This window comes from Podarcis raffonei, chromosome 2 (genome assembly GCF_027172205.1).
Source record: "Podarcis raffonei isolate rPodRaf1 chromosome 2, rPodRaf1.pri, whole genome shotgun sequence".
Classification (NCBI taxonomy): domain Eukaryota; kingdom Metazoa; phylum Chordata; class Lepidosauria; order Squamata; family Lacertidae; genus Podarcis; species Podarcis raffonei.
In genome coordinates, this window is record NC_070603.1 from 5,795,386 (window position 1) to 5,915,493 (window position 120,108).

A 120,108-nucleotide genomic window follows, 5' to 3' on the forward strand; every position below is an offset into this window, starting at 1 on the left:
GAGTGCTCACTGGAAGGACAGATCGTGAAGCTGACGCTCCAATACTTTGGCCACCTCATGAGAAGAGAAGACTCCCTGGAAAAGACCCTGATTTTGGGAAAGATGGAGGGCACAAGGAGAAGGGGACGACAGAGGACGAGATGGTTGGATAGTGTTCTCGAAGCCACAAACATGAGTCTGACCAAACTGCGGGAGGCAGTGGAAGACAGGAGTGCCTGGCGTGCTCTGGTCCAGGGGGTCACGAAGAGGCGGACACGACTAAACGACTCAACAACAACAACAACAAAGTAGCTGCTAAGATGACCTGCATTTATACTACATGACTGCAATTCTATATATAGTTAAGTGACAGTAACTTTCCTTAAGCTCAATAGGTCATACATTTAAACTCCTTGCACAAAGCAGAAACCTGTAAGAAAAGCCTGTTGGATCTTGGCAGTGGCTCTTCTAGAAAAGCATCCTGTTCTTACAGTGCCAAACTAGACCTCCATCAAAGGAAAGTGTATCTCTAGTCTCTCCTTGACTGTTCTCCTCTGACTTTGTCTATGCTAAGCTAGTCAAACAATAGTAAAACCTGAAAGCCTCATCATCACCTTAGTCCCTTGCTAGAGCACAGAAAGGTGGGTTGGTTTGGTGGTTGTGTGCAAGCATCTGTAAAGCCTGCTTTTAAGTTTCCTAGAGGGAAGTGGATTGGGAAGCAGGGAATTTACAAAAAACAGAGTTGTTCCATTTCTCTGTTAAGGTGGTGGTTTGAGAAATGCGGGGGGGGGGGGGTAAGAGCGCAGCACTAGTCTGCCTGCAGGCCCTGCCTTTATCAATTTGGGTCCTTCTAGCATTGATTTTCCTCCCCTTTCTTGAAGCACTGCTACAGTGACAGGTCAACGTTATTGTAATGGAAAATGCAAGGGGTCCGCATGTGGGGAAATGGGGTGGAGATAATCTATTTTGAAGTTCAATAAACATTTTATTCTGCTTTAGAACATCAGGCATGGGAAATTCAGCCCTCCAGATGTTCTGGGACTACAATTCCCATCATCCCTGACCACTGGTCCTGTTAGCTAGGGGTGATGGGAGTTGCAGTCCCAAAACATCTGGAGGGCTGAGTTTGCCCATGCCTGTATGGCATATGTCATCCATTTGTCCCTGGATGAAACATGTATTGGTCAAATGTAGACATAACACATGCTCAGGTGCACACATTTGCCAGCATCTACTTAAATCACAGCGAGCTTTGATATTGAAATGTCAGGAACAATCCTCATTCCTGTACTAATTCTTAAAAGAAGAAGCAGGGAGTGCATAGATATAGTACAAGATAAACGGCCATAGACCAGCCTTCACCAGCTGTGGACTCCCCAGATGTTCTGGACTGCAACTCACATCATCCTTGACCATTGAGCGTGTTAGCTGGGTTGATGGGATTTGGCGTCCCAACAACATTTAGAAGCCACAGGCTTCTCACTTGTAGTTTATATCCACCCACTTTCTTTTCCCCTTCTTTTGCGGGCAAAAAAACCCCCAAACACAGATGATTGTACTGATTTCCTATTTATTTGTAGAACAAATGCGCTAGATCTAAAACATGGGAGCCGGTTATTGCCAATGAGCTCTCACTGACACAGTGGTGCTGCCACGCATCTCAGGTTCCTATTATGGTTCCAAATGGTTCTCAAAACATGCTGAAGAGGCGGTCGCTTGCTATCATGCTGTCAACAAATCTACAATAAACAAAGAAAACAAATTTCATTGCTGTTCCATTGTCTCGTGGGGTACTGTTTCAGCTGCCAGGACCTTATTTATCTATTGTTAAATTTATATCCCTACCATTCCTCCCAAAGGAGCCCAGGGTGGCAAACAATTGACAAAGCTATAAAAACAAACATCTTTAAAGCCAATTCGAAATAGGTGCAGACAGGGAAAGGCCTCAACTTTAAAAGGCTTGTTGAAAGAGGAAGGTCTTCAAAGCACACACAGAGGAATCCTAGGAACTGTATTTTGTTAAGGGTACTGGAAACTAGCTCTGTGGGGAGCAAACAGCAGTTCCTTGGGGAGAAAGGTTCAGTGTTTGAGAAGCACATCTTAGCACAGGGGTGTGGGACCTTTTTCCAGCCAAGGACCACATTGCCTTATGAGGGGGGCAGTGGGCCAAATGAGTGGGTAAGAGGCAAAGCTGGCACAGCAACACATATGACTCTTAACCTTTGTACAGTAGCCTATATTCCAGCCACACAAAGGTCAAAGGTTTCCACACACCCGCAGCCATTCCTCTATCTGCCCTCCAGGCAAGCAAGAGCGTGGATCTCTTAGACAATACAAAGGGTGCTTGGATCCAGTTAAAGCAGCCACCCAGAATCTCCTCTCTACATCTGCACAATGATACCTAATGGGAGGAGGTGCAAGCTGTTGTGTAATGGCATTCAGAATTACACCTCCCTAAACACACACACACACACAAACCCTCCACAAGCAGCAGTCAATGAAATGGTGCTGGGAAAACTCCCAACTGCAATGGCATTGTCTTTTGTGAGTAAAAGGAGATGTTGGGCGGCTGCTTTTGGAAGGTGGCAGGAATCATGCAACCCCCTCGGTGCACATCCAGACCATGCATTTAAAGCACATCTTTCTCCAAAGAACCCTGGGAACTGTAGTTTGTTAAGGTGCTGAGAATTATAGTTCTGTGGATTCTTTGGGTGAGGCTATGTGATAAAATGTAAGTTGTATGGGATGGATTTGGCCATGTAAGTTGTATGGGATGGATTTCTACACACAACAATTAAAGGATGAGAGTGAGATCCTCCATCCCTGGCTGGGTGAAGTGGTGGGCGGGCTGATTCCCTGCTTCCCATTGTATGCTCACTTGGTCATAGAGCTCCGTAGCTGGGGATGCCTTTGCACCCTTATCCAAGGGATGGCATCTTCTGGCTTGACTGACTGATTCTTAGGCAGCCACCAGCCAATCTCTTGTCCGCAGGTCATTGGTTCCCTGTACTCTTCATTTGGGTCTAGAAAAAGAGACAGAGAGCTTGGGCTGTTAGATAGGAGAAACCAAAAGTTGTCTGGAGGTGTGGGAGAGAAGGATCTTGGCTTTGGGCTGGCTGTCAACACTTGCTAAAAATCCACTGACTTGAGCAGGAGCTTGAGCAACAATGGAGGCTTGAGAAGATAGCTAATAATCTGTGGGTTTAAATTACCGCTGTACATATTGAGTTCAGAAGCTCAACGGCATCAGCCCTAAACAAAGATGGGATCTGCCATTTTTGACCTATGGCCCCTTCCCTTCTAGAATTATCATATTTCGTCCTTGTCCTTTCCTCCCCTTCCCCAGAGAACCAATAACTACTGTGTCCTTAATGCTCGTGAACCTGCTTGGTGCCCTGGTTTCAGCACTGCAGGTCTAGATGTTGTTGGACTTCGAATTACATCCTTGACTATTGGTCTTGCTGGCTAGGGATGATTGGAATTATAAGTCCAATAACATCTGGAGGGCCACAGCTTCCCCATCGCTAGGTCAGCACAAAATGTGCTCACAGAGAAGCAGGCAAGAGGAGCTGGAAAGCCAAGCTCCAATGATAGCTGACACAGGCACTTAGGAGACAAGTGGCTTCCCAAGATGTCGCAAGCCTTTTAGGAGGCAGTGGGAGGTGACTGGTTCCTCATTATCAGTTGCCTAGAGGTACGAGCCTGCTGTCCAGGAGGAGGAGGAGGAGGAGGATGAATGAAATCAGAGAAAGAGATCAAAACCCCAGGTACACAAGAAAAATTGCTTTTGATTATTAAACCCAACACATTTCAAATTACAGTGGTACCTCGGGTTACATACGCTTCAGGTTACATACGCTTCAGGTTACAGACTCCGCTAACCCAGAAATATTGCTTCAGATTGAGAACTTTGCTTCAGGATGAGAACAGAAATTGTGCTCCGGCGGCGCGGCAGCAGCAGGAGGCCCCATTAGCTAAAGTGGTGCTTCAGGTTAAGAACAGTTTCAGGTTAAGTACAGACCTCCGGAACGAATTAAGTACTTAACCTGAGGTACCACTGTACTGTTCTTCCTCAGGAGCACTCTTGAACATCACATTTCCACCTGGTTGTATACACAGTATTGCAACTTGGTTTGCATGTTCACTAAAAATTCGTGACAACAAACTTCCTTTTTACATGGCCAAAGGTTTCCTCCCTGTCTTTCCCTGCTGTCTGGAAGGGCCAGCTGTCATGCTGATGCAGCGAGTAGGGAGGTGGAGCACCTGCCTCGAGCCCAACACCGTTGGAATAAGCAGAGCTCTGCTGGATCAGGCCAAAGGACCAGCTAGTCCAGCATCCTGTCCTCAGACTGGCCAACCAGATATGTACAGGAAATCCTGCAAGGACATCCTCTTCAAAGAACCCAGGGGCCTTCAATCCTCCTCCTTTCTCCAAACCTGCCTCCAGAACTCTCTTAGATTTGCATGCATGCACACACACAGCTCCTGCCAACCCAGAGGTCATTGCTCCTAGTCCTGGTCCCAGTGCTCTGACTCATGAGTATGGATGTCCCTCTACAGAATCCTAAAGGCTCCTTGTGCTTTTGCTGAAACCACCATTTAAACCCTGCCTCTGGTAATTATTTACCTACATTTTTTGAGCTTCATCTTTCTGATAGCCTCTCGATACTTCCTGCAGCTTCCCCTGTGTACTGTGCCATCATATCCACTTGGTCCTATGGGTGGCAGCTTTGGGTAGAAAAGTTCCAGTTTAGGGGTTGGTGTTCCCACTGAAGATGGACAGAAGAAGAAAGAAAACTATTGCAATTCTGGAATATAGCAAAATGGAAAGCAAATGGAACAAGAGGATTAGGGGAATAGAGTTTCCAAAATTATTTGGGCAAAGCCATGACTGTTTAAAGTGGTGTGATGCTGCTTGAAATGTGTTGAGCAGATGGGGCCTCAGCCAAGTAAAGAAGTAATGAAATTAGGGACAAAAATGGTCATGTTAGGACATGCCCAAGGATTAAGACATTCTGGGAGATGATTTATAACGAAATGAAAAAGGTATTCAAATATACCTTCCTGAAGAAACTAGAGGCCTTCCTCCTGGGCATGGTCGGCCAGTTGGTGCCAAAGAAGGATAGAATCTTTTTTATGTATGCAACAACAGCAACAAGAACACTTATCGCGAAGTATTGGAAGACACAAGATTTACCCACCCGGGAAGAATGGCAGATGAAGTTGATGGACTATATGGAACTGGCAGAAATGACTGGCAGAATTCGAGACCAGGGAGAAGAGTCGGTGGAAGAAGACTGGAAAAAGTTTAAAGACTATTTACAGAAATACTGTAAAATTAATGAATGTTAGAAAAATGTGGGAATGAAGTTATATGGCTTTAGTAGAAATGTTATAAGGAATTATGTATAAATAGATTATTAGAGCATTAAAGAAAAAAATAAGGTTAGAATATGTTAAGATAATTATAGGATAGACAACAGAGGAAGATGGAAAGGAATTGCTGAAACAATTAACAGAAGTGGAATACAAAAAGCGAGGTGTGAGGAGGTCATGGAAATAAGCGAATGAAAGATAAGATATTGAAATTGTTTGATGTGTTTTAAACTGTTTTTATTCTGTTAGTCTAATGTGTTCGTTATGTTAGTTTAATGTGTTAGTGTTATGTAGTTTTTTTTGTATTGTATTGTATTGTTCATTTTGTTTTGTAGTGTTTAAATTGTTGGAAAACTAATAAATAGTATTTTTTTAAAAATGGTCATGTTGGAGACAGGATAATTTCCTCGTGTCCAGGGAATTAAGTCCAATCTAGATCCCAGATGTACCACTTCAGATTGCAGCTGGAAGACAGCATGGATGAAAAATATCTCAGTAATATACAAAAATCTCTAGGCATAAAACTAGCACACTGAGGGAGAAAGGCTTAAACCATTCTCTCTGATGCGGACCAGTGCATGATTCTCTCCTTTGAAAGACTGTGGGATGGCCATCAACGCTTCAATTTCAGAAGGGGATTGAATAGACAAAACCAGGAACCTCCTGTACAGTAGGGGTGATGTGTGTGAACAGCACACAAAGAGCTTATCTATGCAACTGCTCTGTATCAGTTTTCTACCATCTTCAATCATGGTTTCCCTGCAAGAATCCTGGCAATAGTAGTTTAGTGACAGTGGTGGGAATTCCATTAAAGATCCACAGCCTTCCTCAGAGCACTGCCATTCCCAGGGTTCTGAGATGAAGGAATGACAGTTAAGACTTTTGTGCGCAGGTACACATACAGAGCAATCACCACTGGTTAATCCCAGGAAGGGCTTTGTTTTTTCAGCAAAGTGTTCTTGGATAGTTTCCTTACCTGGTACTTCATACTTTGGTAATTCTAGTTTTCTGTCCCGAAAGGGGTCTTGATAGCCCATAAAAGTTAATCCAAAGAAAGACATTTCCTGCACCTAATTTGCTGTAGGTTCAACTGACTCCACAACTTCCCAACTGCAGCCTTCTGCCTTCAGCCTTCTAAAGCATGTTTGCTATGTTACCATGGAGATGCGCAGCTCGGCCCTGTCTCTTGGGAGTTTCTTAAGCAATGAAAACTTGAGTGTGTGAAAGGGCAACTGTGATACCTTGAGAAAAATGTACTGAGGTTTGGTTTGAGGAGGTATCTAGAAAGGAAAAGGGGAGAAGTGACCCTTAACCTTGTGTTTTTTCCAGCTTTATGACTTCATTAACTTGTATTTATTTGCATGCGATTCCCAGTGATGAAATAAGTATTTAACCAGATGGTTGTATTTTCTCCTCTAGGGAGATCCGGCACTCACAGCAGCTTTTAGTGTTGTCTCTAGTAGATATGAGCCAAACAGCCTTCTTGAAACGCCAGCCATGAAGAGTGGTTCACTCAGTTGAGTGTTCTGAGTAAAGATACAGAAGTGTGTGCCGTGTCAGCCTTATTTCCAAAACTCGGGCATGATCATCCCACTGAGGTGTTTCTTACCTCATCTTTATACACTTTTAGGAGGAAGGTGAAGAAACTGCCTCTTTTGCTAAGCTTTTGTACTGAAGAGGTGTAGTCTGTCTGAAGTTAGTTTTATAATCTACTCTCAGCTATTTTATTTTAGTTTGTATTTATTTAGTATTTCCAATCTAACCAGCATTTTATTGGTGTAATACATTGTCACGACAATGCTCTCCTGCACTGCAATTCTAACAAGTAGAACATTCAGACAGCAGAACAATTAAAAATAAGTTTATATACAGATATTTTTATTCATTCAGTTTATGAATCCGCATAAAACACACTGAAGCAATTTAACAATAAAAAACATCAACAAATGCATATTTAAAAGCAATTTCCAATCCAGTACAGACTGGAATAAAAAAATTACCCACTTAAAGGTAAAGGTAAATGACCCATGGACGGTTACCGGTAAGTCCAGTCAAAGGCAACTACAGGGTTGCAGTGCTCATCTCGCTTTCAGGCCGAGGCAGCTGGCGTTTGTCCACAGACAGCTTTCCGGGTCATGTGGCCAGCATGACTAAACCTCTTCTGGCTCAATGGAGCACCGTGATGGAAACCAGAGTGCACGGAAACACCGTTTACCTTCCTGCCCACAGCGGTACCTATTTATCTACTTGCACTGGCGTACTTTTGAACTGCTAGGTTGGCAGGAGCAGGGACCGAGCAACGGGAGGTCACCCCGTCGCGGGGATTCAAACCACTGACATTCTGATCAGCAAACCCAAGAGGTTCAGTGGTTTAGACCACAACACCACCCTATTCACTTAAAATACTTGTTAGAAAGGAAAAGCCTATTAAAGGTGCAGAATACAGACAGCACCTGTTATTTAACACAAGTTCCAAATGGCAGATGTCTCCACACTAAAGGTCCAATTCTGACATTGTGTAGACCAAACCTCCTGACTGGGCGACGATGTGCTGGATGCTGTTGTAAACAAAAATTGCCCTTTTCCCTTATGGGGCATCCAAGAGCCCGTGTAGAGTCCTTACATAGGTTCCCTATTGGTAGGAGAAGATAACAAAGGCCAACCAGAGAATATTGAGAAGCAAAGCAGCCAGTAAGCTTGATCTTTATTGAACTGTTGCAACAGGGTGCTCCCCTCACCCACAGGAGAGGAGGAGGAACCCAGAAAAATAGAGTGCAAGGCCTTATAAAGACTTGAAATTGCCACCCTATAGATCAAGACCACCCCCAGAAACATCATACATACATCACAGAAAAGGCGGTCTTAAAACAGAAATTTGAATGTTGTTTTTCTCCTGTCGTTTATCTCCTGTCTGGCAGGTTACTTGATTGGATTACCTGGGTAGCCTGGCCAATCTTTTGTAATGATAAATACTTAGTTCCTGGACCACGTCACAGGCTCACACCCTATTCATATCTTAAATGTGCCCTTAAGACAGGATTTGGGGGGGAAAGAGACAATGGAAGGTTTCCCACTTTGACCTTGCAGAGAAAACATTTGCTCAGTTTAGGAATCAAAATGGTTCTAGGTCGGTCTTCCTGTGCTGATCTATGTACATGCTTGGTTGGTACACTTATGAACATTACCATATATCTAAGACCATAAAATTCCTATCACAATGCCCTCTCCTGTAGCATGCAGTGACCAGTTTGGTGTTGTGATAGGAATTTTGAGGTCTTAGATATATGTTAAATGTTCATAAGTGTACCAACCCAGCACATACATAAATCACCACAGGAAGACCGACCTGAAACCATTTTTGATTCCCAAACTGACCTCAATTATTTCTCTGCAAGGTCAAACGAAAATGGAAAAGCCTCCCCACTGTCTTTTCCTTCACAAATCCTGTCTTAAGGGACATTTAAGATATGAATAGGGTGTGAGCCTGACCTGGCTCAGGAACTAAGTATTTATCATTACAAAAGACTGGCCAGGCTCCCCAGGCAATCCAATCAAGTGACCATTAAACAGGTATTTTATGCTTTCTAGTAGATCAGGCAATTGTGTAGTCCAATAATTAGATTAGACCATGTTCCACCTGGCACACTCTGCAGTGTGCCAACCTTCTCTAACCATTTTTAAATTATTCTAATTCATTTCATGGAAAAAAAGGCAAGCTTCAGGATCCATGAAAACACCAGATACATGAAAGTATATATGCCTTGATTTAGCAGGAATGATCCCTTATAGAGTTAAATTGACTAATTTGGACAAGTGCCCTTTTTAGAATGTTTTTTTTACAGATTGGTTTGAAAAGTTGAGAACCATGGTGCTATCTAAATTCTAATTGGACTCAGTTTGAATTTGACAAGTGTATCCAGACTGCAACTAGCTTTTTCGTCCTTTAAGAGCAAGTGAGCAACTTCCCCACAGTGCAAGACCAGGGCCTATAATACTAAAATCCCATAGAAAGGGCAAGGCAAGGACATCTCTCTCATGACATGTCCAAACCCGTCCTATGGCAAGGTGACATGGTTTATATGAAAGCCCTAAAGGGATTCACCAGGGATTGTTGCTGCTGTGGTATGATGGAGGAGAGCTACGTAAGTTTGACACCTGAAAACACACAAAAAGGCAGAAACAAACCAAACTGCATTTTCCATTCATTATTGGACTTTCCTGCTAAGTGAAAAGCATAGACCACTCTTGAGTAAATATTTCTCCCAAAGTGTTAGAATGCTGCAAGTAATTTAGTAACAAAATGCAACATGTGTTATTTTTATGTGATATCCTATATTTATACAAAGGCATCCATTTACAACATACCATGTTATTATTTGTGGGGCAAAATTTTTTAAGAAAAGCACAGGAAGACCGACCTGAAACCATTTTTGATTCCCAAACTGACCTCAATTATTTCTCTGCAAGGTCAAAGGAAAATGGAAAAGCCTCCCCATTGTCTTTTCCTTTACAAATCCTGTCTTAAGGGCACATTTAAGATATGAATAGGGTGTGAGCCTGACCTGGGTCAGGAACTAAGTATTTATCATTACAAAAGACTGGCCAGGTTCCCCAGGCAATCCAATCAAGTGACCATTAAACAGGTAACCTGGCAGACAGGAGGTAAACAAAGCACTCAGATTTCTGACCGCCCTTTCTGAGATGTAGGTATGATATATGGGGGGGGGGGGTCTTGAGCTACACCCCTTCTGTGATGTATGTATGATGTTTCTGGGGGTGGTCTTGATCTACAGGGTAGCAATTTCAAAAGTATATATAAGGGCTTGCGTGCCATTGTTCTGGGTTCCTCCTCCCTCCTGCGTGTGGTGAATGAGGACCCTGTTGCAACAGATCAATAAAGATCAGGCTTACTAGCTGCTTTGCTTCTCAATATTCTCTGGTTGGCCTCTGTTATTTTCTCCTACCAATAGGGAACCTACGTAAGGACTCTATATTGGCTCTTGAATACCCCATAAGGGAAAAGGGCAGATTTTGGTTTACAACTGTGTGTATAAGAGAGGAGATAAAGTTTAGCTGTCCTGGTCCCAAACTGTACAGAGCTTTATTCACCAGCAGCAGCACCTTGGATTTAACCCAGGAAGTAACTGGCAGTCGGTGTAATTCCTTCAGCAGCAACATTAATATTGTTGCGCACTACCCCAATTGGTGCCAGATTCCAGGGCTTCCAGGCACTTACCTAGGGTTTGATGTCCTTGGGATGAGGGGCAGCAGAGACTGTGAGGTCTTTAGGATATAGGTCTTATTTACAACCGGAGCCTACGTTGGAGGGGCTCACAGCATTAACACCCAAGAGGATCTTCTCCCATAGCCACAGCCTTGGATTCAAGCAGAAATCAAGCATGGTTCTTGTTAAATTGTGGGTGAACATATCAGACGACACAGCTATTCTTCCAACAGCTCTTGTTTATTCACAGGCCAGAACAGAACTGGGCTGAAGTGGTCAGCCAACCTGCTTATATAGAGCTCGACTCCAAAGCAACAGTAACAACGAGCCAGTGTGGTGTAGTGGTTAAGAGTGATAGACTCGTAATCTGGTGAACCGGGTTTGCGTCTCTGCTCCTCCACCTGCAGCTGCTGGGTGACCTTGGGCCAGTCACACTTCTTTGAAGTCTCTCAGCCCCACTCACCTCACAGAGTGTTTGTTGTGGGGGAGTAAGGGAAAGGAGATTGTTAGCCACTTTGAGACTCCTTCGGGTAGTGATAAAGCGGGATATCAAATCCAAACTCTTCAAATCCAAACTTTGTACATATCCAATCACTGAACGTCACTTTCAATTCCTTATTTGCATATGCGGACCTGACTGAAAACTATCTACAGTATCCCCCTGCTAGCCCAGGGTGAGAACTTCAGTACATATCAGTTCTCATTCTCTGGCTTCTGCCTGCTCCTAGCCCAGCTCTCCCACATTTCTCCTCCTCCCCACTCACTACCAGCCAGGGAGGGAGGGTCCATTTGTCCCCTGGCACGCAGCTGCCAAGCTGTATATATACACCGCTTGGTTGTAGCGGGGGAAGAGGGGACCTCGAAGCGGAAGCGTGAAACCATCGCTTAAAAATTTACAAGCGTAATTTAAGACGTGCAGAAGGTTAAAACCACACTGGCATAGATTAAAACGAACCCAAAAAAAGGCTCATGTAAGTCCCTCTTCTTTGTGTGTCACTCTACCATTTTTGCCTCTATGGCGCTTCTTCGTACGACGATCGCCATAGAGATGGGAGGCATCGACCGACGCACTGAAACGTAACGCCCCGCCCCCGCCCCCACCCCTACGCAAGCCAATACCGGAAGTTCGGCACGCACATCCTCTTCCTTTCTTTCTCCCAGCAGGAGAGGAAACGGAAGGACGCAGGCACGCACGCACGCCCAGGCTCTCTTGGGCGAGGTCACGCAAGCGTAGGCCGGTGCGCGGTGCGTGCGTCTCCACACGCATGCGTGGTTGTCGACGGCGACGGCGGCCATCATGGCGGTGTGTGGCGCGGCGGCTGCAGCAGGAGGCGGCGGAGGGCGCTGGTATTTCAGCCGAGAGCAGCTGGCGCGCAGCCCTTCCCGGCGCGCGGGGCTCGACCCAGACAAGGAGCTGTCGTACCGGCAGCAGGCAGCCAACCTGCTTCAGGATATGGGCCAGCGCCTGACTGTGTATCCATTGGGGGACTAGGCCGCGGCAGCTCGAGCTGGGCTGGGTTGAGCAGGGTGCGGGAAGCGCGCTTGGGCCGCTGGGCGAACTAGGCCTCGCCGGGGCTGAAGCCTCTGGGGCGAGAGACCAAGCCTGAGGCCTCGCGGTGGTTCGCGGCCGGCTTAGAACGGGGCACGTTATTAGGGCACGTTACAAAGATGGCCCGGTAGCGGGTGGGAGTTCGGACGCGTTTACCGTTGGCCGCGGAGGGTCGACTCGGCGACGCGGAGAAGGCTGGGGTGGAACTAGGTGGGGTCGGGGAGAGGAGACTAGGCCCTGAAGCCTTGATCGAGCTGCAAGGCCCGAGAGAGGAAGCAGTTATTGAGCAACAACTTGGAAGGCGCACTCATTTGTTAGCAGGCCGGCTTGGCTTGGGATTGCGAATCTAAGATTTGAGCTAAATTTTAAGAGCGCTATTTGCTGGTGGGAAAAGAGGCCAGTCTTGGTTCCTGTACGGACATTTCTCTTTTGCGCAGGTTAATGCTAGTTGCACTTATTGCGGTGTATTTTTTTCAAAATGCAGCCAAAGTTCCGTCAGTGTTTCCTGTATTGGGTTTCTTGATTATGGAAGAGTAAATGTTGGTGAGCCCTTAGCAATGCTTTAAAGCTTGGTTCTGATTTCAAAGATGTGATTTGGCCTGGAAAATTTAACGTTTGTTTAGGTGTGTTTAGATGTGCGTTCAGAGAGAGGGTCTCTTTACTGTCAGTACAATCCTAGCCAGGTCTACTAGGAAATGAATCCTTTTGTGTGTAGTGGGGCTTATTCCTAGATAAGTGCTATTATGACTGTAGCCTTAGTATAGTGAGTTTACTTAAAGGTCATATGGCACTTAGTGTGATTCCATGCATGTTTATTTGGAAGTCCCATTGGTGCTTACTCTTGGTAAGAATGCAGAGCATTGCAGCCCAATATTGTTTTAGCATTTATTGGTGTTGAACTTCCTGTGTAAGCCTGCATCTGAAGGATAAGTGTTCTAATCATTTTGTAGACATCTGGGATTTGCTAATGTGTGATGTACGTTACCTCAAAAACACTGATTCACATCAGTGTGTGTTGTGAAGATTGGAATACATGGGGCAGTGCAGTCCTTTAAAACCTACAGTTTGCAGATAACCCTTTTAAAATATGCTTGGAAAGCCTTTGTCTGCTTTTTCCTTAACCACAAGATACTAGTTCCCAACTGACTATCAATACGGCTATTGTCTACATGCATCGGTTCTACATGGTTCAATCTTTTACTCAATTTCATCGAAATGTAAGTATTATTTATTTATTTATTTATTTCCCTATCCATCTGACAGGGTTTCTCCAGCCACTCTGGGTGCCTTCCAGCAAAGATTGAAAATACATTTGTATCACTTGTATTAGTACTTTTTCTTAGTTAGAATTGTACATAGATATGTTTCATATTCTCCCTTATCCCACGCAGATTAAGAGAAAGGGTGTGTGCTGAGTATTGTGGTGGAAATCTTTAAAGGTTTTATTCTGTGTCACATTTTTCAGAAATTAATTTCAAATAATTTATTATGAAGAGTGTATGAGAGCGAGGATAATCTCTATTAAACATTTGATCTAATTTTTCTGATCTAAAAATACATTTAAGGTCGCTAGCAATTATACATAAAGAAGAACAAAACATGAACAGTTTCATTTTATGTTCACTAGTTCACGCTAATAGTTAAACAATAAGATAATAGAAGAGTGAAATGTAGTGGCAACAGCAATAGCAAATCCATGAATGAACTTAGAGGCATCACCTAGGTCAAATGCTGATGTCCATAAAGACAAGAAGAGAGGAAGGTAAACTTCCTGAGGCAACACATTTTAAAACTTGGATGCTGTAACTAACAGGGCACACATTCCATATAAAACTGGGTGGTTCCAACCTAGGTTTCTGTTTCAATAGATCTGTATCAAGTTTTGGACTCTATGGTGATCAAGGTAGCTCCAAAATTGATCATCAACTTAGCGGTGGTCTTCACTTAAGAATCAGCAGTAGAATGCCCCAGGAAAACTTGAAAACTTGCACCCACAATTCCTTGTAGAAGTTGTTCATTTTTGTAACTTAGTTTTCCTGTGATGATAAGACCCTGGAGTCATAATGTTTTTAAGGAAAAAAATAAGCCTATAATTCCCAGAAACCATCCTCTGCATTAAATTATAGCTTCTACTGTGCATAATTTGTGCAGTGTGAAAACCCAGGTAGTTATATCCCAAATTAGCACTGGTTGTCTACTGTTGAATAGCTTTCATATTATAGCATGGGTTTTATACAATCCAGTATGTTCTGCAGGTTATGATGCCTTGCCAAATGAATCTTTTAATGTTTGTGTATACAATTCAGCTTGTGGACATTTAGTCAAATAGTAGAACTACCAATTCTAAGTTGTTGTTAAGATACTTTCTCTGGACTTTTTGAGACCAAGGAGGTTTGCTGCCATTTGAAAGAGGATGTTGCATTTAAATTTATTTTCTCTGTAAAGACTGTAGCACCAGCTGCCCTTTTCCTGGCAGCCAAGGTGGAGGAGCAACCGCGAAAACTGGAGCACGTCATCAAGGTCGCTCATGCCTGTCTCCATCCTCAAGAGGCGCTTCCAGATACGAGGAGTGAGGTAAGTAACTGAATACCTGTGAAACATATACAGTGCTCAACAAGTGAGGGAGGGGAAAGGACGAATCCTGGCAGTGCAAGTCCCCTGTGCTTCATTGGATCTAGAGTGCTACAGCTTTGTTGGAATATTATCTGAACAATAGTAATTAGTTCTTGAATATTGCTGGTGCATAGTACAGAAAGCTCTGGGGTTTTGTAAGCCAAATAGCTTGTCTGTCCTGTGTGTTCCTGCTAGACTGTTGTGAATTAAAGCCAGATGTGTAGCACTGTTTGTATTAATGGGTGGATATTGCCTGCCAGGATCACCCTCTTATGGTGACACAGAAAACGTTGTTTGAAATTCATTCCTGTCACTGCCATTCAAACAGGAGGATTGTTAAGCATATTGTTTTACATCTCACCACAGCCCTTCCTGACAGGACCAGCACATCTAACCTTGCCAACAAGGGGGAAGCTTTATTCTGAAGCCAAATTGAAGGAAAGGTCAAATTTTTAACACACACTGATAACTTCATGGCAGTTGAAGCCATTATGGAATCAAGAGCAGCCTCTTGAGCAAGCATTGTGTCCATTGGGCACTTAACATTTTTTTCCTGGGATTGGGATGCTTGTGCCAATTCTCTCCAGCATTGACTATGATAAAGATTCCCCCTTGATATTTTTTTGCCTCCCCAAGAGAGTGTTAGAAATATGCAGGCTTGATACAGAGTGCCTCATCACAAGTAACCTGCCTGTCCTCTCAACCCCAGGCTTACCTGCAACAAGCCCAAGACCTGGTCATTCTAGAGAGCATAATACTGCAGACCCTGGGTAAGTTTTTCCAAGCGGACGGGCTGCTTCATGAATCTCAGACCCAGAAAAGTTCCGCAGAGTGGAGAGTCTAATCCCAGTCTTCTTCACAGCTGAAGGGCAGAGGCACAGCTGGCCAGTGTGGGAGAGCATCAGTCCAGGCGACAAACCTCACAATTTATGACTTGTTTGATATGTTTTGTTTAGGGTGAATTTATTGACATTCTTGTAAACCAATATGAATGCAAAAATTGGTTTGGGTTCTTTTTCAACAGGATTGATATTGTTCAGGTTCCATGCAGTGTACTCTGGATTGAAGGCTTAGCAACATGACAGCCTATTGTTCCAATTGTATGATTAGCTTGGTCATGCAGGGTGGGAACTGGATACCCAGACAAACTGACATGAATTGTTGATGTTGAGCTTTTGCTACTTTGTAACTAATTCAAACAGGTTTTTTTGATAGCTGAAACAATATTATTTCTATGCCTTTGGTAACCTCTTGGCTTACAGATACTATCTCTCACTGTAATTAGATGAATGATATGATGCCCAATCTTGCTTGTTATATGCAGATATTTCAAACACTTTTTTGAAAACACCTCAGAGGTTTTCTTACAATCAAGTGGTATATAAATTTTAGTCCCCAATGTACAAAGAAGTTATCCCTGGCTGCAGGGGACACAACAAAATTATTCCAGTAACACTTTCATCAAAGAACATCGCAGAGGAAGAACTTGCTTAATTGCTGCTGGTAGTAGTTACTGTCTGGCAGAAGGCAAGGCTTCAAATAAATATTTTATTGTCTTTCCTGAGCCATTGCCCATTGGGACTTCTCAGACCAGTCCATAGCTGGGCCAAACATTTCCCCTTAAAAGAAACCATTTGAAAACTAGGTTTTGTTACTTAAGAGGAAAACATTGTTTGTTGGTGTTTGGAGTGACAGGAAAAGCCCTCTTCCAGTAGATTGTAGAATTTTCTTTTCCTGTTGTTTTAATACATGTTAGTTTTCTGATTTAGAATGTTCAGTTGTATTTTAGTATATTTGCAGCAGAGAATATGGTTGCCTTAGAAGCTAGACGTTTCTGTCATTTTCTTGTGCTGGATAACAGATTCATTTGAACCTAGGAAGATATTGTGCTTTCTTCTTGCTTGCAACTGAACACACAGCATGAGCTTTAATGGGGAAGAATGAGCAATCTACTTGCCTCCCAGGATCCAGAGGCATTTGTGGTATGTAGAAGCACAAATATGTTATATCCATGACCTAACTGTCACCTGTTTTTCTTCCAGGGTTTGAGATCACCATAGATCATCCTCACACTCATGTGGTGAAATGCACACAGCTAGTGCGAGGTAAGCAGTGATTCAACACTGCTGTGATTCTGGCACAGCACTTATGACACTTTCACACAGAAGTGGTTGCGTTTCTTAGCCGACAAATTGTTTCTTGGTCAAAGGAACAAGTAAAATAAACAGAGAGGGTGTTGCTATACTAAATATTCACCCCTTACCCTGGCTTAATATGGTGGTAATGAGTTGGATACAAACTTTCAGAGTATGGCAGTATTAAAGTGGGCATTTACAGCTGATGAGTATACATATATAATCAAAGTAAATATGCTGAGCTATTTCCCAATAGAAACATATTGTTGTATATTAAAGAGGTGCTTTGCAGCACTAACACATGGTTTTCCTTTTTTCTTTCAGCCAGCAAGGATCTGGCACAGACGTCCTACTTCATGGCTACCAACAGGTACATGTTGAAGGCTTACTCTTATTAGCTTTTTTATTTGGGAATGTAGTTCTTGACAATTGTAGAAGAACATCCTTCTAAACTTACAGAAGAAATGCTTTATTGCGCATTTGAATATCAGGGCAGTACATGTCTTACTCTAGAATAAATTAAGGTTTTGTTCTGAAGAAATCTCCTAGAAAATAAGTTGACAATGCTACTAGCTCATGTACTAGCCTATGTTTGTGGCCTAAACTGAAAAATAAACAGCTTTTATTAGGATTTTCCTGCTTGGTTACCCTGAAACAATTCTTGCTTACCATAGGTGGCTGGCTATTTATAATTCCAGGCTAAAATTGCTTTGCTACTAAGTGTGGATCAGATTGGATCTTTCCATCTAGAAGTCAGTGAACACCTAGCAGCATTCATCTGAGATGAAAAGAATTAGATTTTCTTTTGGAAGAAGCTAAATTGTTGGCTTGAGATGGCTTTTTTCAACCTAGAGTTCTCCAGAAGAGAGATGCCTCTTCAGTATTTGAACCCTGCAACATGGTTGAAATCACTTTTTGGAACTATATTGTGTGCAAAGGCTGCCGTTCTATAGATTTTATAGTTCATGTTTAGATTTTGTTCTGATAAACATTGCTCAGTTTAGTGCTCTTCTTGACAATGTTTCAGACACTCACACAAACTAGTTTTCTCTGAATTCAGATGTGGCTTGGTATATGCAGCTGTTTAAATGTTTCAGCTTTGTACTTCATGGAGGATTGAAGTAGGGAATTTTGTGTCTTAACACAGCAGTCAGCATCCTTAGGATTTTACTATTCTTTTTTTAAAGTAGGGCATATAGAAACTTGGTGACATATGTTGTGCCTTGTGAAATTTCAGAAGCCAGAGAGTAGATACGTAGGCCTTCCTGTGACCAATTAATGGGGTTTGAGTTCTCTTTCTAATTTCTTGTAGGATTTTAAAAATGCAAAATAACATACATGTAGATTTGCTTATTTGGGTTACCTTGTTGCAGAGTATATAGTCAGCTGATGTATAATATGCAAAGAGTACTAATTCTGCTGGAGATTATTTTATTTAGAAGGAGGGGGATGGAATGGGCTTGAGGCCTCATCCTTCTCAAAACGCTGCTTGCAAGTCCCATCACCACAGCAGTTGCTTCTTCCTCCACACCTTGTTTCATCCCTGGCAACTGGTGTAGGGGAGGGAAAGAGCAGCTGGCACATCTCCCAAGGACCACTTTTGTCCCAGCAGACACCATTTACAAACCAGTGCCTTGCCCTGTAGTGTCTCCGGAAGAGTTTGTTGGGATAGAAATGTACCATGAGTAAAGTAGTATCTTGCCAGCATCTCTTTGTTATCAGCCTTCTGGGGCTCATTCCTATTAGGTTGTTGTCATGCAAGATGATTTGATGCTCTGTGGAATTGGCCAAAGCTTAAAGGGAACTACAGTTTGTCTAAGGCACAACTGCTTGACTGTTGGCTTTTGGATCTGATGCCAAAATCTACTGCCATCACTGATCAGATTGTCGTATCTGGAGGTTTCTGTCACTTTTTGGCCTGGTGAATAAAATTCCTTTGAAAAAGAGCAAAGTAGCCCAAATCTCTCGAGATTGTTCTCTGGTGCTATTGGATAATCCAGCCCTGTGGAACCCCAAAATAGTAACTTCAAATGCAGCATTTTCCCTTTGCCCGCCCTGTTGGCCGTATGGGGGTCCTGGAGCTCCAGGCTGACGGGAGCTCCTGGAAAACCTCGTGGAAGAAGGCTGAAACAGTTTTGTTTTAAGCAGGGCCTGCTTGACGATGCAGGATAATTAAGGCTTTTAAAGCTGAGGGATGCTCACTTCTTGCAGTGTCTGTCCAGCGGGCGGTTGTGTGTGCTGCTGCCGTTCAGGCTTGGGAGCTTACAGCTTTCTGTTTCTCTCTCCCTGCTGGTGATGTCAGCCTTCACCTAACCACCTTCAGCCTGCAGTACACCCCTCCCGTTGTGGCCTGCGTCTGCATCCACTTGGCCTGTAAGTGGTCCAACTGGGAGATCCCAGTCTCCATGGACGGGAAGCACTGGTGGGAGTACGTTGATGGCACTGTAACTCTGGAACTCTTGGATGGTAAGTTTGGAGCAAGGTCAAATACATTACCATGCACAATGAGGTATTTTATTACCTTGATATCTTACTTCTAAGGGACATTCTCACCAAGATTTCCAGCATGGCAATAAAAAATTAAGTGGGATTAATTTGATAACTTGAGCCAGTATCATTAGTCCCAGGAATGCTCCATCTATTGCTGGCAAGGGCAGAAGTTAAAGCACCCTTTGGGTTCTGGCTTGTAAATTTCACGCCTCTTACTACTTGGTGTTCTTGTGTTTATCTTGCAGAACTTACTCATGAATTCCTGCAGATCCTTGAGAAAACTCCTAACCGGCTGAAACGAATCAGGAATTGGCGGGTAAGGTCCTCTGCACACTCTGAGCATGGCTTGGCAAAGTTGTGTGTGCTCTTCAGTTTGATAAGTAATGCAGAAATATATGTATAATAAACATCTTCTGGCTGTGAGGAGATGAATATTCAAGAGGTGTATGCTTCTCTACATAAACCCTTCTTTATTTTTTTGAATTATCCAAAGGTTTCATCAGACAGGAAGCTGGGGTGTATAGACCCCCTTACTGCAGCCTTCTCCCATAATAGAATTTTCTAAAGTGGCAGGATCAAATGTTGTATGCTGTTGAAATGCGATGTATTCTAGTTTCTTGCAAGACAATTTGTGAATGGAAAAAATTGTTTATGGAAATGGCATAACAGGACAGCTCTTCCCTTCCCTTCCCCCTTCCCCCTTTCTCCTTTCTCCTTTCCTTTCTCCTTTCCTTTCTCCTTTCCTTTCCTTTGTCTGTCCAGGAGAGAGATCTGGCATTCTAAAGTTGGTACTGCTTTTGTTTTTCCCCCTAGGCCTGCCAGGCAGCTAGGAAATCAAAGACTGATGATCAAGGTGATGATGATTGCCTCTCAGAACAGACCATTCTCAGCATGATCTCCAGAAGCTCCTCTGACACAACCATTGCAGGTCTGATGAGCATGTCTACTTCCTCGACAGCTGGAGGACTTGCTTCGCTTTCAGGTGCAGCAGGCGACTCTCCAGGGGACCTTGGCACAGATGTGATGTCAGCAGACAGCTGGATGGCTCAACACCCGTCACATAAATTGGAGGTCAGCCACAGGGCCAGTGAAATGTCTTCCAGCACAGACCATCCACATCTCGATAACAGTAGTGGCCCCTTCTCTAAGCAGAGCATTAAAAGTGCACCATTGGCAAAAGTATCATTAAAGGAGTATCGTGCCAAACATGCTGAAGAACTAGCTGCACAGAAACGTGAGCTGGAAAACATGGAGGCAAATGTACGTTCTCAATATGCCTATGCTGCTCAGAACCTGCTTGTGCAACAGCAGCGTGAACGGGATGTGCAGCAGCAAGAGAATAACCCATCTCCCATCATTCTGAAAATCCCATTGGGTGGCAGCTCTGATGGTTCTGAACGGCTCCCCACTGAAAAGCCTGATAAGACCTCATCTGCCCTCAAAGTTCGGCTGACTGCACCAGGGGACAAGCCTGCTGTTTCTTCCTCCAAACCGGAGGAAATAAAAATGCGCATCAAAGTGCCGACTCTTTCAGAACGGCCAGGCTCTTCTGATGAAAGTAGTGGCAAGAGCCGAGGAGAGCACAAGGAAAAACATAAGGTCCATTCTTCCAACCACCACCACAACCACCATTCTCACAAACATTCACATGCACAACCTGTTGCCAGCACCAAGCGGCCAGTGGACTCCAAGCATGGTAACCAAAGTGGCATTGCATCCCATAAAGGTTTTGTCCCAATTTGTTCCTTCCGCAAGAGACCACTTTCTGAGGAGGCCTCAGCTGCAGCACATGAACATCAGCCGAAAATCAGCAAGAATTCAAAAGGGGCCTCCATGCCGTTTCCCTTTCCCCAGCACCCTGGGCACAGCTTGGATGCAGCTGGTCTCCCTTTTGTCCAGGGCAGCAAAACCAGAGGGGCTCCTGGGAAACTGGACAAGAGCACTGCCGGGGCCAACGGGCATAACATGAACCAGGCCATTGATTACCAGGATACAGTGAACATGCTGCACTCCTTGCTCAGCGCACAGGGCATGCAACCCACCCAGCCTCCCACCTTTGACTTTGTACATTCATATGGCGAGTACTTGAACCCCAGGGCTGCTGCGAGTGTGGATAAACCACGGCCGCCCCCTCTACCTTCAGAACCTCCCCCTCCCCTGCCGCCTCTCCCCAAGTGATTCCCGTTTTTAACTACTGAGGTTGGGCTGCCGTCTGCTGAGGGCATGTTGCTCGTAGTGATCTCCACTGCCTTGTGTGAATGCCCGAACCCCTTTTTAAAACATTTTTATTATTGGTATGAGAACGTGGAGCCCTTGAAGCTGTGAAAAGATGCGCCCATCTTTCTCCATGTGCTTCCCCTCCCCTCCAGTCCTACTGGAAAGAAATGGGGATATGTTTCCTGTCAGACTGATTTGAAGGTCGTGAACCAACAGGAGATGGCATAGGGCTATTTAAAATTGTTGCAGTCTTTCTCCTAAAAGACATTTAAAATAATTTAAAAATAAGTTATATATGTTCTTAGTGTTGATTTTATTTTTCTAAGGTGGACAAAGGAAGGGGATTACAGCAGAAACTGAAATGAAGGCAGGGCTCATGGGCTCTGCGCGCTCCTTAAGTGTTACTTGTCCTGGTGGAAGTTGCTTCCCTCTGAATGGAAGGCAGTGAAGGTTTGATAGGATGAAAAGGCATGAAAACTCTCTTGAGGAAGGCATGAACATTAACTAGAAGCCTAATGGTTGGGTAGGGGGTGGAGTTCCCTCCCTCAATTTCTCCCTACTATTGCTTTTGGTTGCTTACCAGTGAGCGTGGAGACAGATGGCAGACCCGTATTTCCAAGAAACTTTGGAAACAGCAAATTGTGTGTTTTAGTTTCTGGCTTTGTCCAGCCCTTCCTGCTGAGCGGGAAGGATGTGGGAACGTGTCTTCCTTAACCTTTCACTTCCTGCCTTGACCACATTGCTTCCATTTGGGTGCCCTGCTACTGTGTGTCCCACCTAGCATAAGGCATTGAAAATAATTTTGATGGGACTGCGTTATAAAGGTGGTCAGGACTGTGTCTTCCTGCAGGAACTCTGAGGGTGCCTTCAAAAAAGAGGGTCTTTGCAGCAACTTATCTGGAAGTGGGGGTTAGTTTGGGAAGAGGAGTGGGAAGGGAGGCAGAAAGTCAATGTGAATGTTAGAACAGTAATCGTGATTCTGGGATGCTTTAAATTGTACTTAAACTGCATTATGGGATACGAGATTTTCATATTTGCTAGAAGCAGAAAAGGCTTTTCAAAGTATTTGTAAAGACAGCAGTGAGTGGAATCAGGCATATTTGGATTGGAGAACAGAGGAGTGAAAAGAGCTGGTAAAACCTAGATGAATAAATGGGAACTTGCTTGTCTCCTCATTTAATGATGTCTGCCGACAATATAAACCTATGGCCAGGTTTACTGTGTCCTGACTTTGAGATCTACGGGAAAATGTGGGAATTGACCCTGTGTAAGTTGATTCAGAGACTTATTCCAGCCTAAGGTTGTATAGCAAAAGGCATAACATTCTGACCTGATTCTCCAGTACTGTGTTAAAGTTAAATGAGGTTATTCTTTTTAAAAGTGGCCATATATTTAGTGTTTCTGTAGATGACATCTGAGTGCTTGTTCATTTGACAGGATTCAGCCTTGGTTTGTCGCATCATAATTGGACTGAACAACTTGGTTGGTACTCATAAATCCCAGATTTGCTGTCCTTTGAGTATACATTTCCTAGTTCAGCAAAGTATTTCAGGGCATTCCCACTGCTCTGAAGAAACTTCCAAATTAAAATCTGGAGGATTGTGTGGTGTAAAGCATTGTGGTTTTCTTAGCTGGAATGGAATGCTTTGACTAATACATATCGATAGGAATCTATTCCAGTGTGTTAATAGCAACTAAAAGTTGTGAACAAACAATGCTAGTAATGGCCTAGGTCTGCAGTCTCATGTGAGAAGTTTAATTGCTGCTGGTTAGATAGAGTGTATCATGTTTAAAACAACAAAAGACACTCATCTGTGGGTATCTGGTTTTTATTGAAGTGTTTTCTCTTAATTTGGAACAATAACTATTTTCCCACCACCTCTTAATTTTTAAAGCAATGGTGTCTCAGCTGTTGATGGTCACAAACTTTGGTCTGGTTTCACATAATCTTTCAGAAACTTTCTAATTCCCAGCTCATATTATTACTATTCTAAGTTTCAATAAATGTACTGTCTCCACAATTTGTCTGTTCTTCTATATTTCAACAGTTGCAAACTGCCTTGGTCACATCTCAATATTTATATACAGCAGAGAAAGTCTGTACAGAAGCATTGGGGAAAGAACCTTGTATCATATAATAGTTCTGGATCCAGGACTCGTTGTTATCCTTCCTCCTCTGCCTTGTGGCTCTAACTTTTTTCACTGGGATTTTACCTATCTTTAAACTGCTTTTCACTTCACCAGTTTTCTGCTTGCAGCAGTCTGGGGAGTGGGGCAGACAGAGGGAAGTGGCAATGCTGGGCAAATTATTTCCCCCCCTAAGCAGTAGCAGAATATCACTTTTCACAAAGTACCGTATTTTTCACCCTATTGGACGCTCCGGCCCATAGGACGCACCAAGATTGGGGGGGGGAATAAAGGGGGAAAGATTATTCCCCCCCCCCACAGGCGCGGGGCTGGGGGCGGGGAAAGCCTGAGCTTCCCCCGACCCCAGCCCCCAGAACGGGTCCCAGAGCGATGCCGAAGCTGTGCGCCCGGGAGGTTTGTGCGGAGCTGCACCGAGCCCAGGAGTGCAGACAGCTCTGCGCAACCCTCGGGAGCCTGGCGTGGCTTCACGCCGGGCTCCCGAGGGTTGCACAGAGCTTCCTGAAGCCTGGAGTGCAAGAGGGGTCGGTGCGCACCGACCCCTCTCGCTCTCCAGGCTTCAGAGAAAGCCTGTATTCGCCCCATAGGATGCACACACATTTCCCCTTTATTTTTGGAGGGGGGAAAAGTGCGCCCTATAGGGCGAAAAATATGGTAGTAAGCCACCTTGTAAGATCATTGGAACTCCTCTTCAAGCTGCATATTAAATAAAAAGGATGTTGCTGGGCATGGGGAAAAGCCAGAGTCTGCGATTTGCAATAGTTTTTTAATATCTCAAAAGAAATACAGTTGTACCTTGGTTCTTGAATGCTTTGGTACTTGTACGTTTTGGCTCCCAAACACTGCAAACCTGGAAGTAAGTGTTCCGGTTTTCAAGCGTTTTTTGGAAGCCGAACATCCGATGCGGCTTCCGATTGAATGCAGGAATGCAGCCAATCAGAAGCTGTGCCTTGGTTTTTAAATGTTTTCAGATGTTGAATGGACTTCCAGAATGGATTACGTTCGAGAACCAAGGTACGACTAGATTTTTCTCAGGTGATCAATTGTCAACTGCTATTGATTAACTCTTGCTTCTGTACAATCTGTGTTATGTTTGTGGAGCTTGCTGAAGGTTCCTGTGTGAGCCTCATTTAAATGAGTGACAGTTGCACTGCAGTGATGCCTACTTGATAATGCTCACTACATCTTTGAATTGGGTATTCTAACAGAATATTCTCGCCTCAGGCAGCTTGGTGGCACAGGTATGCACTAGTATTTCCTTAGCACTTGGGGAGTTTGAAACTAAATGTTCAATAGCCCATCATTTGTCTATTATACATCCCTTATACTCAATGCATCCACTGCTTTATTGATTCACAAATATGTAATGAACATTTCAGAAATAAGCTATGCAAATCGAAATAAAAGTACTAAGTAGTTTTTTCTTGGTCACCTCAGTTATATATTAGGAGGAAGTAACTTAAAGTAAATAGTTGGTACTTGTTTCCAACTGAGTTATTGCCAGGACTTGCATATATTTAGATCAGTAAAGAGGAACTTGTGGCTCTCCAGATGTTGCTAGATTCCAAATCCAATCTGCTCTAGCCATCATGGTCAGTGGTTAGGGATGATGGGAGTCATAGTTCAACAGCATATTGGGGGGGGGGAGGCAAAATTCCTACTCCTGAATTAAACCTAAAAGAAGATAAACTCCATTCCTAGGCAATCTAAATTCTACACAAAGGAAATTTTTTTAGCAACCTTCTGTTATTTCTCACTGCAAAATTCTGGTTCTGCTGGGCTGGGCAATGAACTCTGCAGGGCACTGACGCTTCACCCCACAACCATTGGCTTACGGTATATGTTTTCAGCAGGTATGGCCCATGCATTTTCAAGCACAACATACTTCTGCAGCCATAAGGGCTAGAACCTATATTTTATTAATGAAAGCTTAGATTTCCAAGAACCTTAATTGTGCTTAGTTTTCTCCCTCTGACCCCTGTAGAATTGCAACATGTAGCACTAGTTCCTCATCCTGGTTTTGTGTGTGCGCGTTGCTCTAAAAAATGTAAGGAAGTTTGCTTTAGAACATGCTTAAATGTAAATAATGATATAGGTACAGAGTACCTCAGGTTACAGACGCTAAAGGTTACAGACTCCGCTAATCCAGAAATATTACCTCAGATTAAGAGCTTTGCTTCAGGATGAGAACAGAAATCGTGCTCCGGCAGCAGTGGGAGACCCCATTAGCTAAAGTGGTTCTTCAGGTTAAGAACGGACCTCCGGAACAAATTAAGTACTTAACCCGAGATACCACTGTATACTGAAAGTTGCATGAAATGCCATGATAGTATGGACTGCCAATTCAATAACAATTCTGCTAGGATGCAATCCTATAGTGGTGGAAGCCTGCCTATACTGCCAGAGACTGAACTATTATTATGCATATTTGTTGCTTTAAGCCAGGTGCGTCCAACAGGTAGATCGCAGTCTCCTGGTAGATCACTGGGCGTCTGTGATAGATCACTGGCTCCCCCCGAAGAAGCTCAACAAGTTTTTGCCCTGCACCCCCTAAAAAAAGCCCAACAAGTTTTACCTGTACTCCTAAAAAACGGGCTTACCTTCCTAAAAAATGCTCAACAACTTTGATCTGATCACTGCCAGTCTTTAACTCCGTGAGTAGAACGCAGTCTCTTGGGAGTTGGCCCCCCCTGCTTTAGGCAAACATCTCTAAGTGATTTAAACAAATAATAGTAAAATGCACAAAATAACATGAAAAATAATAAGTCAATACTGTTAGTTACTGTACTTAAACCATTAAAAACAACACTTTCACCACACCCCTAAAGGAAAAGAGACAATTACAAATAAAATTCCTGGGGGGAAAGAGATTAGTTTGTCTAGTGCACCAAAAGATGTCAATGTCATTGCCAAGTAAGGGAGCTGGGCATGTTTAGCCTGGAGAAGAGGAGGCTAAGGGGTGATATGATAGCCATGTTCAAATATATAAAAGGATGTCACATAGAGGAGGGAGAAAGGTTGTTTTCTGCTGCTCCAGAGAAGCGGACACGGAGCAATGGATCCAAACTACAAGAAAGAAGATTCCACCTAAACATTAGGAAGAACTTCCTGACAGTAAGAGCTGTTCGACAGTGGAATTTGCTGCCAAGGAGTGTGGTGGAGTCTCCTTTGGAGGTCTTTAAGCAGAGGCTTGACAACCATATGTCAGGAGTGCTCTGATGGTGTTTCCTGCTTGGCAGGGGGTTGGACTCGATGGCCCTTGTGGTCTCTTCCAACTCTATGATTCTAAGTCTCTCTTGGGAAAGCATTCCTTAGATAAGGCAGCAGTTCGGAAGAAGCCCATTTTCTTGTTGCCATCTCTGGCCTGATAGCACTGATATGATATGTGCTCTGGCAGAAGTCTCCCAATATGCCAGTGGAGCTGTTCTGCCAGTGAAGGGGGTTATGGGTGGTATAGGGGGAAAGCACATTTAAACCATGTCCTATACATTTTCATTTTACGGCTATGCCCATGATGATAATGGAACTTTGCACCAATACGCAGGAATGTAGCAGCCCCTGCTAGCACCCAGGACAGACCAAAGTTGTTGAGGTTTTTGTTTTGTGATAAATTCAAAGTTTCGCCCACACGCCTGCCACTTGAGGGTCATATTCCACATACCACATATCTGGTGAAAATGGGCTTTAGTCCCATAATACAGAGGTAGCTAATGCGGGTGTCCTCTTAACTCCCAGCATGTGGAGAACTATGTAAGACCTGTGGGAGATTAGCACCCAAACCTAACAAATGCATATTCTAGCTAGTTAGCTTGAGGAGGGGCTAATTCCACAGAGCTGGATTGCTGATAGGCCAATGCTCAGACCATTGAAATACAATTGGTAGAGAGGAGACTCTGTGATGTCATTTCCCCTCTTCACCTGGAGAAGAAAGAGCAATAGCCTTTCCTGTTCCTCACTTCCTTTGACCCGGCTGGATGCAGGTATCCCTCTGCTTGCTCCAGCTTTAGTATAACATGCCTGAAGCTGGTTGTAATGCAAATATATTTATTTTTTTCCAAAAAAATATTTTTGGCTTTCTCTTATAGCACACAGAAAATAAAGACATTACATTTAACACAACATAAAAACTTAATAAAAACACAAAAAATAAAAGATTTCCCCCCTTCTTATTCCCTGGTATATTTACATTGCTAAAAGACTTCCTCGACACCTTCCAATCTGAATTTCATCATAACATATTTAGCAGTTCCCAATTTCATATTTATAGCATCAATATCCTCTTTCATATAATATAAGTATTTTGTCTGGATAGATTTTACTGGTACTGTGAATTAATGATTATAAAGTAGGTAAATCTTTTTGAACTTCTCAAATAGTTGCCTGATTCTTTATTAACCGGGATAAGAAACAGAAGTCAGCTTATTTCATCACTAGGCTTTGACTTTTGCCACCAACGATGGAGTTTTGAAAAACACTTCAACTCACGCAGCGTGGGCACCTGGAGGGATAAATTGCAATCAGTATATCCTCTCCTAGGGACACGGGTGGCGCTGTGGGTTAAACCACAGAGCCTAGGGGGGTTGCCGATCAGAAGGTCGGGCGTTCGAATCCCCGCGACGGGGTGAGCTCCCGTTGTTCGGTCCCTGCTCCTGCCAACTTAGCAGTTCAAAAGCACGTCAAAGTGCAAGTAGATAAATAGGTACCGCTCCGGCGGGAAGGTAATCGGCGTTTCCGTGCGCTGCTCTGGTTTGCCAGAAGCGGCTTAGTCATGCTGGCCACATGACCCGGAAACACTGTCTGCGGACAAACGTCGGCTCCCTCGGCCAATAAAGCGAGATGGACAACCCCAGAGTCGTCCACACCTGGACCTAACGGTCAGGGGTCTCTTTACCTTTATATCCTCTCCTGCCCATTAAAACTCATCCCACATGCCCATTCCTTAGAAGAAACGTGGGATAAATATGCAACAAATAAACTATAAGCATCCCTTGGCCATGCTGGCTGCGACTGACGGAGGTTGTGTCTGTGGGCGCCATGTTGGGTCCGCTCCTCCTCAGCCTGAACGCAGCGCGACGTCAGGCATTCAGCCTTTAACGTCAAGCCCCGCCTTCTTACGTGGTGGAATGCTCACGACCGTGAACGGCAGCAGCTACAGCCAGTAAATTTGTGGGGTCCCTCCCGCTGGCTGCGCGCCGTTGGGCGTAGAGGGGAGAAGGAGAGGGAGAGAGGCGGGCTTTTTCGCTCGAGCGACGCACCTTTCGACCAATCCTGTCCCGGCTCTCCGCCTCCCGTTCGGGTTGGCTTGCGATGGCGAGCGGGAGGAGTTGCTGAAGCGCGAGGCGAAGTTAAGATGGCGGCGGCGGCGGGAATGACCAAGGTGGGGCGTTGTTTTTAATGTCTCGTTTTTATTCCCTTTCCCCCCGCTTCTTGTGGGCAAACTGCTCCACATAGGAAGGGCGTTTCGTTGGCCAGGCGTGTGCCGTGGGGCTCGAGTGGTTTGGAGACGAGAGCTGAAGGGCAAGGATTCCCTGCTGTTGAGGGCGGCTGCGACGGCGGGTGGGAGGTCGGGCGAAGCCCCTGGCGGGAGGTGGGCAACTCTCCCCATAGGAGAGCTAAGCAAGTGTGGGTGCGCGCGCCTTACCAGAATAAATAATAACTTTTATTTCCCCATTTCTATTTTCTACAACGGCTCTCTCCCCCCCCCCCCGCCATCACACTCCACTACATGCTATATATATTTTAATTTAACCACAAGGCAAGAAACGGGTAATCAAGAAGTCTGGCCTAATAACTGAAAAGAAGGAAAAGGGCCATAATGGGAAGGGTGGGAGGCGAGACCCCATTACGTTGCTTTCCTCTCCCCAAACTTGGAGCAGCATGGCATGGATGGGGTTTGGATTTTTTTTTCTTCGTAATTCGATAAAGCTGAGGAAGGCCAAGGTTGAAATATTGTGCCTGGAAACTGATAGATTTAACAGCCCCCCCCCCCCGCGTTCTTATGGTTATGTATTCACATCCTCTGTGTCAGTGGTGCTGCAGAGATTAATAACTTGCTCCTTGCAGACGCTGGCATGAACAGAATTCGCATCCACGTGTTGCCTTCAAGTCGGGGACGACTCACCCCTGTGCCAAGGCCCCAAGAGGCCTTGTCATGTGCCTTTGCTCACCGGCCGTGCTCCCAGCCTCGTTTGGAAGGACACGAGTTCTGCATAAAGCACATTCTTGAAGACAGGAATGCACCTTTCAAGCAGTGCAGCTACATTTCCACTAAGAATGGGAAGAGATGTCCAAGCGCAGCTCCCAAACCTGAGAAAAAGGATGGGTATGTGTTACGTATGTTCAGATTATCTGTGGAGAGCTGGCCAGGCTTCATCCATGTACAGTTGAAATCACATAACTTAAACCTGCGCAAGTTGTGAGATGTACCAAGTGTTCCTCCTCAAATGAGGGTGCCTGTTGTGTTATTGCATGAGTCCTTGCTTTGGGCATGCCTTTGTTAGGTGGCATATCCAGATCAATTTCTGAAGTGGCTGCTTACCTTGTATGCATAGCAAAAACAAACTGCCATCGTTTATTTTATTAGAAAAAATTATAAACTGCTTAATAAAAATCTCTAAGTGCTTTATGTAAAACCTTAAAAAGTACACTTATCAATAATACTAGATCAACAAATATTAAAAACACAAATATAGGTAACTAAACGTGTCTGGGTAAAAAAAAGGTAAAGGACCCCTGCCAGTTAAGTCCAGTCACGAGCGACTCTGGGGTTTTTGGTGCTCATCTCACTTTACTGGCCGAGGGAGCCGACGTTTGTCCGCAGACAGTTTTTCTGGGTCATGTGGCCAGCATGACTAAGCCGCTTCTGGCGATACCAGAGCAGTGCACGGAAATGCCATTTACCTTCCCACTGGAGTGGTACCTATTTCTCTACTTGCACTTTGACGTGCTTTTGAACTGCTAGGTTGGCAGAAGTTGGGACCGTACAACGGGAGCTCACCCCGTCACGGGGATTCGAACAGCCGACCTTCGGATCAGCAAGCCCTAGGCTCAGTGGGTAGGCTTGCTGAAATCAAAAAGTTTTAAACTGGCATCGAATAGCATAGCAAGACTGCTTTCCTAATGTTAATACACAGGGAAATCCAAAGCTACTGCACTGTTACACTGACTCCTAGTAGACTCAGAACGAACATTCCATGGCACTTGTAGAAGTACAAGTTCCACAGATCAAAATTGTCAAGTAGGTCAAGTAGGCGCATATGGGCATTGGAAATCCTTCAAGTAAAGTAGTCCTAATCAGTTAAGGGCTTTATATACTAATAGTAAAGTCTTGAACTTGGCCCAGTAAAAAAATCTGTAGCTGGTGCAGATTTTAATAAAATTGTGGTAGGCTCACACTCCTGTTAGTAGTCCTGCTGCAGCATTCTGCATAATTTACAGTTTTTGAGAGTCAACTGGAAAGAGAGCCCCACATACACTGCATAGAAGTAATGCAGTTACAAGCTATTCTGGTCCAGCAATGGTTTCAGCTGTTGTACATGATTTGCTCAGTTTCAGAATCTAGGCTGCCATCAACAGGTTTTGTGTTCATTTCTACACTATAAACAAAATGAAAACATACTTACTGCTTATTGTTTTATTATCAGTACTACTTTAGAAAATTTGGGAGCCACGAAAGGTTGGTTTCTCTTTTGTCTCCCCATCTAGGGTATCGTTTTGTGCTGAACATGCTCGTAGAAATGCCCTGGCACTGCAGGCTCAGATGAAGAAGTCCAACCCTAGTCCTGTGCGGGAGTCCCTTCTCTGTCAGCTGAGCTCCTATGCCAAGACAGAGCTGGGCTCCCAGACTTCAGAGAGTAGCCGCAGCGAGGCCAGCAGAATACTGGGTAAGTGGAATAGGTGGTGATGGCATTGATCTGGTCATTAAAATAGGGTGTGAAGGCTAGGGTCTGTTACATCCTAATTTAAAAATATTTTTAATTATCATTAAAAAGTAAAAGCCACCCAAGAGAGAAGATGGAAGCAGTGGGTGTTAGATTTTTCACTCAGTCTTGTTTTATATATGCTGTTTTTTGTTACATGCCCTTCCCAATGCTGCTTTTTATAACCTGCTGGCCAAAATGTCAGGATGGGCAACTTCCTGAACTGTGGAAGGGAAAAGATTTGCAGAATCATAAAGTTGACAAACTTCCAATTTTCCTTGTCTTCTGATTTCTGATTTATCATTATGCTCCACCTTATATATGTGGTCATGAATGCTAATTTTTGATTTAACAAAAACCCAAATCTCTTGGTTCTTTGACGTAGGATGAGCAGCCCAGTGTACTGGGAAAGGGGAAGAATGTTTATATGGCTGGCTTGCAGCATAGTGCCCAATCTGGTTATAGCAGTGTGCAGTTTGTTTCTGTGATCAAGGCTAGGTCTCTGAAGATTATGTAGAACTGCTGGACAATGGAAACCAGAATTAGTTGGTAGGACCATCCCTTTTCTCCCTCCACCTTTTGGCCTTCCTTCTCTCTTCCCCGCCCTTCTAAATGCAAGATGCATCCACAGCATATGTTCCAGGGTTCCCCACATGAATTAGATCCTTAAAAAAACTTTTTTCCAAATAACAAATGGGTTATTCTTCCTTCAGACGAGGACAGCTGGAGTGATGGAGAGCAGGAGCCTCTTACAGTAGATCAGACATGGAGAGGAGATCCTGACAGTGAAGCGGATAGCATTGACAGTGACCAGGAGGATCCCCTTAAGTGAGTCGTATGAATGGTGAATTGCTGTTGTATGACACATCAGAATTAAGAATTCCTGTCAAAAGATGCTGAGAACTTCATTCCAGTATAAGTCACCTTCAGGAAAAATGTGGTGGCCTTTGGGTGACGTACCATATAAGAGAATGATTAGAGGACGGGTGGAGCAGATACAGTATAGCCATTCTATCAAAATGCAATCTTAAGTGTCAGTTCTGTTTTTTGAGAAGTCCAAAAATAGACTTTGGGAATTCCTTTGTCCCCAGAGACTTTCATTAAAAAATACATTTAGGCTGCATTTAAAAGTTAAAACTTTCTCAAGGTTGAGAAAATTGTAACTAAAATATAAAACCAGCATCACCACATACATTCATTCATATATGTGTGAAAGCACCCTTTTCCATGTGCTAGCCCCCAGAATGTACAGCAGTTGTTTGTTGTATCCTAAAGGCGTTGGTCAGGTTACAGTTATGAAAGAAAGGCTATCCCCTAACCTCTCTAATTGTGATCACAAACAGTAGCTCAAATGAAGCCTTAAAATGGCTCAAAAAGTGGTTTTAACTTTGGAACCAAGCCATTGTAGCCATTCCAGGTATTTGTGTTGAGTTTGTCAAGTTAGCATCCTCTCTTAAAAGGTTAACAAAAATCCTGCTCTAAGTATTCCTGTTGAAGGTCACAGGTCTACCTGATTCAGTGCTTTGCTGTTAAATGGCTTCCTTTTGCTACTTGACACTACTTTAGCTGGCTCTTCCTTTTTTAATGACTTGAGAAAATGCGACTTGGATTGCTTCCTTATTAAACTGGATCCTGTTTCTGCAGACATGCTGGTGTGTACACTGCTGAGGAAGTGGCACTGATCATGCGAGAAAAACTCATCCGGCTGCAGTCTCTATATATTGATCAGTTCAAACGACTTCAACATCTCCTGAAAGAGAAAAAACGACGGTACTTACACAGCCGCAAGGTGGAACATGAGGCCATAGGTAAACAGCCATTGTCCTGTACATAAGCATTACTGGCTTGCAGCTCAGAAGCTTTGCTAAAGCTGTTCCAAAATTCATTAGGACAATCTGAAAGCAGTTTACCAAGAGCTAGAATACTTAATGCTTGACAAGTATTTCTGTAGATCTTTCATTACTTTCTTGTTATATCTGCTGAAATTGTTTTCAAAAGTCATCTTCCAATGAGCTAGGAAGTTTCCAAATCCTAGTTAGGAGTATTGAGCATCATTTGTCCCTAATGGTAGGAGAATGCATAGGAAGGAATTCAATGTAGTGCTTAGCAGGTTGCTGTGTCAGCACAAACATTTCTGCTTGCCTGATGAAACGACCTGCTTCCCATGCTCTTCCAGGGGTTCTCCCAACCCCCAGCGGCAATTAGGAGAAAGGGGCAAAGGCCCCATTGCACTAGTGAAAGTTCTTGCACAGGCTTCTGGCAGGGCCACAAGTGTGGGACTTGTTCCACACATGACTTTGGAAACCTGATGTAAGCATCAAGGGAGATGCGGACCCCTGCAGTTACTAACAAATAGTATACAATTCCTTGAAGTTTAAATGGTGAAGAGTATTTTTTCTGGTTAAATATACCTATAGTTGACTACCCAATAACACCAGTTGGGTAACTTTCCCTACACAGTTTCAAAACTTGATTTCCTCACACCTACCACTAATCAATTCTACAGGTTCTTTTACAAGATAGCTGTCTTGAAACAGTTGCTCTTTAAAGGTGGCCTAAAGCATCTGCAAGCAGAGAAATATAGAAAGGGTCCTGTAGAGTATAATCTTGTGGCTTGCTGCTATTCCTAGACAATTTTTTCAAAATTGTGTGAAATGTTATTGGTTTTCATAGTAAGACATTGATTATCCATTTTTACAGCATAGTGGGTTTAGTACAGATTTGTTTTTGTGTGCATTTTGTATTGAATGTAATATAATGTGGGTTTATAAACAAGAAGGAAGTGTTGAGCTCAAGTAAAAAATAATCTTCTCAAAAGAGGTTCACTAAACTAGCAGGTGCTTAGTCTGTTGGGATTAACAAGAATCAGGGTAGTGCTTTGAGTCTGCCTTGAGGATGCTTCCTTGGTGTCTTCCAGGTAGCAGCCTCCTGACAGGCCCAGAGGGACTTCTGGCTAAAGAACGTGAAAACCTGAAACGGCTGAAATACTTGAGGCGATATCGGCAGCGTTATGGTGTGGAAGCCCTTCTACACCGGCAGTTGAAGGAACGCAGAATGCTGGTCACTGAGGGTGCTGCCCAGCAGGTACTTGAGTCAAGCTGTGCTTCTGTACCTACTAGGCACAGTGGAGCTAGAAATTGTGGGTTTTGTGATTTTCCTCTGAAAGTAAGGCAGGGGTATAAACTGGCTCTGAAATGTTGGAAGATTTTCAGATATGACACTTTGTTTTGAACAGGGCACAGAATTATTGTATCGGCTCAGCCTCTTACATTATTACGAATACATGTGGAAAGAGATGTTGAGGTGATTCTCTATTGTGTGTTTTTTGATTTCTGAATGGAAGAGTGTATTCCTGTAAGAGCAGCTTTTCCACCAACAGCCTGCAAAATTATCTTGTGCTCTGCAGGCACACACCACCCGTTCTAGCCAGAGGTGTTTGGCCTTTGTGGATGATGTTCGATGTTCCAACCAGTCTCTTCCAATGACAAGACACTGCCTTACTCGTATCCTTTTAAGCTGTCAGTTGTCTGTATTAGTACTTCTGGAAGTAGAAGAAGAATTGAATTGCTTTTGTTTTTGATTGTTTTTTGTTTTGGCCCTGAATCAAGGCTGCTGGCTTGCTGTAGCCACTGGTTTCAAACAGGCGCCCAAAGAAATGTCTTCCTATGGTCTGTTGGCTGTTCAATTGCTTTAGACTAGAACAGCCAATTCAGTTGGAAGCAACAAGCAAACCTCAAACTACAATAAGGCCACTGTCTGACATAAGACTGATCCCTTCAGAATCACATGTGTGGATACTTGAGTAGTTCCAATTCCACGATGATCCTTAAATCTTATATTCTGAATTTAGACATAATTTGCTGCTGACTTTGTGTTATATTATCCTAGTGGTCTACTCCTGCATTAATTATTCAGCTGCTTTTGGTTTGCTAACAGCTGACTACTAGTTGTGATATGCAGAAGAAAAGTTATCTACTAAAAATTCAAGCCTCATGAGTTTAAAAGCTGGTTTTTACTTTGAGGCTAAAGTCCAGCAGTTCCCCCTTAATATGATGGTGTATTCCTACAGTAAATTTAAGGTGCTTTAGATTATTTATGTACAGACTGTGATACTGCACGTGGAGTTCAGATGTGCACCTTGATATTTTCTCCTAAATAGAAGTATTTCCAAGGAAAATGGAAATAAATAGGGAGCTGTCACCTGCTATTCTATATATCTTATGTACTCTTTGGCAAATTATTCATTATTTTTAATGAAACATACAAAATGGCAGGCCTGCTGACTTACTAAAAGTCTGCTTTTAACACTTCCTTTTATTTCTCATGTCCTGGAACGGCTGACCTTGCCTTTTCGCAAATCTTGCTTGTCTCCTTTGACTGCGTCTTTAGATATTTGCCAGGATACCAATCAGCTTCTATTTAAGCTGTGCCAAGGGTCAGAAGAAGCACCCTGCAGCAAGCCAGTGCCTGTAAGCCTCTCCGAAGACCCCTGCTGCCCACTCCATCTCCAGCTACCACCTCAGATGTATGTTCCTGAACAGGTACTGTCTGTTCCCGAGGAGCTGGAAGCTGCTTCCATGGATCTGTACTTGAGCGCAGCTGAACTCCGGCCCACAGAGAGCTTGCCGCTGGAGTTCAGTGATGTAAGTGAATTGTAATGCAGCACCTGCCCATGGCACTTCAGAAGGCACAGTTACCTCTAACCTGGGTATGAGTACTTCAGTAATGACATGGGTTGAAGCTACATGTAAATGAGTAAGGGGAAAGAGTTCTGATACATCAAAAACATGGATTATGTGGGAGAAGCAGGCACCATGGGCGTAGTGAACAGGGCTGACATTTGGGTGCAGGAAAAAGTGTGTCACTTGAAAAAGTAGGTTGTTAATGTCATGCCTGTCGATATTTCTAGAGGACTTAAATAAATTTGGTACATTAAAATAAAGCAGACCCTATTCTCAGGTTTGCAGTCTAAATAATAGACTAAACTAACAACTGAAGGGGAACAGAGTGAAAACCCAAGAGATGCAAGATCAAGCTGATTGAGCAAGTGAGGAGGTGAGTGTTTATCAAACATTTAGAGGGCTACCGAGAGACTTCCTGGCATAGGAAGCAAGAAAAGAGGCTGTTGGGGCATGAATAATGTCATTTTGGATTAATAGAAGACTTTATGGAGGAATAAAGGGGGGGTAAAGATATTAGTGGGTGTGAGAAAATGAAGATACTTGAAAGTTCTTTTTATAAAAAGCGGAGAGCTATAGTAGAGAATGGAGGGGTAATATGATCAAATGCTTCTTCCTCCATGTTAAATAGAGGCACTTACACCTGTGGAAAACCTAGTTTTCTTTGATACATTGACTTTGTATATGCATGTGGTTTTTTGTGGGGGGGGGACACTTGGAATGTGTGGTCTCCCAGCTGCTTGCAGAGGTGGTACATTCCTTGGAGGTGTGCTGTTTTGGAATATGTATTTTCAGCTTTGTCTAGAAAAGCAGCACATAAATATTTTAAAATAAATAGATTAAGAACAAAATTATGGGTTCCTCAGTGTGTATTTGGAGCAAACACTTGTATTTGTGTAGGGCAGTGAATTGATGGCCTGTTGTCATGTTCCTTGCCCTGACTGAATTTTAAGTGAAGGAATTTTGTCGATTCATATAAAGGCATCTTGTTGGGAAAGACTAGAATACAAAAGGGTTAGATTGGACCTTTTGTAACCCTTTGAAAACATCAGACCTTTAAAATCCGTATTTAAAAGCTTTTTTTTTTTAAAGCAGCTTTTTCTCTATCCCATAAGGGTTTGTGTGGGTTATAATCCTTGGATTACTAGGATGGCCTGTGTGTTTGCTAAATCTATGTACTTTGTAAAAAACAAAACATTGTAGACACAGCATGCTGACTGAAATGTCTGTCTTCTAAAAATAATAGTGTAAAATCAGCTAGCAGTTTTCATTCTAGGGCCAGCTCTGAAAGTGGTTCTGAAAATAGTGAGGGTGTCAAGCTTGTGCTGAACATAAGGACATTTGTGGAGACGTGTGTAATGGGGGATATTGAGTCCTATCAGGCCATACTCTTCTGTATGGATCCTCTTCCCATTCATGCAGCATACATCCCACTGTAGGGAGAGAGTTGGAGGTCTGCCACATGGTTCAACAGGGTCTATTGGGTACAGTGAGCACTGATCAGATTAGTTTCTCATATATATCTTGTTCTGAAGTGCAAGCACTGGGATGGTGGCTTTATCATGTGGTTGCAAATGGGGGCATTTTCTGTGGGGAGTAGAGTGTATTAATGAGCTTCTGTGTGGGCCTTTAATGTCCTTTCCAAGAGGAACGTTAGGGCTTAATCCCGGCTGCTTTCTGGGTTACACTGGATTCCAGCTGCAAAGCCCTAGGCAGCTTTGTATCATCCCTGATGGCATTTATGCCATTGCTGTTTCAATTAAAATAAAAATCTCCCTAGATAGAAGTGTCCATATATTTGTTCTGAAACTATTCTGTTTTGAGGTAGAACCTTATCAAGAGGCAGCTAGGATCTGTCTCATTTTATCAAAGTGGCTGTTCTGGAATTGTAAGTATCTCCTTTCTCTGCCCACAAAAGTGACTGTTAAGCTAAAAAGCAGACTCTGTATGCCTTTTAATAAAATAAGGATGCCAGTCTGATTTTCATGTTTACTTTCAGCACATGCTGACTTTGTTTGATTCCTGCTTCCCTTAAGAAGAAGCTGAAATACTATTAGGAATGGGTTAAGGGAGGGGGACTGGAAGCACCCTGTTTAGCCACATCTCAAAACGGTTTGTTTGGTTTTCTCTGTGACAGGACTTGGATGTTGTTGGGGATGGCATGCAATGCCCCCCTTCTCCTCTGCTCTCTGATCCTTCTACTTCTCTTGAGAACCAGTTAAACAAAAGTGTTGCTGAAACCCCCACAAATGTGCCACCAAGTGAAGAGCTTGCTCAACAAGGACTTCTGAACCAGGCAGCACAGCCAGGCAGAGGGTTTTTCCCCAGACAAACTGCATTTCCTGCTTCAGAGTTGCTACAAGAGCTACCCTCACAGGTACTGATCTGGGCTTGGAATAACCTGCATGGGGTTCTGGATAGGAGTCAGTAGATCCTTTTAAGGAGTGCATTAAGGTTTGCTGGCGAAGGTCTTGCCTCCACTAAAGTCCAATGAGATTGCCTGTTCTGTAAAGATTTTCTTGAAGTCAGCCTGAATACGTGCGTAGGCTAGCTACTAAGGAAAAGGCAACCCGTGCTTGTTTGTCAAGGGGATTAGCCATCTGCTCATTGTATGTGTTGGAGGAGGGAAGAGGACCGTCCCCCAGCCGTGTAACGTTGCACAGCTGGCCTGGCGCATTAATGCAGGGATGGGAAGTGGGAGCTGGCAGGTGGCTGATGCTGTTTGTTTGAGTTTCCAGAACTATGATTGCGTTATTACTATTTCTTTAATGTTTTCTCATCTTGCTTTTTTTGGTTGCATTCTGCTTAAAAATATATTCACATGAGTTCAGCTTATACCTGTTTGTTGTGCGCATATTTGTTCTCTCACTTCTGCTTTCTCAAGACGAGACTGTTTTCCTCCCATGCCCTCTGAAATGGAGACTTAATTGTCTTACCAACCAGGAATCAAAACCGATCCATTCTGCAGGCCTTGAATTGAAGGCTAATGGTTTGCAGTAGCCATTGGTTTCAAGCAGGTGCCCAGAGGAAATTTTCCCCATGGTCTGTTGGCTGTTTTGAATGTTTGAATGGAATAGTCAATTCACTGGGGAGTAACATCAAACAAAGGGGGAAAAAGCACCTTCTCTGGTCTGGGTATGACCTGATTCTAGAGTTGCTGTATTGCATCCTTTGCACAGGAATACACTAGGTCCAGTTTCTGTAAAAAAAGCATAGGATACGATTGTCAATTTTATCCTCTCTGTTTCTACTAGAATATACAGCCTCTTGTGACAACTGGGCCAGGACTGGAGGAGGGTAAAAAGGAAGAACCTGCAACCAATGGGAATTCAGAACCAGCTTCCATCAGCTGATAAAACTCAAAACAGATGGCAATCCCCCCCCCCCAAAGATGAAGCATCTGCTACTCTTGGACTCCTGGTTCTGTGTGTTCCTCCATCTCCATGTTAAATATTTCTAGATTAGTGAAAACTCTTTCTGGAAGGCCACATGGCTGGCAGATTTTGGGTGCTTTTCTAGTGGCCTTCAGATCTTGTTCAGTTGATAGCCTTTTAGGGTTGGTTGGTTTTTAATAATTCTGGTACTGCTATAAATTCCAATAAGGCATGAGAGACTCTCAATGTTTAATGAATACAAACACTGAGGAGCCACACCTAGTTTATATTCGTAGTCCTAAGTTCATAATAAAAGGGGATGGCTTGGAAAACTGGATTATTGGGAATATGTTTTAAGTCGTGGGCTTGTCCATGCTAAAGAGGTTTTTGAACTGTGCACTTGCCTGGTGATGTTTGATGGTGTCAATGCTGCACAGCTATTCCTTCTTTTTCTTTCTTTCTGGCATTTAAGTCTGTAATCAAATATCCACCTGTAGCTTTAACTTGTGTACATATCCCATGTAGTATAATAAAGACACTGGATAATGTTTATAACTTGCTTTTACAACTATGACTTTGATTGGTACATAAGAAGAGCTGTACTGGATCAGACCAAAGGCCCACCTAGTCCAACATACTGTTTTCACAGTGGCTTACCAAGTGCCTATGAGTAGCCTAGAATCAGGACGGGTATAATAGCCCTCTCTTATGCATGATCCCCAGCAACGGGTATCCAGAGGCATACAGTCTCTGATATGGGAGGTAAGTATGTAGCTATAATGATTAGCAGCCATTGATAGCTTTATTCTCTGTGCATTTATCTAATCCCTTTCCAAAGCTGTCCCCCTTGGTGGCCATCTTGTAGTAAATTCTGTAATTTTAACTGATTCCTTATGTTTGTCTGGCTCTTCCAAAAATCATCCCAAAAGAAAAGGGGGGGGGTGTTAAATGAGAGGCACTTACTTGCATCTTTTATGGAGTTGTGTCAAAGCAGAAGTCAGCGTCCCAGCTGAAACGGGGGCTGTCCTAAAAAAAAAGAAGTAAACTTGGACTCCCTTCTTTGTTATCCATGTTTGCAGGGAACAATGAAAAAATGTGTAAACAGTTGGTCCTCTTCATTATAATGTTGGTGCTAATGCTTGTCATTATGCAACGTTAGAAAGATGCCTCTAGACTTTGAACAGACAACTTGCATGTTAAGTGGGTCACCTTGGCGGTGGTGGAAAGATTAGCACAACCTCAACGGAAGCTGCCTAATCAAATGTAAATTGCAGGTGGACATTTTTCAGGACATAGCAGAACTTAACTTTACATATGAACAGTTCAGACACAGACTGCTGGATACACGTCTAGAAAGCTTGATCATGTGTTTTAGCACTTGTACAACAAATCTCGTATCCTTCAACAATGGAGTTCTTTATCACTGGTGACAGAAGTAATTTGACTATAATAATATTCTTACAGGAAATTGTATAATTAGATGAGCAGTGAGACTAGGAAAAGAAAATGAAATATATTGGAGCCAATAAGAAAATTGTTTGGCCACCTTGGTAGTTAGGCAATGGGTAGGATGGTGGGAGAGCAAGCTGAACTTGGCTTGGGCTGGAACTGCTTTGCAGTAGTACAGGCAGGCAAGTATAGTTTCCTTATTCATACTTGGTGCAGTGTTGCCAATCCTGAAAGATTTGATGGACACCTGAAATCCTGTCCCCTGGTGCCTTTTTACATACGTCAGACTAAATAATTGCCTGAAGATGGAGTGCAACTTCTGTTCTCAGAACTGTTTTTTTATATACGTATATGTTGTACAAGAGAGGGATAACTTGAGGTGATTTGCTATGTAATCGTATAATTATAAAGTCTTGGGCAAATACAAACTTGTATGTTCTGAAGTGACTTGAGCACAGATTGTTCAGAGCATTGGATTTGGGGTGTGTATTTAACTGCTGTGATAAATGACTTCTCTCAGGGTTGTGGAATGCGGATCATGTGTTCCTGAGCTGTCCAAGCCCTGCAACATCAAGCAGAAACACACACTTTCATGTTTCACCCTTTATTACACCAAATCTTGAAAAACAGGCACTAAGTTTGGAGAGAATGGTACTGAAAGAAGATCAGCAAGGTCCTGTGGGAGATTCTAGCTTTTTACTTCCTATATCTGGTAACTCTATTAACTTTGTTTGCTTATGTATATTTCTCTGCCTTCAAAGAGGAACCTGTTTTACAAATGTTCCTGAGCACCATTTCTTTGCCTTTTCACAAATGCATGTGTACTTGAGAATCAAACTTTCCCCTAATCACAGAGCAAGGCTTTGTGATGCTTTGCTTCCTTACAGCTGCAATCCTATAGAATTACTGTATCAACAAAATTAGGACCATGGTACTCCTGTACACCCCATGCTTTCAAACAAAACACACCTCTCCTGTATTGGTCTTTATAGCCACAGCAGGAGCTATAACTCTCCCAACAGTTTGACTTCACTCCTGAAGGTGCACTCTTCACTGTATTTCAAGACAGATGGATGCCAACCAACTTGTATCTTTCTTTTCTCCATCTTGCTTTTACTATGTCACTTCAAGAAATGCCTCTTCCTACAGAGAGGAAAGGGATGGTCATGCATTGCACATTGGGAAAATGCAGTAGGATACAACCCATACAGTTGCAATAATATGGCAGGGCAGTGCCATGTTCCTCTTGAGAAATGTGTTACTGTGGTAGTTTTCAGGGGTAGAAGAAAACAGGTCCAATAATTGAGCACATGACAATTTTGCTTATTTTCCTTCCATAGGAATGTATGTCTCCAGGTTTTAAACTACTGTATGAGAATTGGCAAGTGTTTAGGGACTCAAAAGTGTTGCTTTCTCTGTTAAGGAAATAACCCGAGCTAAAGTCAAAAGTATTGACAAGGCTCATATCCTTATATTGGTTCTCTCTTTCAATTTCCCTGCTTGGGATTGTGTGACAATTATGCATTTTGCCTTTCCCTTGATAGGGTATACTCATGAACATCACATGATTAAATATTTGTGAATGTTGTGGGGAGGGAGCAAATCAGTTATTCTAACTCAGTACATTTTAAACTATTGCTGAATTGTGTAAGCCATAAATCTATTATTTGACTTTAGTCCATCTTGTGGACCAATGTATAAAAGAAAAAATGGTTAAACTATAATAAGTGAGGATTGTTTCAATCCAGAGTCTGCTCCAGATGACTCCACTCTCCTCATCCCTTGCTACCAGACTGACTTTAACAACTTATTAGTTACAAGAAATAGTAGACTGGGCAGGTTCTTGTAGCCTTCCTATTAGAACAATCTTAATATACTTTAATGCCAAGGCTCAGCTTGGTGATTTGGTCAGGGATTTAAAATATTAAAAGACTTATTTAGGGGAAAAATTCAGAACAAGCAGAAACAAGCATTCTAAATTTAAACCGTTTAAAATGGGAAATTGTCTTCAGGTTACAGAATCATAATCTGCAAAAGCAGACCTGGCATTCATTTTCAGAAGCAAAGTTTATGATGCTGGTCACTTGAGGCGGCTTCTACCTGAACAGATAAGCCTTCATAATTATATCAGTCTATCGTTAGAGATGACCTCCTTTCCATCATGGAAGTCTGTACTAACAAGGCTTTGCAATAAGCCTTCAACCCTGTCGAGGAAAGCAGAAAATTAAGAACCTTGCCAATTGCATATGGCAATTATCACCAAATCTCATATGTCCATAGTGAATTATAAAGAAATAAAAATCTGAGCATAGTTCAGGAAAAAGGAAAGCAAAGAAAACCCAAAAATTGTTGAGCCTTTTTACAAAAATGCCAAAACACAAGATCCAAGACAAAAGACGAACTTTCAGAAATTTCCTCCGAACGTCAGTTCCACCACTGAAATCCGGCAGTATGGCACTAGTTATTTATGATTTTTTCTACAATTGATATAAGAGAATGAGTTGTTCTGGGACACTGGATATGTAACAAATGATTCAGTGCTGTATTGAGCTCCTGTTTGTGCTAGGCTTCTGTTGACCTCCTTGATGGAGGGGACTGAAAGGCAGGAGGAGTTGAGCAGAGGCCTTCATTGCTCTGTGGGCATTTCAGTGGCCTCCATCAAGTTACCAATAAAGTTGCAGGCACATCTAGAAAACAAACCCATAGCTTTACAAAAGGGCTAGGGCTCCATATTCTGGATATATCTCTGATGATTCCCAACCACCCCTATCTCCCCAAAGGATCCCTCTTGCCCCACAGCACAAATGTGCCACTTCTTGGTGTTAAGGCAGTGAGCCTACCAAGTTGGCAAGCCCTCAAGGGTGTGAGGGCTCCATCTCCAGCACACACAGTTGTCTTTAGGGTGTAGATCTCCCAGAGGTGGGAGATGCCATGAGGGTGCTACCACTAAGAAGTCCTGTCCTTTGTGGCATCAAACAATTCCTCACTTCTGTGAAGTTTCCCTTTTCCATAAGCTACACAAGTATACAAATAGTACACTAAAGTCTGAGAACACATGAGCCTAAGGCGTATTACAAAATACAGAAATATTTTACCTAGGGCCTGAATATTTTTCTTTATATGCAACCAACCTGTACTATTTTAGTCCTGTGTCATGGGTTGTTGGGCTTTTGGGGGGGTGGTTGCTGTTGGTTTTTGTGGGAATGTTCAGGGATGCAGGAGAGGAGATATTGTTTGATTATATCCTTTCCAACTTGTGTTAACAAGTTCCACAATTTAGCAGAGTAACATCCCCCTTTTTAAAGTTACACAGTGGATGCGTTTGCTCAGGCTCGCTAAAGCCTCAATGATACGTTTTTAAAGGTAATTCCCCTTTAGTCCCTCATAAAAGATAAGACACGACACAGTCTTCTATAAAAGTATAAAAGAGTTTACTCACTCACATTCTGTTCACAATTGGTTCCCAGAAGGCAGACTTAGCTTAGAAAAGTAATGTACACCTGGAAACTATCTCATAAGGCGACAGTCCCTTTGTCCTCTCTTGGCTGCAAACCAAGAGGGAATCTTGGACTAAGCAGATGTTGCTTCTTCGACGAATGTAGTCAAGAGAGAGATGGCGGCCGGTCCTATGCTTTTGTTACCTGCACAGGTGAGGCCACACCCAACTATAGTCACATGCAGAAGAAGTCTGTCCCAGACAGGAGAAACAGGAAGTTCCGACTGGCTGGTCCAGGCACCACCTTTTTATGTCCACTCTAGGAATGCTGTACTTGACTGCTCTTGTTTTTCACATCCCACAGTTTTCTGTATCTTCTTGTTTTCTGTATCTTTATTTTTGTCCTTGTGAATTACAGTGGTACCTCGGGTTACATACGCTTCAGGTTACAGACTCCGCTAACCCAGAAATAATACCTCGGGTTAAGAACTTTGCTTCAGGATGAGAACAGAAATTGCGAGGTGGCAGCAGCAACAGCAGCAGTGGGAGGCCCCATTAGCTAAAGTGGTGCTTCAGGTTAAGAACAGTTTCAGGTTAAGAACGGACCTCTGGAACGAATTAAGTACATAACCAGAGGTACCACCGTATGTGGAAATTGTTCAGTTAGGTTGTGTATTTTTGTGTTTATGATGACTTTTGTTATGTGGTAGTTATGTATTTTTTCATGCTGTAGGCCACTTGGAGCATGGTTTGAACCTTAGAAAGGCAGCATACAAATAAAATTATATATGTATGTATCTATGTATGTCTCATTAAGGTTCTGCACTCAAAACACCTACCCCAGTAATAGTGTCACCAGCGTGGGTTCAAAAGTGACTTCACACAGGAGTAAATAGTTTATGGGGTGCAAAGGGGGAGATGGGGTTTTATGGGAAACCACCTCCCTGGCATGCCCCATTTAAGGTCAGCGGAGCAAGGACCGCATTCTGATCTCCAGCGATCTGAGCGATTTTTGGCGGGTGCGGAAGGATCTCAGGAACCCGCTCAAGCCCAGGCTCCATCTGGAAAGCAAAACAACCTCTTTCCTTGCCTGCTCCTCAAGCGTGCCCAAGCCTTCCCCCCTTTGGCAACCGTTGCAAGCCCTGCTGTTGCTGCTTCCCCGGGGCTACTCGACTCGCCAGGCATGGAGAGATCTGAGCTCAGCCTTGGAGGCCCGAGCCCCGCTCCGAAATGAGAAACATCTGGCGCCCAGCGAGCTTGGACCAAGCGCCCATTGGCTGCCGCGGGTCAGGATGCAGGGAGGAGTCCCCACCGTTTTAAAGCCATGATGACATCACTTTCTTCTGGAGTGGCCTTGGGAGGCGAGGAAGGCAGAGTCTCGCTGCAAGTCCCGGCAAAGGGACCCTTTTGTGGCATGACAGCATCGTCCGCGATTGACGCCGGGGTGAGTCCAGAGCAGTCCTTTCTTCCCCGCAGCACCGATCTGGATTTCCTTTTCCACCTCCCCCTGGAAGACTTTTAACTCTTGCAGGCCGTTTGTGGGTGCATTAAGGGAAACGTTGCACGCCCCACAATGCAGCCTTGGGTAGCGTTAGCCGGAGCTGGCTGCACGGCGGCGAATGTGTCGGGGGAATAACTTGCAAGGCGCAATATCCCCTCTGACTGCCGTGTAGAGCGCCTCCCCGGGCCCCTTTCCAAGAACCAGGGTCTGTCTCTTTAAAAACGTTGGTTTGGTTGCAGAGCCCTGACTTTAACCCTTTCCGTACTGGAGAGGCGTCTGGCGAATGGGGTCTGGAGGAAAGACAGCGGCCCATAATAAGACCCCATCTTGCGAGGCAGGGGCAGATATATCGGGGGAGATGGATATTTATCTGTCGCTACTTTCGTGGCGTGCCAGGGCGGTTTGCAATCCTGTGTAGCAGACAATCTGTTTTCAATCGCACATAACCCCGCGTAGTATTTCAGCCTAAAGTAGGTTTGGGTTGCGTACAGTAAATGAGAACGCCTGGATTTCAGAAGAGCCTGCTACTAAGACATAACGATTTCGTGGCAACGGTGCCTTGGAGAGACGTCCGCAGCGTCCCAACCCCTGCAAGTAAAACGGCTTTACGTCGGGCATTTCCCCCTATTTTGCAACTTCCTCGGCAAAAGGCGTTCTTTGGGGAATCCTTCGTTGTTGCAGCTCTTTCTGGGCCAAAGCGCGTCTCCTCCCCGCCCCATGTGAGGTTCTGCTTCGTGGGGAAAGGGAGATGGGAGTGGATGAGTCCCATCTCATTTCCGCAGCCCTGGAGGCTCATTTTGCCAGCTGACTCCTGCTGCTGCTGCTCTGGCCAAGGGCGCGCTCGGTTGCTGCAGCTCCAAAGCGCGACAACCGGGCGCGCCTGCCAGGCTTGGAGCGGGTCCCGCGGACCTCGGGGGCGCTGCCTTCCGATCAAACGCGCCCAGGGCCCCCCCTGCAATGCACACGCGCGCACCGATTTGGGAGGAAACCCCAACCAACTCGGAGGAACTTCTGAGCGAGCTGGCGCAGCCCTGAATGGCCGCCAGTTCTGCTCCCCACCCGCAGAATACAGTACCGCCTTCCGGGATTACCGACCCGTTATCTGCCCCTCCTCCCCCGCTTCTCATCCTAAAGCTCCCTAGTTACGCATGCGTGAACCGACTCGTTTCTCTCCCGCCCCCCCCCCCCCAATGCCCCGGCCAGCGCTTCCTTTCCGCATGTTTGGAAGGGACCCGCTCAATCCTTGCATGAAGGACTTCTGGTCGGAGGAAGCCTGGCCGCAGGAACAGCAGAGGTATATTGGGAAGGAGGGGAGCAACTGCTTTAGCCAACCGCTGTTGTGATGCGGCAGGCACATCTGTATGAAGCGCTGCTCTCTAATCAGAAGCTGCATTGCAACTGCTCTGTAGGCCTGCTTGAAATAATCATCTCCGTAGCCTCCAACAGCATCATTGCTGCTTTCTCTACCAGCTTATTGAAAGCCTTCCCTGCCCACCTGCTTTGGTTTTCCTTATCTGTAAAATGGGTTTAATGTGAGGAGGGCCATATAGTCCCGTATCCTTGCTCTATGGGGACATAGATTGAATTACCTTCTCTTGCCTTCTGTTGCTGTCTTTCAACAGGTGATGTCCTCTCTTCCCATGAAGATAGGGAGTGATTTATTTGTTGAATTTTGCTGTATTGTATGGCTGTTAAAAGCACAGGAGCCCCCCCCCCCGAAAGAGAAAAGAAACCTACATGTGGCAATCAGAGACTTGCCACAGATTCCGACAAACTTGAGGCAAGTTACTTTGCCATTTCTTCGCCAAATATGCACCAGCCTACAAGATCTGCATATTTGAGTGACTTATGTGATGGATGCAGAATGTGGCAGTTGAAAACCCTTGTATGCCAGTTTCATCGTCTTGGGATAAAAGCTGGATAAATATGACTTTTCTCAATTTTACCAGGTCCAGGGTTAACTAGATCTGCACTGTCCTTTGCCTTCCATTGCAGCATGATATATCGAAACAGTAAAATCATCTAGCACAGCTTTTCCCAACCTCCAGATATTTTGGACTTCATTCTCTGACAGAGCACTAGATTGGGAAAGGCTGGGAAAGCAGGCATTTTTAAAGACTGGCAAATTTATTGTGATCCATACTTTTGTGGCATGGAGCCCCCTTCATCAGATGCATTGATGTGCAGTCTCAGTGGGCAAACATGTACACAACTCACCAACTGAAGATAACACATCATGCATCTGACCAACTAGAACGCACTTGAACAGATTGTGGCATAAGCTTTCATAAAGTGCCACAAGAATCTCTTGTTTTTGCTGCTACAGACCTGCGTGCTTAGCCTTCTGGGAGCTGGCATGGGTTCAATAGGAATTTTGTGCTGGAGCACTGCTTTGCAATGCAGCCTGTGAGTTGTAAGAGCAAATAAGTTGTGGGTGCTGAGATACTTCAGGGATGGAACCTGGTTTAGTAAATGGGATGCAAGGCACTATTGTTGTCAAGATGATATCTACAAGCTGCTAAGGTTTTGTTGCTAACTTATAAGGCCTTGAATAACCCAGCTACCTAAGAAAGTGCCTCCTTCCATACAGATAGTCAGTCCATTTGCCTAGGCCAGAGCTTTCCAAACTTTTCATGTTGGTGACACACTATTTAGACACAGTAATTCAGTTTTACTAGCAAACCAGAGGTTAAACCAACCCCTTTCCAGGCCCAGGAGCATTTGCGTGACACACCATGTAGCTATGCCACATCTAGTGGAGATGCATCTTACGGCAACTCAAAGTAGGGTCTTTTCCATGGTGGCCCCTACTTAACTATTTATGCAGACATTTCCAGCCACTGATTCTTGGTACTGACTTTGCTGAGCTGTGGATAGTTTGTCTTAAGTTTTTTTCTTATTTTACTGTACTAGTTTTATTTCATTTTTTTTTGCTTTATTGTGTTTCATGATAAAATAATAAATAGATACTATTGAATGCTTTCCCCCCTCACATGCCCTTCTCTCTTAAGAAGCAATTACTCTGACTTTTTATTGAGTGTAAGTTTGTACATGTAGTTGATGTAGTTGTGCATGAATGGACTTGGAGAATTCCTGATAAAGGGTGTATTGTGTTGACCACCCATACAGACATGCTGTCTGTGCTCCTTTGCAAACTGAGCATTGGGTATAAGCATGGACAAGAGCCATCACAACCCACACTGAGCGTAAAAGTGAAGTCACTGGAACATTGACGTGCTGCCGTTTCCCTATGAAACTGTGTTTGGAAAAAGAGAAAAAAGATGCCTGTCCAAAATATTCTAGCATTACGTGGATTCTATCCTGCACTGTTCATTGCCTAGTGCTGCTGGTATTTCAGACAGTCCCAAGTGTAAGGCTGTCACTTGTATGTACCCAGGGAATCCTGACAAGGAAATCTGTCTAAAGCAGTGGTTCTCAACTGGTGGTCTATGGATCCCAGCGGGTTCGCATAACCCACCGGGGTGTGTGTGTCTGTGGCACCATTCACATAATGAGAAAAACCTCAGAGGTATAAAAAATTTCAAAAGTAGGGGGTACATGGCTCCGCTTTTGAAAAACGGGATCTGCTGATTGGGAAGCACTAGTCTGAAGTAAAGCTTGGGTACCTGTGGCTCTCCAGATATTGTTGGACTCCAATTCCCATCAGCCCTAGCCAGCATGACAAGTGGTCAAGGATGATGGGAGTTGTAGTCCAAATATCATTGGCAGGGCCCCAGGTTCTTCCTGGCCATGATGTAGAGCGTCATCTTAAGCTGATGATGGGCGTCACAGTTCAGCAACAGCTGAAGGGCCAAAGGTTTCCAACACCTGGCCTGGGGAAAGCAGAACAGTGGGGTGGGGTGTCTGGTAAGAGCATAATTTAGGAATGGTGAAGGGGACCAAGGTGGTAAATGTTCTTGTTGGTAGTGAGAAATCTTAACAGGATAGCCATTTCAGGACTCAAAAAGGCATTGGCTATCTTTTACAGCTACATGCCCATGGAAAGGACAGGAGGTGCCTCTGGAGAGAATCTGTGGCAGTTTAAACTTCTCCTTTCTTGCATTTACTGCGGAAATATTGGAGAAATAAGCTTCTAGCATGGTGCCTGATCTTTTCACATAATGTGGGACAGACGACCCAAATTCTGAGGGCGTTTTCAGAGGAGTCTACCTCTTCTGCTTGTACCAACCTGCCTATTTAGGGTGTGGGCTCAGCACCCTAAATACACTCTAGAGAGTCTTGCTTTGGGTGGCGGTCAGTGTCAAGACCTCTAGATTGTTTCTGCAGCACTGGGAGAGAGTGCTTTTATTTCATCTTCCAAGAGGATCTTGGCTTTTCTCAGGTATCCGTTGAGCCAGATAAAGCGGCGGCATCCCAGCCGCTGAATCTGATGCCTTAAGCCATGACCTCCTTTTGTCTCTGACATCTGTCGGAGGCTGAAGTAGCCCCCATCAGTTCCTGGAGGTTCGAAAGCCACTGCTATGTAGCAGGAGTGGGCACACACTGACTCTGCAGGCAGTTCCCTTCAGGGATGATAGCAACCTGCCTGTAATCTTGCAGTAGCACTCAGGTCGTGGAGGTTGCACTCCCAAACATTCACTGCATCACCAGTGCCAGAGGTGACACAGTTTGTGCCTGCCACTCCTCGCTGGAAATGTTTGAAGAGGAGATGCTTCCCAGGAACAGCGCCTGAAAGAGGCATCTGATTACACCACTTCCTTGTCGTTGCAACTGAAACAGGCTCCAGGGGCATAGATGGGCTTGTCTGAAATCCCACATTCTCAGTTCTGAGAGAAGAGACCAGGAATCCTGGCTCCCAATAATGCCGTTGTTTTATCCCCTCAATTCCAACACCATCCATGTTACTGCTGCAGGTGTCTGTACAGGTAGGTTTCTTACAAATTAAACCACTATATCACTTTTCATGTAAAAACAAAAACAAAAAAGTTACAGAACCTTCTTGTCTTTACAATTAGGCTGCTGAATTCAGCTGGCCATCCATCCATGTGGCAGAAAGAGGCGTGTAGAGACCTGACAATGGGAGAATTGATGAAATCTTGCAAGTGCTGGTACTAGTTTTTTAAATGCTCCTTCTAGGTAAAAAAATAAAGCTCTTAGCTAGGAAGCCAGGCTTGTAGGGAGAGAGTGTGTAGCATATCCCTCTCCTTGGTTTGCAAGATTTCTACCACCTAGGAGGCTGTAGTATTTGGTTTGGTGCGCACGGTGTTGTTTTTACAGAGAGTTGTATTCTGAAGAATGAAAAATACGCAGAGAAAGTTGCAAGTGGTACAGTCTGTCCTATCCTCGTGGGTTTTTTCTTCCTGATTTCTCTGTGCCTGAGCAGCAAATTTAAGTCCAGGTGTTAAGACCCTCCAAGCTGAGCATTTCTTCTAGGAGCCTCTCACTGTTCACTCTTAGCCATTTAATGACGCTGAATGCTGTTGCCTGATGCTCTGCTGTGCTGGAATATGGGAGATGGATGTAACGTCTATATGAGAAAGAGATGTAATATCTGTGGTGGAAATGGAAACTGGTGGATTGCTGGACATGCTATTACATTTGTTAATAGCTGTTCATGTGGCAGGGCAGAATGCTTGAGAAGTGTGTAAGGGCAAAAATACCCCCCCCCCTTGGAGAAATGCATTCCTTGTGTTTTTCTAATCTGGGCATGGCTTCTGATAGGAAGGAGCTTGAGTCCAGAGCAGTGACTTGTGTGGAGAGACAAGGCAGACCCCTCCAGGGTGTGTGTTGCGTTTCTTTACTGAGATGCATCAGGATGTGCAAATCCAAGCAGAAGCTGAGTGGAAGGAGACAAGGTCTAGAGCACAGACATGCAATAGGCAACTTCCTCTGTGGGGCTTTCATGTATTTAATGAACTCATCGGTTTGGGACTTGCTGGTCTCCAGATCTCATGGTGACTGGGTAACTAGTGCCTTCCTGCAGCTAGAATTTAAGCTGGGTTCTTGCCTGGCCAGATGGACTTTTGAGCCCTGCCTGCGTAGCCTTGGGCTGCATGCAGAATGCTAAAATCCAAAGCGCTCTGCAAAGTCATCTCCAGCCACTTTGCAGCTGAGTGTTCATATTTACTGTCTCATGAAATGACAGAAGCCAGGATGAGGGAGGGAGCAATTCTGCACCCCCCTTTGGGTTAGGTCCCTGGGACTTGGGTACCCCACTTCCTTTCTAGCTCCGTAATCCTGATTCCCTCTGAAGCTGTTGGGGGACAGGATGGAAAGGGGGCACTCTCTCCTTTCATGCCATTGTTTTGTGCACAATTACTGACTTTCCTTTTCCTCACAGACAGCATCTCACTTCCCCAGGTCTGCTGTTGATGTGGTGCCATTTCCTGCCATTGCTGCAGGGTGGGGGAATGTTGGAACAACAAGAGAGTAAAACTCTGGGGCCAAGTTAACGTAAGCTGGAGGAGGGGCAGGCTGGAATGAATGGCCAGGACTGCAGCAGCAAGACTCTCTGCTCCACCCAGCGCAGGCAAAAAGGAAAAGCTGCAATGCTCCGTGGTGAATTTTGAACACAAGCAGTGCCACAATTCAAGCCTGCACCTCTCTACAATGCAACACCACATGGTTGTATGGTGGGCTTAGCAAACTACTTTCCCAACAAGTTAACTTTTTAAGTATCATTGTGGCTCCTGAGGTGTAGCCTGCAGGAATAGTATCTCTTTGGTGTGTGGGAGGGGAGAACTTCCCCACACACCAAACTTACAGAAGTTGGCAATCTGTGCTCTGGGACATGGGTGGTAAGTGCAAGAAGGTATATGATGTTTGTGGAGGGTTTAGCTGCACCCCAATTAGTCCTTTTTACAGAGTCTTGCTACATGGATTTTTGCTTTGTCCTTGAGATCCGAGGGGAAGAGGGATGGAGACTGCCTTTTCTCTGCAACATGGTGTGCCTTTGGCCTTTGTGCTTCAAAAGGGAACTGAAACAGTCATTCAAAGCAACTCCCTGTGCCAGTGCTTTGTGGTAAATGGTTACCGGATCTGCCGTTGGCCACTAGAGAGCAGTTCCAAAATATTAAAACATAACTTTAATTAAAGCAGCCTTTGTGATATTTCACTTACAGGTGTCAATACAGTGTTATAGTATGCTGATGAAACAGAAAGTTATATGAGGTAGTTGTCATAAGCAGTTATGGATCAAAAGCAATCATTATTTTGAGTTTACTTAGAAGGCCTGTGACCTCCTTGCACAGGCGTCTTAAGCCACAAGTTAAGAAATGCTGATTTGGAGGGCACCGTCTTAGCTACCCCATGTCAGTGAGCATGCATGCACAAAGGATCCTGCCCTGGGCTGGGAGTTAATGACCTCCAGTTCCTTGGCAGCCTTGACACCAAGGAGCCTTGCAAATGCTCTCGGCAGTTTTCCTTTACTTACGTAACGGGCAGCCTGGGGAGAAAGCTCTGGGATGTGTGCTGTCTTAACAGGAGGGGTATTTATGTCGGCTGTTAAAAACCTTGACAGAATCTGAGCAGTTGGGTGGGGTGAGGAGGGTGAACGAAGGAGAAGCTGGGAGAAATCTGCAGGGCAGGACACAAAGTGCAGCTGGCCTGGGCATGTAGACACTGGCAAGGAGGATGTTGCAAACATCAAGGCCAGGATTGCAGTAGTGTGACAGTTACTCTGCATCTGTGCTGAAGTTGTGCTGGGTATCAGGCAGAAGTAACAATGGCTGGAATAATACTAAATAATAATAATAATAATAATGCCCTGCTCATCTGACTGGGGCACACACCCCTTCTGTATCTGCAGTGCCCATTTGTCTCAGCTCCAGTTCCCATCAGTTGGTCCCGCTAGTGCAGGGACGGGGTACCTGTTTGCTTCCAGATGTTCCTGGATTACAACTTCCACCATCCCTGGATATCCTGGTTGGAGTTGATGAGAACTGTAGTTTAACAGCATCTAGAAGGCCACACATTTTTCTTCTGTGCTCTAATGTGACCAAGAAACAAATTAGGATGTAGCTATTTGAATAAGAGCTGGGTGTTTTGTTTTTTAAATTAAATGATGGATGTTGCAATTGGTAAAGCATAGGGATGGATCATAGCCTTTTGCTTTGCAAGAGAAAGGTCCCAGATTCAATCTTCCGTCTGAAACCTAGAGAGCTACTGCCATTTGGTGTGTAGACAGACTGTTGGTCCATTGAGCTTAGTTACAGAGCAGCTTCCGAATCACCACCTGCCAACCCCAGAACACACTCTTCCTGTTACGATGTTGGACGATTTTCTAGGTGCAATTCCTTTTATAGCATGTTTCAGTGTACACTGTGCTTTTCTCTTGGACCTTGGCCCATAGGTCACTGCTGTGCCTGTTTCCCCCTGTGCAGAACGATATGAAATAAACTCCACCCAAGGGTAAAAAATGTGGTCTAAACCACCATTTAAATCCATCTCAGCCCAAAGAAGAGAACTCACTCTGAAACTTATTTATAGATGGTACCTAACGCCATGCAAGGAACCTCATCTAAATGCTGGAGAGGCTGCATTTCCACAGACACATACCTCCACATGCATGCTCCAAAATTAAATCCTTTTGGATATTAGGGCTGTAGGAAATCTGCAAAATAGCAAAACTAGTAATAGAAGCAACTGGCCTGCTCAGTGGTTGTGAGACTAAAAGGGAGGGGGTGGAAGTGTGCATCACACTAAGCTCCTTGGATGAAGGGTGGGGAACGCATTCAAGTTGGAAAACAAGACAGCAAGAGTGGGAATAAGAAACTGAAATAATGTTAGCATAGATTACTTCTCCCTTAGCAAGCATCTGCCACAAATTCAGTAAGGTAGCGAAATGGGGTTTGAGAGTCAGGCTCCATTGACACAGCGGTTTGTTCCATTTACCCAACGTTTCCCTAACAGTTAATTTCTGAATTCTTTTTGAGCTTGTTGGAAAACCAGTGGAATATTGTTAGCACCCATTTTCATGTTGATTCCAGAAACAATGTGTTTGCAGCTCCCTTGCCCAGAAAAACTGTGGGAGTAAAGTGATGAAATTTGGGGCAGTGCGCCAGCGTACAGTGCTTAACTGCTGTTTTCATGCAGCAGTCATGGAGAAACAGAAGCACACATGTGCAGAAAGGGTGGGAGAGAGCAACATTGGCCAGTGGTTCCATAAGACAACAGGGTGAAAGCCACATTAGAAAATGCAACACAAGTGCTAGCAATATAATCTGAAGAGCTAATGCAATATTCCCCACATCTGAATTCACCCTGAGTGTTGGGATGAGATGCTAATTCAGAATTCACCTTTGCATTTAACTTTCTGTTGGGCTTGGGCAAGCCACTGTTCTCTCATTCTCCAGCCCTGTTCCCTCTACAGTACAGGGATAACATTGGCCTGCTCTACAGGGGTGTCGTAAGGATTGCTGAAATAAGATGGTGTATGTTGAGGCCACTCAAAATAGCTAACACCAGGCTCACCTCTTTTTCTTGGCATGCTTAGCCTTGACTATCAAAAGTCGGTGGTGGACTTTTTTGGGAGAATAAAAGGGAGTAGCTTTGTGTGTACAGTGGTACCTCGGGTTAAGAACTTAATTCGTTCTGGAAGTCCGTTCTTAACCTGAAACTGTTCTTAACTTGAGGTACCACTTTAGCTAATGGGGCCTGCCGCTGCCCTGCCACCACCACACAATTTCTGTTCTCATCCTGAAGCAAAGTTCTTAACCCAAAGTACTATTTCTGGGTTAACAGAGTCTGTAACCTGAAGTGTCTCTAACCAGAAGCATCTGTAACCCGAGGTACCACTGTACTGAAATAATAATAAAGTGTGTACCCCACCCCACCCCCACACACTGACCCTTCCAGCTTCCAGCTTCCCCCTTCTTGCTTCACACGCAGACTTGCTGTGGTGACCAGTTGTAGCTATAAATAAACGGCCATATCCTTGCCTGCGGCTCTGCTGCTATTTTTGCTGCTGCTGCTGCTCTTGTTGTGTCTGGGCATTCAGAAGTTGGTGACAGATGCTTTTTGTTTTATTCCGCATCCTGACACAACCTCTCCAGTTTGAGCAGGGTGCAGGATGGGTGGGTGGGGGGAGTGGAGACCAAGTCTCTCTCTTAGCTTTGTGTACTTGGGACCCCGGCTTGAGGAGTACAGCTGTATTGTTTTTAAATCAACTTCCTGCTGCAGACTGTTCCAAAAGATGTAATGCTGACATCCTGGTTGAGTTTCTTAAAGCTTTCTTTCTTTCCTTCTGAACGAGCTGAATGATTCTCTTGTATCTTGGCCAAATTCTTGTTTTGGGCCCCATAAATGGCCACCTTAGGCTTTCAGTTCAGGTATGTGATCTCTTCCTTCTTAAAATGTTCTCCTGAATAGGTGCTTTATTGCTTTCTCTGAAGAGGTCTGGCTTTTGCTGCAGGATGACACGTTGAACGAAATCTCAATCTATGGAGTGCAACAGAAAACCTGGTCTTCACGTAAATCTGTGGAATGCCTTGCTGCAGGATGTTGTGATAGCCGGGTAACCAAAATGATGGCTAAATGGATTGGATGAATGTATTGCAGTTATAAGCAGAGAGTATGGTTACACATAAAGAGCGCTTGAGCACTTGCCTTGTGAGATCTGAGTGGCTGCTGTCTGTCTGCAGGAAGGGGGAGAACTGCTGAGCTAGGTGGATTGCTGGTCTGACTCAGCACGGCAATTCTTATCTTGTTGGAACTATATTGAGTAATGGATTTTTCACTGCAAGAGACAAGGCAGCCTTAAGCAGAAGGCTGATGTATGCATGGCAGAAGTGGAGCTTAGTGTGTGTGTACAGAAAACATATTCGTGATTCACACCAAGACATGTCAGGATGTGAAATGACATGAGAGAATTATTTGTGCCCTCGGGGACCTCACTGGGTACTGTCTGACGTTGGTGGTGCATCCACCCTTTCAACAGAACAACTGAGGTTCCTGGTTTTGGAGGCGGGGGTGGAAGAGGGAAGCCAGCAGTTCTTCAATGTACTCATAGCGATCTGGTTCACATATCATGCAAAGCCAAACCATGGCCTAGCATGACTTTGTTCCTCCTTGGCTGTTCTGCCACTGCTCAGAGCTAAGCCATGGTTTGGGTCAGTGTGCATCTGAATCCAGGCTCGTGGTTTAACTCTTTCCAGACTAACAATAACCTGCAGCCAAGATTTGTCATCTGGCTTATGGCTCAATGGTACAGAGAGAACTAAACCACAAGAAGCTAAGCTAAGGGGTGACTTAGCTCAGTGCAGTAGCAGCAGAACAACCAGAGAGGAACAAATTCCTCTCCCAGAGCTGCCTTGTTTGCTCTAAGAGCCATGGTGTAGCTCATCATGACGTGCAACCAGGCTACGGTGTGGGGGACACCCACATCCACATTATTGTAGTGTTGCTATAAACCACATCTGAGAATTCTGTCCAGACGCCATTTTCGAAGGACAAATCCGTGCTTTGTCCATATGGCAGCCCTAGATTATTGCGATCAAAGTGTAGAGTTGCCTTGGTGAAATGTGTAGAAACCAATTTTATATTGCTTTTACAATAGCAGATTTATAGAACATGCAGTAGAGGAAAGGTTGATAATGAATGGCAGTGTCTGCTAAACCCTCAAAAGTGGTCCAATGCAAGGGTTTCCTAGCTCCCCCAGCCGCGTTCCCCCCCATGTGTGAGAAGCGGCCTTGCTTTCTTGCTTGCCTATTGCATTCATATCCCAATATTCCTCCAAGAAACTGCATGGTTCTCCTTCTCTCCAATTTATCGTCACAACAACTGTGCAGTAGGTTAGACTGAGAGAGAGTGGCAGGCCCGAAGTCTCCCAGGGAGCTTATGGCTGAGTGAGGTCCAGAACCCTGGTCTCCCAGGTCTTAGTCCAATACTCTAACCACTATGCAACACTGCCTAAATATATTTACACATACATGTATACTGCTCCTCCATGTCAGGGGGCATCCTGAGCCAATCGGAACCTCTGCTTGTGTGAAGCAACAAATTGGTATGCACATAGCTCTGCTTCTCACATGCACCCAGCGGGGTAGGGCTGCCAGGCGTGGCCTCTGGGTTTGTTGAGGGCAGGGCCAGCCTGCACACCCCCTGTGATGCCCTCAATGCTTTTTGAAGGTGAAAGGTGTTTCTCAACTTGAGTCCACAAGAATTTGTGCCATTACAAGTTTTCTTGGCCACAAACTTCTTCGTTTTAGTTGCAGCAGACCGACATGGCAACAGGGAATCCTATCAATCGCGTGCGCATGCACACACACACACACACACACCCTACCCTGATACATTTTTCACGGCTTTCCTTCTGTCATCCTATTCTCCCATTATTCTAATTCTGGTTTATTCCAGTTGAAATAATCTGGGTTAGTTATATATATAATATTGATAATTCCTCACTTGCATAACATGTTTTTCAGGGGCCAGTGTGATGGAGTCAAAATCTTTGAGCTCAGCCTAGAGAGCATCACTGCACAGGTTTAGCTTTGTTTGTTTGTTTGTTTCAAAACTTACTTTTAGTGTCTTGTATTTGAGGCACTTGGTTTTTTAAAAGTTTGTCTTGTCTTGTCTTTTTTTAGCTGCATTTCTGTCCTCCATTTTCTCTCTCTCTCTCCCCCTCTCTTCCCCCCCACATAGGATCACAGATGTCCTCCTTTTCTCACCACGAGTTTCAGCTTTTGGCCTGGAAAGTGTTTGAGGGTTATAAACTCTGAATCATGCTCAAAGCAGCAAACTCATCTGGTTCTAATTATCCCGCCGCTGCTCCTCTCCACTCTTGCCGTTCTGCATGTTTCCCCCAAACCATCTGATTCGGTGGGACACACCCGAAAGCAGGAGTGCCAGAGGCACCTTGTGAATCGGGACTTTGTGAGGAGGGAAAATAAATAAACAAACCAAGATGCAGGCCAGCAGGATGGCAGCTTCCTGCAACTGGCTTCCCAGGAGGTGCATCACAGAATGCCTCTATGTGAAGGCAGGGGAAGGGGCAGAACTGGGCAGCGACTCTTTCACATGTTTGGGAGACTGACTTGGGTGGAGAGGTCCATGGGGATTTTCTCTGCATGTCAGGAATAGGAAACATGTGGGACTCGGACTCTTACCACCACTGTTCCACACTGGCTGGGCTTTATTTCACCTGGGTCAAAGACCCAGTTTGGCAGACCCCCATGTGCACACAGACACACACACACACAGGTTGGGAGCCTCAGTGGTACCTCTCTGAAGGTCTCACCCAGGGCAAAAAACCCGCCTACCCGTTCCGTAGCTGCGGCACTGCCGGGGCTTGATGGGAGATGGGAGCCCAGCAATGCCTGGAGGAGCATAGGGCACCCCACCCCTCTTCAAAGAGCTGCGCAAAACTTAGCACAAACTATTCCAGCTGCTCTGTCGCGGTACCTAAGCCTCATCTAGCGTGACCCTCCCTTATCTTTATTTCTTGGCTCTCTGGCTTATGCTACACAGTTTGAAGGGGACTGACACACCTTCCAGACACAGCTGCTGCTGCTGCTGCTTCTTTAGCGATCACTCATAGCTGAGTAACATTGTCTTCCATAAACACGGTTTTAACAATGAGTCCGTAAGTGACTGTGGAGGCCAATACTGTATCCACACGGCCTTCCACAGTGGAGACACTGGTTTCCGGGCGGGAGTTGATCACAGTGTGGATTTGCCAAGCGTCCCTTCCTCTTAGCACGTTTCTCCCTTGCGTCCTGAGTTTGAGCGTCTTCAAAGCCCATGGCACCTTTGGTAAAGGCTGTTCTCCAGTTGGAGTGCTCACAGGCAAGTGTTTCCCAGTTGTTGGTGTTTATACTACATTTTTAAAGATTTGCCTTGAGACAGTCTTTAAACCTCTTTTGTTGACCACCAGCATTATGCTTTCCATTTTTAAGTTCGGAATAGAGTCCAACCGCCGCATCAGTGACTGGTCCAAGGGTTGCCAGTGAAACTGTAGGCAGAGCAGGAGTTTCCTGCTCCTTACAGGTTGTCTGTGATCCTGAGGGTGATGGAGGTTCTGTGTCCAACTGCAGGACACTTTCCCTCTCTCTTTGGTGTGGCTGGTGCACTAATACGCCTCCGCAGCCCTTGGCTTATAAAAACAGACAAGCCAGCCCACAGTTTTGAATTAACATGACATTGGGGGAATAAATGCAATTGTAACAGTGGAAAATCGATGTAAAATCTCTCAAGGGGTCCCTGTGGCAAAATAATATTGCTTGTGTCTTCGTTCTTCACGCACTTTTTCCAGACACAATTTCTGTGTGTGTTCTGAGTTTCCCCTGCATGCCCGAGGAGCCGTCCTCCTTCCTGGTGCAAGGAGAAGGAGCAGCTGTGGCTTTCTTCTAGTCCAGTGGCTTTCCTAGAGCTGTGTGTTCAGGAAGCCCTGGGGCTTGTAAGAAGCTTTCCTGAGGAGATGAGGAAAGCTTGCCCCAGTGAGTGACATTTTGCACCTAGCTTTGACCACCTAGCGACCAACCAAGCAAAGATGCCTGGGGGCCAGGATGGTGCCCGACATCTCCACCACCTGGAGGTGCATGCCTGGGGATCATAGGATCCGGAGTGTTTAGTCACATACTAATATTCCATCCTGTAGAATTCTGTCAGTTATATTCTATCTGCACATTCGGAATGAATTTCTGGAACCAAAATGCTTTTTCTGTGCAGCCTGAGCAGGAGCAGTTACCACTAAGACAAAGAGCTGGAATTGGCCAATATAGATGTGGACCTGGTTCTCAAAGTTCTTAACCTAGCTCAAGGTTGTCATCTGAACTAGCCAGATGTTTATCTGATAATCAGTCACAGCCAATCCATCCTTTGAAAAACAAGATGAGCCATCTTGCCCCAAAATGGCAACTAGACATTCCATTTTGGCAACTGCAACCTTGGTTCAAGGAGCCATTTGGTGCCTAGCTTATATATCTGTGAGTTTCTAACACTGTACCACCTTTTAGCAGCAAACTTTCCTTGAGCGCTTGGTAGGTCAGTGGCAGGCAAACCAGTGTGAAAAGGATGCCTTGAAAGTAAAGAGGGTTTTTTAAAACCAGTGTACAGTATTCGTCTTTTTGCCAAGATGTGAGGGGTGGGAAGGTCAGCTGCTCATCTGCCCTGGCAAACTGAAACTTCAGGGGGCAGCCTTGGCTTTCATACCAGACACAGACTTGTAACCATCTGTGAGTTTTAAAACAAATATTAGAGCATTGATATTCAGAGTACAATAAAGAAGCAATAGCAGGTTAGGTAAGCATTGTTTGATTGCTGTAACCTTGTAGCTTGAGCTTCCAGCTTTGCATTGATCTTGACGAGAACTGATGTACAGTACTTCTCTGAAGACAAACCCTCATTTGATAGTTAAGTTCTTGAGGGGGGGAGATTGACACCAGAGCTTTAATGCAGGTGTGGGGATCCTTTGGCCCACCAGCTGTTGCTGAAATTCAACTCCCAACAGCCCCAGCAAGCATGAGTAACGGAAGAGGGGATTTTCCCTCTGGGTGATGGGGAATCTAGTTCATTTTAAAATGCATTGTTGGACAATTCCTTCATTAGAACCAGCCAAAATGTCACAAGCGAGCTTTCAAGTTATCCAGAACTCTTCATCAGGTTGGATGTTAAAGAGACATAGGGAGAGAAGAGTTGCCTTGATGTTGGCAGCCATGAAGTCTGCAGTTGGCCACAGTGTTAAAGATGGAGGAGATCGCAGCCTCAATTGGATTAAGCTTAACTAGGTGGTGTTATGCAGGTTGCATCTAAGACAAAGAAATACACAGTGGCCCCCACTTATGAAATACCAAATGCAATGGTTACTCAGATCTGTCTCCTACCTTAAACAAAACGCATAGGTTCCTTCTTGGGTAGAGAACAGAAATAAAGAGAAACAGGCAGTTTTTATATTTTCAAAGCAGGAGATTAATTTTAGGCGGTGTAAAAATGTTGCAGAAAAGCCAAATTTGGGCTCAGAGGGAATTAAAATGTCTGATGTCAGATATTCTGGTACCCCAGGCAACATCAAGGGAAATCAAAGAAAGCAGTAGCAGCAATGCAGACCAGTCCACCTATGACCACATAGCAGTAGACCTTAGAACCCTGATCAGAACCAGAGGATTTCTGTCAGCTGGGAATGTAGAAGACCTGGGACGTAACTCCCATCCTCACAGTTACCTTTCCCCTCTTCTTTCAGCTCTGTGTTTGGTCGAGCAACCAAAATCCTCCTCAAGCAGCTGGATTGGGTCCCTGCTGATCCCTACCTTAAAAGAATGTAACCTTGTGTGTGCACTGTTAAAGATATGGCAGGGTGGGAGCAGACCACATCTGCAGTGCAATGCTAAGCAGTTTTCCTCAGAAATTGCACTGAATTTGGTGGGGCTTTCTCACTAGTAAGTGCTTAGGGTTTCCACCTTAGAAATCTATCCCCCTTTCAAGGAAAGTTTTTAATAATTGATAGTGGGGGGGGGGGAATGGCAAATATATGAGCAGATTATGTCTTGAAGATAGGGGATTCTTATTTGAGCAGGGTGCTTTCACTCCAGATTATTTTTTAGCGGTTGCTGCTATTTGATGGTGAGGCTGAATCTGCTTCACAGTACATTTTTCTGTTTGAAGGTCCAGATGCAGCTTGGGATATGGACCCAAAATATAACCTTAAGGTTATGTTTCACTGGTACCCCTAGTGAATGTAGCAATCTCCTGCCATTAACCAGGGGGAGGGGGCTTTTGGGATACTCCCCATCATGATGTAGGGGCCAATTTGTTATCTATGGCAATGTTGAATGTTGCCATTAGGCCAAGTGGGCAGCCTCCCAAGGCGCAGACCTCAGAGGGGCTCAGTGCTGACTGACCTTCGAGGGGCACAGTTTTGCACTTAATAGAACCACAGAACTAGAGTGGGAAGGGAGCCCGAGGGTCATCTAGTCCAACCCCCTGCAGTGCAGGAATCTTAAGCAAAACTACATCCTACATGACAGATCTTATAAAATTTCGATAACAACAGTTTACATTCCGTTTATATTTTGAAGAACTCTTATCGCTTTGGAAGTAATTCGCCCATTGTGCGTGCGTGCAAGTAGCTCTCCTTGCCTAGGGCGCAAAATAGCCCGGCGCTGGCCCTAGTAGGATGGGGAATATCGCCCCAAAGGGCGAGACATGGCGCTCCTTTAGTTTGAAATCCTTCCGGCCGAAGGAGGGCCTGTCAGGCGAGGGGGAAGGCGCGTCGGGGCTGGGGGTCTGGGCTGCGCGCAGGCGGGGGGCGGCGGAGGGCGGAGCTCGGCGCGGCCCGTTCCCTCCTGCCTCCGCCTCCGCCGCCCAACAATAGCAGGCCCCGAGTCGGGCCGCGTCGGGCGGGAGGATGGCCAGGCGCCGCCGGGGCCTCCATCGCAGAGACGGGAGCGCGCTCGACCCCCGGGCCTCCCGCCCCGCCGGGCTGGCCAGGCGGCCGAGACGGTAAGGAGGAGACCGGGGTCCGGGGCAGGCGCTTCGGGGGGCGGCGGGGGGTGAGCCAAGGGGCTCCGTGGAGGACTGCGGGACCTCGAGGAGAATGGCTGGCGGGAGAGCCCTGGGGGGGTGTTATGGAAGAAGGGGGGTTATTTGGAGCAATCTGGGAGCAGAAACCTGGGGGGAAGGGGGTCGATCTATGGGAGGCATCTGCACAACTATTCTTGAAGCAGCGCACTTGCAAGCTTCTATCGGGTTGGGGCTCAAGGGGGTCTCTGGAGCTTGGAGATCGCTGCGTGCAAGGGTGTATACGTGTGAATGTGTGTGCCATTATGGATAAGATGAGCAGTGTGAGTTAGGAGGCTAGCGGAGTCCGGGGAAAGATTTGGAGCATCCTTCTACAATTCCTGTTTGGAGAAGATGCGGGAGGATCTTTCACCTTGGCACCTGGTTTGGGGCCAGATAACGCAAGCGCTGCTTTGCATGGGATCCCGCTTCCCCTCCTGTTCTCTCTGACCCCCACCGGGACTTCGGGGGTTTACCGAGGAGAGTGGCGTGATCTGAGGCCCTTTAAGAACCCTTTTGTATTTAGGGCAGTGTGTCATTTTCTGCAGCTGCTTTTTCTGATTTAACGGGGTTCAGACCCAACAGCTGTCTCGGATGTCTCTCCGTTCCCTACGGTTAATCCCTTTGTGCTGAGCATGGAGACGTTGGCACTACCCAGCGGCTTCCCTTTGCCCACCCCCCTCCCCAAAAGTCCAGGAATGCAGCCAAGAAAACGGCAGTCTTCCCAGTATGCCGGGCTGGAGTCGGCTGAGTGCCCTTGGCTGAGAACTAGTGCGGAGTACTGGGCTAGATGCACGCAGGAATGTTGGCTGGCTGGCAGGCTGGCGCGCATCATGGTCAAGGATGCTCAAGAGGGCTTCCTCCAAGGGGATGTGCATGGCAGACGTGGGCAGCTCATCTGCAAGGGAGCCTGGGAGCCGGGGGGGGAGGGGGGATTGGGGAGCACCCTTGCCTTGGAAGAGCAGAGGTGGCCTTTCCACTGGAGACTCCTCAGTGCGCTGCTTATTGGAGCATCTCAAAGCAGCCATTGACCCAAACATCCCAACTGCCAGGTTTAATTAGACCTACTGTGTGTGTGTGTGTGTGTGTGTGTGTGTGTGATGCTGAGGAAATTGGAGTCGCAGAGGGAGTGGGTGTTGCGTGGCCTCTGATGGAAAGCCCTGGGAAATAGTCTCCTTGACCAGTTTCAGCCTCCCTTCTCTAGCCTTTGCCAGAACTGAGGAATGGAACCCAGAGCTTTTGGCTGCTCAAGGGTTAATTGTGAGCTAGAACTGGGATTTTTTTAGCAGGACTTAGTCCTGAAATGCATGAAATAGTAATCTTAGCATTTCTCTTTGGCTGGTGAGTGCACCATCAACACTGTATAAATACACACACATATACATAGAGAAAGAGAGAGGTATGTTAAGAATTGGGTCCACAAATGGATGTATAGCCCAGAAAGGTTGAAGATCTCCAAAACCAAGGTTGAAGATCTCTGAGGACATGCAGTCTTTCCTTCAAGACTGGGTAAACCTTTGGTAGTTCCCATCTGATTGGAGGCAGGGAGGGCTTTTGTGTAATGCAGTCTGGGCAAACTGGAAGAGTATATGGGCAGAGCTAAGTACACACACTGTATTGTGTATTTTTATAAAGTGCTAGGTTGGCTTTTGGTTTTCTTGCCAGCTGTATCCACCAGACTTCCACTTGCTTGCTGGAGCTGCAATTAAAGCTAGAAATTGGAAGAGGAATGGTTTGAGAGATCATGGTCCCTTTTTATTATTTATTTGTTTTATTTATTTTATAAGATGTATATACCACTTGATTGTTAAAAAACAACAACCCTCAAAGCAGTTAACAAAAATATAAAACAATAAAATTGAGGGGAGGGGAATTACAACCATACTTTAAAACATACAAAGTTAAAATACTAAAGCAGGTTAAAATTACCTCAACTTTCTAATCAGCTGGGTAGGTTTGTTTAAACAATAATGTTTTTATGAATTATCAGAAGCAGTAGCACAATCAGGATTTCTGAAGCTTCTTTCTGCTAGGATGCGTAACATAAGAAATTTGAAACGTTGAATGTCAGAATATTAAGAAATACTAAAGAGAGATTAAAATTAATTCATAAACTAGTATAGTACAATGTAATATAATACATTAGATGTTTATTATAATAGCAATGATACTGTGTTAGTCTAAATGGCCATGATTGATAGAACAAGATAATTTTTGAAGATTATATATACACACACTTATTCATATATATTTATATTTAATCTGTGAGCATTGTATGCATTATATTCTGTAAAAAAGAAAACTAGAATTTCTGCTTTCCTACCCTTCTCTGATTACAATGTTGACACATGTCTCCCCTCAAGATTAAAATATAATTCATTCATTCTTTCTTTCTTTCTTTCTTTCTTTCTTTCTTTCTCTCTCTCTCTCTCTCTCTCTCTCTCTCTCTCTCTCTCTCTCTCTGTGTGTGTGTGTGTGTGTGTGTGTGAACCCCTCATGACAACAAGGAGTGGATCACTCACAAGAGTGTGTGTAGCAGCTGGAGTGTTGGGTTTAGAATGTTAAATGGGTTTAGAGTCCTGGGTTCAGATCTCTGTTCAACCATACAGCTCACTGGATGAATTTGGGCCAATTAACAACTGGGGGTGAGGTCTGCTACTCTGAGCTTCATGAAAGAATAGAAGGATTTGATTTTTTAAATTAAAACCACCACAACCACAACATGTACTAGAACCAGTCCAGACACCCAACTGATGGGGTTAAGAAAGTTATACACTGGTGGTGGCAATAGAACTTAGTTCTTAGGCTAGCTGCTTCTTAAGGGAGATCAAATAGCCGGGCTGTGAAAGACCACCTTCCCCAAGATCCCACAGAGCTGTTGCCAATTGGAACAGGCCATAGTGGAGTAGGTTGAAGATGGTGAGATTTGCTGCACTGTTTCTTCCTGCACTGCTCTTGACTGTTAGGGAGCCTTGCGGACACACACACCACGTCCTGTGTCTGTAGAGAGGGATGAAGGATCTGACCTTCCACTTACTGTTGGGTTACAGCTTCCACCATCTCTGCCCCTTGGCCGTTCTGGTTGGGGCTGATGGAAGTTGGAGTTCAAGCACTTTCAGAGGACCACAGCTTTCTCATCCCTGCTGTGGAGGACATTCTTGGGGACATCCTCTGAATCAGACCACAGCTCTACCTTGTCCAGGATTCTGCCTCGTTAACATATTCCTTTGGGAAGCTTGCCAACTGGACCTGATGATGGGGGATGAAACTGATAGACAAGTCCTTCATGAATTTATCCTTTGGGTGGTGCTGTGGAAGCAATCTTGTTTTATCTAACCCAATTAGAGGTTTGTTTGTTGATTAAATGAGATGTAAGTCTTGTCAAGTAAATAAAATCTGGACATCAGCTACCAGGGCATGTTCAAGGTCTTGTTATAACATATACAGACCTGCAAGGGGTTTGACTAGGATGACCCACAGGGTTCCTTCTAACTCTTCAGTTATATGGTTCTATGAACGACTACCGTATTTTTCGCTCTATAGCACCAGACCATAACACGCACGTAGTTTTTAGAGGAGGAAAACAAGAAAAAAATATTCTAAACGAAATAGTGGATATATTATTTTTGTGGTTCATGCTGTGGCCACAGACATGTGATCTGACAGTGAGTTTGGAGTAGCCCAGTGCAAAAATCCTGAGGATCCATGTGTATCCATGCTTTGTAACCGCAGAGGAGGGAAGGAAGGGGAACCATGGATCCTCTGCTCACAACTGCAGCAGATCCCCCCTGCCGCCCGCAGGCATTCGCTCCATAACACGCACAGACATTTCCCCTTACTTTCTAGGAGGAAAAAAGTGAGTGTTATGGTGCAAAAAATACGGTACCTGAAAAAGCACCTGCCCCTGTAGGATCGCTTGGATCACCTGGAGAAATTCTCAGAATACAGAATACCCCAGGGCAGTGACCCCATAAACACACATTTTTCTGCTGTTGCCCCTGCTCCCTTCTCCTCTGGTGTATGTGAAGCAGCAACCATCAGATACTTCAGATACCTTACAAAGGCTTGCCTTTTAAAAACTCAAGCATTTCCTGACCCACAAGAATCAGGCCCCATTTTGTGTGTTTGAATCCTTTGAGTGCGAGTGTCTATTTTATTTGCTTTTATGTGTTTTTATACTGCTGTTTTGCTGGTTTTAGGTTATCTTCTTTCAGCCTATATTGCTTGCTTTTTTAAGACTTTACACTGCTTCAAGATTTTTGAAATGTTAAGTGGCACATAAATATTTCTAAATAAATAAATACATATACTGTATAAAACTCAAAGGGGTGGACGGACCTTTTTTGCACTTTGTAAATGTGAACTTACCACTGGAGTGGAGAATGGCCAAGAGGAAGTTATTGGGGGGGGGGGGAGCATGTGGAGAGGTCCCTGAGTTAAAAATACCTCTCTGTAGCTGTCTGGCCCTTCCACTTCCTCTCTTGAGTGTCTGATATGCCTCTATTCCCTTTTTTGTGTTTTGATTTATTTAACAGAATTTATATACTGCTCTTGCCAAAACCTGAAAGTGGGTTGCATAAAATGTACAATGTGCCGATAAATCAGATACTAAAAACAAGCTAGCCTGAAATTTTGAAAAATAAAATCAAATTATTTAAAATCAAATCAATTTAAATGCAAATTATAAAATAAAATAACTTACTAAAATGCCTGTCAAGAACTTTTTTGTTTATCCAGACGTGTAAATTTTATCTGGCTCTCAAAACAGTACAGCGAAGGTGCCTGCCTAATTTCAATGGGCAGGGAGTTCCGAAGTGCAGGGGCTGCCATACTGAACGGCTGATTCCTTGGAAGTGTGGAAAGAACATTATGTGGCACTTGTAAAATGCCAGATCTGCAGATCAAAATTGTTGAGTGGGCTTATAAGGCTATAGGCCCTAGTTGGCTATTGTGGCTCAAAGCCTCTCTTGAATCTGTCTAGAGCAGGGAAAGGGAATGGATGACTCTCTGGGAATGGTCTGACCACCACAACTCCATCGTTCTTGAGTCCACCAGCGACTGGAGGGCCACAGGCTCCCTAGTCCTGGTTTAAAACGCACCACAAAATTTCTAGGGGGGAGGGTGGCATATATCGTTTTTTGTAAATCTGTTAGTTAATCCCTTCATTGATTTTTGAATCTCTTCCTTTCAGACATCTCAAAGTGATTTACAATATAATGACATAAATGAAACATATATGTTAAAAACAAATGTGTATAAAAACAATTTTTAAAAACCAACCCCAAAAATATAAAAGCAGTTTAAAACTACAACACATCCATGAAATAAGTTCATATCCACGGCAGGTATCAACTGGGATAAAGAATTCCGAAGGCTTGTTGAAAGAGGAACATCTTTGGCAGGTGCCAAAAAAACAATAGAAAAGGCAACTGTCTGATATGCAGTGGGAGTGAGTTCCGCAGGGTAAGTCCTCCTGCAGAACGCAGCAATCAGTTGGGTATGTAGGGGGTGAGGCGATCTTTTGGGTGTCCTGGTCCCAGGCTGTGTAGGGCTTTGTACAGCAGTACTACAACCTTGAACCTAGCCTGGTGGCTAATCGGCAGCCAGGCAATTCCTTCAGCAGTGGCGTGATGTGATGGCGATTTTTCTCCCCAGTGAGCAGTCAAACTGCTGCCTTTTGCACTAGCTGCAGCTTCCGGGTCTGCCTCAGGCAGTAACCCAATCTACTTGGCTTCTCTTCTCTTTCTTTTTTTTTTAATAAAGATATTTATTAAATTTCCAATTTTATACAAACAAAAAGAAAAAAGCAAAAAAGTTTAAAAACACATACAGTTCACAATACTTAATTTTCAATGACATATTTCCCTGACCTCCTCATACCTCCCCTTCTTGTATTCCAATTCAAATTATTTACTCAGCAAATCCTTATCTCAAAACATTGCAGCTGGAAACCCCTTAATTTCTATCCAACATCATTCAACATTCTTTAATTTTACAATATTTCTGTAAATAGTCCTTAAATTTCTTCCAGTCTTCTTCCGCCGACTCTTCTCCCTGGTCACGGATTCTGCCAGTCATTTCTGCCAATCCCATACAGTCGATCATCTTCATCTGCCATTCTTCCAGAGTGGGTAAATCTTGCGTCTTCCAATACTTTGCAATAAGTATTCTTGCTGCTGTTGTAGCATACATAAAGAAAGTTCTATCCTTTTTTAACACCAACTGGCCGACCATGCCCAAGAGAAAGGCCTCTGGTTTCTTCAAGAAGGTATATTTAAATACCTTTTTCAATTCATTATATATCATTTCCCAGAAAGCCTTAATCTTAGGGGGCTTCTCTTCTCTTTCAGGTAGGAGCGACTAAGGAAGGCCTGGAGATCCAGTCATCCACAGCGTCTACCTCTGGGTCCTTTGAGAAAGGTAAAAGACCGACGGATACGTGGTCAGCCAAAGATACTTTGGTGTCTGAGGTGCAAAATCCAGACTGAAGCACTCCCACTTCCCCGGAGAATGAATGATCGTGAGACCCGATCCATTAGGGAGCGTTTGCTTGTGGTCAGATCTGCCTTCCGCTGAAGTCTGCCACCCAAGGTGATGGGTTTGCATTTGGGCGGATCTTAAATGGCTTGCACAGGTTGATATTTCAGGCCCTGAGGCACAGCGTTAGAGCTTACATGCCTTGTATGCAGACTCCTATGTTGGAAGCGGTGGCCCTCCAAAGTTAAAGGTAAAGGGACCCCTGACCATTAGGTCCAGTCGTGGACGACTCTGGGTTTGTGCGCTCATCTCGCTCTATAGGCCAAGGGAGCCGGTGTTTGCCTGCAGACAGCTTCCGGGTCATGTGGCCAGCATGACTAAGTCGCTTCTGGCGAACCGTAGCAGCGCACGGAAACGCCGTTTACCTTCCCACCGGAGTGGTACCTATTTATCTACTTGCACTTTGACGTGCTTTCGAACTGCTAGGTGGGCAGGAGCTGGGACTGAGCAACGGGAGCTCACCCCGTCGCGGGGATTCGAACCGCCGACCTTCTGATCGGCAAGTCCTAGGCTCTGTGGTTTAACCCACAGCGCCACTCGCACCCCGAAGTTAGAATCATAGAAATATAGGGTCATCTCACCCAAGTCCTTGCAATTCAGGAATCTTTTGCCCAATGTGGGGCATGAGCCCACAACCTCAAGATTAAGAGTTTCATGCTCTACCAACTAAGCTGTGTGTTGTTGGGCTGTATCTCCCACCAGCATCCGTTGGCTGGGACTGGTGGGAGTTAGTTGGGAGTCCAACAACCTCTGAAAGGTCACAGCTTCCCTGGTGTAAAGGCTGCACCAGCTTGAGACTGATTATTCTCTCCCAGGTGGTGCTAAGAACCTGTGAAGCGGCCTTACCCTGAGGCAGACCATTAGTCTGCTGAGCCCAGTACAATCTCCTTTGATTGGCAGCAGCCCATCAAAGTCTCTGGCAAAGACTTGACACCCAAGATTTATTCAATGAAAAAGGCACTAGGTGAAGTATGTGCTCTACGCCAGAGCTCTGCCTCTTTTAGTCCAGAAGATACATTCCAGTTCAGTGTAGCTTTATTATTATTTTTGAATTGTAGAAAATGGAGAAATGCAAAAAAAAGAGGGGGGAAATCAATATTGGAAAAACGGCTTAATAGTCATTCAGAGGAAGCTTGATAACACCACATTCCCAGCCGAATAAAATGGGTCATAATGGCTCGGTTGTACTTAACGCTAAGCCAAACTGTGGCTTAGAGCGAATTGTGCCACAGAGGAGATTGTGATTGCTTTGTTCCTCCTCCTGTGCTGCTGTGAGTTAAGCCATGTTATCCAAACCTGGGCTTGTGGCTTGTCTCATTCCAGACCCGGCAAACCATGAGCTGTAGTGTTTGCTTACACCTTGTGGATTGTCTGGTGGAAATAAACCACAAGCCCAGGTGTAGACAACATGCAAAGCCCAAACCACAGCTTAGTTCACATTGGGACCAGAGAAAGAGCAAAGCGGCTGAGTTCTCTGCGCTGCTGGAGCCTGCATGCTCGTGCATTTATGCTAAGCCATGGTTTGGCTTAGTGTTAAGCAGGGACCAGGCCATTGTCCGTCTGCTGGAACTGGTGTCTTCCCCCAGTTCTTACTTCCTGAAGTCATGCACAGGGAGAAGACTGTGCAACTCTCCCTGCACCTGAATCTGAAGACGCTGGGTTGGGAGGAGAGATTGGCCATTTAGGGCAGGCTTTGCCATGTGAGCTGCCTGCTTGGGACACTGTGTACAAAGCTGAGCTCTTAAGAAGGCCAGGCTGAACCGTAGTTACAGTCTGAACAGATCTGCTACCTTCTGCTCTGCCCCTCAATAACAGCCGCACAACAGAAACTCTGTGCCTTTGCCAGCATTGCCACAGGCAGAAACCCAACGGAAGCAGCTTCCCCACCATGCGAGATGCACTTGTTGTGCCCGTCCAGCTCTGAAAGGGGAAAGAAAAGCATGCAGCCTTGCTTTCATCACCAAATGCCGTTTCTGTAGTAGTAGTAGTAGTAGTATTAATAATAATAATAATAATAATAATAATAATAATAATAATAATAAAAAATTTATTACTTATACTCCGCCCATCTGGCTGGGTTTCCCCAGCCACTCTGGGCAGCTTCCAGCAGGAGATTAAAAATACATTAAAACATCAGTCATTAAAAAAACTTTCCTAAACAGGGCTGCCTTCAGATGTCTTCTAAAAGTCAGATATTGTTTGTTCCTTTAACATCTGATGGGAGGGCGTTCCACAGGGCAGGAGCCACCACCGAGAAGGCCCTCTGCCTAGTTCCCTGTAAGCTCACTTCTCGCAGGGAGGGAACCGCCAGAAGGCCCTCGGAGCTGGACCTCAGTGTCCGGGCAGAACGATGGAGGTGGAGACGCTCCTTCAGGTATACTGGGCCGAGGCCATTTAGGGCTTTAAAGGTCAGCACCAACACTTTGAATTGTGCTCGGAAATGTACTGGGAGCCAATGTAGGTCTTTCAAGACCGGTGTTATGTGGTCTTGGCGGCCGCCCCCAGTCACCAGTCTAGCTGCCGCATTCTGGATTAATTGTAATTGTAAGAGTGGCTTCTTGCTGATGGTTTTTCACCCTCTTCCGCCCTGCCCAGGATTTGCTGGCGCTCCTCTGTCTGTGGCAAGGAGCATGATTATTGGCACTTCAGCAGTCTGCTGCCCCTGGGGAGAGAGGTCTCTGCCTTTTCTGTCCAAAGGAAATGATGTCTGAAGCCAAGCTACAGGGAGAGATGAAGCCAGAAGGAGGCAGCAGTGAGCCCATGACAACCCAGGAGCTGCTTCAGAGGCTCCGGGAGCTGGAGGTACGTTCCTTAGTTTTCTCCCCAGAAGAGTTTAGGCACAAGGAGTGACAGAGGTAATGGCTTAAGACCCTAAGAAAACCCCCCACACACACTTTTTGTGAGTGGGGTGGTTTTTCCTTTGGCGAGGGACCAAAATAGCATCTGTTTCACTTGGCTGGGGAACTGCCCTGGACCCACTGATGCCTCATTGGCCCTCCGAGGCTTCTACCAGTCACTGGGAGGTTAGATTTAAGATTTTGGAAGTGAATGTGAGTGACATTCCGTTTTGCTGGGGGTGAGGGCAGGCTTCCAGGGAAGGTGGTTGGAGGAGGCTCACAAAAACCTAGATCCAAAACAGCTACTGTGAATCTGGTTTTTTATAACACAATAGATTTCATTGTGAATATTCTTCCGTAGCAGTTAACAAAGTGGGGTGGGGATCAATTGGGATAATGAACCTGCCTTGTTTCTTTTTGTACAAAACTAGGCTCGTTAGTACATCACATTCCAGATAGGAATAACATTTGGTGGTCCGTTCACTTACCTCCATTTATGAAAGATTATGAAGGGAAACAAAATTTCTACAAAGTTTTCCTGTGTCGGTGCCCCCCCCCCCAGCCAGGATCTGGATTGAGTTAAACTAGGGTTAGTCAATGTGGTGCCTTCAAAAGGTTGATAGACAACAACTCCCATCATGCCTGACCATTGGCTGTACTGGTTGGGGCTGATGGGAGTGGCGCTAGTTGGCTCTGCTAGTGCTCTGTTCCACCATCTCTGGAGACACATGGTCATTTATTTTGTCCATTTAGTCATGTAACACTGGCCATTAAAAAAAAAAAGAATGTTTGACTTGCCTTTAGTGGCATATTTTTGTATGGCAGAAATGGAATAGCCCCTGTCCCCTGGCTTTGAGGCAGAAGCATCTTCTCCCAAGCGTCAAAAGATCACTCTGATGGAATTAAGACCACAGTATGCCCAGAGAGTGCAGGGGCAGGCTTGCAGGTGACTTGAGGAAGCGAGTAGAGCCATGTGCAGTTCCACTTCTGCCTTCTTCCAGTGTGTAGGAGCCCTTTGCAAGAGCAGATTGTGATGTGGGTCCACTTATGGGACAGTGGGCAACAAGCTAATAGAGTGGAAGGACTCACTGCTCTTGTTTCTGAAGGCTGCCTGCCTACTGAAGCTGTTGCTTTTGACCCTTCTGTGTTCTTAAGTATGCAAGAAGATCACTGGTGGATCAGGCCAAAGGTCCATCTGTCCAGCGTCTTGTTCTCACAGTGGCCAACCCTATGCCCCTATGGGAATCCCACTAGCAGGGCATGAGTGTACCAGCGCTCTCCTCCTAGTAACTGGTCTTCAGAGGCATACCTCTGCCTTCAGCAGTGAGGGTAGAACATCCATTGTGGCTAGTAGCCATTGAGAGCCTTAGCTGCCACAAAATGGTCTAATTCTTTTTTAAAACCATCCACGTCACTGGCCAGAACTGCATCACAGAAGCCTGGGCTTAAGCCTTGGTCTTGCCATGCCGCAGTGTAAAAACTTCCCTGTAGGGCAAGGGAGCTAAAGGAGAGCAGGAAAGGGAAACAAGTTTTTTTTAGCATATTTACAAGCAGTTTATTCAGTGTACAGCAGGACAAAAGGAAAACATGTCTGATCTCCTTCATGTCCAAAAGCAAGCAGCTTAAGCAAAAGCTATACACAAACAGAAGTTTCCAGCAAGCTGTGCTGGAGTGTAAGCAGACATGTGACACACAACAATCCTGCCTGTTCCTTAAGGTGGAACGGAATATTTTAACAGTCTTTGCCTTTTTTATTATTATAATTTATTGAAGATTTTGTTGATTTACAAATGTGTGTGCAGTGTCTCTCTCTCGTATTACCCCCCCCATGTAACGTTTTTACAAATCAGTTTCACTTGTTGGGGAAACAAGATGTTCTTTGCTTCCATTTCTTCCTAGAGAGGAAAGCTGGGATTCTGGGCCCTTTTGCTCACCTGTTGTCTGATTATATTCCCAGGCAGAGAATTCGGCTTTGGCACAAGCCAATGAGAACCAGCGAGAGACGTACGAACGCTGCCTTGATGAGGTACAGCTGCCTTCCCTTCTCATTTTCCAAGAGGGCCTTTCCCTTCCATTTTCCTTTTTTTGGGGGGCGGGGGGCGGGACGACTACAGCCTGTTTCAGGGTCCTTAAGAGTTTCCTCCTCTTACCTGTTTTTTACTGTTCTACAGGTAGCAAATCATGTTGTGCAGGCGCTGTTAAACCAAAAGGTGAGTCTCTTACCTTGTGCAAATCTCATGTTGCAAACAATTTAGGGTTTCCCCCAAGAACGTTTGCTTGTTTTTGCAGGTGCATTGTGCAACTTGCCATTGACACCATAATAGTGCATCAGCGATAGATTTACACTGGATCATCCAGACATCATTCTGCTTTATTAGCTGATTCATTGAAGGATGTGTCTGTGGGGTGGGGGGTGGGATGGCAGGATGTGGGGGGTGGGGGTGAAGCTGTCTCCCAAACACCAACTTAGAGGGTGAAGCCCACTGACCTTTCTCTTTCCTTAGGACCTTCGTGAAGAATGCATCAAGCTGAAAAAGCGCGTCTTTGACCTTGAGCGACAAAACCAGGCCCTGAGTGATCTCTTCCACCAGAAGCTGACCTCTGTCTCTCTCTCCCAGGTGGGTCCATTCCCCCCCCTCTCTCTCTCTCTCTCTCTCTCTCTCTCTCTCTCTCTCTCTCTCCCCCCCCCCACCCCACTTTTTCTTCTCAGGCACTCAGCCTTGCTCTCTGCATGGATGCACAAACAGGAAGCTTCTTGGTTGTGTGTGATGGAAGTCTTAGAACCATAAAACCAGAAATGGCTCTTTTTCTGGTGTGCTTCAAACTGTTTCATTGAGAGAGCAGATCCCATACCCAAAATAGGACAAAGTGTATTCAGCTAAGTAGCCCTGGCTGTGGAATCTCACACAAAGACGACTGCTAGCACAATGGTGCTTCTCCCCAATATCCGCCTCAAAATTGGACTGGGGTGTGTGTAGAAAAAACCCCAGGCCAGCACATGGGGGCAGGGAGGAGAGGTTTAGACCATTCAATCAGGCCACAGAAATGCTTGCGCAGACAGAGTGATCTGCTTAGAACAAGGTTAAATCCCTCCCATCTTTATTTTTAGGTATTTTTTATTTTTTAGAAACCTGTGTTGCTTTTCATCCCCACTGTCCTTGGGTTTTAGACTGCTTTGCATAGAAACAACAGCCATGGGGTGATGGTTATATTGCATGTGTTTCTATGTAATGTATAGTCTGGTCCTCCTAACGGTGCAGCCTTCGTACATCTTACTCACGTGGTGCATCTCAGCCTACAACCCACCATGTCTTAGTGCATCTTGGATTTCCTGGGGTTGGAGGTGAAGGGACATGGGCTGCCTCTGGCATCACTGTTTCAGCTACAGTTGAGTTAGAAGACAACCAGAGTGGCTTCTTGGGACTGACCAGTGACAGTTGTGCTGATAAGAAGCCTGGGTGGGTGGGGAGTGAAGGGGCAGCATCAGTGAGTGAATGAAAGTGGGATCTTAAGTGGAATCTCATGAGCTTTGCCCTACGGGGTTTCCCCCAGCTGGCCACTATGAGATCAGGGTGCTGGCTAGAAGGGCCTTTGGCCTGATCCAACAAGCTGTTCTTACTGTTCCCTTGAGTAATTCATGCAACTCAGTACTTGCCAGTGGCCTTTTCAGCCTTGCTTATCTGGCTGCCTTGCCATTTCACCTTTGGAATTCAGGAATGCATTTTAAAGCAAGCCAGGTGTACACAACATCATCTTAAAAGCCCCATAAGACCATTGAGGGTGGAATCTATTTGCGTTTTTTTGTTTTGTTTTTTAATCCTTCCCTTCACCATAATGCCCTAGGGTGTGTCATAGCAATTTTAAAACAGTTTAACCAAAGCAGAGTGGAAACGCACCTTGTGGAGAGCGGTTTTCCCTCTGAGTGTCTGTGTGAAGGTTATGAGCCTGTGTGTATCGGATGCCTGGCTGCGGTTCTACTGAGGCTGTTTAGAGTGGCAGTTCCTCCCTTGCTGCAGTGCCTTTGCCCTTCATGGTGCTCCTTCTATCCCCAGCTCCCAGCCCATCCTGCTTCCTTGCTCTCGGATCCATTGTCCATCTCCCAGCCAGGCACGGTGGAGAAGCTCCCCGCTTCATTACCTTTGGGACACTGCATCTTGCAGAGAGAGGTATGTTCTGCAAAGCGCCCCTGCCCTGAATTACCTGCGAGGGTCTTTTCTGCCTCTGCAGCACCCAGCCCCCCCCCGGTACTCTTCCCGTCGCATCCCTGTTTCACCGCAACTTAGAGACTGAAGGTGTTTGCTTCTTGGAACGGGGCCCAGAGCCATTAATTGCTGCTTTGCTGTGCGGCTCGGCACTGTGTGTACCTTAGATGCAGCTGACATCTCAAGGTGCCAGGCTCGACAGCTCGCACTGAATCATGGGAATTTTGGACGCAGCCCAGTTTCCCAGGGAAGAAGAAGAAGAGATTATCTGACGTGGACCCAAAATTAGAATGCTGGTCTTTTTTCCATCTGGGGGATACTTTGGGTAGAAGCACCTGTTAACAGGTGAGAGACTGTTCCAGTTGGTAGGCTTGGGGGGTCGTCATTCCCAGGTGGCATCAAAAACTGGGGGCAAGCTGAGGCTTTCAGATATGCCTGCAAGGCAGCAGATGCAAGATTGGGCGTTGGAGGTAAGGGCTAAAAAGCCGCCTGGTCAAGCATTCCAGCCCCACCACAGACACCATTTCCCCCTTACGGTCTCTGTACAGCTCAAGCTTCCTCCAGATTTTTTTGCTGAATTTATGCCGCAAGAATAGAGGAGCTGTGGCATGAGCTGGAAATGTTCTTTGCATGGGAAGGGACCATAGAGTGGTAGTGGAACACTTGCTTGGTTGTGCAGAAGGCCACCAGTTCAGTCGCTGGCATCTCCAGGTGAAAGGTTCTTGGGCAGCAGAGTATGGGATGCAGGCAGAGATAATGACTGGCTTGGACAACCAAACAAGCCAGGATATGCGTGAGCATCAGGCACCTGTGTGCATCCCTTTCCAAATAGGAAAACAGGTCAGGAACTCGGTTAGCCATAGCTTCCCATGGCATTTGAACCAGGAAACTGGTTTGAAGGCTCCCAAACAAGCCAGGATGCGAAGCCATGGTTTAAAGGTGGCCACCAAATCCTGCTTTGCTTGGAAGCCATTGACCACATTTTTCCTGCTTTGGGCCTAAGGGGACTCTGGGCAGCTGAGGCTTCCTGACTTGTCTCCTTGCTTGCGCAAAGGGGCTGCGTGTAGATGTGGGAAGCTTGTGAGTATCCTGACATCTTCAGCCATGATTTAATCGTTGGAACCTGTTTGTGTATGTTTGTGTGTATGATCTAGAGGTTTTTACACTTTGCCTCTCCCCTTTCCGACTCCCCATAGGTCATTTCTGAGGAGCAGTGTGCTGGCACTCCAGGGCCCAACCCCCAGTCCTTGGAAGCCCTGTCCCCGTTCCTGCGCAAGAAGGCCCAGATCCTGGAGGTGCTTCGCTCGCTGGAGGAGATGGACCCCCTGCTCGCCTTCCCCTCCCCTTGGAGAGAGCCTGGGCAGGGGGGCTCTCCAGAAGGGGTGACGGCCGAAGCCTGGCCCTGCCTGCTGCTGTCGCAGGGGGAAGGGGTCTCTAGGCAGCCCCCTCCGAAAGGAGAGGGCAGCTCCTCCTCCTCCTCGGACGAGGCCGGCGAAGGCGACCCCCCAGAGAAAGGACACCCCGGGCAGGTGCTGCTGAGCGCTCTGGCCGAGCACAAGCTGGACTTGGGCGACATGGAGACTTACCTGCACCAGGTCCTGAGGGAGGCAGGCGACAGCGCTCTGCTCAATGGGGAGCCCAATGGGCCTGGCTTGGTGGAAGCCCCAGAGGGGCAGCTGGGCAGCTACAAGCACATCCAGGCGGTCAGTTGCCTGGAGGCCTTGGGGCCGCCCTCGGCTTGCAGGGAGCCGACTTACCTTGGGGTCTTGGCACCAAGCGAGGGCAAGGACAAGTCCCGCCCAGGCCCGCCCATCCCCTCCCCCTCCAAGGTGCTCAAGTTGCTCAAGATGCCGCCCCCGCCCAGCCCTGCTGCCCTCCGCCTCAGCCCCCAGCTGACCCGCAGCTCCAAAATCCCTTGTCGCAGCAACACCTACGAGGTGTACCACTCCCCGACGCCCAGCCGCAAGGGCTCCCCGGACAGTCCCTTTCCCAGCGACTCCAGCATTGCTGGGGGACACCCCTCTCCCAAGGCTGCCCGGCACCTTGTTCCGGTGCCCCCCAAAGTCACGCCAACCTCTCCTGACCCCTTTGGCTACCACAAGCCCCACGAGTACGAGAATGTCTTAGAGCTGTCCCTCAGCAGCGCCATCAGTCCTCATGCCCACTCCCCCCGAGATGCCAAGCTGGATGTCCCCGAAGCACTCCCACCCGTGTGCCGTTCGGCACCCCTCCGTGCCGTGCCGCCCAGCGACGTCTCGCTTGAGCCCTGCCCCTTTGCCGGGGGCCGGGAAAAGCCGGGCCCTGAGAGCAGGCACTCTCCGCCACTCGCTCGCCGAGCCTCTGAAGGCTCCAAGAAGGTGGCAAACGGGCCCAGCAAGCGGGCGCCTGAGGCAGCCAACATGCCCTTCAAAGAGCGGCTTACTGTGCTCGGGAGGCTGAAGGGAGCGGAGGGCAAGGAGGCGCCAGGCTTTGAGAAAGGGAGGGCCCCGGCCCGGCTCTGTGAGCGCACCGAGGGCTTTGGCGAGGCTCACCCCAGGCTGGGCACCGGAAGCAGCAGCCTCAAGCACCACGAGCCTTGCCATGGCGGCGAACCGGCCCCTCGGTGCTACTCCTCCCACTCGGTCGGCTCCCGTGGCAGTGACCCCGAACACCACGTCTCCAAGAGCCGCTTGCTAGGAACCCCGGGTGCAAGGAACCCTCCCAAGCCCCCACCACCAGGGAAGAACACCAAGAGTCCTCATGGGAGCCCGACCAAGTTGCCGTCCAAATCCCCAACCAAGGCCTCCGCCCCGGAGCCCAAGCCGTGCCAGGCACCGGCCAAGACGCCCACCAGCGTCGGGCGCAAGAACCCGCCTTGCCTGGACTCGGTCAAGGGCAGCAAAGCTGGACCTCCAGCCAGCATTGAGGAGAAGGTGATGAAAGGTATTGAGGAGAACGTTTTGCGCAGGCACAAAGGAGGGGCGGCAGCAGGTGAGGCGAAGCAGAAGAACTCAAGCGGCCTCGCCAGCTGGTTTGGCCTGCGCAAGAGCAAGCTCCCTGCCCTCAGCCGCAGGCCTGAGGCCCCCAAAGTCAAGGAGGGCAAGATGGTCTCTCGCAGGCTGGAGGCTGAGAGCCTAAACATTTCCAAACTCATGGAGAAGGCGGAGGACCTGCGCAAAGCCCTAGAGGAAGAGAAGGCCTACATCAACGGGTTGGCCTTGGACAAGCCCCGGCCCCACGCCTGCGACACCGGCCACAGTCAGCTGACGCTGATGTATCAGGAGGTGACTGCCGAGAACTTCATGCAGCAGCTGCTCAATAGGTAGGTGACGCAGCTGAAGCCCAGTTCCTGTGAGAGTTATCAGCATAGAAGAATGAGTCTTGCTGAGGAAGAATCAGCATGGCTTCTGCAAGAGTAACTCCTGTCTCACAAGCTTCTTAGAGTCCTTGAGAGTGCCAGTCAGCATGGGGATAGGGGTGATCTGGTAATCACGGTATACTTGGGCTTTTGAAAACCTTTTGTCAAAGCCTCCCCCACGGCTTCTGAGTAAACCGATCAGTAATGGGTTAGGAGAGAAGGTCCGCTTTCCATAGATTCATAGACTTTGAAGGGACCTTAGCAGTCATTTAGTCCAGGGCCGTGCTCAGTGCAGCATCTGCAGTGCACAATGCAACTAAAATATCCCTGGTGGACAACTGCTTAGCTTCTGCTTAAATACTTCCAGCAAAAGAAAGCATACCACTTCCTGAAGCAGAAAATGTTTTTGGGATAACTAGTTAAAAGAACAGGATGCCAAGAGCAGGACAGTTACTCTTAGTGGAGGGATGTGAGAAATTGGAGAAGAACAGAGGAAGAACTTGCTGGATCAAGCCAAAGGTACATCTAGTTTAGCATCCTTTTTTCACTTGGCCACCCAGATCCCTGTGGGAAGCCTCCAGGCTAGACAAGGGGGCAGCAACACTCTGCCCACACACCATTCGCAGCAAATGGTGTTTCTTAGGATCCCCCAAGGATCTGTATTGGGACTGGTGCTTTTTGTCTCGTTCATAAATTACCCAAGAGTTGGGGGTGAGCAGTGAGGTGCTCCAGTGTGCTGATGACACCCAGTTGTTCAGAGTGGTAGAAATAAAAAGGAATTGCAAAGAACTCCTGAGTTATCTCTCAAAATTTAATGACTGAGGTTCAAAGTAAGTACAGGCAACCTGTTTGCACTTGTTCAAAGAATTGTGCGCACGTTGGCCATTTTTGTACCTAGAAGAGGATGGAATTAGGGACATGATGGGCTTCTGCACACTGCCAGCATACGCAGTGACCCTAAATGCACGCTCCCCCCGAGATAGGGGGTTGCCTGTAAGTGTAAAGTGATGCAAAAATTTCAAACTTCACATATCTGTTTGTGGGAGTCTAAACTGGCAGTGACTCACGAGGAAAGGGATCTTGGGAGTTGTGGTTTACAGCCTGAGGAAGACGTCAACTCAGGGTGCAGCAGCGGATCAATAGGAATGGAGCGGAAAATAAAACTCCCAATATAGTAATGTCTTCATGCATGGAATACTGTGTACAGTCCTTATTGCTGCATCTCAAAAAAAGACAGTGTGGAGCTGGAAAAGGGACATAAAAGGACATCCAGGGTGCTGGAACAGCCTCCTTATAAGGAAAAGTTAATTCATTTGGGACTTTTTAATTTGGAAAAAAGGACTCAATTATGCATGGTGTGGAGAAGTTGGATAGAGAGGTTTCAATCCCTTGTAATTCTGGGACCTGGAGTCATCCGGTGAAGTTGAATGTTGGAAGGTTTAGGACAAACAAATGGCAGTGCAATGTTAAACTGGAATGCGCTGCTCTAAGTGGTGCTGATGGCCAGCAGTTTAAAGGGGGATTAGGAAGATTTGTAGAGGGAAAGGCCATTGGTGTTTACTAGCTATGATGGCTACAAGCCACCTCCGGGATGAGAGGTCACCTGGATGCACAAATGCAGTCCCTGGGAAAGAGCAGCACGTGCCCCTTGTGGATTTTTCATGGGCATCTGATTGGCCACTGTGGGGAGACAGGATAGCCATCTCTGGTCTGATCCAGCAGAAATCTTGCCATTTTATGAAACATTTATGTGGCTGGCTGAGAACACAGGACTATTGATTCTAATGTATTAAAAATCTCTACCTGTGCAAAATCTGTACCAAGGTATTCAAATGTTCTGTACCAAACCTTCTGTGACCTGACTTTGAGGAAAGGACAGATTTGCATTACTGCATATTTCATTTAATTTCTGGATCTGAGAGCTGTTACAGTGTTCAGCATAACTGAAATCCATGCCCAGCTTTCCCCCTAGGTTCTGATGGTGCACAAGGCAACACCTCCAATCCTCTCTTGCAGTCTCAAGGGCCAGAAACTTGCTTCTTCGTATTTATTTTTAAAAACTGAATCAAATTCCAATTTCCACATTTGTGTGATACAGCCACGCTTTCAAGGCAGCCCCGTTGAAAAGTGGAGGGTTAACGGCAGAAGAGGCTGTTCCTGGGGGAAACTAGTCTGGCCGTGTATGCAGTGAGGTCTCTGAAATTTTGATTTCAAATCTTGGGCGGAAAAGCAGATTTAAAAAACGGCAAATGAGACCCTGGTGTGTTTTGCTGGGCTATAGAACTCTCTCAAGGAGACGGACATTTCTGGCCTTCAGGGGCTCAGGGAAATGAGGTGCTTCAGGGAGAATATGGGGCCGGCCTTCATCTTTCTCCCCTCTCACCTGCTCTGTGGCAGGGTGGATGGCAAAGAGGCGCCCTTTGAGACTCACCTGGAGCAGAAGAACGAGCTGCAGGGCCTGCAGAGAGGCCTGCATGATGCCAAAGATGCCCGCCTCATCCGGCCTCCACGCAATGGCATCGTTGGCCACCTCCATGCCTGCCAGGAAGCCCCTGCCAAGGTGAGCCAGTCGTGACTCCCAGAGTCCTCCTGTCCTGGCAATGGCGGAGCGTGTCTCCATGCCACCTGGGGCGGGTGCGTGCGGGTGCCCTCTCCAGGGGCAGGGCCAGGGACTGAGGACAAACAGAGCCCACCACTCCTGCCCAGCCCTCGCCGCTGCTGAAGCGATATCAACCCCAAGCGGCATGGCTATTCCACTCTCTTCGCACATGAGGTTTACTTGAGAGTCGCTGCTACAGAGACAGCTGCGGCTGTAAAGGCTGCATTTCCCCCTTCAGACTCAAGGCTGCCTCTGTGTTGTTGTTTTTTAACCAGCTACTTCTGCACCGTGGCAGCTGCCATCAAAATGTACAGTCCTCCAGGCGAGTGCCTGGAGGCGGTTGGAGGATGGATGGCGGCTAATGGATTGAGGTTGAATCCTGACAAGACAGAAGTACTGTTCTTGGGGGACAGGAGGTGGGCTGGTGTGGAGGACTCCCTGGTCCTGAATGGGGTAACTCTGCCCCTGAAGGACCATGTGCACAGCCTGGGAGTCATTTTGGACTCTCTGGTCAATTCTGTATCCAGGGCAGCTGTCTACCAGCTCCATCTGGTACGCAGGCTGAGACCCTACCTGCCCGCGGACTGTCTCGCCAGAGCGGTGCATGCTCTAGTTATCTCCCGCTTGGACTACTGCAATGCGCTCTACGTGGGGCTACCTTTGAAGGTGACCCAGAAACTACAACTAGTCCAGAATGTGGCAGCTAGACTGGTGACTGGGGGCAGCCGCCGAGACCACATAACACTGGTCTTGAAAGACCTACATTGGCTCCCAGTACGATTCTGAGCACAATTCAAAGTGTTGGTGCTGACCTTTAAAGCCCTAAAGTGTTTTGGTCCAGTATACCTGAAGGAGCGTCTCCACCCCCATTGTTCTGCCCAGACACTGAGTTCCAGCTCCAAGGGCCATCTGGCGGTTCCCTCGGTGTGAGAAGTGAGGTTACAGGGAACCAGGCAGAGGGCCTTCTCGGTAGTGGCCCCCGCCCTGTGGAACACCCTCCCTTCAGATGTCAAGGAAATAAACAACTATTTTACATTTAAAAGACAACTGAAGGTGGCCCTGGTTAGGGAAGTTTTTAATGTCTGGTGCTGTATGGTTTTTAATATTTGGTTGGAAGCTACCCAGAGTGGCTGGGGAAACCCAGCCAGATGGGCGGGGTATAAATTATTATTATTATTATTATTACTTATTAAAAAGAGCCTTCTTGTGACATCAGCGTCATTCTGTGCCCTACCTCCTCCTCTCCTCCCCCCCCCCAAGCGGCAAGGGGTTGACACAAGAGCTGCGTTTTCCAAGGTGCAGGCAAAGCGGAAAGCTCTTTGCGCTGCAAATGGTTTCACTCCAAATTATTGAGAACAAGTCAAAGTGCTCAAGAAAGCACGTGTAGGCTTTAAAGCTAAAACGCTGCACTGGTTTATTTGAGGCTTAAATGTTGGGTGCCCTTTCCCCCGTGGCCGGGACAGGGGAGGATTACGCCCCCCCTCCACACCTACGCCTGAGTATCTGAGTCCCGCTCACCAGCATCATCTTCCTGTTTCCCTCTAGCTTCGTGATGCAACTTTGCAAGAGGAGATCCCGTCCGATGACAGCCTGGCTGAGTCCGTGACCTCCCAGCACTTTGCAGGTGAGCTTTATGGGATGTCGCTGGCAGAGGGGACATAGTGTGGCAGGCGGGCATTGGAAGGTGCACACAGACTGTTACTCTGTGCTGCTTTTAACTAAGCAAGGTGGACTGGGGAGGGAGAAGAGCCATTCAGGATGGGCACTCTGAATGAGAGAATACACTCTCATTATAGAAGGACCCACTTTCTATAATGATTAATGATTGCATTCTTCTTTAATGTGTAATATAGCCCCCCCCCTTTTTTACACAAGGAGAATCAAGCTCAGTGGAGGCCTTTTGAGGATATTCCCATAATTCTTTGCAGGCTTCCATGAATTGTGCTCCATCTGTACACAGGAAATAACTGGCATAAAGAATTGCTTCCTAGAGTGGAAATTAATGTCTTCTCTGTGCCGAAGAGAAACCTCCTGCGGGAGATCTGGTGGGCCTGTCTCCAGTAACTTTCCCATGAGAAAATCTGCTTTGTAGATTTGAGCCTACTGTTAATAGAATTGTGCCCCCACAAATCTAGTTCTTACATTCGGAGCTTAACTTTCAAAAATGTATATTAGGCTTTGGATTTGTGATGAAAAGTGGTTTAAGTTTATTTTTTTTAAAAAAATGAATTTCAAAGAGCAAGTACTCCTGCTTGCTTCTAATTCTGATTTAAGAAGAGAATAGCGCTGAATCAAAGCTGCGTTAAAACAGATGATAACTGTTGGTTTGAATGCGGTTGGAATATGTGTTCCCAGGATTTTATGGCTAATTCTAGCAGAAAGGAAGATCTATGAGGTCCGAAGCAGACAAACGGTTGGCTCAAGGATGCTGGAGAGGGGAGAAGACGGGAGGGGAGGTTTCAGGAACTCCTACCTTTTTTAAGGGAGACCTTAAACCAAGATTTGCAGAATCATAGAATTGTAGAATTGGAAAGGGTCCCATTCGGGGATCAAACTTGCAACCTGGAGCTTTCAATATATAAGCTGTTTGGAGTAGAAAGGGTCAGAATGACAGGGAATCCTTTGATGTGGATTCTGACTCCACCTTTTGTCCCTGCCTGTGGTCCACAGTGTGCAGCTCCCTGACTCGGACTCTGGACAGTGGCATCGGCACCTTTCCGCCGCCAGACTACTGCATCGGGATGCCCTGCAAGAGCGTGCCTAAACCAAGGCCCCGACCCGACCCTCCGTCTGCCGGCCCTTTCCCGGCCAGGGGCCCTCCACCCGTCACCCGGGTTCCCCGCAAGGCCCGGACGCTGGAGAGGGAGGTGCCCAGCGCAGAGGACCTGCTGGGCCCCAGCAAGCACCAAAGCATGCCAGCTTTCCACGGCGTCTTAGCCAGTGCTGAGCCACCCCCCAGGCACCGGGATCGCAGGGATCGCTGCCCAGGAGGTTTGTATCGTCCAGAAGGTGGTGAGCAGCGGAAGGGGGACAACCGTTAATTCTGAATTGTTTTATTTGATGTTTTAATGTCTTGTAAACAGCTTTGAGATTTTTTCTTTTCATCATCAATCTTTATTACGGTCCAGAGACCCAACAAATCGTTACAAAGCAATGCACAATTCAGACAGCCTACCTCCAGGTTAAACAAGCATTTTGTTCAGAGTATAGGGATCATTTGTTCTTGCAACCACCGATAAAACCCTTGCCACTGCTAATGTTCTAGCATTTGTCCGGTCTTCCAGTAGGAACCTGACATAGTGAGCTTCTGATTTTCCTGGGAAAGGTACCAGCAAGGGTAGTATCAGTTCAGCCCTGGCTTGCTCATATTTTGCACAATGCAACAAAATATGTTTTATGGAATCGATGTCTTGAGCACACGAGCAAAGTCTGTCCTGGTAGGGAACTCCTCTCAAGCTGCCAGCCAACACTGCAGAAGGAAAAACGTTTAGTTTGGCTTTGGTGAAAAGCCTTCGATAGTTTGGTACTGTCAGGTTTTAATTTAATTTCTTTTAAATATAAAGTGGTATAGAAATGGTGATGGTGATGATGAGAATAATAATGAATTGTTCTGTCCTATGGGCCCAAATTCAGCTTGTGGGGAGAGATGCAGGTGAGCAATCTCTCTGACACTTATTTGTCCGGACTCGTGCAACTTCCCTGCTGGGCTCTTCAAAAGCGAAGGAGAATTTGGCTCCCCCCCCCACCCTAATGAGTTGCACCTCCACTTTCCCCCCTCAGACCTCTGCAATGAACCCAGCAAGCCACGGCATGCCCAGCAGAGCAAGAACTGGACTTTCCCCAATGCCAAAGCATCCGCTGGCACCGACCCCTTCCTCTGCTCCCCTCACAGCCTGGAGGGCCTTCATGGTTCTGCAATGGTAAGTGAGGGTGGGGCGACTGGGGGAAACCAAGGTGCCCAGCTCAGGCCAGGTGTGGGGAACTCTGGTCCCTCCAGACATTACTGGACTGCAACTCCCACCATTCCTAGCCAGCGGCTGGGCTTGCTGGGGCTGATGGGAGTTGTAGTTCAGCAAGACCTGGAGGACAAATGTTCTCCCTAGCTTGTTTAGGCCATGCCTCGCTCTAGCCCTGGCTTGCAGATGGCGCTTTCAATGTGCCGGACATTCGGTACTTCTGTTCCAGTCCACTTCCACCCCCGCTATCCATTGGTGTGTTCCTCTGCTCCTAAGCAGCCTTGCTGCTCTCTGTATCCGCAGGGCTCTGCTTGCAGCGTTGTCGAGAGGAGAAGGGCCTCGTCGGACGGGCCTCAGGCCTCGCCGGCCTTCAGCACCAGCAGCAGCCGCACCCCCAGCGCATCCGACGTGGGCGAGGAGGGCAGCACGGAGGCCCGTTCCAGGGATATGGGCCCAGAAGGGCAGCCGGGCCTGGAGAACTCCGAGTCCCTGAGCGACTCTCTTTATGACAGCTTGTCCTCCTGCGGCAGCCAGGGTTGAGGTGGGAGGGGGCGGAGCGGGGCACAGGTTTCTCGACGTGACACCGCCACGTGCCGCTTTGGAGGGCCACACGCTTGCCCATGGGAACCTGCTTGATTCTCCCAAACCAAATCTTGGCCCTGCACCAGAGCACGGCGATGCGTCTTCCACACCCAGCGCCCCCCACCTGCCCCTCTCCCCAAAAGAAGGAAATGGGACCGTGAAAACCATGACACCAGGAGGCTTCTCTGCCCAAGAGAAGAAAGGGGTCGAAGGAGGTAATGGAGCGTGGGGGTCATGCACATGGACTCTTGCTGAACGCCATTAGGCCCGCTTAGCTTATGGGGGGTGGGGGTTCGGGGTCCTGCGCATCTAAAATGGCGACCCTTTGGTTGAAGCACGGGAGATGGGGGTGGGATCTGTCTTATTTTGCTTGAACCCTTGGCCGCTTTATTTGGCGCATAAATTCACTGTGAGAGGCGTTGGATCCAAGGTACGCTAGAAAAATCTGGCCTGGAGTTGAGGTTTTCTGAGTAGAGTTGCGTTTGCCAACCTGGTTCCCTCTAGGCGCTTTGGACTACACCTCCCATCATCCCTTCCCTGTGGCTGGAGTTGGTGGGCGTTGTGGTTCAAAGCGTCTGGCAGGCCCCCAGGTTGGCAAAGACTGGAGCAGAGGGTGTTCTCTTGAAAGGGTAGGTCATTGCAAGGGTGTGGGCTGCCTGTCCAGAGCGTGCACCAGTGCAATATCCTCACCCCCTTGGCCCCCATTTTGCAGGTGAAGGTTGCTGAGCGATGGCGCTGCCTGAGCCTCTTAAGCGCCCCTCTTTGCCTCTAAGAAGCTGCCCCTTTTACCTCATTGGCTGAGCGTATTTCCTTCTCTGCCTTTCATCACTTGGAGAGCATTTGCAACTTTGCCAAATCCAGTATTTCTCACCACCCAGGAAGAGGCACAGGGCTCCTCACTCAGTTAGATGTGACTGCTGGAGTGTACCGAACAAGATTATTTGAGTGGGGGGTGGGTGGGTGGGGGGTGGGAGTGAGCGCAGGGATTGGCAGGGTAGTGCTTCTACCTCCCTCTCTTTCATGAAGTAGCTCCCACAGCCCTTCTTCCCCACAGGAACCAACTGGGCAGGACGCGTCTTATCCAGAACCTCACATGCCTGGGACTTAACACTTCTGTGGGTTTCGGGAATGGCCAGCTGGGTTCCTCACTCCCCATCCCTTCCTTGTATTCCCCAATTTAAATGTTAAGTTTCTAATGTTGCTGTTTTAGTTTCCACACGTTCAGGCCCCCTCTTCTCTCCTTTCCCTGTTTCTAAAGGAGCCCCACGTGGTTCCCCAGATGGTGCTATTTTGCTGTGTACAGGCCCCTTTCCTTACGAGTCTTCCTTATTATGTTGTCCTTTAAAAAAAAAAAAAAGAATTTGGTTTTTTAAAAAAACAACAAAACATTAAGATGTCTTTTGCTCCTCTACTAATTTATATAAGTTATTATGAAATGAGGCTGTTTATTGTCTTTTGATCTCCCAGGAAATAAAGGGGTAAAAAAATGTGTGTGTATTGGATTGGATACATGGATTTTGGGGGAACAACTTGCACAGCATTCTCCCCCGATGCCTTTTCTCTTTCCTGAAAAAGGGTCTCTCATCCCCCTAAGCGGTGTGTTTCTGTACCTTTTGCTGTCTGGGCTATACCATTTCCCATCCACCCCCATCCCAGTTTGAAATGATATCTTTTCAGACGGTTCACATCTTTCTTGCACCTTATCAGTACTAATACACATCCCTGACCACATGCATGGAAGTCTACATGTATTACTGCAGCAGCAAGCATGGTTTCTAAAATATTGGACCTGGAGTTGTCAGACACCCTGGGGGGATGTTACAGGCCACAGGGTGGCAGGGAGATAGTGATACCACTCCGGCTTTTTCACTTTGCATGAAGAAATGAGGTTTAGTTTTAGTATAGAACAGTGGCTCACAGGCATACATCAGGAGTGGGATGCTAATAAAATTACTTGTTCCAAAGCAGCAAGGAGGGGCAGGTTCTTGAGTTAGGGCTGCATATTCATGGGTCTTGTCACAGTTCAGGATGGTGCTGGTGGTGTCAGGTGCTTTGCGTTTTGGACAATGTCTTAAAAAAGCCAGTTTCTTTGGGGTTAAACTGAGGTTTCCTAAGGCAAAGTGGTAAGATCAGGCATAGGCAAACTCGGCCCTCCAGATGTTTTGAGACTACAATTCCCATCATCCCTGACCACTGGTCCTGTTAGCTAGGGACGATGGGAGTTGTAGTCCCAAAACATCTGGAGGGCCAAGTTTGCCTATGCCTGGGTAAAATGGTTTCCATCACAGGCCATTCTGCCTCCCAGCTAACAGCACAGAACGTCAGCTGGAGAGGGGCTTGGTGCTATGTGCAGAACTGAAAGGGTCTTCTGGTTCATCTTGCCTTGCAAGTGCATAATAATAATAATATTATAATAATTTATTATTTATACCCCGCCCATCTGGCTGAGTTTCCCCAGCCACTCTGGGCGGCTTCCAATTAAGTGTTAAAAACAACACAGTATTAAATATTAAAAACTTCCCTAAACAGGGCTGCCTTCAGATGTCTTTTAAAAAGAAGATACCTGCTTATTTCTTTCACATCTGAAGGGTGCCACTACCGAGAAGGCCCTCTGCCTGGTTCCCTGTAACCTCACTTCTCGCAGTGAGGGAACTGCCAGAAGGCCCTCGGCGCTGGACCTCAGTGTCCTGGCTGAACCTCAGTGTCCTGGCTGAACGATGGAGGTGGAGATGCTCCTTCAGGTATACAGGGGGCTTCTGTGTCACCTGACCAGGGTGGAAGATTCTGATCTTAAGAAATGCCATTTACTGGCTGGATGTTTAACCATTACCTCGCCTGCCTCCTTTATTGTTAGGCTGATTGCAGAGGTTTCACGCAGGAAATCCTTCCGTCCTGGAAGAGAGCAGCATGGAAGAGATTCTTCCCTGCCCTTCCTTGCAACAGCAGTGCAAGAGGGAGCGAGCTCCTCTTTCGGAGAACAGCCTCCTCCTCTTCTGCAGCTCCCTGGTGCTCCCTAGTGGCCAGAGGAGGAGCGGCTCTAGCAACAGCCTGCATTGCTCAGCCCTTACATCACTTTCCAAGGACTGCAAATAGAGGCTGCCCAGGATTCCAAGCTGGCCTGGGCTGCTCACAAGATCTTCAGAGCAGGGATCTGCAACAGGATCTGTTTAACAGTGGCAACGGCAAAAATATTCTCCCTGTAATTTTGGCTGTGGAAATGGGGGGGGGGGAATTAGGAGGAGACTTTTGGTGAAATTACCGAGTTCAGTTCCGATTCTGAAACCAATTTCCTTGGCTCAGAGGAACCCTGTTCTTTCATTCTTACTCAAATGGGATTTTTTTTTCCATTACCTCGCCTGGTAGCGCTTCAGGATCTAGTAAAAAACAGCCAACAAGCCCGTGGCTTGGCTGCTGTTGCTTTAAAGCAGGGGTCAGCAACCTTTTTCAGCTGCGGGCCAGTCCACCGTCCCTCAGACCATGTGGTGGGCCAGACTGTATTTTGGGGGGGAAACAAACGAATTCCTATGCCCCACAAATAACCCAGAGATGCATTTTAAATAAAAGCACACATTCTACTCATGTAAAAATACCAGGCAGGCTCCACAAATAACCCAGAGATGCATTTTAAATAAAAGCACACATTCTACTCATGTAAAAATACCAGGCAGGCTCCACAAATAACCCAGAGATGCATTTTAAATAAAAGGACACATTCTACTCATGTAAAAACATGCTGATTGCTGGACTGTCCATGGGCCAGATTGAGAAGGCGATTGGGCCGCATTCGGCCCCCAAGCCTTCGGTTGCCTACCCCTGCTTTAAAGCATTGTGGTTTTGAGTAGTAATGCAAGACTGATACCAGCGGGATTGTAAAGCAACTGATCTGTAGTCGCCCCGCACCCCCTCCCTAAGCATCCTTCCTTTTAATGTCGGTCACAGACAACTGCAGCCTCATACGTATAGTGTGCCTCATTCTTCCTATGCATCTGGAATGCTGAAAACCTCTGCAGTATTTTCACTGGCTGGAGACTTCGTCTACAGTCATAGCCTGTCTTGGAAATTAAAGGAACAGGAGGATTTGAAAAGGGGGCCTGGCGGCTAACATTTACACAGTTTAAATTTCAAGGCTGTGTTGAGGCAGGAACCATACACTGGAGCAATTAAGTTAGCCCCAAGTGGCTTGCACAAATATATTTGCAACGCGTATGAGGCTCTGAACAATGTACATTATTCTTTAATTGTTACAAGCCATTAAGGTGGCTCTTTATTTATCTCCCTATTGCAGAGAGGGGGATGCTTAGAGTCTGCCTTGCCTAAGGCTATTTATTCATAAAAAATAAAAGCAGGCATGTTGACTACTAGGGGGAAAACAAAGCTAAACTTGTAAAGGGAAATGCCCTTATTAGGCACACCAACAAACCACTTTTTCATTTTTTCTCATATGTTTCAGGAAGCTTTTAATGTTTGATGTTGCTGCTGCTGTTTTCACCTGCATTTCGGTTGCAAGCCACCTAGAGTGGCTGGGTGGAGTATAAAAAAATTAATTATTATTAGAGAGATAAGAATTTTGAACTACCTTACAGGCTTGTTGTATCAATCAATCAATCAATCAATCAATCAAACTTTATTACAGTTGCAGACCAGCATAAGATAAAAGCATGTGAATAAAATTAAGCACATAACTTAAAGAGGAAAGGGCTAAAAGTTAAAAAGTGATTATGATTCATTTAAACTTAAAACAGAGAAACAAAAGAGAAGCAGTTAAAAGTGACTGTAAGGAAGGGAATGTGAAGCAGCACAAGTCTTGCCTTATGGGCCTTCAGTTTAGGCCTGGTTTGTGGCACAAGCCATCCATAGGGGGATGTCCATCATGGCAGCACAATATCTGGGTTTTCAAATTGGAGTGCTAGGGAGATACAGAGTTGTTCTGTATGTTCTGGCAATTTGTGCAGTATAGACAGGATGGACCTAACTCGTATATCTGTATAGTCTTGGCAGTGAAAGAAAGGCATGTTCCATTGTTTCCAGTTGCCCAGAGCCACAGGGGCATTTTCTCTCCTCATATGGTGTTTTCCCAAAACAGCCTTTCTGGATGTCTGAAAGGAGGACTGGCAGTAGGGAAAGCCCTTCGCTGTGTTGGAATATCAAGATTGGTTATATATGGCATTTGGTAGATGAGGTATCTCCTGGTTTCACTAATTAGGAATTTCAGGGACATCATGTTTATCATTGCCTGTTTCCATGTCGTTTTGAAATCATTCTTAATAGTTAGAGGAGCAAGGGAAGGATAGTCTCTGTCAGTAATTAAGTGGGGCAATCCACACTCTGGCCTCAATTCTTATTAATCCAGTTTCAAGACATATGGTAGCATTGGAGACATGTTTAGGCACTTGTAGTGCCTGATCTCAAAACTTTAGATTGTACCAGTTCTAGTGGTGCACAATTGGCAGAGGGGCCTAGCTGAGCATCATATAAAAGCTGCATAATCGATTTGGCCTCGAGCAGTTTGAGGGCTGCCGGTATATCATGTCCACCTTTAGGTCTGAGGTACTTAAGTAGAGCATTTGCGTTTCTCTGGGTGTCCCCTGCACCATGGTCCCCATAAGCTTTTCTGCTCACCCAGAGCTATGCTCAGGTTCTTGAAACAGGTGACCTGCTCAATCTTTAGTGTACCATGAACGAGGTTTGGGCCTTTTGACAAAAACCATAATTTTGGTTTTCTGGTAAATGTGTTTTAGTTTGCTCTCCTTGCAGTATACTGCCAGTGTTTGCATGGCTCTTTTAAGGCCTATAGGTGTCATTGAGAGGATTGCTGCGTCATCTGCATAAAGCACTGGGATGTGCTTTCCTGCCAGTTTTGGGGGGTGGAAGTTCATGTTGAGGAGGTGGGGTACCATATCATTTATATAGAAATTGAATAAGAATGGGGCCCCTATGCACCCTTGCTTGACACCTTTCTCTATTTCATTTGTATTGCATAGATGGCCCTGAGGGGAACATCGAACTTATAGCGAGGTCCCTTCATTTAGGGTGTCTATTAAGTATAGCAAATGTCTGTGCAGGTCTCCAATTTTTCCCATAGCTTCATTATAGATATAGAGTCGAAGGCTGCTCTGAAGTCTATAAAGTCCACATAGGGGGAGACAAGTGTTACTAGATGAGTACTTCTCTATTAGATGTTGAAGAACTAAGCACTGGTTGCTAATCAAGTGGCCTTCTCTGAATCCCACTTGTTCCTCTGGAAGTATATTTTCTAGTTCTAGTCAATTTTGGAATTTCAGTTGCAGGTGTCTTGCATACAGTTTACTTATTATGTTAAGGAGACGGATTGGTCTATAGTTGGCGGGAATGTATATTGGAATGATGATTGAGAGTCCCCAGTCTTTGGGAATACATCCATAGGTATCAATACAGGTGAAGAGGCCCAGAAATTCAGATTGTTTTGGGTGGCCTCTGCAGGTATTCCTGTTTCAGTTGAGCTACCAGGCTCTCAGTCTCTGTCCTTCTTACAGGGGCTCACTTTGAGAGGTTCACTGTGTTTTGAGGGATTTGGCCTCTCTCACCATGATTGGCCTTGTAAAGTTCCTGAAAACATGTCTCCCAGATTCTTGCTGGGCTATGACATTCCATCATTGGCAGTCTGTTAGTTTGGGAGAGTCTTGTGGTATTCCAGAAGAGAGCGGGATTATTGTATTTAGCTGCCAGGATAACCCATGTCCAGTCATTTCTTGCTGCTTCCTTTTTCTTCTAATCCAGGCATCCCCAACCTTCGGCCCTCCAGATGTTTTGGACTACAGTTCCCATCATCCCTGACCACTGGTCCTGTTAGCTAGGGATCATGGGAGTTGTAGGCAAAAACATCTGGAGGGCCGAAAGGTTGGGGATGCCTGTTCTAAGCCAACAACTGCTTGTAGTGCCTTTTATGATGGAGGAGGTCCAATGCAGCAGTTTGAGTTGCACTGGAGACATGAGTTTACGAGAGCTTTTTTTGCGCCGATGCAGTCCTTGTCGAACCATGGTTTGGCATAGTGTTGATGATGTCCCCACTCTATACTTCTATTTTTGAAGTCTTGGTATAGACTAAAGTTCAGATCTGACCCAACTGCTTTTACTAGCATTGACCTCTCCTTCAACGATAACTACCACTGACAGGGACATCTGTGATGCCTTGTAACGAATAGAGGCACCATCCTTGCGCTATCACAAATGATAAAAGCACAAGGTGAGGTATGGAAAGCAAAGCTGGCGGCCTACAGCCACCATTATGTGATGGAGACTTGTCGCTTTGGGAATCAGTATAGGGGAGAGCAGCAGGGAAATATACATGAAGGGCAAGCTGTGTTGATGACCTGCGTTGCCAAATAAAAAGTAGATGGGGAAAGGTTAATAGGCCAAAGGTTTGGAGTTGCAAGAAACATGAGTCATAGGGAACGCCAATGAAGCCACATTTTTGAGTGGCAGGGGAGGTTCCCTGTCTTAGCCTTAGTATAGGGGTGGGAAACTCAGCCCCTCAATGTGGCCCTTGGGACTCTCTGTGGGCTAGAGTGCCCTGCTCCAGTCAGCCTTTCATGGGCTTTTTGTTTGACTGGAAGGTGTTACTGAACTGTGGTAATGCCTCTTGCTTGCCTGAAATGACATAGTGATAGGCAGGTGGGTGGGCATCTTTTTGGGGTGGCTGGAATGTAGCCCTAATGTACATTCCTCTTCAGTTATTGCTTCACCCAGTTTTGGCCCCATTTACCACCAGCCTGTGGCCCCTGGAATATTGCCCTTGAGGGTCGGCATCCCTCCGGCAGTTTCCTGCTGCCCCCATGTTGCCTGCTGCCTGCATAGATATCATCCTGCAACTTGTACACAGCCAGTTAGTTAGTCCTGTGCAGCACAGCAGCTGTTGGAACTTCAGCTTATTTTGGTTAAGGAGCTATATGGCTAATGTTGTATGTTATCTGACAACCGAGCTCAGTTAAAGATGCCAAACTGCTTTTCCCCCCAGTTGGGGACAGAATAATGCATATCCCACCGCCTATTTTTACATTTAAGAGACCTCATAGAAGATACTCTCCAACACCCCCAAATATAGATCTGTGCCTTCCTCTCCTAAAATGGGGCAATTGGACTGGCATCCATCTGTTTCTGGAGACAATGGAGGGGTGAGCCTTTGGGGGCAAAGTCAAGGTGTTGGAAGGTTGCAGCTCTTGCTATGGCTGTAGTGACCAAGGTGGAAGAGCTGTTTTCTTGCAGCTGGGGCAGATGAAGACATCTGGTTGTGCTGATGCAGATGCACCCAAGGTGTTTCTTCTTTCTGCACTCCTCCCAGCGATCATTCCTCCTCTGGTCACTGCTAGGGATACATCACCTGACTCTATGTCTCTAGGCACTGTGGTTGTCTGGCAGGGTTGATGTTGTCAGCCCTCATGTCACATTTGCAGAAATCTTTGCATGGGCAAAGCCTAAGGATCCATGGACACTTATAGGTGGTGCTCCTCCTCCAGAAAGTTAGCAATGAACAAGCTTCCTGGAGGACCAGCTGACCCCTATATACCTGATCTTAAGTCCAGTCACAAACGACTGGACTTAAGATCAGGTAAACGACTGGGTTGCGGCGCTCATCTCACTTTACAGGCCGAGGGAGGCAGCATTTGTCTGCTCCACAGACAGTTTTTCCGAGTCATGTGGCCAGCATGACTAAGCCACTTCTGGCACAATGGAACACCGACACCAGAGCAGCGCACGGAAATGCCATTTACCCTCCCGCCGGAGCAGTACCTATTTATCTACTTGCACTTTTTGGTGTGCTTTCGAACTGCTAGGTTGGCAGGAGCTGGGACCGAGCAATGGGAGCTCATCCCATCGCGGGGATTCGAAACACCAACCTTCTGATCATCAAGCCCAAGAGGCTCAGTGGTTTAGACCACAGCGCCACCCGCGTCCCCATACCTGATCTTATCCAGCCACATATAGCTTCAAGGCAGTGTCAAGGCACCAACTGTCTTGCCAGCACTTCAAGCAAGGTGACCCTTCTACCCTAGATGCAGAGGGCTTTCACAGCAGACCACATGGAGAGGAGCTGAAGGCTCTCCAAACAAAGTTTGAAAGCTATTTCTATAATTCACAGGCCACTGAAAGCCAAAGGAGGTCTAACAGCCTCAAATGCAAAATGAAGAAGTAGAGGTAGGTTAAAGTTTGAGGATTTTTATTTTAATATTTTTCCCGTACAAAGCAAGACAATGTAAATTTCATAGTTGAATCAAAACACCTTTGTTTGTTTCTTTAAAAACCCTGTCTCTTCACAGTAGGAGTCGAAAGAATGCAGCCAGAGCCGGCCCTCCAATGAGCGACAGAGTTTAGTCATTACTATATTAAAACCTGTTAGACAAGGTCTCTATAAAGTAGATCTGCTGAAGTTTAGTTCTTGGCACTGGTTCCAGAAAAGAAGGGGGAGGGGGAGGGGAAAGGGAGAGGGAAGGCAAATCCTTTATCCAAAGCAAGCAGAGTTGGAGTCTGGCTTCAGGTGCCAAAAGGGCAAGATGAACATTATCTCATTTGCTGGGAGGGAAGCTTTTTAAAAAGGCTCCTTAATGAGCTTGTAAGCTCCAGTGTTAAGTGCACGGATGCCACCCTGTCCCAGCACGCAGGGGCAGCACGATTACCAAATTGACCTCCCCCACCATTGCATAGCAGTCCACTGTGGCCCCTCCTCCAGACTTTTGACCTGCAGGGCCTTGTGCCCAAATGCTCAAAGGAAATAGACAGCTACACACATTTGATGCTGCTTCTTTTTCTTAGGCATAGCTGTCCTTGGCTGCTCTGTCCCCAATTCCAGCAAGCAAACTAGAGCAAGGAGCTTTTCCTGCTCAGCAAAACCCCCCCACACTTTGGGATGCCAAGGCAAAAGAAAAGACGGCAATCACCTAGCTCAAAAGGACTGTGTTGGCAGTTGCTAAAAACCCAAAGGATGGGAGTTCCAGGCTAGGATTTCTCACTTACACAAATCAGCTCGACTTTGCTACCCAGCAGCAGAACTAAATGGGATTTAGGGCGGGGAGTGAGAGAAGAAGCTGGATCAGTTAAGCGCTGGTCCTGGCCGTCTCCCAGGCACTGTCCACAACAAAAGGGAGAGCTAGAGTTTGCTTTGCATCCTAGCACACCCTTGTGGGTAGCTGCTTGAGCAACGCCAATCCAGGAAGAGCCGCGCAGACTGGTTCAGTTTGTTCTCAGGCAAGTGTGGGCACCGTAATTGAAGAATTTTAAATGACAGCAGAAATGCTCCCAGGGCATCAAGGCGTGTGGCGGTTGTGGTGGAAGAAAGGTCAGTGAAGAGGAGGAGGGAGCATGGGCTACCAAGTAAGAAAACTTGTGGGATCACTGCCAATATGCTAGGCCTGACTAATAGTAGGGCCTGATGGATTTGAGGGGAGGGAAAAGCTTTTGGGTGTTTGTGTACGTTATGTACAGAAGTGGAGCAAAGCCAGACTCCAGGATTAGGATCAGCCAGTCAGCTTTTTCAAAAGGCTCCAAAACCTCGAGAAAAAACCCCAACAACAACCCAATTTCCACAAAGTATGAAAGTGTCACAGATGCTTCTCATTCACACGGAACAAACAGAGGGACACCTTTAATGCAGGTCAGATTGGAAGGAAACAAGAGAAAGAGACAAAAGGGGGGGAGGGCAAGAGAAAGGAAGCCTCACACAGGCACCTGCTGTCCCTTCACTTCTCTTTCTTCTTCTTGTTCTGAAAGAAAGGGACAATACCACATCAGCGTTCTGGATCCTGGGAACAAAACCAGCTTAGCGTTCTGGAGCATGGCCAGCAGAGGCTCTTCGATGACAGCAAATCCGGCACTGCGCCCCCAACCAGTCTACCTTCAGCAAGCTCCCACCTCCCTGCCTATCTGCATAGAGTGGGGTGAGCGATGCTAAACAGTTTTCGGCCAAGGGCCACATTCAAGGTTGAGCAACCCTCCAAGGGCCACATGTCAGCCGTGGCCAAAGTTGCCATGGGACATTCGCTCTCGCACAGAGGCACTGTGCTCAAAGAGACATGAAGGCACTCATCACACCAATCCTCGTGCTGTGCTGGGAATGAGAATTTCTATGCCTGAACAGCAAAGAACAGGGACCCTTCCTGCCCATCACAACCCCGGGCTGGTAGCCCATTTAAAATGTCTTGGCAGACCTGATCCAGCCTACAGGCCATTGGTCTGCCACCCCTAAACTAGGACATACAAGGTGTGTTGTGAATAAGCGATGATCCCTGCCGCCATGAGATGATGCTCACCTCGCTCATGCCCAAGATGACCATAAGCTCCCGGAAAATGTTGACAAAATCCAAGAAGAGATCCACACAATGCCTGGGCAGGGAGAGAAAGAGGGTGAAGTATTAGGCCAGAATTCCTACTGGACACTACTTCCTCTAAAAAGCACAACCTATGTAAGTGGCTGATGCTAGAGACACCATCTGCCACCCCCAGGCTTCCTTCGCCTTTTGGTATATTGCTCCCTAGTTAAATTCAGGTTCATTTAGCTAGGAAGTATTTTAAGCCTCTCTTCCTGGAAGTTCAAGCCGATTTCCAGTTTGCCCAGCCCTGTGGCCATCCAGAACAAAGGATATTTGCCTTTTTCATATTGCATCCAACAATAAAAGGCTACTGTTGCACCTTTCCCCTATCCCGTTACTGCAGCTCCCAGATCTTTACTCCTCTGTTGCTCCACTCTGTCTGGTCCACCTTGCCTTCTACTTAACTCCTACCCCCCACCCCACCACTGGACACCCAGCAGCTACCATTTCCACACCCCATGTACTCACCAGATGTAGTCCTTATCTCCATTCTCGGCCTTCTCAATGATGAGCTGAGTGTCGAATAACACAAAGCCACACATCACCATAAGCCCAATGTAGAGGTTAGCCTGGAGGAGGAAGAACATGCATCAGGCCAAGGGCAGCTAAATCAGATTCCTCGGATTGGCCCTACCCACCTGCTAAAGATATTACATTCCTAAATCCCAGAAATCATACTGCTTTAAATTATTCAGGGCTGTGTTTCCTGCATAATCATGGCACAATGAGGAAAGACTGCAAAATGAGGGGCCACCTCATTCAGAATCCCGAAAATCGTAAGGAGTGCACTTAGATTTTTATTTTTTAAAAAACCCAACTTCCCAGCCCTTCTGGTTGCAGATATGTATTTGATCTCAGAGGTCAAAAGAGTATGAATATGATTTCTATTGATCTGAAGGTGGAGCTTTAAGTTCATATACAGCGGTACCTCGGGTTACAGACGCTTCAGGTTACAGACTCCGCTAACCCAGAAATAGTACCTCGGGTTAAGAACTTTGCTTCAGGATGAGAACAGAAATCGTGCTACGGTGGCAGCGGGAGACCCCATTAGCTAAAGTGGTGCTTCAGGTTAAGAACAGTTTCAGCTAAGAAGTTCTTAACCCAAGGTACCACTGTATAGGTCTTTGCCTCTTCCCAAGACTACCAAGAGTAGAATTCTGCAAGGTTTCTATAGTTTATACAAATCGTGGAATTTGGGTTATCCTGGGTTGCTGTTTTTAAAAAATGATGATGATAATTATTAAAGTGCAGGAGTGCACATTAGCCTGCCTTTATTTCTGTAAAGCCAAAACAAAGGGAAGCTGAGCACGTCACTACAGGGGACTATTCCAGGGCAGGTTTGCTGCCAGCTCCATGCTGAAAAAGGGAGCATTGCTGGAATGAGATGCTGCTGGTGTCACAGGCAGCCAACCTTGCAGGCCTCCTGTAAGCCAACAGAGCCCAAGGACATAAAGACACTCACTGTGAAGAGCCAAGTCGAGCCCACGAAAATGTTGATCAGGGAGAAGAACAGCATCAGGAACAGGCCGGAGAACAGGACACCTAAAAAATGAAAGCAGAGCTGTGGTGGGCACTGCAAGGTTGCTAGAAGGGTTCTTTCTAAGGTGGGGAGGGGGAGGGAGAGAGAGGGGAGATGACGACCACCTGGCAATCTTACCTCCTAGGTACAGGTAGGCACGGCGCTTGGCATAGAGGGCGCTCAGCGAAAAGCAGCTGAAGATCACTGCTGTCCCCATGAAAGCTGTTGGGATGATGCTATTGGGAGAGGAAAAAGCAATAGTTGATGCCTGCACCAGAATGGACAAATCTAAGCCTTGGGGACACTGTAAAATGCCCTTTAGCAGCTCCAGTGAGACCCACAGGTTCATCTCATGCCCCATGCAAGTTACTGAACCTCATTCAAGAAGCGGATGTTCTTTGTAGAGCAAAGATGGTATTTTGCTTAGATGTATTTGTGGGGCGGGAGAGAGATTTGGGCAAGTGGTGGACTGCAAGGAGATGGTTTGGATGAAAAGGCATGACTTTTGGAATCACAATCCATACCATAAATGTTATGTTATGAACAGGAAGTATGCTTAGAGGTATAGGGTGGGAGGAAATCTTTTTGCTCTTCCGATTAAAGTTATGGTTTGATTTAAGTTCAGCAAGAACTGGTCAGGTTTTTTTTGTGCTGGGGGGAGGGTCATGCATGTGTCCATTGGAATCAGTGGGAAAGGAATTTGGTCCACCAACTCATTTGAATTTGACCCTTGAAGTGCATATGTCGGGTGTGGTGAGGGAACGGGGCAACCGAGTGGCGTTTTCCTTTTACCTTGGGTTGATGGCGATGCACATCTCCAGCAGAGGTCCTAGGTTGACTCCTGGAAGGACAAAGGGGTACAAATTCAGCCAAGAGGCAGGAGAGAGAATGGAATTCTTGTCCATTCACCATGTATTTCGAAGAAAGCCAAAATGGTTAACCTGTGTGTATTGTGCACCCTTCAGAACATACAGGTTGTCTTGTTTTTCCCCCACCCGACCCCAAACTGAAACCCAAGTACAAAATGCCACGGTTTTGAAAATCTCAGTATTTAGACAGCAACTAAGGGGCCCTAATCTTCAAAGTAGTTCTATATAGGGCAAATCATTGTGTGGCAACCACTCTGGTGATGATCAGAGTTGCCTGGATTATTTTGGCCTCCCTCTTGGCCCACGCACACTTATACACCCATGTCATGCAAGAGCCACTCCCCTGTGGGGTGATCTTAGGCAGCTGCTGCAGGCACACATCTGAATGACAACTGCAGGCATCTTTGCTGCTCTGCCAGAAGGGCTTGGATGCATCAGGACATGAATTGTATATTTCCCTTACAGAAGACCCATGTTTGCAGATCAACATCTTTTAAAAAGATTTTAATATTGGATTTTTTACACTGTTCTGACCGGTCCTTGAACCTTTTGCTCAAAAGTAATTAGTATATGAGCACCAAAAGCAGTTAATGAAGTGTAACTCCAGCTGACTTTGCACATGTCTGCTCTTCCAGCATCACGTACCAGTGAGGAAGGCAAAGCCTGCCAGCATGCTCAGCCGTTTCTGTTCGGTTCCCTGGTTGTGGGGTGTAGCCATCAGCCAGATCATAAGGCCCAGTGCTCCCAGGCCAGTCAGCATTCCAAACTGCAAGACAAAGTGGGAAGGGTGGAAGTTAGTACAGGCTGAGCGCAGAGCAGAGGTTGGGAAAGGCATTGCACAGGAACAGAAGTGGCTGAAATCTACCCCACAGAGCCCAGGTGGTTTCGTTTGAATGATCCAGTGCATTCTATAGTCTAGACAGGGTGACAGCCATAGATAACCTGACTTCCTCAAAGATACTCTAGGCCCCTTTGCAGGGTTTTCAGCTCACTCAGATGTCCTTTGACTTTAACTTCTTTTCACTGCAGACTTAAGAAAAAAAACATGGGAAGCAGCATTCTACCCAACTGCACTGTTGGAAGTGCTTCTCTCATTTTCCACTGCTCTGGCCAATGAGCACGAGACACTAAGATGCTTCACGAGTTCAGGTTTTAATGTTTTTCAAATGTTATCTATCCAATAATTTAAAAACAGATTGAACTAGCTGGCACATCATTCCCGCCCGCCCTCTGGTCTGAAATGGCTCCGTTACTACACCACTGGGTTCCCAGCTACCACTGTCGGGCTGCAGTCCTGAAGATGCTTAATCAGGAGTAAGTCCTAAGAAATCAGCGAACATAGTGCGGCAGACTGCTAGGAAAGCAGACGAAGGACTGCTCTATCAAGATATGGCCCAGAAAACGATATCCAACAGGATCCTGTGCTGCTCATTTCTGAAGGCTGTGGCTGGGCTCCGTTCCCTGAAGCCATCCTGCAAGCACCAGTCCCCAACAGTCAAGGTGACCTCACAGCCCATACACACATCAGCGCCAGAGCGCACTTACCTGCACCAGCTGAGTTACCACGTTGATGTAGGCACCAGCCGCTGCTAGGAACATGCATAGCGCAAAGCTAGCATAGACCTTCTTCAGGTGCTGCTGGGTTGATGCGGAGCTGCAGAGGGCAAAGGGAAGAAACAGTCAGTCAGTGTCGTTGCATCTCAAAGCACCTAGAAGCACAGCTGCTCCTTGGCTGGCTGTTTGCCAGCTCCCGGGCACTTAGCAAACGAAACAAACAACACTGGATCCACCACAGAGCACCTGAAGAACAGAGGTACCTAGGGGCTGCATTTCCAACCTTAGGAGGGCACATGCCTACAGTGGACCTTGCCAAGACCAAGCGAGTGCAGCCATTATGCCTAGTCAGCAGCACTACACACAGTCCCCGAACCAAGTTAGCCTTGAAAAAGCATCTTAGAGACCAACTAAGTTTGTTATTGGTATGAGCTTTCGTGTGCATGCACACACATGAAAACTCATACCAATAACATACTTAGTTGGTCTCTAAGGTGCTACTGGAAGGAATTTTTTTATTTTGTTTCGACTAAGGCAGACCAACACGGCTACCTACCTGTAACTTGAAAAAGCATGTTAGCTTTTTTCCAAGTCTAACTGGCCAAGGGGGCAATCTTCCTGAAGACTGCAGTGGGTGGCAGGTGGGTTTCCTTGCTGCAACCATAAGGCTTCCCCCCCCCCAAGGCTAACTTATTTTATTTTTTAAAGGTACCCCTGCCCGTATGGGCCAGTCTTGACAGACTCTAGGGTTGTGCGCTCATCTCACTCTAGAGGCCGGGAGCCAGCGCTGTCCGCAGACACTTCCGGGTCACGTGGCCAGCATGATGAAGCTGCTCTGGCGAACCGGCACCAGACCAGCACACGGAAACGCCGTTTACCTTCCCGCTAGAAAGCGGTACCTATTTATCTACTTGCACTTAAGGGTGCTTTCGAACTGCTAGGTGGGCAGGAGCTGGGACCGAATGACGGGAGCTCACCCCGCTGCGGGGATTCGAACCGCCGACCATGCGATCGGCAAGTCCTAGGCGCTGAGGTTTTACCCCCAGCGCCATTTTTAGTGTGGGTTTAAACACTCCCCAGCTGGAACTCCTGTAAAGACACGCCTCCTCCACTGCACTTAGGCTTGACAAAAACCTTATACTAAAGGCAACAGAAGACTTTCTTTCAAGCCTAATTGCAGTGGGGTGAGGAAAGGGCACTGCAAGCCAGGTGGGGAGTGCACAGCAGCTGCATCTGACCCATGGGCTGACAATACACCACCCCCAATTTAAAGGCATTTGACTCACAGCTTCTGGAGCTGAGGCACCACTTTCCCCAGGGAGATGGTATTAGATATTCTCAGATTGGCTAAGAGAGGAGCTAGAGCTGTTGACAAAACTGGAAAAATCCCTGACAAGTTCGGTGCTGGTTTGCAGCACCTACTTTGTACTGCACAGCAGGTGCTCCTAAAAAATGGGTGCTGGCACTAAACCATGTAAATGCTTTTCCAGCCTTGGCCTCTACCGACTCGCATATAAGTGGGGAAATGCTTGCACAAAATTTGGTAAGAAACACCAAACAGTAAATCCTGAGAACCTTAAAAGATGAATTTATACTCAACAAGCCCTTTAGAAAAACAGAACAAAACAAAAAACCACACACACACACTTCAGCCTGAAGGTCTAGAGTGCGAGTCAATATTTGCAGTAGTCTCAAAAGGCTGTGATGGGGGAAGCAGGAGAAGGTTGGCTGAACATGCAAGAAAAGTTCTTTGTCTATCCCATAACTGACAGAAGCAGAACAGATTACACAAGCAGGCAAGTTAAGAAACATGCATTTGCTTAACTTCTACCAGCTGCAGAATTTAGTTTTTATTGACGTGGAAGTTTTTACTCAAGTGGAATATTTGGGTTCTGAGCCCAACACGTATACAGTCTTGCACCCAGGGCCACAGGAAGCAGTAAAGCCCTATTTCTACCTCCCTCATCCCCATTCACCATCCACAATAAGGGACAAATCACAAGATTACCTCGCTGTTTTCATGCACCAAAAATGACAAATAAAAACAACCTCCTGCAAAACTGCAGCCTGCAGTAAAACACAGGCCCAGGGTATACTCACATGTGGGAGAATTTGAAGAGGGCATCAACATTTATGTTCCTGTTGAAGACATCCATTGTGCTAGCTGGTAGACTGATGCAACTCTTGGTGTCAAAATACTCAATCTGCAGAAAAAGATGAAGAAGGCCACATCAGAGAGGTGGGGGTGGAGAAAGACAGTACAGTTCTTTCCCAAGAATGACCAGTGTGATCCATGAACATCTGGAAACACCTGCCCCTTTTAGTGACAAAACTCAAGTTCTTCTTATATGACTACCCAAAATACTTTAAGCAATATTATTCAGCCCATAAAGCTGCTCCAGAAGGGATTCACACACAAACAAACACACACACACACCCCTGCTTCCTAGTACAGTGGTACTTCGGGTTACCTACGCTTCAGGTTACAGACTCCGCTAACCCTGAAATAGTACCTCTGGTTAAGAACTTTGCTTCAGGATGAGAACAGAAAGTGTGCTTCGGCGGCGCGGCGGCAGCGGGGAGGCCCCATTAGCTAAAGTGGTGCTTCAGGGTTAAGAACAGACCTCCGGAACGAATTAAGTACTTAACCCGAGGTACCACTGTAGTAGTCTAGGAACACGAGTACTCCTTCAGAGCTCCTAGTCTCTGTTCAACTTCAAACAAGTTAACTAGGATACAGGGTTTCTAATAGAGATACACTGCAACTATCTTACTAACTTTGAGCCTACTTTGTCAGGGGCCAAGGGAGAGAAGTCAAAGACCCCCCTATGGAAGGTCAAGCAAGATGTTACTCCTGGAATGCTGAACCTTCAAACAGCTCTCCCTACTTCAAGAAAACGCACATGCATATTCTATCCAGCCTCCCCTTCAGGGCAGATTCTATCTAAATCTTAACCAAGAACTCAGATTTCCAAATATGCAGTGAGAAGGAGGGAGGAGAAGACTTGGGACTAGCCACAGACAAAAGCTCAAGAAAAGGGTTATTTGTCCCACCCCACCGTACTAAGGAACAAAGCAGAGGATGCTTACTTTAGACTCGCCAAGCACAGCCCCACACACTGCCTGCCTGCAAGCTGATCCCCTTCGCTGTAGTCTGGACAATCTAGAGGCTTCAACTGTTTCACCAGCTCCAAGTCCTCTTGGTATCTATGGTGCAATTATTGCAGGCTGTTGCAAGGCTAACTGCAAGTTCTCAGGGAGTGGGGGAATTGGCCTCACTGGGGAACTTTGCTTCACAGCTTGGCAGCTGGAAAACACTTGCATTAGCATTCCTAATGACCTCCCCAGGCAGAGATGGGGAGGAATTAGAAGCCATGTAGCTGCCATAGCCAGAGAGCAACCTGGAAACAAATGCATTGCTCCCTGCTGCTCAAGGTGGGATCCCTTCCCTTTGTTGTGTTATGCGCCAACATGTACAGGTATTTTACTTGCCCAGGAGAGCACCACAAGTGTGATATGACTGGCCCTGTCTGCTTGTGCAATCCCCCCCCCGAAATTATCATGATACCTGATGTAGCCTCTAGCAACTGATGCAATTGACATATGAAAACCAGTTCAGCAAGTAATTCCTTACCCCTTTGACAGAGAGGAGAAGGCTCTTGGGCAAGCTTACAAAAGTAGGCCTGGATTGTCTAGCATTAAGGAAATGCAAATACTGCAGTAATTGTACACCCATTGCATGGGGTGACATGATGGCACTTCCTCCTCTGGCAGAGATGGAAAATGCCTGTCAAGTATCTGTCTCCTACTTTTTTTAAAAAAGCAGATCTAATATGATCATTCCTTCCAAGTGTTCAGGATGATGCCTATGGGGCCACTTCATTTTATTCTCACAGTAACCTGTGAAGTAGGTTATGCCAAGAAACTTCCAATGCCACCTAGCTTTCTTTGAGCAAAGGTCGGAAGACTGATCTTCCTGGTCCCAGCCAACACTTAGGGCTGACAGATCCCAACCCCAGGCAGAAAAATCTAAGGGATCCAGCTTGTAGCCCATTATCACCCCTCTCAAGCGAAGAGGATCCTTTCTGCACAACTCCAGCACATTTGCAGCATCATCATAGCAAGGCCCTGAAGTAAACCAAGCTACGGTTTACCACGATCATGTGAATGTGCTGCCCCCTTGGGAGAAGCTCACTCTCACTTTTTCCCTCCCTCAGTCCTTGTGCTTAAGTTGTCTCCTTAGCCAAAAACTGTAGCCAAGAACAAACATTTGCTAAAGAGCACAATTAAGAAGGAGAGCTTAACCACAAGTCCAGATGCAGACAATATGTTAAGCCAAACCTTGGATGGGTTGCCATGCTAAACTAAAAGGACTAGGGAAGATTAAAGTGGCTGTGATTTCCTCCTAAGAAGCCAGCATGTTTGCACATTTGTGTTAAATAATAGTTTGGCTTAGTGTTACCTGCACATGTGGCCAATGGCTGAAGCCAAGGACCCTAAAACAATTGCCCCTGATTTTGTCATTACGTTATAATCAGAGGCTTCGGTGAAGCTGCTGTCACTAGCACTGGAAAGTAAAAGAGTGATAGCACACACAAGGAACATGTGCACGCACGCACACCCCATGGCTCTTAGCAGACCTCTTCATCTGTATTGCTGCTGTGTGCAAGGCCAACCTGCTGCAGGCAAGCAGAGAGGTAAATGGAAAAATAGCAGTGTAATGACAAGGAATGCCAAAGGCATTTTCCCTGTACCAGAAAAGTGAGTTCTCTCCAGTTTCAAGCACTCTGTGCCAAGGATGGGGAAACTGTGGCCCTCCAGATGTTGCTCAGCTCCCATAACCCCTGACCATGGAACCTTCTGAAGACCACATGCCAGTGATAGACAAGGTCAGAGGCAAAAGTGGACAGAGCAATGAACACAACTCTCACCCTTGTGCAGTAGGCCACATTCCCACCACACAAGTCAGACACACATTTATCCATTCTTTATTCAATCAAGCAGCACAATTCCAGTTCAAGGACACATCCCAAGCAGTTCAGGGGGAGAGTGCAACTTAGGAAGAGTCTCACGGGCCTGAGGTTCTTCACCCTCAGTAGAAGTGGGCAGGCCCAAAAAAAGCAGGGAGGGGAAGAATCAGGGGGGGGGGGAACTTATCCCTTGGTTCTCCCTCTCCCCCCAGTAATTTGTGAAAATATTATAAAATGTGTTATTTTAGAATGATGAATAAAACATTTTAAGTCAAGGTGTTAATATATCTACTCCCCAAAAATGATTTCTAAAAATTATGCAAACAGAAGACTTACTTAAGACTATGCACAGTATCAGATCATTACAATTCCTGTGCAAGAAGAAGCAAGAGAGAGTACAACTCTTAAATGCAAGAGCAATGTGCTTTCTGCCCCTAGGAGGCACTGGCATGGTCAGCTGAGAAGGAAGAAGGATTCAATGCCTTCTTTGCTTGTAGACTTCCTCTCAGAGGCATAGCTGGTGAATCTGTTTCTGTCCTCTTGACTAGGTCTCAAAGGACTGTCCCCTTGAGTAGGTCTCAAATCTGTCATCATTTGACGACAAATATGAAGATGCAGAAACTGATAGCTAAGAAAATGAGACTGATTTAATTTCATATACTTTCACTGAGTCTTGGGTTCTCCCCCAGTCTTTTTCTTTTATGGAACTGAGTGCTTTATGCCTGCTTGACACTGTGGAGGGCTGAACGAGATATAACAACTTTCAGAAAACATAATAATTTTCTTTGCTCAACTATAAGGGTTTATGGTTTCTTCTGGTTTTATTCTGCCAGCACCATATAACTGGCTTGTAGCTCTATTTGTAACAAAATATAATTTTTGTAAAAAGAAGTAAATTTATTTAACATGCCAAACATGATCATTCTATGGCAAACCAAGTTAATACATTTTACTTTCCTAAAGTGACGCTCAATTTGTAAATAGCAGTAAAAATGATTAGTGCATATTTTCCTATTTCCCCCAAAATATCCCTGCCTGCAAAAAATAAATAAATCTTCCTCACTATTTTTCTTCAGTGGTTTCAAAATTTCTGGAAATTTTACATCATTTTATGAAGAGTAAAACAGCAGAAGGAGCAACTGGCTAACCAATTACACATTTATTAACTGCTGTAAACATGGACTAGCCTATTTGCCCCTGTGTGAGCAGTTCTATAAAATTTGGAAGAGAGCTATTAAGTCCAAGGCAAACCATCAGTTTGAGAAGGCTTCACAATAGCCACAGAAAACCCCTGCATGAGGTGTTCTAGAATAATACAGGCAATTGTGGGTCGTTTTCTCTGTGATATGAGAATGAAAATCCATGAATTGGAGGAATTTTTAATGGCACCAATACTGCAACCAACCCCAAAGATCAACATAGTATTGGTTGGTTTGTTCTGTCATTAAGACACCTTATCCAAAGGTTCCTTATGTATCTCACATATTGCCACAGTGCAGCCATGAATCTAGTCAAACCATACAATATTCTTTTTTCTGTATTTTCACTTTTAGAAATAACTATGTTCTGCAGCACTCTAGCTTGATGCTGGGCTGTCTATAAGCCAGCTGCTTTTGTATAAGCCTGGAACATCTGAATTTAAAGTCACTTCCCTCCCCTCATCTCATTTGAAAAATAAAACATTAAACTGAATTCCTAGAATTGTGATTTGCCAGAGCCAGGTTGTGACTGCTTTAAAAAAATGTAATTTAGCCTCCTGTTGCTTCAACAGAGGCTCACATTAGAAAATTCTTCTCTAGGAGCAGGGTAGTTGGCCAGCTTGACTGCACTTTGTAGGATGCAGATTGGATGTGAGTAGGAGAGCACATGTGCTCATGTTCAGGAATGAAGTAGCCCTGCCTTGAAATCTCAGACCTGGGAGTGTAAGACTTGGTTCATCTCCCTTGGAAAACAGACTGCAAGATCCCAGCTACAGAGTTCATGCCATTTCAAGACACTGCTAAGCAAGGAACATTTTAGCCATACCCTGGAACAGAGAAAGTCAAATGCTGCCAGCAGAAAAGCTAAAGGCTCCCAGTTTCAAGAAAGCAGGGTGATCACATTGCCTCAAGAGGTCATATACACCAGGGGTGCCCAAACTTTTTTCAAAGAGGGCCAGATTTGATGAAGTGAACATGCGTGAGGGCCGACCAAAGTTGTTGAGACCTCTGGAACGAATTAAGTACGTAATCAGAGGTACTACTGTACACCCTCTTCCAGCTTAGATTTGCTCTACATCTAAAGAGTCTTCAGTTCTCAGAGGTCTGCAGATGCAGAAGGCGAAATTATGCTCGTGAGACCCTGAACAATGGCCATCTTAAGGTACAAACTTATTTTTGGTAAAGCTTGCTAGAAAAGAAAGAAAGAAATGCAACAAATAATTCAAGTGATAAGAAGTTCTCATGTGAGTCAATATTGGGGCACCAAAATGGGTCACCCTGTGGTGGAGGAAACATGAGAGAGAGTCACATGCCATCCACAAACTCCTCCCAGATATTAAGAGCTATTCAAGGCAGAAGCCAAACCAGACCGAAGATGCTAAATAAGATTTGACATGTGAGGTTTGCCTCCTCCGTAAAATGAGGGTGGCAGGGGGCGAGGGAGGCAGCAGGAAGTGGATTTGTGAATCGAGTGAGCTTTATTGTAGATGCCAGACCAAGGTAGGTTTCACAACATGAACCAGTGATCCAGAAAGTCAAAGTGAAATTAGCAAGTCCTCCCTGCTTCTCACTCAAGACTTGATGCCTCTGGAAATGGATGTTAAAGTGGAAACATGCCAGGCTGAGAGGTGATTAGAAGGGTAGTATGCCTCCCAACAATAGTCCCTTTTGGAGTTTTGCGAAGCATCTGTAAGGTGCCCAAGCCTATCAGTCATTGTACTGATCCACAGGCCACTTTAAGGAATAGCTGGAAGAAATTCCTATCTTCATTACAACTCTCTGGCCATAACAAACACATAAAGCTGCTGTATAACAAGGTCAGCCCATTCGTGGCTCTAGATCCGTTCCATTTACTCCAATCGGCAACAACTCTCCAGGACCTCAGGAAGCCCTGCTATAAATAATCACTTAAAAAACATGGAGATACTGGGAGCTGAATCTGGGACCTTTCTCTACAACTAAACTTTGGTTCTTCGGTAAAACTGAACCTAGAAACCAACTGGAACTAAATTTTCCAGACCGGAGTCCATTTCCAGCTGCCAGTCCTAAAACAAAATCTAAGAACATGTAAAACATACAGCATTTATGACCACAATTATTTAAAAATATTATCTATTAACTCTTTGCAACTTAAAACTCCTTCCAACACATCAGGTTGCTTTAGATCACTGGTCTTCAACTGGTGGATCAGGACCCCCCTACTCTGTTTGTCTGATCCAAAGTGGGTTGCAACAGGAACATTGCAATAATTCCATGATAAAAGATTAAGAAATGGTACCCACATGCATGTTTGGGTTAAAGGTGGGTCCTGGGTCTGAAAAGGTTGAAGACTACTCCTTTTTGGTTAAAAAAAAAAAAAGTATCTATATTTTAGTAGCAGAAACCACAAATTCCTTTGTCTATCCCAGGCCGGTCCACCATCCCTCAGACCACATTTTGAAGGGAAAAAATGAACGAATTCCTATGCCCCACAAAGAACCCAGAGATGCATTTTAAATAAAAGCACACATTCTACTCATGTAAAAAGACGCTGATTCCCGGACCATCCGTGGGCCGGATTGAGAAGGCGATTGAGCCACATCCGGCCCACAGGCCTTAGGTTGCCTACCCCGGTCTATTCATTAAGTAAACAGACATTTCCCCTGCTGATTACGATGGCCTAACTTAATAACAGTAATCCTCCAACAAGCAACCAGTGTTCAAAATTTGCTAGGTGGCTATTTCACCGGCTATTGGCCACTTGTGAACAAGTAAAGATGCCCAGGTGCCATGAGAGTGCCTGACACCACCATCTGGAGCAGTCATGGCCAAACTCGGCCCTCCAGCTGTTTTGGGACTACAACATCTATGATCCTAGCTAACAGGACCAGTGGTCAGGGATGATGGGAACCGTAGTCCCAAAACAGCTGGAGGGCCAAGTTTGGCCATCACTGATGGAGGTACATCCATGGGAATCCATGGATCTTGACTGTTTCACATACTAGTGACACATCCTGTATAATTCTATTCATTATATTTTATCTGCACAATCAGAATGAAATTCAGGAACCAAGTTGTATTGAAAAAATACTACTTTTGAGCCCTCTGGCCCAAAAATGGCAACTAGGCATTCCGTTTTGGAGACTAACTCTGGTTTAAGTAGCCATGGGCACCTAGCTTATATATCTGAGTTTCTAACATTGCAAGCGACGTATCTAGTTGTAATAAAAATAAGATGGATGCTTCAACCTAGAGCATAAGTGAGTAAGCTTCTCAACCAGCTGTGTGCCACAGTCTAAACTTGCATTTGATCTTAGACTATGAGATTTCTTAAAACATTGTAGGCATTGTTTGAAAGTACGCTGAAACAATAGTCTTCCTGAGCTTCCAGGAGACTAGATTGTTCAAAGCAATGCTGCCGCTACAGCACCCTTAGCCAAGGTGAAGATTGGGAACTTCAGGTCACTGGTAAATCACTCTCCATACAGATATCAAGTGTCTCTCTTTTATAGAAGGTGCTTAGGAGGAGAATAGGCCAACTGTTGACAGAGAAAAGTCACAGAACTGGATCACAGAATTAGATAACGCCGAATCCTTAAAAACACTGAACAGCATTGTTGTTGTATAAAGTGATTCTTAAGATGACTTATCAAGTAGCTGTGGTCTTTGCTAAACTAGCTAAATACAAAGGGTCTCTTTTAAATTACTCAACTTTCCTCAATCTTAGCTCTAAGCAAAAGGGCAGGTGTATTTGATCATGGTAACCCAAGAAGCAGCCTTTGGGGGAGGAACTGCAGCGCTGCGGCAAGACCACATGGCTCTACGTGCATCAACTCCCAGGTTCACTCTCTGGTATCTCCAGTTTAAAAAAGAAGGTAGCAGCAGGTGATGGGGAAGCCCCCATAGAGTTGCAGTCACCGCAGACAACAGTGGGCTGGCGGGACAAAGTCCTACACGTCCCCTGCACTTTCTACAACTCAGCAGTACCTAAAAAAAAACCCTCCCACATTTCTTCTCTGTGCAACAACCAGGGGTAGTACAGTAATTGCAAAACAATGTCAAATGGTCAAGCCTAATATCCATGGAAACTTCAGGTGAAATACACAGGCTTGCATATTGTAAGAGTTCATAGAGAAACAAGCCACCACACCTGCGGTAAATGCTTTTCAAATCCATGTTCATCCTCCTGATTCAGTTAAAACTGACCAAAAACCTCAGGTGAGCTTTTGTGGGGTGGGGGGAGATTAAACTCTCCATTTCTCATGTCAAAACCTAGCTCTGTCCACAGTAGCCCAAAGTTTACAAAAATTACTTGGCTCGATTGAGCTCTTAAGAGGAAACTATCATCCAAAAGTAAACCCTTGCTGTAACTTGATTCTATGTTAGCATAACCAAAATAGAATTAGAAGTGAAAACGAAATCCCAGAAGAGAAAGCAAACTTTGGAAGCACTGGAAGTGCTTGTGTAATCCAAGTTAAATAATTAACCTGCTTATGAGGAAATAAAGAACCCATGATCGTTTATCAATAACTAACCAGATAACCCCGGACGCGGGTGGCGCTGTGGGTAAAACCTCAGTGCCTAGGACTTGCTGATCGTAAGGTCGGCGGTTCGAATCCCCGCGGCGGGGTGAGCTCCCGTCGTTCGGTCCCAGCTCCTGCCCACCTAGCAGTTCGAAAGCACCCCTAAGTGCAAGTAGATAAATAGGTACCGCTTTATAGCGGGAAGGTAAACGGAGTTTCCGTGTGCTGTGCTGGTGCTTGCTCGCCAGTTGCAGCTTCGTCACGCTGGCCACGTGACCCGGAAGTGTCTTTGGATGGCGCCGGCTCCCAGCCTCTTAAGCGAGATGAGCGCGCAACCCTAGAGTCGGTCACAGGCAGGGGTACCTTTACCTTTACCTTAACCAGATAACACTTAGTCATAGCTATAACCTTTAATCACTGAGGGCTGCCTTAGAGGGACAGCTCTAAGGAGACTGTCACATTTCACCCACCAGTACCCCGACACAGTAACTTACTAGCTGCAAAAGAAAGGAAGGGGAAAAGGATGGAGGCAAGGGGTAAGCAAGCCTCCCCTTTAGAGCCCCAAATAATGGGCAGGATGATCCTTACAGCCAAATGGCAGGAGAGAGAAAAAAATAATGTCACACAATGACCCATAACATCACGTGAGCACTGTGACATCAGAAAGCCAGCCAATCAGCTTTGAAGTTCTCTACTGTGGAGCATCTGTCAGGCTTCTGCTCAAGCAACAGGTTGCCATACTCCAACTATCCCAAGCTCAGGAGAGGCATTTGGTTCCAGCACCAGAGGCTCCCTACTCCAGCAGGCCCAAGATACAATATTAACAGGATGTAGATGGGGCAGATTTTAATGTCCAATTCTCATATTAATCTCCAAGGGCACAAAACACCAGTCAGTTATGAGAGCATCCAAGTCATTAAGCAGCTGGAATTCAAGAACTACGTCAACACTATGTGTTCGAAGTTGCAGCTATTTGCACAAAAAGCATCATGCCATTTAGCCAAATCACCTAACACGTCAATGGGTGTGGATCCTTTGATCTGTAACAACCACAGGAAGAGAATTTACTAAGAAAACAAACTTGCTCTGGGGTGAGGTGAAATTATCCCTGGCTGAGGTATCTCATTTCTAGATATAGATGATTTGGCTCAAATCTGCCTGGGATACGCAAATATATTTGCTCTGAAGTCCTGCTCCTTAGTCTGGACATGAGTACACAAAGCTGGTGGTGCTCAGGATGGAGGGAAATGCTATCTGCGCATGCCTTGTAGTTATTTCACATGATCCAAGACTTGGTTTTGAGAATGAACCCACATTTCAGGGCCCAAACAGTACAATATAGGGGCTTCCTCACTGCTAATGCTCCAGAGCAGAGGGGAACACAATGCAGCCCTCCAGGTCTTGTTGGACTACAACTCATCCCCTCTGACCAGTAAGCCATGCTCCACACAGCTAACCCAGAGCATGACATTTAAAAGTTATAATCTGCAAGAAAGAAAACACTTCACCAAACAAATACCCAACAGCAAGTTCAGAGATTATTCCACAATCAAGTAGTCCAATATACCAGCAAGTTTTGTTCCATATTTTCTGGGTTCAGGTTCCATGCCTCGAGTTTTTGACATCTGAAGATAGTCATCTTCAAATATCTAGAGGGTTGCCACACTGAGTGAGCAAACTTGTTTTTTGCTCCAGAGGCTTGGACCTGAACAAATGGATTCAAGCTACAAGAAAGGAGATTCTGACTAAAGAACTTTCTAAGAGTAAGAGCTGTTTGACAGTGGAACAAACTCCCATGGGAGGTGGCAGGCTGGCCATCTGCTCAGCAGAGATTAGATGGCCACCTGTCATGGATGCTTTAGTTAAGATTCCTGCATTGCAGGGGGTTGGACTAGATGACCCTCAAGGTGCTTTCCAACTCCACAATTCTATGAAATATGTTGAAAGCACAGGTGAGAGTTATGGTGAGGAAGCTGAAGCAGATGGGAGGCCAGTGTGGTAGGAAATAGTTATCTACCATGACTACAGAAGAGGAATGTTCTATGGGCCGCCTTCCAGTCCTTTCGATGCTCAAATACAAAGACAGACAGCAGCAGCAGCAGAGACAACAGAGGCCAACGCTAAGCTTAACCCTGACTCAAACCAAATAATTCTGGACAGCTGAGAGCACTAACGCCCCACCTTCCCACCCCTCAGCAAAAAACCCCTACTCTTGCCAAAGCAAGCAGCAATACACATGCCACTCCCCCCCATTCCCCATTTATCTCTTTGCACGTATGCAAAAACGCAAGGATTATAGAACAGATCAGTCAAAATGAAACAAAATCAGATTAAACAAGGCCTGTTTTCAAAGTCCATTGCTCCGCAATGGTTTCATTACCCCCTAAGCTTTGCATCGTTATCTATTATTTACCACTAGCAGGGGCTGCCTCACAGGCGAGCGGAGCAAAACTCAAGCTTCCTTTACGCGCTTTGCAAATAGTTAACAACACAGTAATCTGGCTAAAAGCTACGAGCGACAATCCCAACGCTGTAGACACGGGACAGGCTAACGTGGGAAGAGTCGACTCCACGGGACCCTGGAGCCCGGGATCCAATTTTCGGGAACAACCCACCATTCCTCCTCCGGGCAAGCGAGGGAGGTTCGACCCACCGTGATATGGGGGTGGGGGAGAGAGGGGTGGGGGATCCCTATGACGTCAGCTCTCTCTCTCTCTCACCCCCCCCCCGCTGAAGAGACTGACCAATCCGAGAGGCAGAACCAGGCGGAGGGGATCCCTCCCTCCCTCCCTCCGCGGAGCCCGACACAAAGGGGCGGAGGCGAGGTTCTAGAGCGGGAGGGCCACTTCCGAAAAGGCCCCTCAAAGGAGGGGAGGGGAGGCTTCGGAGACCGCGCAGGCCAAGGAGGGCCGGGACCGGAAGTAGGCCCCAGGGAGGCGCGACGGCGGCCCTTACCTCCCGCGGAGGATCCTCTTGCTTCGGCGACGACAGCTGCTGCCGCTCCTTGGCGAGCCGTACGTGTCTCTCCCCTCGGACGCCTCCGCCCCCTCCCGCTTACGTACTCCTCCCTCCCCGCTCCGCCGCCGCGCCATTGGCTCTGTCGCCCCCAGAAGTCCCGCCCCGGCCTCGCATTGGTATTTAACCAAACGCTCTGCGTACCTCGGTTTCGATTGGCCGGCTGCGGACACCTTTTCCTTTTCATTGGTTGCGCGGCCGCGCCCAGGCAGCTGCCATTGGTCCATCTCGGGGTGGGGGATGGGACGGAGGGGCAACCAATGAGAAGCGGCGCTGAGGCGCGACGTCCGTTGGTTTTCCAGCGTCGGGCCAATAGGCAGTGCCCTTGGTAGGTTGCGGCCCGATTGCGACAGCTCGGTCGTCTCCCCTTTCCCCAGAAGTGGCACGCGGCCCCCTCGTGGCGGGAGCGCGAGGAGAGCAGCGCAGGGCGGGCTGCGCAGCGCCTCTAGCGGCGAGGTTGATTTGGGCTGTGCGTACGGCGTCCCGGCGAATCCAATGGCGTGGAGTGCCATCTAGCGGCCAGTGCGCCTCACTGCATCTGAGGTCGCGGGTGCTTTTCTTCAGTTCCAGGCTGAGAGCCCCGCTAGCCGGGAAGATGCCGTCTTGCAATGCCGTCTCCGCTGGGCTGCAACCCTTGGCATTGCCGAATGTCACCTGATCCCACGCCGCACTGCAATGAGTCCAATGGCAGCACTCGTTCAAAAGGTTATAAAATGGAATCATCCTCAAAAAATACGGTTTTATATATGTATTAAACTACAATAGTATCAGCTGTCATATGCATCTTTAATGGTGTCAGATAGATATACAATAAAACGCCCAAAGGGTGGGTTATTGGTTTTTGTTTTATTTTGTACTTTGCATTCTCATCTTTTATATTGTTTTTGCTGGCCAATCAATATTACGAGTCCATATGCTTAAGTGAGTCCATATGTTAAAATGGTAAACATACACACCAATGTGTTTTTGGTGACTGCCACAGAACTGAAACTCAAATTATCCTCTACTCCGGCTAAACCTTATTGTTCATCAAGCATGTCTGTACAGTCTCTGAAGCCTATAAATGTTTACTCAGAAGTAAGTCTCTCTTTTTTTAAATAAAATTTTTATTAAGATTTTTACATTACAAAATAGAAAAAGAAAAAAGAAAAAGTACAAAATAAAAATAGTTAAAAACAATCAATCTTTTCATCACATTATTTTTTATTTACTTGTTTCTCGGACCTCCTCGGACCTCCCTTTCTTGTATTCCAGTTCAATTTATTAGCTCAGCAGTTTCTTTCCCTCTTTATTCTACCCAGATCTTTAATCTTAAATTATTATAACCTTGAATTTTTACTTATAGAAAACCTTTTTTTTCATATTCTTTTATACCATTACTGCTAGAAACCACTTAATTTCAATCCAACCTCATTCTAACATTCATTAATTTTACAATGTCTCTGTAGATAGTCTTTAAATTTCTTCCAATCTTCTTCCACTGACTCTTCTCCCTGGTCTCGGATTCTGCCAGTCATTTCCGCCAATTCCATGTAATCCATCACTTTCATCTGCCATTCTTCCAGGGTGGGTAAATCTTGTGTCTTCCAATATTTTGCAATAAGTATTCTTGCTGCTGTTGTAGCGTACATAAAGAAAGTTCTATCCTTCTTTAACACCGATTGGTCAACTATGCCCAGGAGAAAGGCCTCTGGTTTCTTCAAGAAGGTATATTTAAATACCTTTTTCAATTCATTATCTATCATCTCCCAGAAAGCCTTAATCCTTGGGCACGTCCACCAAAGGTGAAAGAATGTATCTTCAGTTTCTTTACATTTCCAACATTTATTATCGGGCAAATGGTAGATTTTTGCTAGCTTGACTGGGGTCATGTACCACCTGTATATCATTTTCATAATATTCTCTCTTAAGACATTACATGCTGTAAACTTCATACCTGTGGTCCATAACTGTTCCCAGTCAGCAAACATAATATTGTGTCCAACATCTTGTGCCCATTTAATCATAACAGATTTCACCGTTTCGTCCTGAGTATTCCATTTCAACAGCAAGTTATACATCCTTGACAAATTCTTAGTTTTGGGTTCTAACAGTTCTGTTTCTAATTTTGATTTTTCCACCTGGAAGCCAATTTTCTTGTCCAAATTATATGCCTCCATTATCTGATAATAATGAAGCCAGTCTCGCACTTTGTTCTTTAGTTTCTCAAAACTCTGCAGTTTTAGTCTATCTCCATCTTGTTCCAAAATTTCCCAATATTTCGGCCATTTAACCTCCATATTGAGCTTTTTCTGAGCTTTCGCTTCCATCGGTGACAGCCACCTTGGGGTTTTATTTTCCAATAAATCCTTATATCTTATCCAGACATTAAACAATGCTTTTCTAACATTATGGTTTTTAAATCCTTTATGCGCTTTGACCTTATCATACCACAAATATGCATGCCATCCAAATACATTGTTAAAACCTTCCAAATCCAAAATGTCTGTATTTTCAAGAAGTAGCCATTCTTTCAACCAGCGGAAAGCTGCTGATTCATAATAAACTTTAAAGTCTGGTACTCAGAAGTAAGTCTCCTTGTGTTCAGTGGGGCTTGCTTCCAATAGGATTTCAGTCCAAGCCTAAACTAAACAATTTAGCTCAAAATCTGGATTATCCAACTGCAGTCCTAAGAATATTTATGAGTATGTAAAGAAATGGAGGCAGTGAGAGATTTTACTTTCTTGGGTTCCATGATCACTGCAGATGGTGACAGCAGCCACGAAATTAAAAGACGCCTGCTTCTTGGGAGAAGGGCAATGACAGGCCTAGATAGCATCTTGAGAAGTAGAGACGTCACCTTGACAACAAAGGTCCGTATAGTTAAAGCCATGGTTTTCCCAGTAGTGATGTATGGAAGTGAGAGCTGGACCATAAAGAAGGCTGATCGCCGAAGAAGTGATGCTTTTGAATTATGGTGCTGGAGAAGACTCTTGAGAGTCCCATGGACTGCAAGAAGATCAAACGCATCCATTCTTAAGGAAATCAGCCCTGAGTGCTCACTGGAAGGACAGATTGTGAAGCTGAGGCTCCAGTACTTTGGCCACCTCATGAGAAGAGAAGACTCCCTGGAGAAGACACTGATGCTGGGAAAGATTGAGGGCACAAGGAGAAGGGGGTGACAGAGGACGAGATGGTTGGACAGTGTTCTCGAAGCTACCAGCATGAGTTTGACCAAACTGCGGGAGGTAGTGGAGGACAGAGGTGCCTGGCATGCTCTGGTCCATGGGGTCACGAAGAGTCGGACACGACTAAACGACTAAACAACAACAAAAGTCCTGTCAGACACAGTCAAATGTCATTTCCAAGTAAATATGGCTAGGGCTGGACCAGGGGTCAGCAAACTTTTTCAGCAGGGGGCTGGTCCACTGTCCCTCAGACCTTGTGGGGGACCGGACTATATTTTTTGGGGGAGGGAATGAACGAATTCCTCTGCCCCACAAATAACCCAGAGATGCATTTTAAATAAAAGGACACATTCTACTCATGTAAAAACACCAGGCAGGCCCCACAAA

General features: G+C 45.9%; 5 protein-coding genes and 2 non-coding genes across 17 annotated transcripts; 5 read left to right on the forward strand and 2 right to left on the reverse strand.

The window, feature by feature from the left end:
* Window positions 1-1,532: 1,532 nt before the first annotated feature.
* On the reverse strand, window positions 1,533-6,654 carry TEX49 (testis expressed 49). 2 transcript variants are annotated; one of them, XM_053371631.1, is made up of 4 exons: window positions 6,332-6,654; window positions 4,611-4,748; window positions 2,858-3,002; window positions 1,533-1,718 (listed from the first exon to the last, which is right to left on the reverse strand). In XM_053371631.1, exons 1-4 carry the CDS (start codon window positions 6,414-6,416, stop codon window positions 1,670-1,672), a joined length of 417 nt encoding a protein of 138 aa, XP_053227606.1. In that variant the 5' UTR covers window positions 6,417-6,654; the 3' UTR covers window positions 1,533-1,669. The 2 variants fall into 2 exon arrangements, with proteins under 2 accessions (XP_053227606.1, XP_053227615.1); XM_053371640.1 differs by lacking the exon at window positions 6,332-6,654 and adding an exon at window positions 6,095-6,122.
* A 5,177-nt stretch (window positions 6,655-11,831) lies between these two features.
* Window positions 11,832-23,604, forward strand: CCNT1 (cyclin T1). Of its 4 annotated transcripts, XM_053371517.1 has the most exons (9): window positions 11,838-12,052; window positions 13,264-13,345; window positions 14,574-14,702; window positions 15,451-15,511; window positions 16,784-16,846; window positions 17,201-17,246; window positions 19,179-19,342; window positions 19,612-19,682; window positions 20,180-23,604. In XM_053371517.1, exons 1-9 carry the CDS (start codon window positions 11,877-11,879, stop codon window positions 21,542-21,544), a joined length of 2,157 nt encoding a protein of 718 aa, XP_053227492.1. In that variant the 5' UTR covers window positions 11,838-11,876; the 3' UTR covers window positions 21,545-23,604. The 4 variants fall into 4 exon arrangements, 3 of the variants coding, with proteins under 3 accessions (XP_053227492.1, XP_053227501.1, XP_053227510.1); XR_008328243.1 differs by lacking the exon at window positions 19,179-19,342 and having other exon boundaries at window positions 11,832-12,052; window positions 20,180-20,288; XM_053371526.1 differs by lacking the exons at window positions 11,838-12,052; window positions 13,264-13,345; window positions 15,451-15,511 and having other exon boundaries at window positions 14,595-14,702.
* Window positions 23,605-28,977: 5,373 nt separating this feature from the next.
* On the forward strand, window positions 28,978-40,255 carry KANSL2 (KAT8 regulatory NSL complex subunit 2). 2 transcript variants are annotated; one of them, XM_053371553.1, is made up of 10 exons: window positions 28,978-29,105; window positions 29,792-30,050; window positions 31,433-31,611; window positions 32,361-32,475; window positions 33,292-33,455; window positions 34,565-34,731; window positions 35,054-35,150; window positions 36,037-36,290; window positions 38,464-38,703; window positions 39,581-40,255. In XM_053371553.1, the coding sequence occupies exons 2-10, from the start codon at window positions 29,800-29,802 to the stop codon at window positions 39,677-39,679; spliced, it is 1,566 nt and encodes a 521-aa protein (XP_053227528.1). In that variant the 5' UTR covers window positions 28,978-29,105; window positions 29,792-29,799; the 3' UTR covers window positions 39,680-40,255. The 2 variants fall into 2 exon arrangements, with proteins under 2 accessions (XP_053227528.1, XP_053227535.1); XM_053371560.1 differs by having other exon boundaries at window positions 36,037-36,188.
* Window positions 35,240-35,375, forward strand: LOC128409693 (small nucleolar RNA SNORA2/SNORA34 family). The gene has a single exon (XR_008329304.1). It is a non-coding gene; the product is annotated as a small nucleolar RNA SNORA2/SNORA34 family (small nucleolar RNA).
* On the forward strand, window positions 39,292-39,427 carry LOC128409694 (small nucleolar RNA SNORA2/SNORA34 family). Its single transcript, XR_008329305.1, has one exon. It is a non-coding gene; the product is annotated as a small nucleolar RNA SNORA2/SNORA34 family (small nucleolar RNA).
* Window positions 40,256-45,906: 5,651 nt separating the features above from the next.
* Window positions 45,907-89,076, forward strand: NCKAP5L (NCK associated protein 5 like). Of its 4 annotated transcripts, XM_053371404.1 has the most exons (14): window positions 63,308-63,480; window positions 68,883-69,000; window positions 69,888-69,957; window positions 72,670-72,876; window positions 74,869-74,937; window positions 75,083-75,121; window positions 75,416-75,529; window positions 76,964-77,077; window positions 78,310-80,414; window positions 82,848-83,010; window positions 84,595-84,673; window positions 85,720-86,040; window positions 86,830-86,969; window positions 87,309-89,076. In XM_053371404.1, exons 4-14 carry the CDS (start codon window positions 72,775-72,777, stop codon window positions 87,543-87,545), a joined length of 3,483 nt encoding a protein of 1,160 aa, XP_053227379.1. In that variant the 5' UTR covers window positions 63,308-63,480; window positions 68,883-69,000; window positions 69,888-69,957; window positions 72,670-72,774; the 3' UTR covers window positions 87,546-89,076. The 4 variants fall into 4 exon arrangements, with proteins under 4 accessions (XP_053227368.1, XP_053227379.1, XP_053227362.1 ...); XM_053371393.1 differs by lacking the exons at window positions 63,308-63,480; window positions 68,883-69,000 and adding an exon at window positions 45,907-46,029; XM_053371387.1 differs by lacking the exon at window positions 68,883-69,000.
* A 7,687-nt stretch (window positions 89,077-96,763) lies between these two features.
* Window positions 96,764-116,623, reverse strand: TMBIM6 (transmembrane BAX inhibitor motif containing 6). Of its 3 annotated transcripts, none has more exons than XM_053371602.1 (10): window positions 116,495-116,623; window positions 104,969-105,072; window positions 102,860-102,968; window positions 101,960-102,080; window positions 101,238-101,286; window positions 100,584-100,681; window positions 100,389-100,468; window positions 99,395-99,495; window positions 98,867-98,939; window positions 96,764-98,320 (listed from the first exon to the last, which is right to left on the reverse strand). In XM_053371602.1, exons 2-10 carry the CDS (start codon window positions 105,022-105,024, stop codon window positions 98,297-98,299), a joined length of 711 nt encoding a protein of 236 aa, XP_053227577.1. In that variant the 5' UTR covers window positions 105,025-105,072; window positions 116,495-116,623; the 3' UTR covers window positions 96,764-98,296. The 3 variants fall into 3 exon arrangements, with proteins under 3 accessions (XP_053227577.1, XP_053227595.1, XP_053227588.1); XM_053371620.1 differs by lacking the exon at window positions 116,495-116,623 and adding an exon at window positions 114,034-114,129; XM_053371613.1 differs by lacking the exon at window positions 116,495-116,623 and adding an exon at window positions 105,959-106,071.
* Between the last annotated feature and the right edge of the window lie 3,485 nt (window positions 116,624-120,108).

Excerpts from the sequence above, each read along its gene's own strand:
- TEX49 (XM_053371631.1), bottom strand. The coding sequence starts at position 6,416 with ATGTCTTTCTTTGGATTAACTTTTATGGGCTATCAAGACCCCTTTCGG. Across the intron at positions 4,749-6,331 it reads ACCAAAGTATGAAGTACCAG|TGGGAACACCAACCCCTAAA; the intron begins GTAAGGAAACTA and ends GTCCATCTTCAG. Across the intron at positions 1,719-2,857 it reads CTACGGAGCTCTATGACCAA|ATTTGTTGACAGCATGATAG; the intron begins GTGAGCATACAA and ends TGTTTATTGTAG.
- CCNT1 (XM_053371517.1), top strand. The coding sequence starts at position 11,877 with ATGGCGGTGTGTGGCGCGGCGGCTGCAGCAGGAGGCGGCGGAGGGCGC. Across the intron at positions 12,053-13,263 it reads ATGGGCCAGCGCCTGACTGT|TTCCCAACTGACTATCAATA; the intron begins GTATCCATTGGG and ends ACAAGATACTAG. Across the intron at positions 16,847-17,200 it reads ATGCACACAGCTAGTGCGAG|CCAGCAAGGATCTGGCACAG; the intron begins GTAAGCAGTGAT and ends TTTTTCTTTCAG.
- KANSL2 (XM_053371553.1), top strand. The coding sequence starts at position 29,800 with ATGAACAGAATTCGCATCCACGTGTTGCCTTCAAGTCGGGGACGACTC. Across the intron at positions 33,456-34,564 it reads GGTGGAACATGAGGCCATAG|GTAGCAGCCTCCTGACAGGC; the intron begins GTAAACAGCCAT and ends GGTGTCTTCCAG. Across the intron at positions 34,732-35,053 it reads CTGAGGGTGCTGCCCAGCAG|GCACACACCACCCGTTCTAG; the intron begins GTACTTGAGTCA and ends TGTGCTCTGCAG.
- NCKAP5L (XM_053371393.1), top strand. The coding sequence starts at position 72,775 with ATGATGTCTGAAGCCAAGCTACAGGGAGAGATGAAGCCAGAAGGAGGC. Across the intron at positions 75,122-75,415 it reads AGGCGCTGTTAAACCAAAAG|GACCTTCGTGAAGAATGCAT; the intron begins GTGAGTCTCTTA and ends CTCTTTCCTTAG. Across the intron at positions 86,041-86,829 it reads CAGGGATCGCTGCCCAGGAG|ACCTCTGCAATGAACCCAGC; the intron begins GTTTGTATCGTC and ends TTCCCCCCTCAG.
- TMBIM6 (XM_053371602.1), bottom strand. The coding sequence starts at position 105,024 with ATGGATGTCTTCAACAGGAACATAAATGTTGATGCCCTCTTCAAATTC. Across the intron at positions 102,969-104,968 it reads CTCTTCAAATTCTCCCACAT|CTCCGCATCAACCCAGCAGC; the intron begins GTGAGTATACCC and ends TGCCCTCTGCAG. Across the intron at positions 100,682-101,237 it reads TGCATCGCCATCAACCCAAG|CATCATCCCAACAGCTTTCA; the intron begins GTAAAAGGAAAA and ends CTCTCCCAATAG.